This window comes from Misgurnus anguillicaudatus, chromosome 21 (assembly GCF_027580225.2).
Source record: "Misgurnus anguillicaudatus chromosome 21, ASM2758022v2, whole genome shotgun sequence".
Taxonomy (NCBI): Eukaryota; Metazoa; Chordata; class Actinopteri; order Cypriniformes; family Cobitidae; genus Misgurnus; species Misgurnus anguillicaudatus.
In genome coordinates, this window is record NC_073357.2 from 940,066 (window position 1) to 1,073,915 (window position 133,850).

Sequence of the window (133,850 nt, forward strand, 5' to 3'; positions counted from 1 at the left end):
AAAAGTCAATGGGAATTGTGTGCTTACCATCATTTATCAAAACAACTAATTTTGGGTTCAGTGTAACAAAGAAACAAATACTGCATCGTTAGATGTCATTTTTTACTGATATCTTACCGATGACGTCATTCTAATATCCCTGCTATACCACATGTGACCAGACAATATCACTTTACTACATGAACATAACTGCCAGAGACAGAATACAATTCATTTTTAAGATTGTGTGCTCATTGTTTGATATTGTGTAAAATGTGTTTTTCAGATTATATCGGAAAAACCTTTGTGATGATAAAATTTCTCTCCAGTGTCAATGTAACTGATCCAGCAGTCAGCGACACAGTTCTTGATCAGGTAAGAAAGCAACGTAAATAAACAACATGTGCTAAAAAGTCAAATCAATTTAGGACATCCAATTAAATACTCAGGTGATCCACTTCTTCATACATGATGTATGTCTCTTATCTGACCTATTATCTGCCATTTTATCCACATAGCTCCTCCCCTTCCTGGGTAAAAAACCTGTTAACACATTTCTATATTGTAACAATACATAAATGTGTGAGGAATAACTGATGATGGGTCGTTGAATTATTAGGCATTTAGATGTCAGTGCAATGTAAAATGCTGCATGTAGACATATAAAGTATGGAAGTAATAACATAGTAATAATAATGGGATCACTCCCTGACAGAAATAAAACATCACGATATGCAATGGACAGACTCGATTATTTTATAATGTTTAAATATTAAATATTATAGAGCTGTTACAAGAAATAAAACATCAGCATTACTTCACTAACGGCGCATTCACACGGGGCGTAAGTGTTGACGCCTCCCATTCACTTTTAATGGGTGACGTCAAGTGTTGGCGAACTGAATTGTGGATCCGTCGGAGCCGCGTCACTGCCGTTGCTGGCGGCAGAAGTTGAACATTTCTCAACTTTTCAAGTGGCAATGCGAGTGTCAGTCGATCAGATTGCCTTATGCAAATAACCGGCAGAGCCAGCCAATTACGCTTATGGGAAACCGGAGCATGTGCTGCGACCACTGTGATTGGTTGTTGGCCACGCTTCAGACAAGCCTTCCGTCAAGCGTTAACGCTTTCGCCCCGTGTGAATGTGCCGTAAGTGGAGTCATCGTCCTCCATTGCACTGTTAAGAAGAGTCATGTGATCACAGGTGATGTCCATTTGAGTTGATGCCATTAGCCAGCATCGCTTTTTCAATGACATACGGCACACGTCTTCTTGACACGGAAATATCAAATTTGTCTTACACTGTGGATGCAAATGCATGCATCTCATTCATATCAGTCAGATTTAAGGGGGTTAATAAAGTCCTTCTGGGGGTAATCAATGCAATTCTGTAATAAAAATATTCGTATTTAAAACTTTATTAACTTACGAGTTAGATAAAATTAGTTGTGTTATCTTGTATATCTTTGTCCACTAATGGAGTTATAAGAAGCCCAAAGTGCATGTACAGAAACTGTATGTGTACAGAATGTCACTAACAGTAACTTAACAGTTACTACATGTGAAAGTGAGTAAGAAGTTATTAAAGTGACAATTACATGAAAACATTGAGATATACATAGTATTATATTTGGACACATTTAGCATCTCTATATTTAAACAGTAATGCTTTTATTTTAGCTGAAGACCGCTTTGACTTCTAAAGGACTCTCAAATGTCACACTGACCTGGACCAAACTCCCTCAGAAAGTTGAAGTTAAACCGGAGATCAAACTGGTTGGTAAGTATGTTTACAAAACACAACATTAATAAACATTTTTTTTTAAATCCACAGTACATGAAATAAAAGTGTATTTATGATGAAGTCTTACTGTTTTATTTACAGGTCCGTGTGTTAAAGAACCTGAATATCCTGAATCAACAAAAGTACTCTTTGATGAAAAAGACTTAGTTTAGTTAAAGTTATATTTGTATGTTATTTTAGTTTAGTTAAAGTTATATTTGTTTGTTATTTTAGTTTAGTTAAAGTTATGTTTGTTTGTTATTTTAGTTTAGTTAAAGTTATATTTGTTTGTTTCTTTTAGTTATTGGTAACTGATTGGTGTGATGATTTTCTTTAATTCTCTTCTTCATCATTTTAAATCATTTGTAGTTAATCAATGGTAATGGGTTTGTCCTCTGCCCTACACTGACGTCTTTGGTCTTCTCCAGAATGCCATAAAACTAAAGACGACATAATGTCAATAAAATAAAATAAATGAACAACTGATAAATGTAACCAGCATTCAGTTCATTGTCTTTCATTGTCTTTACTCAAATTCAATTTTCAATTGTTTTAAACTGTTAAAGCAATAAACCACTTTGCATTACTGTAATTTAACCACAGCAATTTGCTAATGCATTTTATTATTACATAAATTTTATTACATAAGTATTATACAAAAATGTTATACATGAATTATCCAGTGGAGTAAATGCAATGTCATTTAGATACAATTTGTTATTTAAAAAGATGTTAAGTTGTTATTTATTAATGCCATATTACCAGTGTTGGGGGCAACGCATTACAAGTAACGTGCACTATGTAATAATTTTACTTTTCTAAAGTAACGAGTAAAGTAGCGCATTACTTTATAAATGTACACATTCATATTTGAGTAACTTTTTTTAAAAGTAATGTGAGTTACTTTTCAGTTTAATTAATTCAATTAAAAAAATAATAATGTACTGAATTAAACTGAACGTAGTCACATAGAATTACGTACTTTATGCATGCACACCTGAGCAAGAACAGTTTAAGTCAGAAACGGAGATGGCAGGCCAGATCTTGACATTTTTGACATGGAAATTGTCATGGTCACACAGAATACGGACTCAAATGCGGGTTCAATGAGAGAGAGAGTTTATTAAATTCAAACTGGAGAATGCAGGTCAGACTTCGTAAGAGCGAGACAAAGAGTCTTTCCACAGTCTGGTGAATAGCGGAGTAACCAGCGCAGCCAGCGCGTAGAAAAGAGCACACCAGGAGAGGAGAGACGGCTGCCGTACACTGCGAGCGGTATTAATACAGGAAAGGAGAGGGGATATCCCGGACAGGTGAACCCAGCGACAATGGGCAAATGGACAGTCTGGAGAGAACAGAAAACTTGACGTGACTATGAACAATACTTGGCAATAATATATATATCTACTATGACTATGGGGATCAGCGTGGAGAGCAATAGCAACAACAATGGACTGACAAAAACTAAAGGGAGCGGGGCAAAGAAATAGAGAAGATTATCATAGTAAAGGGCTAACCGGTGCGGAAACTAACAAGATAATGAATGGAACCCAAAAGGGGCGGGGACACACTGACAGCTGAGCGCGTGGCGAGCTGTCAAAACAAAACACTTTTTACATTTTAATTTTGTATTTGCTTGCACATACCTTGAAAAGCTAGCCGGGCGCTTCAAGGGGGTCACACAACGGGCGAAAATCGTTGTGCTCCGTTGTGTGTAGGACAACTCGCAGGTATCGCACGTACATGTTAAATAGTGTGAGCTTAGTCAAAGTCTATTTCAAGATCTAGAATATGCGTTAGCAGCCTATGTTAATCGTTAACGATTTGGGACAAATATGATGTTATTTAATGTTAAACTATGTGAGTGGCACAGCAGGGATTTCAGCAGTGTCCAGAGCTACGTTAGCCTGGCTCCGCCCTCCTACTTGCTTTCGCTTAATTTTCATTTTGCTTCAGTGCTACGTCTGGGACTGCTGTACAGAGTTTCGTTTTCTCCTGCAAAAATCTGCAGGTCCAATCAGTGAACAGATGGGGGTGGCTAAAAACGATGACGTTGAGGTCGTGCGTCAGTTTGAGTTGTAGTTCAGTAATGGCAGCGGAGAAAGACGTGAGAAAATCTATTCGGTCCGTTGTTGCAAAACTGCCGAATATACAGAAGTTAAAGCTGTGGCCAAAAACAGGTTTGCTAAGTTTTGTTGTTCTGATTATTCTTACTTGTTGTTTCCGGCCGGTTTCGGTGCATGACATACGTCACGACCAAAAGTTAGCGATCGGCTATGGCAGATCCTGAGTGACTCTGGGCAGATCCAATAGTTTTACACTTCAACAGAGGACCCTCCTTAAAGGGGAACCAGGCAAGTCTGCGTAATATATCTCTACGAGCTCCCCCTAGTGTCTGAAAGTAAATGCTTTCAAACACACTGTCGTAAAAACGAACTGTTGTCCCTCCCCCCTCGGAACCAAGTTTATCAGCTTATTTCCAATCCAGTTATGTTTCCCTTCCGTCAAGGGTTTTCGATGCTTCTTCCCCAGCTCTGCCATTTGCTACAATCGCAAGCCATGTTTGGCTCGCCTGCCTCTGTGTTGTTTGCTGTAAAGTGATACTGCTTCTCGCGATATCTGAGACTTTGCGAGACGGACACCGGGTCGGATACAGCGAAGTTGCAAGTGGGGTATTCTTCCTACAGACGGTAGGGGCGGGCGAGAGAGACTTCATTCGTCCGGTAATGAGTCATTTAACCATATACCGACTTACGAAGATGATTTCTTAACATAAAAATGCTGCCTTGTGTCCCTTTAACGGAAGTAACGCTTTGCAATGGAGCGTGGCCAGACTCTCTGAACAAATGAAATGAATGTACGAGAGTCTGGTTGGACCAGGCTAGAGCTGTGTCACCTCCATGCTCCTTTTTGTTTTGATGACGCATGCAGCCGTGAAACACAGATGGCTGGTGTTGCCAGATTGGGTGTTTTTTCCGCTACACATTAAGGCCTGTTTACAGTGTGTTTTAGCTGGGTTTTCGCCTGGAAGAATGTATAGAAACAAAATAGAATACAATAAACTTTAAGTTTATTCATGAAGAGACACTGTAAAACAATTAAACCTCAGGTGGTGTTGTTAGCGTAAATTTGACTCTTAGGTGGAACTGTTTACAGATATGCAACTCTTTGTTCTCCTAATCTCTTCATCACAAAGGCTTTTGTGCTGTTAGCCTTTAGGCTCACATGACTGGGTAGCTGCTGAAATATATGATGTAATGTATACATATTATATGGTTCTAAGCAGAGTGCGATTTGTGAAAAAAACAGAGGGGGGGATGTTTTCATAAGTCATTTTGTACCCAACACTTCCATCCATAATTAACTTTTGGTTAGATTTTTTGACTGTTTTCAGTGGTTATGAGGAGTAATATAAAAGAGAAATTTGGTAATCCGACCTAACAAAATTCATTATAATATAATTTTTTTTATATTTATATTTAAAATATTTCTAATATTCAGAAATGTGCTCTCAGCTCACGAGCTCTGATCGGAACAAACCTGAACCTCACTGTCTGCTGAACTTAAGCAGAAACATCAAAATATAACCAGCTTTTTAAAATGGTTTTAAAACTAAACATTTAGACTATTTTAGCACAAATTATGAGATTATTGAAAAAAAAATTCAATTCTTGACAACATTAGAATATAGTAAAAGTTTTTTTTTAAATAAAGTTTTAGGTGGGCCTGTTGAAAAGTGCCTGAGCTACAGGACATGTCCGCAGCACATCTCAAAACATTTTAATTCATAAAAATAAATAATGTGAACATGAACTTCATCACTGCATTTGCAGGAATTGTGAAATATTTTTTCTTACTAACTCATGAAGCAGCCTAACGCAATATTTTACTCTAATAGCTTATCTTTCCGCACACAAAAAAAGAAAGAATTAAATCCCCCTCCCAGTACCATGGATAATGCCATTGCCACTCATGTCAAAACACATATTTATGAATGGCAAAACTATATGGCACAACGTAGTGTCAACTTAAACATAAATAGGCTATAGTGTAGGCCTATGCATCATACTAGGAGAACAGTCTGCCTTGATGATGGACTTCTGTCGTCTTTTTCTGCTTTCCTCTGGGAGCGTCATCTGCAGCATGCCATCCCTCTTTTATCCACATTTCTGCAAATCTCCATGCAGGGAAGTAGGCAACCCCTGCTTGCCGCATAGACCTCAGTGTTCTTAGTGCAACATCCACCTCAGCACTGGTACTGACAGCTGTGGCATCTCTCCTCTGCAGAAACAGGGACAAGGCTTACAGGGTTTCCAGTGCCTCTTTTACCAACGCCATCTCCACCAAAAAAAAGCCACTTTGTCATTTTACCATGAATGCCCAGACATTTGGCTCTTTCCACAGAAGATCTGGATTTGTCTTCCATGAACACTCCAAAGAGTTTGACCAAGGCTGGATAGCTTTGCCGATAGCCGTCACAGACGTGCAGGGTGAGGACAGCCAGCGCACATCAAATACTCTTCCTATTCTGCGAGCGTGCAGGCCCAGATCGGAAGCTGCAGACTCAAATTCTCTCATATGTTTTGGGCTTAGAGAGAGTACAGAGAGTCAATGAACATCTGAAAATGGCTCGCCCCTGTAATGTGTTTCACAGCATCATGGACCGCAAGTTCTAACTTTAGGGTTAGGGTTGATCTTCTCACATAGGAGTGTGGCTGCTCCCCTGTATCTGCCCATCATAGCAGCTGCCCCATCTGTTGCAAAGCCAATAAGCCAAGTGCACAACATGTCATCTAACCAAAATCACACACACACACACACACACACACACACACACACATTACGTCTCTCTCTAACAGCATTACGTTAATTTTCACGCGAGGTTTCTTTATTTTTATATAGTGTAAAAAATATCCAACCCCATCTAAAAACAGTCTGGGTGGACATGCATCGTATTGCTTTGGATTTCATTTCTTTTATTGACTTTATTGTATATGAGAGGTTGTAATGAGCTCACGTTTTCTGCTAAAATGAAGATATTGAATTAAACGGGAAAATATCAGGCATGCATTGCTACCACTCTAAACGTGCTAATATACAAGAAAGGGGGCTAAATAATTGACCAAATATTAGTTTAACCAAAAACCCCTAGCTTGCACTTTCTGTCGGTCTTCCATCAAAGTGCAGTTTTTCCATGTCTTTTACATTTGTGTTTAGTATTGTGGAATTGGCAAAGACCTGGTGGTTGTTTGTGAAAGCTTTACAGACAAAATAAATAGGGCCTAGCCATTTTCATTATTTCACAGCCTTATTATACATCAAAGTGTAATATGACCTTGACAAAATATTAAATAACCTTGTCTGATAGTCTGACAGTATTGTGGCATAGTATCAGGACATCCTTGTGATCTGTTGCGCATGGCTAGGGGCGAATGGCCGGATGATGGGCCTATTTGGAAGAAAGTCCAGGGCTGTTTTTAAGCTCCAGTCCGTCCCTGCCCACTGGGGATAAAAATAATTAAGCAGAGGCAGGGATACATTGACCGGAAAGGAGGACATCCCACGCATCCCCCAGGCAAATCGCACCCTGGTTCTAAGATTGTAATTTTATATTCATGTGTAGTATTATTTTAAAGGTTATGGTGCGATGAGTAAAAAGGTCTCATTTCTATAAGTCTAAGATCAAATGGATCAAGGTTTTATAAGATAGAAGATGCATTTCTTGTAGAGGTGGGGTTTTACCAGGATACTTCTGGCTAGTTTGACCAAGTGTCTTTTAAGGTCACTTGGAACAGGTCAAACTGGATTTCTTTGTAGTTTTAGTTTTATTCAGGCAAGCATTCTGTAACCAGAAGCTCCCACACTATGTGTGTATTAAAGCATAATGGAATAAATCTTTAAGTATCTTCCTACACCACTTGGTGTGTAATATATCCATTTTGGAAGTACTCTGTAGCCTCTATTGCCAGGTATGACTTTGTAACTTTTGCAATAAAAATTGATCCAAAGTGCTGTACATAGTGGAAACAATTACAAATGTCCAAAAGCTAAAGAATAAAAATGTGTTTTCAGAGTAAATTTAAAAATGTCCAGTGAAAGAGCAGACCTCACATGATAAGGGAGAGCATTCCAAAGCATGGGCCCAGCCACAGAAAAGGCCCGATCACCCGAACATGTTTTCGGGTTCGTTCTCCGGAAGTCGCGTTGCTCGACCGCATACGTCATCGAGGTTCTCACATTTCAGTTAAAATACATTAGAAAATTAAGATTTATTTCTTTTAAGACATACAATCATTGTAGTTTCATTCTTACCTTGAACGGTTGCTTTTCTGAAATTAAACCCGAAATATTAAACCTTGATGACGTATGTGGTCGACCAACGCGACTTCCGGAGAACGAACTCGAAAACATGTTCGGGACGTGTCCGGCGGAACTGGCACGAATGGCCACCCTTCGTTGTTAAAACTGTTACAACTGGTGACGAATATGTACTGTTTAATTGCCTTTATCGTTACCCATCTCTTGGTTGGGATGTCGCGAAGACGACATCTGTGTTGAAGAGGAGTATGTAATTTGATAAAAATTATGTAATACATTAAACCGGTTGATTTTAGTCCAAATATATTTTAAATGGTCTATAAACAAAGTGAAAGTGGCCTGTAGATTAGTAAATCTGTGTTTAAAATGCTGTTTATTTGCTTCAATAACAGTTTGGGGAAATGCACCATTAGGCTACAGTGTTTGACTGTTTACATAAGTTTCACTTCCTTCTACCGTTAGTTTAATTTTCAGTTTGTGATCGATTGCTAATGCCTCATTAAGCCTGTATCAATAATCCATTGCTGTTTGGGTAAAAGAGGCTAAGATTAATAGGATAAAAAGACGATCTGTGTTAAAAATGCTGTTTGATTTACTTCGATAACATTTTGTGGAAATGCAGTAAGTTTAAGTACCAGTTGTGATCTATTACTAATACCTCGTTCAGCCTGTGTGCGGAGGGTAAAGAACTTAAGAAGTGAAAGTGATAGAACGTTCCATTGCATCACCAGCGCCCAGCAGCAGCCCTACGAATCCGCCATTTTGGAATGAGAGCGACTCGTGAGTCGACTAGAAGTGATGGCAATATCAGATACTTTGTACATTAAAAGATCAAATTCAAACTGAATGATGCATAACATGCAATCAGACCAGTGATCATTAATCCCTTTTTACAGCTTATTTTCAGATATTTAGACAAGTCTTCCACTTTTATAGGCTAACTTTACATACATACTGAAATTAACTCATCCACACATAATATTTTGGCTCCATATATACACATATACACACATATACATCAGAATTGCTCGAAATGGATTAACACAGCCAATGTCCAATAGTGGTAATTATAGGATAACAGACAGATGCATTATGGTCTATAAGATTATCATTTTTGTAGCGGGATCCAGGGGATTAATATGTACAAAATATATTTCATACCTAGTGGAGTTAGTTGGTAACTAATAATAATAGTTAATGTGTAAAATAGCATAAATTAGAATTGCATAATAAGAAAGCAAGAAAAAAACTACCTCAAATGTGTATCTATTTAATGATTGGATTCCACAACTGATAACAACAACAGCACAACACATACATACAAGACAATACAGCATTTAGTGTAGGCGTAGTAAGTGAACAATTTTTTTAATTTAAGAAACTTACTATTGTGCTTATGATTTGGCTGTGAGAATTTTCATTCCAAAATGGCGGCCGCGCTACTGAAGACCACCTAGTGGCTGTTGCCAAAAACGAATCATAGTTTCGCCTCTTGTTCTTCTATACTCTTTGGCGGAGGGTGCAGCTGACATTCGCTCATTACTACATTGTGTCCGTTTCATTTTCTATTTCCTCTTATACGGGTAAGAACGAGGGTTGTATAATGTTTAAACAAGTTATATGTGTAATACTGTACGGAACATGCGGGTAAATGCTTATGATTGTATTTATGTAAGCGCATTTAGCAGACTGAAACCGAAAGTATGCTAGGAACGTACGCATATGCGCGTCATCCGCTTGCAGCCCAAAATTTGAGACTCGCTCGGTGCTAAAAATAAAAAAATATATAAAAAGACTCCGCTCGGTGCGCGTACAGTCAGCGTACCATAATGTTTAATTTCTGTTCTTTGTTGTTGTTTGTTCTAAACTGTGTTTGCAATGGTGGATCCGTTACTTCACCTATCCTAATGTTTTTTATGTACTGTTAATGTCACCAAATCAGTGCTGCCCTGACGGCCTGGTAGAGTAATAATTTAATAAGAAATCAATTGTAGGCCTATTGCGTATAGTGTCAAACGCGACCATCCGCGACCGCGTTTTGCCGCGGAAAGTATACTTGGAAAGCTGCGCGGAAGCGTGCGCGCTAGCCGGACGCGGAAAAAAGTTATAGATGGTGCATTAGCATCATTTTCCACGTGACCACGCAGGAACTCGCCCTGTTGAGTGGCAACTGTTCAACAATGTCTGGTTTTCATAGTGGGTGCTGCGAAAATGCCAGTAAAACTGACTATTATCAGCTTAAATTGAATTTGGTTGGACTTGATAGCAGAGGTGGACAATACTTAGTTACATTAGTTACATTTTCCAAGCATCTGTGCTTTATTAGGGTGTTTGTATTGGGAAAAAATGTACTTTACTACAGTCTAAAGCATAGGATCATACTGTGTATTCTTTAATATTGCATATTATGTAAAATGTATTTAATACCTAATTACATTAAAATTGTGTACTTTTACTTGAGTAAAAGTACGTTAATGTACTTAAATATTAAATGTAAAACAAAATGTATTATTTATTAAATGTAATGGATTAACAATTATGATAATATGCTTTGGAATGTATGTTTTCCCAAAACACGAATAAAATACAAATACTTGAAAAATATTTTTAAGTAGAAAGTAAAACCTCTGCTTGATAGTGACCCTAGCAACTTATCAACCCACCTGTGGTCTTTGGGCGTTGGAATGAATGATCAATTTACTTCTCTTTTCTGTGTTTTTTGGCAGTTTGTAAAACGATAGTTCCGAATTCTTTTTATTCTGTTACAGTCTATCGCACAATGGCTTTTCCCATTTCAATGCGTTTTCACTGTGTTTTCGCCGATGTCACACTGTTAACTCATTCTGCCACTCGGTGGGCGTAACTGCAGTCCCTCTCGCGACTGTGATGTCATGTGCATACCCTCTATACCCCGGCCTTAAACGTGAAGTGTTGAATCAGTGTAGCCTGCGTGCTGGCTGTGTAGCACATGGATGAGCACGTTGATGTTAAAGCGTGGTGTTAATAGAACATCACCATTTTCTCTGTGTGTGTAACGTTATATGTTTTATATCATAGGGATAAGGTAGAAGTGTTATTGTTGAAGTTCTAGTAATATGAAGTTATAAGGCACGGTTCTAAATGACCGCTCACCACTGTCAACGTTTTGTGTTCCTCTGATTCATGTCTTCATATCACTCCGGAAGTAGTCTATTTATTTGTCACGATGGAACTTCATTCAAAGCAGAGCTCACCAAAGACCCTGCAGTTAGATCTCTGGCGTGTGGTGTTTGCTGCTTTGACAAAACTGTCCATTTCAAATCACGCTATGCCAGTAATGTTAATATCAGATTTCTCGTCTAGCTGAAATGCTGTCTCGCGATATCAGTAAAGTTGCGTTTGTGTCAAAAAGTTTGCTTGAATTAAATTATTCTGTAATCACATATGTTAATGCATGCATCCACGCAAATCAGATCCAACGTCATCCTGACGAACACACTTCTTCTTCTTCTCTTATTTAATGGCGGACTGCAAACAACGTTTAGGTGCATGCCACCACCTACTGTACTGGAGTGTGTATATCATTTCATTTTAGATCCTACTCCACAATCCTGAGTTTTTTAAAAAGATAAATAGTGCCTTCCTAATCATTCTAATTCCCTCTCCTTCGGATCCCAGTATCCCTACCAGATTCCATTCCCGTCCTACCTCCTGAACCTTATCTTTAAAAATCTGTCTTTCCACCTCATTCAATGTACAATACAATAATACATGTTCAACATTTTCTTTAACCCCACAATTTTCACAGTTCTCACTATTCCTTTTCCCCATTAAAAATAATGTACCATTCAATAATGTGTGATCCACTCTTAATCGTGTTATTACTATTTCCTCACGCCTAGTCGTTTCCATGTGATTCTTTATACTGACACTTTTTTGTATTTTGTAATATCTTCTACCTTTCCTGTCTTCCTCCCACCATTTCTGCCATATTTCAAGGCCTTTCTTCTTAACCACAGCTTTACCTTCACCTTTTCCTAATGGAATTGTTACTGTAATTACCTCTAGTAGTGCCTCTTTAGCCAGTTTATCTGCCACCTCGTTCCTGACGAACACACGCATACATTTGCTCCTCTTAATGGTTTGCGGGTGTGCAGTAATGCTTGCGATTACAGAATAATATAATGACAAACACACAAATTTGTGGATCTGGTTTGCCTGCGTGTGTGTGTGAAACGTGTAGCTCTTGACATAATTTTAAGTCGCTAAAAAGGAAGACGGATAACTAACGTACATATAAATAATGTACCCTTATGAAAATTAACCATGGTTTTATTGTGGTAAAAGTGTAGTAACCGTGTTTTTTTGGTGTATTGATTACTATCAGCAAAACCATGATTTTACTACACGGTTTAACTATGCTTTTTGAAAACCATTGTTGTCAAAACTATGACTATTTTGTGGTTACCATGGTTTTACTACAGTAACCATGTTTTTTTGTTTTAACTGTAGTAAAACCATGGTTAATTTTCGTAAGGGCAATTCAGTCAGAACAATAAATAAATATGCAAAAGGATACAAACTATTTATTGTGCCAAAATTACAAAAAAAGAAAGACAATCGGCGTAATATATTCAAAAACAATGAAGTAATCTTGAATAATTCATAAACCATTTTATACCATGCCAGAACAGTATGTTGTTGCGATTCAATATGTAAATAACACAGAAAGCATGCAACAGAGAGCGAGAGTGATATGTATTTTATTTATATAAGGCAAACAGCAAATTTTATTATATTATGGTGTAAGCCTTTTTCATAAAAGCTATAAAAGTGTGACATAACTGCACCAAATCAACAGATGAGCACCATTAAAACCAAATACCTTCCACAGATCAATAGACAGCATTTTACATTGCGTTTACGCAAGTTATTTATAATTAACTTTATTGTAAGTGTATTAGGGTCCCTCATCAATACAAATATAAAAGCATATGATTACTTTGGTTTAACTTGTCATATTTTTACAGAATGAGCTTTATATGTATTACTGATATTTAACTGACCTTGTAAAATGGATTATAATAAATAAAATATGTGGACCTGAAAGTTAAAGGCGGAGTCCACGATGTTTGAAAGCCAATGTTGATATTTGAAATCACCTAAACAAACACGCCCCTACCCCATCAGAATCTGGACCTTCTTTTAAAAGACCCGCCCCACACATACGCAACCCGGCAAGGATGTCGGTTAGTAGACACGCTCCTTACTGCTGATTGGCTATAAGTGTGTTTTGGTAGTCGGCCCTTCTCCTTTTCCAAAGCGTTTTTCAAACATCATGGACTCCGCCTTTAAACATTAGGATCAGTTTATTGACTAACCATAGAGCCAAACTCATAGTCTAACACTTCAAACAAATTATTTTAAATTTAATATTCTCTTAGAGAAGTGTAATAAAAACAGACACTAAAAAGTAGAAATTAATATACAAGAAATAAAGGTGACAAAAAACAAAAACATCATTAGGATCAGTTTATTGATCGCATAGCTACGTTCCAAAAAACAAATTCTCAGTTTAAGTGCAAAATATTCTAAAAGGCATGTAATAAAAACGTCTAGTTTCAAATTAGATTACTTTTCCTCCAGCCTCATAAAAACGATGTGTCGATTCCACAAAATCCCTCACAGTCATCACAGGACTAAAACGTTGTCCTCTACCTCTGTAACCTGCTCCATGATTCTTGTACAAGGTGTCACACAGGAGGCATCTGGATATTGAGTAAGGAATCGTGTACAGGGTTCTGTAGTTCTCATTAAATGCTTTCCAGTTCACCAAAGTATTAAAAAACTGATCTCATTCACGAGCAACTGCATTTAGTGCAACAATGAACTGACCAATGTTATATGTTAATTGTGAAAGAAACAAACAGAGCTGCTATTTACCTAACAATGATATCAAGTAAGATGGGTAATAGGCACTAATAAAACCTACTGTCCAGTCACCGAAAAATTTGCCAGAAACACAAAAATTCCTTGCACACAATGTTGTTAAAGCAACTGCATGTAAGGGCAAGGTTGCGGTTTGCAACATCGCCATAATGAACCAAAACTTCGAGCAAGATTGCTCGAAGAACTAGCAGAGGAAGCTGTAGAAGGCCAGAGCACTACACAGTTTAGGTCCAACCCTAATCACACTTACCTACCTGTGATTTTCTAGTGATCATGAAGACCTTAATTAGCTTGCTTAAAGGAATAGTCTACTCATTTTCAATAACAAAATATGCCACTACCCCAACCAAGAGTTGCCGATACATCCATCCACCATCTGCGTGGTGCACGCAAGCGCTGGAGCGCTTAGCCCCATTCATTCAATGGCACCACCCAGAGAAAGCCAGAAGTGACCAAACACATCAACGCTCCTCCCATTTAAGACGAGCAGTTACACGAGCAAGCTTGGCGGTACAAAACAAAACACAGCGCTGTTCTAAGCGGATTCAAAAGAGGAACTATATTGTATGGCGTAATAGCACTTTTGTGAGTACTTCGACTCGGCGCAGTAACACCCTCCCTCTCCCATTATGAGAGGGAGAAGGGGAGCGGACTTTTCAGGCGAGTCGAAGTGCTCCCAAAAATGCTATTACGCCATAAAATATAGTTCCTCTTTTAAATCCGCTTAGAAAAGCGCTACGTTTTATTTTGTACCACCAAACTTGCTCGTATAACTACTCGTCTTAAATAGGAAAAACGTTGATGTGTTTGGTCGCTTCTAGCTTTGTCTCTGTTTGATACCATTGAATGAATGGGGCTGAGCTGGGTGCTGTCGAGGCGTTGCGGCGCGCTCCGGCGCTTGCGTGCGCGCGCACGGATGGTGGAGGGATGTGTCAGCGGTTCTTGGTTGAGGTAATAACATATTTTAATATTGAAAATGAGTAGACTATTCCTTTAAACTATGGTTAGTGTAGTAAAACCATAGTTTTGCTGATAGTAATCAATACACCAAAAAAAACCATGGTTACTACACTTTTACCACAATAAAACCATGGTTAATTGTCGTAAGGGGACATACCTATTCGTGTCTGCTCCCGTCATTACTGGGGTCTTAGTCCAACGTGTGCACATTTGGAGAAAGAGTAATTATTTAGCTTCCATTTCCAAATTATTAGGGATGTAACGAATCAACCGTGTGTCCCATTAAAAATGCCTGTCTGAAATCGATTCTGAATCGTAAGGCTGCGATTCTTTGTTTCATGCACAGCTCGTGCGTGTACTACTGCATTTGGTCAGAAGGAAGTCCTTATCAATCTAAAATCATTATGAGTCGGAGTCGTGTATAAAGTGCCTTTAAAAAAGCAACACTCGTTAACCAAAATCATTCATAATATTCTACATCATCATGAAAATACCTGAAACAATCTGAAGAACAGCGATATAAATATTCCTGTAGATATTTCCTGGAATAGCATTCGTAATGCTGCTACTTCTGTGGCACAAAGGGAGTTTTTGCACGGGATCGCCCCCTCGCGTTCGGATGTGCCTGGATTTCACCGTAATTCATTCAAATTCATTAATTGAGAAAACGCACATTTGCACGTTTACACCCCTACAAAGTATGCGACCTGATGGTCTAAATGTGGTGTATGAGTGTTATTCCTCGTTTGCTTGCATGCTTACTTGTTGCGAATAAATGCGTTTAAAGTATGTTTTCCCTACTTCCGGTCAAAGCCGCCATATTGTGAAATAGGCCTATAGCAAATAATGCTTCATGCAATTTTGTGACTGAAAGTTATGAACTTAGTGGGTAGCAAGCAACAAAAAAAAACTACATTAATTAAAAACGTTACACAAATTGGCAACAATTCACTTACATGCATATGCAGGCGAACTCTCGGTAGCAGACAAAGAGGTGGAAAAACACCTATTTCAGTTTGAAAACGCCCCAAATTGGGAAACGCCTCTTTTTGTTCTGCAGAGACCTCATTCTCCATTGCGTGAGGAAATCCGAAAATTGCGTCTAGGGGAATCAAACTGACAGCCGCAACAGCGGAGATTGTCACATACCTACAAAAGTGTATTGAAAAGAGCTTGCGTCTGACCTGCAGCGATATCATTCTGGCTTTGTGGGATGTCAGCCATCGAGTCCTCTGATTCTGACCTTGTTCTTTTACTACTCAGAGCCTAAAGCCAGGAGGGCATATTAAGTGTTCATTGTATTTTCATTTTAACTGAGCAGAGCTTATGGTTGCGTGTTTCACACACAAACACACACCTCTCCAGACCATGTTGAGTTGTGACTGACAGCAGCAAAAACTCAAGGGTGTATGAGTAATGTAGTCTCTGCTCTCAGTGGACGAATTAGGAAGCGGCGCTCTGAGAAGCAGCAATGCAGCCAAAGGTTTAAATAAACCTCTGATTTAAACAGATGTGCAAATGAGCGTTCCGGTACGCTAAAAGCACGTTCTGGGTGCACAGAGAAGTGGTGGTACGCTCAAGAGCTATATTTGGAAGTGGCGGTACTGAGTACCGGCGCGTACCGCCCACTTAAAGCACTGATTATTGCCATATGCAACCAAAGATTTTACTAAAAGTGTGAACCGCTTGTATAAGGAACTAAGTATTTCTGAATCTTCCTGTGTGCGAAGCTGCTAGCAGACAGAACATTTTGTCGTTATATAAACTAGTATGTGTGAGCTCTACCTAGGGGTGGGCAATACAGCCTCAAAATTATATCATGATATTTTAAGAATTTTTGCGGTAATTATATTTATGACTTTTGAATTATGGAAAAGGAAATGGATTTTTCATACACTGAGCTGTCATTGATGACAGACTACCTAATTCGAAGTGTAAATTAAAAGTAGTGACATGATGACACAGCATGAGTCAAATGTAAACTAGAGATGAAATGGCATAAAAATGTTACATCATTACTGAAAATCTGTGGTAGTGTCATAATCTTCACAGATCCCAGTAACTTAAGTTATTAGCTAACAATTTAAAATTTTGATATCAAAATAATTTTACATTTACGCCCTACTGAAAAATCCAGCTAAGACTAGCATAAGCTGGTTTTAGCTGGTCTTCCAGCTTGGTTTTAGCTGGTATTGCTGGGGTAGCAAGCTCGTCTAGCTGTGTTTTGGTCACCTTTTAAGCTGATGTAGCTGGTCAGGCTGTAAGACCAGCTGACCCACCAGCTTTGTCAGGCTAGAAGGACCAGCTTAGACCAGCTACTGCCACCTTAAACTAGCTAAAACCAGCTACCAGCTTATGCTGGTCTTTGCTGGATTTTTCAGTAGGGCGTCCACTTTTGTTCGCATAAACGTCACATAAATAACATTAACATTAATCATGGCACATTTGGGGTCGTGAGATAAATGTTAATCCAGTTCAGATAAAACACAAGTTAATAAATCAGATTTTCATAAACACAGGAGAAATCAGCAAGTCATCTGTCTGTCTGTGGTCTGTATGTTGTGAGAAATCGTGTGTACTTTAGGACCCAGTAGAGGGCAATGTGCTTGTGCCTTGCTGCAGTCACTGAAGAAACAAACAGGTAAAACGGAGCTTTAAACTCATCAGATCGAATAATTTAATGGAAAATGAATAGAAAAGATGGATCTCTCTAATTAAATATAAAGTAAACGTGCGTCAGTACAACCAGAATGTGATAATTGAATTTAATTTAAATTCAGTCAGTAAAGTAAGTTACTGTCATCACAGTGATACGAGTTGGCAGTGTTTTCCCTATATGACACAACTCCTTAACACTTCAGTTTAACAGTAACTAAAGTAATTTACACAGCGATGCTCAGTCGAGTCATTAGTTTACTTTTTGGCCGCACATCACTCGCTGCTAGTATCTCCCCCTCGCTACTCTTGCTCTCAGGTGTTGTTTTTGCTGTGCGCATTAGGGAGCGTAAATGCGACATACGTAGCGTTGCTATATCATTGAAAACATGATATGACATTTTTATCATGTAAAAATTATACCGTATAATCGTGAACGGTATGATATGGCATACCGCTAGCTCTAGCTTTGTTTCTCGCCTTAATAATAACTTTTCTAGTAATCCGCGTATCAGATGTTCATGGGAACTTTTTAGATTCAAAGGTCAATCAACATACTGTATAATGTTACCAGTCATACGCCTACTAAAATCAGTTGACTATATTCTGTTCCACTCAGAGATGTATAAATACTGTGCAGATTGTTTAATAAACCAGTATATGTTTTATATCTGCACCTTGGTGTTCGATCATTTCATATGCTCTCTGACCAGATTCCTGCGCTGTCTCGCTGCAAAATTTAATAACAGATTGTGATAACTGACATTGATAATTGATATCTTAGACCTTAAAAAACAAACCTCTAGGCTTAAGAATAATTACATTCTAACAGTGACTATACAGCAGTGCAGACAATATGTGTTCAAATACATCTGTGGATTATTCAGACTAAGAGTCTTCAAATTACTCTTTTTTTTAACTTTAGGAATGGAAGTCCAAAAAAATTCCCAAACATCTCCGTCCTCTTCAGGTAACAGCTACTACCTTTCATATTACATAGTTTACATTAAATTAATCAAGTTTAAAGGTGTCATTTACTATTTGATTTACTAAATGTTTAACACACGTTATACCCCGTCTTTATTGTAACCCCTAACCCTGCACATGAGATCTATTAATGGTGTTGGTCTAATTCTCATTTCATCTTTTCTAGAGGATTTGGCAGTAAGAGGACGGGCTGTACAGTCATCCACAGGATATGGTTGGGTAGCATCAAATGCCATTGACAATTCACCCTTAACCTGCACCCATACTGACACATCTGATAACCCCTGGTGGAGACTGGATCTTCTGGATTCTTATTACATCTCTAGAGTCGTCATCACTAACAGAAAAGACTGCGGTGCGGAGCGACTCAACGGAGCAGAAATTCGTATCGGAAACTCTTTGGAAAACAACGGCAACAATAATCCCAGGTTAAGTTATTAATGCGTTAAAAACATGTGAGAGAAAACTCGCAATTTTAGAGACGATTATAAAGTTGTTGTTTTTCTCTTAGATTTGCTGTGCTGAATGGTGTGGCAGCGGGTCAGTCTGTGTCTGTGTCCTGCCACAATACAAATGGACGATATGTGAACGTCATCATACCTGGAAGTTCAAAAATTCTTTCTCTTGCTAAAGTGGAGGTGTATCAGGCAGGTACGGTCGTTCCATTAGCATAAAGTCTGGTCAACTTTAAAGCTTATTAACTCCTAAGCCTGCACTTCCCCACATGAGATCTATTAATGGTGTTGGTCTAATTCTCATTTTATCTTTTCTAGAGGATTTGGCATTAAGAGGACGAGCTGTACAGTCATCCACAGGATATGGTTGGGAAGCATCAAATGCCATTGACAATTTACCATTCACCTGCACTCATACAGACACATCTGATAACCCCTGGTGGAGACTGGATCTTCTGGATTCTTACTACATCTCTACAGTCGTCATCACCAACAGAAAAGACTGCGGTGCGGAGCGACTCAACGGAGCAGAAATTCGTATCGGAAACTCTTTGGAAAACAACGGGAACAATAATCCCAGGTTACATTTACATTTACAATTAGTCATTTAGCAGACGCTTTTGTCCAAAGTGAATTACAAATGAGGTAAACAATGGAAGCAATTATAGCAACACAAGAACAACAATACATAAGTGCACTGGAAATAGTCTCATCAAGTTCAACACAGTATACATAGACGAGGGTTGGTTTTTTTTTTAAGAAATGTACAGATAAGGAGGAAGGAAAAATAGATAAAGATAGTAAGTCCTGTATTAGGAAGTGAGGTAATGGCGAAAGAGATGGGTTTTTAGCCGAGTCTTAAAGACGGCTACAGATTCAGCAGATCGTGTCACGACCGGCAGATCATTCAACAGTTGTGGAACTCCCTTTCCCTTTTTGAGATGGCACCACAAGCCGTCGCTCAGTGGCAGAGCAAAGCGATCAAGAGGGGCACATAAGGCTGTATAAGTAAGTGAAGGTAAGGGGGTTCTGACCCAGTGGTGGTTTTAAAGGCCAGGAGCAGAGCTTTAAATTTGATGCGAGCTGCTATAGGAAGCCTGTTTAACTTGACAAAGAGAGGAGTGAGGTGTGCCCTCTTGGGCTCATTGAAGACCACTCTTGCCGCTGCGATCTAAATCATCTGTAGGGGTTTTGTTGTGCAGGCTGGAAGCCCAGCCAGTAGCGCATTGCAGTAGTCCAGCCAGGACAGGACAAGAGCTTGGACTAGGACTTGCATAGCGTGCTCATTTAGGAAAGGTCTGATTTTCCTAATATTGTAGTAAATGAATCTACAAAAGCAAGCGGTACTAGCAACATGCTCTGTGAAGCTTAGCTGATCAACAATGACCACTCCCAGGTTTTTAGCCGTCCTGGAAGGCGAGATGGTCGAGGAACCTAGCTGAATGAAAAGGTTGTGCTGAATCTTTGGTTCAAATGATATGAAAAGCAGTTCTGTCTTCCCAAGGATAAGCTGGACAGTGTTTCCCACAGGATTTTGAGGAGACTGTGGTGGTGATGACGTCCCCCGCTAATTAGCATATATGTGACGTCATCATGTCGTGTTTGCATTTGATCTAGTGTTGGCACCTGAAATATGTTTCGCTTCTACTCTTTAATCTGTATCTGTATTTGATCTATATTATTTATCAAATTATATTTTAGGCCGTTTTAAATGGTGAAATAAAAATGTAAATGGGAATTATGAAAATTCTATTTGTGGGGGCCAGTGTTGATTCTGTGGTGGGCCACCACAAATAGATCAATGTATGGGAAACACTGCTGGAGATGTCCCCCAGGCATGCCAAGATGCGGGCAGAAACCGTGGGATCATCAGGGTGGAACGACAAGTGGAGTTGAGTGTCGTCTGCATAGCAGTGGTAGGTAAAGCCATGTTTTCGAATGACAGAGCCTAGGGATGTCATTTATATCGAAAAGAGCAGTGGTCCAAGCACAGAGCCTTGAGGCACCCCGATATCAAGATGTTGGGGTTCGAAGGGTTGACAGGATTTGTTGTTCTATAGCATAGCAGGATGGAGTGTGGGTTTCTTTAGCAGCGGGGTTATCCGAGCCTCTTTAAATGCTACAGGGAAGGTGCCAGTGGAAAGGGATGAATTGATAATGTGGGTGAGAGCAGGGATAACTGACGGAGAGATGGCCTGAAGGAGATGGGTGGGTATGGGATCTAGCGGGCAGGTTGTCGGATGGGTAGAAGCAAAGACCTTGGGAACATCTGCTTCAGATAGGAGAGGGAAAGAGGGGAGGGAGCATGTCTCAGAGATTTGAGCTTGCACAAGAAGCAGCGGTTTGGAGAACTGACTGCTGATAGTTTTCGTTTTCTTCACAAAGAAGGCAGCAAAATCATCAGCCATTAAGACGGATTAAGGTGGGGGACAGGGGGACAAAGAAGAGTAGAGAAGGTCTTGAAGAGAATGTGAGAGTCAGGTGAGTTGTTAATCTTTGAATGGTGGTATAGGGTCTTAGCAGAGGAGATATCTGTGAATAAGGAGACAAGAAGAGACTGATAGAGACAGAGGTCAAGAAGGATCTTTTGATCTGTGCCACATACTCTCTGCAGCCCTGAGTGTGGAGCGATGCTCACGGAGAACCTCAGATAGCCAAGGGGCAGGTGGTGTGGCCAGGGCTGGTCCAGATGCTAGAGGGCAAAATGTGTCTAAGCAGGATGTTAGAGTGGAACAAAGTGTGTCGATGGCTTTGTCAGTATCTAACAGAGAGAGCTGGTTGGAAGGGGGGAACATGCAAGCGACGACAGAGTATAAGCTGGAGGAAGAGAGAGTGTGCGCAGGTTGCGCCGGAACGTGACCAATGGGGGATCGTGTGCAGTGACTGGGGGAGGAAGAGTAATGAGGAAGTGATCAGATGTGTGTATTGGGGTGACCTGGGTGTGGTAAGTGGAACAGCAGCGTGTGTAGATAAGATCTAAAAGATTACCAGACCTGTGGGTTGGTGAAGTAGGGACTCACTTGAGGTCAAATGATGCAGTCAGGGTGTTGAAGTCAGCTGCCTGTGGTTTCTCATAGTGGATGTTAAAGTCACCAAGGACTACTAAAGGAGTGCCATCCTCTGGGAATGAAGACAGAGGTACATCCAACTCCTCCAAGAAGTGTCCAAGTTGACCTGTGGGGCGATAGATAACTAAAAAATTGATTTTAGTAGGGTCGATGATAGTAACAACATGCCACTCGAAAGAGCTGCTGTCACATGAGGGGGTTTGCTGTTGAAATTTCCAGTCCTTTCTAATGAGCAGACCGGTCCCTCCACCCCTTTCTGTTGTGTGAGGACTGTGGGAGAAAGTGTAGTTGTTGAAGAGGGCAGCTGGAGTGGCAGTGTCCTCTGGTTTAATCTATGTCTCAGTAAGTGCTAAAACAGACAGGCCAGAATGTGAAGCAAAAGCAGTAATGAAATCTGCTTTGTTGACAGCAGATTGGCAGTTCCATAAACCAATGGGAAAAGTCAGTGAGGGGGTTGTGGATGGAGGGAGAGTCCCCAGGTTATAACATTGCGCCCACGGCGACGTGATACAACAGATTTTCGAGTTGTAATGACAGTAGAGATTTGAAAACGCATATTAAAATTAAAAGAATAGGAAATGTGCAAGAGAGGATAAAAGAGTAATAAATAGATGAATATAAAAAGTTAGTACAAAAAGTGCAATACTCAAGTGCCCTGTCAGTGTCCCGGTAGAGTTGATGGTCTTTACACTCTTCGGTCTTCACGCAATGAGGGCTGCACGCGACCGCTGCCGCGGTGGACTAACTGCTTTAATAAGTGCTTAAATTGTGGACTGAACTCAGCAGGCCACTCCTTATAATGATCAACAACTAAGTTAATAGCTGAAACTACTGTAATACACTAACACATATGAGGACGCACCGGAACAAATGTAATTGCAGCACGTGAGACAAAGGTGAATGAGAGCGTTTCTTAGCAACGACACTGCACTAAAACTTCACAAGTCTAAAAACAAATACACTTACACGTTTCTGTAGACTCCTGTTGATGCTGTGAAAACATATGAGAGAAAACTCTCAATTTTACAGAGGATTATAAAGTTGTTGTTTTTCTCTTAGATATGCTGTGCTGAATGGTGTGGCAGCGGGTCAGTCTGTGTCTGTGTCCTGTCACAATATGAACGGACGATATGTGAACGTCATCATACCTGGAAGTTCAAAAATTCTTTCTCTTGCTAAAGTGGAGGTGTATCAGGCAGGTACGGTCGTGCCATTAGCATAAAGTCTGGTCAACTTTAAAGCTTATTAACTCCTAAGACTGCACATCCCACATGAGATCTATTAATGATGTTGGTCTAATTCTCATTTTATCTTTTCTAGAGGATTTGGCATTAAGAGGACGGGCTGTGCAGTCATCCACAGGATATGGTTGGGAAGCATCAAATGCCATTGACAATTTACCCTTCACCTGCACCCATACTGACACATCTGATAACCCCTGGTGGAGACTGGATCTTCTGGATTCTTACTACATCTCTACAGTCGTCATCACTAACAGAAAAGACTGCTGTGCGGAGCGACTCAATGGAGCAGAAATACGTATCGGAAACTCTTTGGAAAACAACGGCAACAATAATCCCAGGTGAAGTTATTGATGCTGTAAAAACATGTGAGAGAAAACTTTCTATTTTACAGAGGATTATAAAGTTGTTGTTTTTCTCTTAGATATGCTGTGCTGAATGGTGTGGCAGCGGGTCAGTCTGTGTCTGTGTCCTGTCACAATACGAACGGACGATATGTGAACGTCATCATACCTGGACATTCAAAAATTCTTTCTCTTGCTAAAGTGGCGGTGTCTCAGGCAGGTACGTTCGTTTCATTAACGTAAAGTCTGGTTAACTTTAAAGCTTATTAACTCCTAAGCCTGCACATCACCACATGAGATCTATTAATGGTGTTGGTCTAATTCTCATTTTATCTTTTCTAGAGGATTTGGCATTAAGAGGACGGGCTGTACAGTCATCCACAGGATATGGTTGGGAAGCATCAAATGCCATTGACAATTTACCATTCACCTGCACTCATACAGACACATCTGATAACCCCTGGTGGAGACTGGATCTTCTGGATTCTTACTACATCTCTACAGTCGTCATCACTAACAGAAAAGACTGCTGTGCGGAACGTCTCAACGGAGCAGAAATTCGTATCGGAAACTCTTTGGAAAACAACGGGAACAATAATCCTAGGTTACATTTACATTTAGTCATTTAGCAGATGCTTTTGTCCAAAGCGACTTAAAAATGAGGTAAACAATAGAAGCAATTATAGCAACACAAGAACAGCAATACATAAGTGCACTGGAAATAGTCTCATCAAGTTCAACACAGTATACATAGCCAAGGGTTGGTTATTATTATTTTTTTTAAGAAATGTACAGATAAAGAGAAAGAAAAAATAGAGAAAGATAGTTAGTCCTATATTAGGAAGTGAGGTAATGGCAAAAAAGATAGATTTTTAGCCGAGTCTTAATGACGGGTACAGAGTCAGCAGATCGTGTCGCGACTGGCAGATCATTCCACAGTTGTGGAACAGCTCCTGAGAAAGAACGCGCTAATGTTTTTTCCCTTTTTGAGATGCCACCGCAAGTCGTCGCTTGGTGGCAGAGAGCAGGGATCGAGAGGGCACATAAGGCTGTATAAGTAAGTAAAGGTAAGGGGTTGCTGACCCAGTGGTGGTTTTAAAGGCTAGGAGCAGAGCTTTAAATTTGATGCGAGCTGCTATAGGAAGCCTGTGTAACTTGACAAAGAGAGGAGTGACGTGCGCCCTCTTTGGCTTATTGAAGACCACTCTTACCGGTAGCGCATTGCAGTAGTCCAGCCCGGACCGGACAAAAGCTTGGACTAGGACTTGCGTAGCGTGCTCATTTAGGAAAGGTCTAATTTTCCTAATATTCTAGAGGATGAATCTACAAGAGCGAGCGCTGCTGGCAACATGCTCCATGAAGCTAAGCTGATCATCAATGACCACTCCCAGGTTTTGGCCGTCCTGGAAGGCGAGATGGTCGAGGAACCTAGCTGAATGAAAAGGATGTGCTGAATCTTTGGTTCAGATTATATGACAAACAGTTCTGTCTTTGCAAGGTTAAGCTGGAGATGGTGATCCCTTATCCAGAGTGAGATTTCCCCCAAGCATGCCGAGATGCGGGCTGAAACCGTGAGATCATCAGGGTGGTGACAAGTTGAGTGTCGTCCTCATAGCAGTGGTAGAAAAAGCCATGTTTTCGAATGACAGAGCCTAGGGATGTCATGTATATCTAAAAGAGCAGTGGTCCAAGCACAGAGCCTTGAGGCAACCCGGTATCAAGACGTTGGGGTTCGGAGATGTCACCCCCCAGGATACACAAAATGACCTGCCTGAGGGGTACGACTTGAACCATAAAAGCGCTGTGTCAGAGACAACCATAGACATGAGGGTCGACAAGAGGATGCGGTGATTAACCGTGTCAAAAGCGGCAGATAGAGGCAGTAAGATCAGCACAGATGATTTGGAGGCTGCCCTTGCCTGCCTTAGGGCTTCAATGACTGAGAGCAGTGCAGTCTCAGTGGAGTGGCCATTTTTGAAACCAGACTGATTGCTATTAAGGAGGTTATATTGTGTGAAGAAAGAGGAGAGCTGGTTGAACTCCACACGTTCAAGAGTCTTGGCAATGAAGGGAAAAAAAGAAACGGGTCTGTAGTTCTCTAGTATAGCAGGATTGAGTGTGGGTTTCTTCAGCAACGAGGTTATCCGAGCCTCTTTAAATGCTACAGGGAAGGTGCCAGTGGAAAGCGATGAATTGATAATGTGGGTGAGAGCAGGGATAACTGACAGATAGATGGCCTAAAGGAGAGGGGTGGGTACGGGATCTAGCGGGCAGGTAGTCGGATGGTTAGAAGCAAAGACCTTGGAAACATCCGCTTCAGATAGAGGAGAGAGAAGGAGGGGAGGGAGCATGTCTCAGAGGTTTGAGCATGCGCAAAAAGTGGCGGCTCAGAGAACTGACTGCTGATAGTTTTCATTTTCTTCACAAAGAAGGAAGCAAAATCATCAGCCGGTAAGTCGGATAAGGGTGGGGGGGGGCAGGGGGAAAAAGAAGAGTAGAGAAGTTCTTGAAGAGAATGTGAGAGTCAGGTGAGTTGTTAATCTTTGAATGGTGGTATAGGGTCTTAGCAGAGGAGATATCTGTGAATAAGGAGACAAAAAGAGACTGATAGAGACAGAGGTCAAGAAGGATCTTTTGATCTGTGCCACATACTCTCTGCAGCCCTGAGTGTGGAGCGATGCTCACGGAGAACCTCAGATAGCCAAGGGGCAGGTGGTGTGGCCAGGGCCGGTCCAGATGCTAGAGGGCATAATGTGTCTAAGCAGGATGTTAGAGTGGAACAAAGTGTGTTGGTGGCTTTGTCAGTATCTAACAGAGAGAGCTGGTTGGAAGGGGGGAACATGCAAGCGACCACAGAGGATAAGCGGGAGGGAGAGAGTGTGCGCAGATTGCGCCAGAACATGACCAATGGGGGATTGTGTCCAGTGACTGGGGGAGTTAGGTCGAGCTCAAGAGTAATGAGGAAGTGATCAGATGTGTGTAGTGGGGTGACCTGGGTGTGGTAAGTGGAACAGCAGCATGTGTAGATAAGGTCTAAAAGATTACCAGACCTGTGGGTTGGTGAAGTAGGGACTCGCTTGAGGTCAAATGACGCAGTCAGGGTGTTAAAGTCAGCTGCCTGTGGTTTCTCAAGGTGGATGTTGAAGTCACCAAGGACTACTAAAGGAGCGCCATCCTCTGGGAATGAAAACAGAGGTACATCCAGCTCCTCCAATAAATGTCCAGGTTGACCTGGGGGACGATAGATAACTAAAAAATGGATTTTAGTAGGGTGGATGATAGTAACAACATGTGACTCGAAAGAGCTGCTGTCACATGAGGATGTGTGCTGTTGGAATTCCAAAACTTTGGAATGAGCAGACTGGTCCCTCCACCCCTTCCTGTTGTGCGAGGACTGTGTGAGAAAATGTAGTTGTTGGAGAGGGCAGCTTAAGTGCCCTGTAGGTGTCCCTGCTCGGTGGAGTCACGCAGGTAGAGTCGATGGTCTTTACACTCTTCGATCTTCACCCGATGAGGGCTGCACACGACCGCTGCCGTGGTGGACTGACTGCTTTAATAAAGACTTCAATTGTGAACTGAACTTAGCAGGCCATGCCCGATAACAATCAACAACTAAGTTAATGGCTGAAACTATTGTAATACACTAACACACGCGAGGACGCACCGGAACAAATGTAATTGCAGCATGTGAGACAAAGGTGAATGAGAGCGTTTCTTAGCAACGACACTGCGTTCTGTAAACTCCTGTTGATGCTGTGAAAACATGTGAGAGAAAACTCTCAATTTTACAGAGGATTATAAAGTTGTTGTTTTTCTCATAGATATGCTGTGCTGAATGGTGTTGCAGCAGGTCAGTCTGTGTCTGTGTCCGGTCACAATATGAACGGGCGATATGTGAACGTCATCATACCTGGAAGTTCAAAAATTCTTTCTCTTGCTAAAGTGGAGGTATATAAGGCAGGTACGGTCGTTTCATTAGAATAAAGTCTGCTCAAATTTAAAGCTAGTTAACTCTTAAACCTGCACATCCCCACATGAGATCTATTAATGGTGTTGGTCTAATTCTCATTTTATCTTTTCTAGAGGATTTGGCATTAAGAGGACGGGCTGTACAGTCATCCACAGGATACGGTTGGGAAGCATCAAACGCCATTGACAATTTACCCTTCACATGCACCCATACTGACACATCTGATAACCCCTGGTGGAGACTGGATCTTCTGGATTCTTACTACATCTCTACAGTCGTCATCACTAACAGAAAAGACTGCGGTGCGGAGCGACTCAACGGAGCAGAAATTCGTATCGGAAACTCTTTGGAAAACAACGGAAACAATAATCCCAGGTGAAGTTATTGATGCTGTGAAAACATGTGAGAGAAAACTCTCAATTTTACAGAGGATTATAAAGTTGATGTTTTTCTCTTAGATATGCTGTGTTGAATGGTGTGGCAGCGGGTCAGTCTGTGTCTGTGTCCTGTCACAATACAAATGGACGATATGTGAACGTCATCATACCTGGACGTTCAAAAATTCTTTCTCTTGCTAAAGTGGAGGTGTATCAGGCAGGTACGATCGTTCCATTAGCATTAATTTGGTCAACTTTAAAGCTTATTATCTCCTAAGCCTGCACACCCCACATGAGATATTTTAATTGTGTTGGTCTCATTCTCATTTTATCTTTTCTAGAGGATTTGGCATTAAGAGGACGGGCTGTACAGTCATCCACAGGATATGGTTGGGAAGCATCAAATGCCATTGACAATTTACCCTTCACCTGCACCCATACAGACACATCTGATAACCCCTGGTGGAGACTGGATCTTCTGGATTCTTATTACATCTCTACAGTCGTCATCACTAATAGAAAAGACTGTTGTGCGGAGCGACTCAATGGAGCAGAAATTCGTATTGGAAACTCCTTAAAAAATAATGGCAACAATAATCCCAGGTTAAGTTATTGATGCTGTAAAAATGTGAGAGAAAACTCTCAATTTTACAAAGATTTATAAAGTTGTTGTTTTTCTCTTAGATATGCTGTGCTGAATGGTGTGGCAGCGGGTCAGTCTGTGTCTGTGTCCTGTCACAATATAAACGGACGATATGTGAACGTCATCATACCTGGACGTTCAAAAATTCTTTCTCTTGCCAAAGTGGAGGTGTATCAGGCAGGTACGGTCGTTCCATTAGCATAAAGTCTGGTCAACTTTAAAGCTTATTAACTCCTAAGCCTGCACTTCCCCACATGAGATCTATTAATGGTGTTGGTCTAATTCTCATTTTATTTTTTCTAGAGGATTTGGCATTAAGAGGACGGGCTGTACAGTCATCCACAGGATATGGTTGGGTAGCATCAAATGCCATTGACAATTTACCCTTCACCTGCACCCATACAGAAGCATCTAGTAACCCCTGGTGGAGACTGGATCTTTTGGATTCTTACTACATCTCTACAGTCGTCATCACTAACAGAAAAGACTGCTGTGCGGAGCGCCTCAACGGAGCAGAAATTCGTATTGGAAACTCTCTAAAAAACAATGGCAACAATAATCCCAGGTTAAGTTATTGATGTTGTTAAAACATGTGAGGGAAAACTCTCAATTTTACAAAGGATTATAAAGTTGTTGTTTTTTTTAGATGTGCTGTGCTGAATGGTGTTGCAGCGGGTCAGGCTGTGTCTGTGTCCTGTCACAATATGAACGGACGATATGTGAACGTCATCATACCTGGAAGTTCAAAAATTCTTTCTCTTGCTAAAGTGGAGGTGTATAAGGCAGGTACGGTCATTCTTAGTCTTGCTGAACCATTAGCTTAAAGTCTGGTCAACTTTAAAGTTTATTAAAATAGATGAGAGGAAAAAGATGAATGTCCAAAATAGTTTTGAAATCTCTTATCTCTTCTTCCGCCCAGAGCGGAAGCCCAGTCCTGCATTTATTGTCATCCGAGGAATTTGAAATTATGTCTGTGGATGTGGTGGACGCTGAGGAGCCTTCTCATTCATCCCCTGCATGCGATGATTTATTAAAGGTTGTTACTAACGCAGTGGCTTGCTTGCTGTCGAGGTCATGGTCATGGAAAGCTCCATATTCAGCCCGTGTTCATACCCCTCACGCCACCATGTATTCCAACATTGTGGGAATGGGTGAGCATGGATATTTAACGATGCCCCAGGTGGAGCATATGCTCATGAGTTATCTCTCCCTTGCCGCGGCATCATCTTTGAAGTCGCCATCGCTCCCCATTAAAATTGTCTTTAGTGGGCAAAGCCTATAAATCTGCAGGGCAGGCTGGGGCTTCTCTGCCTACTCTAGTTGTCCTGCAGGCGAACCAAGCAGAAATGCTTAAAGATTTAGATGACGAGGCGGGGGGTATGTCCGATATATTTAAAGACCTTTGTCAAGTCACTGATGTGTCACTCAGGGCGATTAAAGAGACTGCGAGAGTCGCGGAACGTCACTTATGGCTTAACCTGTCCGAGCTTAGATCCTCAGATAGAGCTTTTCTCTTAGACACACCCGTTGTGCCCTCTGGTCTCTTCGGCAATGCCGTTAATACCGTCGTCAAGAGATTCTCGAAGGCTTGTAAGCAGTCGGCGGCGTTCGAGCGCTATCTCCCCCGGAGCGCTTTAAATTCTAGGGCTGCTGGGCAGGAGCAACCCTCTACATCATATAGAGCATCTCAAAAACAGAAACGTGTCTCCTGTGGTCCCCCTCAGAGAAACTGGGGCTTGGGCAGGCGCACTCAGAAATCTTCCAAACAGAAAACAGACCTGAGGGCTGTTATTATGGCTAGGAAGGCTACGGCAAAAAAGAAATCTTGAGGGATGGAGTATCATATTAACAAGGGGAGCCCCCAGTCTTAGATGCCCTAAGGACGCCAGTACGTTAACCCCACCACAGTTCGTGTTTCAGGGCACAGCGGCTTCCCATTTTTGTGTGCCTCGTGCGCGGGGCATGCAACACCTCTCTCCGAGGGGAGAGGCATTAATATCAGCCATGTTAAACCCTGCCTGTCTGGTTCAGGGCACCGGTAAAAGTTTAAGCAGTATATCAGAAGCCAGTCTCGAGAGGCTGGTCCCCCTTAAAGAAAACCAGGCAGCGTGAAAGCTCCTGCCAAACATGTCTGTATGGGTTCTGCAGATTATAGAAAAAGGCTACAAAATTCAGTTTTGCCACCCCCATTCAAAGGATTGTTATCTACCATGGTGGGCGCTGGGCATGCTCTGATAATGGAACAACTGTAGAAACTCTCTTGTGCAAGGAAGCCATAGAATATGTTCCTCCTCCCGACAGGGAGTCAGGGTTTTACAGCCGCTATTTAATAGTTCCAAAGAAAGACAGGGGTTACGTCCTATTTTAGATCTGCGCCACCTAAATCCGTCTGTTGCAAAATTAAAGTTCAAGATGTTAACTATAAAGCAGATTGTCACACAAATCAGATCCGAGGACTGGTTTGTGACGATAGATCTAAAAGACGCGTATTTTCACACATCTATCCTCCCGCAACACAGGAGATTCCTGAGGTTCGCTTTCGGGGGTGTGGCTTACCAATAACAGGTTCTCCCTTTCAGTCTATCTCTGTCATCCATGCATTTACAAAATGCATGGATGCAGCGCTGGCTCTGTTGCGACTCTGGGGCATCTGTGTCTTAAACGACATAAATGATTGGTTAATTTTAGCCCAATCAGAGGGTATGGCAGCGCAGCATGGAGATGCTGTGTTGACCCACATGAGACAACTGGGGTTAAGGCTAAATGCCAAGAAAAGCGTGCTCTCTCCAGCACAGAGGACAGCTTTTCTTGGCGTAATATGGGATTCAACAACGATGCAGGGACATCTGTCCCCTGCTTGTGTCAAATCCATTCTTTGGGCTGTAGGCAGAGTGAAGTTAGGCCAGTCACACACTTAAACAGTTTCAGAGGCTGTTAGGGCTGATGACAGCAGTGTCCAATGTCATACCCCTTGAGCTGCTTCACATGAGACCGCTACAGTGGTGGCCAAAGGATTTTCCCCGAGGGGTTACCCGTTCCGTCTGATCAAGGTCAAGCGCAGATGTCTTCGTGCCTTAGATCTTCGGCCTACCATGTCCCTTTGGGTGGACAACCCCTCGGGAGAGACCTGCTGGTGGTTCGCTTCCTTCATGGCACTCGGAGGCTGAGGTCTGTGGTCCGTCTCAGGGTTCCAGCCTGGGTCCTGGCCGTTGTGCTGGAGCGTCTATCCATGGCTCTGTTTGAGCCTATTGAGACCGTTCCAGTCAAGTTTGTGGCACTTAAGACAGTACTTCTGCTGGCAGTCACTTTTCTGAGGAGGGTGGGTGACCTTCAGGCTCTGTAAGTTTCCCCTACATGCCTCGAATTCGCACCGAGGATGGTTAAGGCTTTTTGTACCCAAGGCCTGGTTATGTGCCTAAGGTATCGACTAATGTGCCACGGCTTGTCTTACTGCAGGCCCTCTGTCCTCCCTGGTTTAGGGATAGAAATCAGGAAAAGCTTAACTTAGTGTATCCAGTTACGAGACCTTTGAACGGCCTTCACCTGTTGCCGTCAGAGCTCATTCTACTTGAGGTATGGCAGCCTTCAAGGCCTTGTGGCTAGGGGCTTCAATGCAGGATGTTCAATTCAATTTTATTTATATAGTGCTTATCACAATTGGTAGTTGTTTCAAAGCAGCTTTAAATTAATAAGTGAAAAGCACAGATGGCCCCCACAGATAGCACAACATAATACACGATAGCATAAGCAGCATAATTTGCTGCAGCTATGAATCAACATTATAAGCGAGCGTGTTACTAATGTTACGTATAGAAGATGGTGTCTGTGATGTGGCAGGCTGGTCCTCTCCGCTCACGTTTATTCGGTTCTATGAGTTAGATGTTGGCGCTACACCTGGAGCCCAGGTGCTTATATCTTAGCTGTGCGCGTTTCTACACACAGACAGGCACTTGGTAGTATGGTATTTTGGTACATCATTCCCATAGCGTAGCTTCGGCGATGCAGCATCTCGTTCCCTCAAAGGGGAACATCTCAGGTTACTAATGCAAACATTGTTCCCTGAGCTGAAGCCGGCGTTGCCAGTTGCTCCTTTTATAGCTTCCTGGTTCCCATGTCACTCGCCCATGACGTGTCACTTGACCATTGGATTGATTTGACATACGTGCTTCAGATGCAATCACGCAGAGGACATTTCCATAGCGTAGCTTCGGCCACGCAGCGTCTTGTTCCCTTCTCGGGGAACAATGGTTACATTAGTAACCCAAAACGTTTTGTTAATAAACAAAGATAACAAAAACACAGTCTAACACAGGTTTTGTTTATTAACACTACTGTCAAACACAACACGGACACACCTCTTATACCTCATCTTTATTTTAACTCCTAAGTCTGCACATCCCCACATTAAATCTATTTAAAAACCACACAGATCCAAAATCGAAAATTACCCACATTGCAGTGTGTCATGTACCTGTCCATCAATGTAAACAATGTGCAAAGTAGTTTAACCAAAAAGTGTACGATTAATAAAGTTATTGGCTTCTAAAGTAGGGAGTCGACTCTGAATCGCTGAAACGAGTCATCATATGGATTGAATCTCCTGCCTGACTTTATCCACGTAATACGAACACTTTGCATAATAAGTCTCCGCCTACAGCCTTGCCTGGGAGAAACGAAAACTCTGACCTGCCCACAGACACTTTAGCTAGTTAGTGTGTAAACATCATATCACGTTGCGTTTTCAGTTTGTGTTGTTTTCACTACCAAAGGATAAATATATGAAGAATCAGTGGTTAAAATTACATTTTCAAGGAGGTATTTACAAAACATTTGGCTGTGAAGAATCCGTGGTTAAAGTTACTTTTTCAAGGAGGGATTTACTAAGTGTTTGGCAATGAAAGATGGTTCAGTACCCACTTTATTTGGAACAACATACGTCTCCTAAACAACCTGTAAGTATGATTATTACATTGTGATTATTTCCCCCAAGTGTTCTAAAATGTCTAGTTTACTGTAATGTCTTATCAGTAAGCTGCGTTAGCAACGCATGTTGCAGTTAAACTGTGGCACGGTTAGCTTAAAGGGGCCATGAATTTGTCGATTTTGTTGTTTTATACTGTTGTCTACTTATGATGTATCCATGTATTTTGTGACATGGATTAGTGGCTCTCTGGAGAAATGGTTCGTTTGAAGGGGCGGGCTGCATTGAAGACCTGGACGTAAACGTCCACTGCTATGATTGGACAGCATTATTTCCTGTCATTGCATGTAGGGAAATGTTTTAAAAACATTCATGTGTAAAAATAGCAGCCGGACACATATATGTTTGAGCCACAAAAGATCCTGGGTGCTAAAGATGATACACATAAATGACAACACGTATAGTAAATTAGAAACAAAACTTTAAACTCGATATGACTAAATTACCGTATACAACACAGTAAGCGCGCATCAAAATCTAAACCTGATAAGTCCTTATCAATAACTTTGAATATATCTATTGTTATATTACAGTCGAATTGTTAAGTGTTGCACCTTTATTAACCGTTTAATGTTTTTAGTAAATGAAAACAGTCAAACACGTGTTTAGACATGGATGTTACAAAAGGACATATCTTACAAAGCAATAGTGAAACGCAGTTATGTTGTCTTAAATAAAGTAAAATGTTTTACATACTGTGTATATTGCTGTGTCATTTTTGTCAGATCCAATATAAGTGGTGCTTTTAAATCCAGCATCGGCTTCTTTATAAATGAATCCGCGGTACACAAAGTAAACAAACACTCCCCACGTGAGCTGGTACTTTTTTAAAAACAAACTTTAACCACGCATTCCTAGTGTTATGTTATGAGCCTTCGAGTTAAGGTATACAGCGTCTGTGTTGTTCCCAGACGGTTCTTCCACAACCAAAGACTCAGTTTCCATGGTTACTCATAACAGATCACCGCATCAAAATAAAAGTCATTTAAAAGTCATATTGGTTACATTTGGTAATCTTTAAAGACATGTTTACTGATTGTTGAGACACTGCATGGTTTGCTTTGCCCCTGGCCCACAAGTGTGTCAAGTGAAGCTGTGGGCGGGGCTACAAAAGTGGTCATTGTATTTGGGTTTGGAGAGGTGTTTCAATTCTACTTTGACATCATATTTCTGCACATTCCTGAACCTGCCGTTTTCCTGGCTTGGTGCCAAAAACTGTTATATTTCAGTAAAGAGAACGTTTTCAGTTTTGAAACTTGCAGGATGTTCATTTAAGTATGATGACCTCTTATATAACAAATGATCAAGTTAAAATTGATTGTTTGATCCACCGCTCTTTTAATTTACACTTGCTTAAATGAGTGTAAAAATGTTAATGTCTGTCGTTGTTTTTATAACTTGAACTTATGATGAATGATGTGTATTGATGTTGGTGTTTAAACTATTAATATACTGTCAGGTAATCACGTTAGCAAGCGACTAATGCATGTGCACTTGTGTTTACATTTTTGCTGTGGTCTGGTTAGCTTACATACTTGCATAAATGAGTGTAAAATGTTAGCGTCTGTCGTCATTTTTATTGCTTGGATTAATGATGAATGATGTGCATTGATGTCGGTGTTTAAACTCTTAATATACGGTCAGGGAATTACGTTAGCAAGCGGCTAACACATGTTGCACTTAGGGTTTTGCTATGACCCGGTTAGCTTACATAAATGCTTAAATGAGTTTAAAAACTTTATTTTCTGTCGTCGTTTTTATCGCTTGGATTAATTGTGAATGTTGTGTATTGATCTTGATAATGTCTTCTCAGTAAATGATATAAGCCCTTTTTAATACATGTTGCACTATTGTTGGTCTGTGCCACTGATCTGTGGTCTGTGCAGAGACTGGGTCAGTTGACCAATCAGAGCAAAGTAGGCTACTGAAAGGTGGGCTTCACACAAATAATTTGAGGATCTCTGAGAAATTGGGTAATTTTAAATTTATATTTTGAGAAAATTACATTGTTTTTTGATCTTGCATGCATTTAAAGGCGCTCTAAGCGAATTGAAGCGGTTTAGACCATAAAACATTTTTTGTTATATGGGTGATTCTCACGAAAACTTGGTTTGAAAAATGTCAAGCATGAAAATGTAAAAATTGCTTAAATGTACTTTTTTTCCCACCAGACATTAGAAACAGAGTCTGGACTATATGGGAACATTAATTTAAAAAAGTTTACTTATCATTTAACACTTTTTGTAACATAATTTCAAAAGCAAGTCCTAAAAAATCTCATTACCGCAACTGTCAGAAAACATCAACACTGTTAGAAAAGCTAATATAATTTCACATTTTTAAACATGGATTATTAATAGTCATGCACAGTAAATTGAAATTCTGAAATAATATTTATTTTAAATTTAACCGTTTTTTTATTTTGTTTTATTTAGCTCATATACCGCAACACCTTCCACAATTTGCAACTATTTTTTTAAAATATTTTTAAGAAACCTGACACATTTTCAAAATGACATGACAAACCTGAAAGAACATAATTTGGAGATTCTGCACATGCATTTAAATTAAAAGTATTATGCTTCTATTAATGAAATTAACATTTAATAAGTATCTGTTGCGGTAATGATACATAGGTTTCGGAAATGAGGTTAATTATTTCGGTAATGAGAATACATATACTAGCCTGAGATTTTGTTAAAATCAAATTATAAAGTAGAAAAAAATGATAATATTTACAGCATCATGCGTTCAAGTTCAAAACTGTTTTATTGTGTAGTCTTTGAAAAAAATATTATAGAAAAAACATGAGAACAGGAAGGCCTATATTAATATACCTTTGTGTCATATTTAAGTCCCCATTTTGCATTTAACATACTGAAATAAGATGGTCTTGATGACATATGCTGCTTACAAATGCGAGCTCTGAAGGCTGCAACCATCGGATTGAGAAATGGCCAGCTAATGTCAGCTGGATATCACAAAACATTTGTGTAAATAAGATGAAAAATATTTCCTTGCTGGATATGATTTGGTCTTTTGACCTTTTATCATTCTGTATCTGTTAATGCGCGAGAGAGAGAGGCTGTGTCCGAAAGCTTAGACAGCTGACTTGTTGACTCGCTGCCTTATGAGACAATGACAATGAGAAATGCTTTAGGACAGACTTCATAGGCAGCAAAATTGTATTTAGGTTAAAATGTAAGCAGCCCTCTCTATGTTCCGGGATGTCGCAAATCTGCTTGTGGTGCGGAGGTCTGATGGACCCACCCAATTCACACGAATTCACCACCAAAGGCGGCGATTGTTGGCTCAGGGTGTCCCTTATTGTGAGGATCTCCCGATGAAGGTGCTCAGGACCCGGCTCAACATCGCCCTTGGATGTTTCTTACTGCAGTGTCCCACTGCTGGCAAAGAGCCGCAGGTGGTCGTCCTCCCCTCTCTCACCACTTCAGTTTGTTGCCGAGAGCCTGTGTCCTGAACCGGGAGCTGCCACGACAGCGTTGGACGGACACTGGGACCAGGCTCCACGTGGTGCATCAGCCACACAGACCTCCTTCTACAAGGAACTGGTGCGCATTCTCTTTAAAGCCATGCAGGACTCGAGATTGAGTGGAGCACCCCACAAGATTCCCAGAGAAGCAAGCTTGACTTTTGTTTTCTTCACTCGGGCCGCCCCGCTGCTGCTCGGAGGAAAGTCACCAAAGCGTGGGCTACCCCTCCCCCCATTTTTTTTTCTTAGGTAGGCTACCTGTGTATTCCCCCCATCAAGGACGCTGTGGCTGCTCACCTCTGCCCCTTGTCCTTGTCCTTGGATGGTGTGGCACAGCTTTGAGGGTAGTGAAGCCTCATGACAGCACACCTGTCCGAAAAGGCATACCCACGCCGGAAGAGGCTCTGTCTGCATTGCACACTATGGCGATAAGGGCCACGAAGACCACTCATGGTGCTCATGCACAGTCACGCCTGTTTCTCTATCCGGCCTGTGTGGGGACACGGTGGGCACAATCACGGAGCATTTATCGGAAGCGGTGAAAAGCTCTAAGGCTATGAGCCACTTCCTACCTCACCACCCTGTGTCTCATGGACCAGAACCGGTGGTGCATCGCAAGAGTCCCTGGCACAAATCCTCCAGTATATGATGCAAGAAACCGGGTCCTGGGGGACTGCTGTCCGGAACGAAGCTGCGTTCCTGACGAGAGTGCTGTGAAGGACAGAACGCTGAGCGGCGGAAAAGAATGAGAGTCTCGTTGGATGTCCCCCTGGCTGTTGCGGGCGACGCAGGGACTTTATGTTGAAATGTTTGTGTGTTAAATGTAATAAAGATTGTTATTTTGTCAAAAACAGAGCATTTTTCTCTTCAGTTGGTTTTGTGTTGCTCGACCCAGGGCCCGTCCTCACATAAGTGTCTACAACACGCCCCCCCCCTCCCCCACTGTCGAACACAACCCACATGCTGCAAAGACAGCAGTGGCGGAAAGGGTTAATGCACAGTCCTAATGAATTGTGCGGCAACCCCCTTTCTGTCACAGCGCTGGGCGCTTATAGGCCATCCTCTCTGGTGTCTGTGACTCATGCACTGCGTAGAAAGGAGGTAGTCTCCCTTTGTCCCTCGCCCCCAGGCAGCAATCTGACGCTCCAGACACCGCGCATTGTGCGGTCGCAGGGAGCTGAGATGCTGGCACACATGGGATCCAACTTTGTGGATCTTGTGAAGCAACTGCTGTTGCAGCGCCTAGACGCGTGGCGTGCCATCGCTAGGTTGTCTTTGATACCTGAAAGTGGAAAGAAAGCATTACATTAAATTAGCATGTCTCACAACATTGGAAGAAAAAAATGTATGTACACATCATAATATATTATAGACTTGTTGCGTTGTGTTGTGTGTGTCATGTACATTTCCTAACACTGTAGTGTGTTTTTTGCTAAATACACCTGCTAGTAATATCTCCAAACCTAACCTCTTTCTCTCCTTCCTTCTGTGCTCCTCGAGCCATTCTGGGATGTTGTAAAGTTTCTCCCTGAACTTTGTCAACCTGGCCTTTGCTTAAGCTTTTTTCTCACTTGCTGATTGTCTACAATGAAGCATCATAAAGCAAAATATCAACAGTTATTACATTTTAAATTTGTATTAAATTCATAAGAGATATTTAAAAGTAATAAACAATATGCTTAAATTCTCATTTCCGAAACAGAAGTTCTCTTCACCGCAACTGCTATTAAATAATTGCGGTATATGAGAATGGTGTTGCGGAGGATGAGGTACCCCAGTATGTTTTGCTAAAAATAGAGAAGCCATGAAGGCTTTGCTCATTTTTTATTCAGTGCATATAATAAGACTTTAATAAAGAACATTTTCATAAAAAAATTGTAAATCAAAACATTTCCGAAATGTAGAAAACAACCTGTTTCGGTAATGATAATCAAAATGTTGTGTAAGCATTCTGACAAGAGAATATTTCAAATTTAACTGGAAAGATATAAAAAGATGATCTTACCTGGTAGCCATCTTGAAGTAACTGGTCCATGTGCTTGGTCACTCAAAATCAAACTTTATTAAAATTCTGTATGTGTGCTTAAACTGTTCTCAAAAAGTGTTGCGGAGGATGAGAACATCAGGCATGGACACAACATTTCCCTAATTTTTCTTCATTATTATTATACATGAATATTCAGTAAATTATTTTTCTGTTATCTAAAGTAGTCTAGCAAAACATCAATTTATTTTTTTTCTAAATATTTTTGTGTTCATTTGTTTAAATTACAACATAACGCATGTTCAAACATAGCCGGACGCATTGCGGTAATGAGAATTTAAGCAGAAAATTAGATAAAATTGACAAATTGTAAATTCTTATGTTAAAATCACACATTGTGCAAGGTAGAACACAGTATTGTGTTAATTCTGATGCTTTTTAATATTACTATATTACACATTTTATAGCTAAAATCATTAGTGCCGTGGTGTTCCAATGGTTTCGTGAGAATCACCCACATACCGGAAACATCTCCTCACTATCTCCTTGTTGCCTGTCCGCTGATCAAACTGTAAAAAAACGTGATCATCACATAACAAAACAAAGTATTCCAGCCAATAAACGACAAAAAGTATTTGGGGGTGGGGGTTGGGCGCGTTTTGAAGGCACGGAAGGGAGGGGGAGGAGTTAGCTACGCTCCGTCTGTTTGAAAACAGTTTCAAACGTCAACAATAACTATCGTTTGCAGATTCGCTTAGAGAGCCTTTAAACCTGTTGTCCAGGACTTATAAACAGTGATAGGACACTTAAAATTGGCATCTTACTGGCTCTTTAATGGTGTTGGTCTAATTCTCATTTCATCTTTTCTAGAGAATTTGGCATTAAGAGGACGGGCTGTACAGTCATCCACAGGATATGGTTGGGAAGCATCAAATGCCATTGACAATTCACCCTTAACCTGCACCCATACTGACACATCTGATAACCCCTGGTGGAGACTGGATCTTCTGGATTCTTACTACATCTCTACAGTCGTCATCACTAACAGAAAAGACTGCTGTGCGGATCGACTCGACGGAGCAGAAATTCGTATTGGAAACTCTTTGGAAAACAACGGCAACAATAATCCCAGGTGAAGTTATTGATGCTGTAAAAACATGTGAGAGAAAACTCTCAATTTTACAGAGGATTATAAAGGTGATGTTTTTCTCTTAGATGTGCTATGCTGGATGGTGTGGCAGCGGGTCAGTCTGTGTCTGTGTCCTGTGACAATATGAACGGACGATATGTGAACGTCATCATACCTGGAAGTTCAAAAATTCTTTCTCTTGCTCAAGTGGAGGTCTATAAAGCAGGTACGGTGGTTCTTAGTCTTGCTGAACCATTAGCTTAAAGTCTGGTCAACTTTAAACCTTACTACAGAACAAAATGGCGGCACTCTGCCCGGCTGCGGCCACAGTGGCTCCCAATAATATCAGACATTTAATAGGAAATAAGCCACTTAGACAAGTGAGTTCAGCAGTTTATATGCAGCATAGCAGAGCTTAACTAATATATGATCGTCATTTTTTGTTAGAACTACATAAAGTATGCAGTTCAGGGATCATTGACACAATCACTGGGGAGACTCTGAATAGCATCAGACTGCTACGACAGCTAGACCCAGCAGCCTATGAAACAGCGGAGTCTCCCATAGGCACCAGCCACTTCCGGAGAAGACGGAGGCGGTGCGATAGGCGGGGCGATAGGAAACTGGAGCTGAACCTTTCTACTAAATGGGAGATGGGAAACTGTTGTGTTATAGTTCTGACAGAAACATGGCTAAACCCTTCTGTTTCGGGTGACAATGGCTAACAATGTTCAGGTCAGATAGGAGCTGTGTTCTCAGTGGAAAATCACAAACAACAGCTGGTGTAATAGTGCCACAGTGGTCTCAAGTCATTGTTCTCTGGATGTAGAGTTTCTGTCTATTAAATGCAGACCTTCCTACCTGCCTAGAGAATATACAACTATCATTATTACACCAGTGTATATCCCACCTAGTGCAAATACCAAAAAGGCCCTGAATGTGCTCCACCGTTCCATCAGTGATTTGCAAGACTCACATTGGGAGGGTGTTTTTATTGTAGCGCAGTAGATTTTAACCAGGCTAACATGGGGACAGTTCTCCCTCATTTCCATCAGTATGTGGACTTTGCCACTAGGGGTATAAACAGACTGGATTTAGCCTATACTGACATCAAAAAGGCTTTTAAGGCAGTCTCTCGCCCTCACATTGGCTCTTCTGACCATCTCTCTGTGGATGTTACTTTTTGCATACAGGCCTATGCTTAATAGGAAAAAAGCATCTGTAAGGAAGGTAAGAGTGCGGCCTGAGGGCGCTATGTCAGCATTGCAGGATTGCTTTGACCATACGAACTAGGATTTGTTCAAGGAGGCTCCAACTATTAATCAACATATTTATGTGGAAGATTATGCTGCGTCTGTGTCTGCATATATTCAGAAGTGCACGGAAGGATGTAGGTTTAACCAAAAATATCATTATCCGAGCCAATCAGAAGCCCTGGATGACTGGCAAGGTATCTGCAATGCTAAATACACGAAATGCTGGTGATATGGTGGTGCTCAGAACAGCAAGAGCCAACTTGAATCGGCCATTAGGGCAGGGCATAAAGACTGTGACAGACTACAAGGCTGCTCCTCTACCCTGTGTGGACAACATATATTTTCTTAATGAACTTAATACATACTTTGGACATTTTGAAGCACTGAATAACACTTCTGCAAGGAAAAGTGTTCCTCATTCAGATGAGGAGGTACTTAGTCTCAACATAACTGACGTTCGGAGGACCCTTAAAAAGTAAATGCTCAGAAGGCAGCAGGACCTGATAATATCCCAGGACGGGTGTTGAAAGAATGTGCTGATCAGCTGGCTCCTGTCCTCACAGACATTTTTAACACTTCATTGGATCAGGCTGTTGTTCCATCATGTTTAAAGACTGCTATTATAATACCAGTGCCCAAATTCTTTTTTAGTAAGTCTTATGTGGGCTAGATGTGGACATTAGAAACTATATAATAAGTGCAATAATTTTGTCTTCAACTGCTAAATATTATGTGTATTATTTTAATATGCATATGCTGCCATAATTTCTTTTAGAGTTATATTCTTTATGAGCATTGCAAAATTTTTATTATATTTTTATATACATATATTATTATTATTATTATTATTATTATTATTATATATACTGATTTTATGGCGTGTCAAATTGATTAGAGGGAAAAAGCCAAATTCCGAAACAGTTTTGAAATCTTTTATGTACAGAAAGGTACGTTTAGCTAATAAACAAAGACTAGATTCCTGAAGAAAAGGTGAAGTGGTGCTTGCCGTGGCAAATTTTGGGGAACAATATCATCCAAGAATGATCATACTCCGAGTCACAAGTAAAATGGTCCAACCCCTGTGTCTCTACGATATTTTGATGCAGAGATATAATGCTTTGTTTATTCGGTTGCTAGGGTACGGTATTTGGTTGCTAGGGCGAAAATTGCCATCCACAAGTGATTATACTCCTAGTCTAGAGTAAAACTGTACAAACCCTGTGTCTCTATGATATTCGGATGCGGAGATATAGGTCTTTGTTAATTCAGTTGCTAGGGTGCTCCTATTTGGTTGCTAGGGGTGTGGTTTAATACATCTGTAAGGATCTTGAGAAATTGATTGGATGCCTGAGTAAAATGAGCCCACCCCCGTCTCTATGACACTGTGGTGCGAAGATATGCTTCTGGGCATTTTATAATAGCAGTCTATGGGATCGTTTGCTTGGGTACTGTCTTCGGTTGCTGGGGCGTGGTAGGGCTTGGTAGTGGCCGATGATGATGCTCCATCAGCTACTTGCCAGCATCATTGATATAACCCAATCCCGATGATGCCATGACATTCAGATTTTAAGATATAACTGTTTGAATTTTATGTTGGTAGGGGCGTGGCTTATTACCTCTGTAAGGATCCTAAGAAACTGATTGGATGCCTGAGTAAAATCCTCGCTCCGACCAATGACCCATTCAATTTTCCGCAATGTTAAGTCTATGGGATTTTCGCCCTGTTGGTTTTCATTAGGGCACTTTCGGGTGCCTCTTACACCCTAGGGGTACAATGTACACCCCATTGTGATGTATGTTCTAACAGAACCTACCACACTCTTTAAATGTTGTAACCCACATGTTTCTACAAAATCCTCGACCAGAGCTATGACATTGGTGCAATGTTAAGTCAATGGGATTTTTCGGGTGGTTGACCCTCCCCCATTTGGAAATCCTGCACACGATCGCTAATAGAAGTCATAGCACACATAGCACACCTCTCATCAATAAGCCGGTCGATTTGAGCTGTCTTTCATGAGTCTACGACAAAGCGAGCGAGTTACGCGCCAAAAAAGTGTCCATGTAAGAAGAAAAATATCCCTGAGGAATAATAATAGTGATGGTTTGCATAAATGCAAGCACCACGAATAATAAAAACACAGTCTAACACAGCTTTTATTTGTTTATCAACACTACTGTCAAACACAACACAGACATAGATCTTATACCCCATCTTTATCTTAACTCCTAAGCCTCCACATCCTCACATGAGATCTATTAATGGTGTTGGTCTAATTCTCATTTCATCTTTTCTAGAGGATTTGGCATTAAGAGGACGGGCTGTACAGTCATCCACAGGATATGGTTGGGAAGCATCAAATGCCATTGACAATTCACCCTTAACCTGCACCCATACTGACACATCTGATAACCCCTGGTGGAGACTGGATCTTCTGGATTCTTACTACATCTCTACAGTCGTCATCACAAACAGAGGAGACTGCTGTGCGGAGCGACTCAACGGAGCAGAAATTCGTATAGGGAACTCTTTGGAAAACAACGGCAACAATAATAACAGGTGAAGTAATTAATGCTGTGAAAACATGTGAGAGAAAACTCTCAATTTTACAGAGAATTATAAAGTTGTTGTTTTTCTCTTAGATGTGCTGTGCTGAATGGTGTTGCAGCGGGTCAGTCTGTGTCTGTGAAATGTCACAATATAAACGGACGATATGTGAACGTCATCATACCTGGAAGTTCAAAAATTCTTTCTCTTGCTAAAGTGGAGGTGTATCAGGCAGGAACAGGCGTTCTTAGGGGCTAATCACACCAAACGCGCTTCATACCACTGCTATGCGGACGACACTCAACTCCACTTGTCGTTCCACCCTGATGATCCCACGGTTTCTGCCTGCATCTCGGCATGCCTGAGGGACATCTCACTCTGAATGAAGGATCACCATCTCCAGCTTAACCTAGCGAAGACAGAACTGTTTGTCATATCATCTGAACCAAAGATTCAGCACAACCTTTTCATTCAGCTAGGTTCTTCCACCATCTTGCCTTCCAGGACGGCCAAAAACCTGGGAGTGGTCATTAATGATCAGCTTAGCTTCACTGAGCATGTTGCCAGCACTGCTCGCTCTTGTAGATTCATCCTCTACAATATTAGGAAAATTAGACCTTTCCTAAATGAGCATGCTACGCAGGTCCTAGTCAAAGCTCTTGTACTGTCCAGGCTGGACTACTGCAATGCGCTACTGGCTGGGCTTCCATATAATTCTAATATCTTTAATATGAACCCATGTTAAAGCACCACCAAACAAACAAACACCATTTGTTTGTTTAGTATTGTGATGGATCCTACCTTAGATCCTCACATGCGGAATGTTTTTATTTTTGTGTTTTTTAGTTTATTTCTAATCATTTATTTACATAATCATTTTATAATCATTAGTTATCCATATGACTTTTGTCCATATGATGTTTCAATACTAATATTATTATTATCAATTTCATTATTATCACTTTTATCATTTATATTATTGTTTATTCATTTATTAACTCATTCATTAGATTATTTATATGTGTTATTGATTTCATTATTGTTCAATCTCATGTTTCATGAGCTGTCCTGTCTGTGTAAACAGAGATAGATAAAGAGAATGTTTATGGAAGCCCAAGGTTTATGGGATGATACTGTTAAGCCATTTTGGTTGAACAATTCATGTTGAATTTATACTCGGCAGATGAAGTTTCAACATGTAGACTTATGCAACTGAGATTATTCAATAAAACTCTGTTCCTATTTACCATCATATAACTTTGTCTCCTGCTTGGCTTGTGCTCTTCTTTAGTTTTAATCAATCAACCTTTTAACTGACAGAAGACGTTAAACGCTAATTTTGGTATTAACAGCTCTGCTGAGTAGCTGATATTTTCTGATGGGATCTGGCGTCCGTGCTGGATCCTAAATATTCTGACTGGCGTAGAGACCTGGGGCCTCATTTATAAACGTTGCGTACGCACAAAAGGCGGCGTACGCCACTCTCTACGCAATAGTTGTTATTTATAAAAAGCAAACTTGACGGGAAAATGTGCGGTCCGTCACGCAAGCTCTGACCCAGGCGTACGCACAAAAACGGGTGAAATGAGAAATGGCGACACCGACGGCAGATGGAAGGAACACGTGAAAGTGAAAGTAAAAATGACAACACTACCTCTCATAAATAACATGAAGACTTCTGTTGTGTCGAAGTCTGTTGCCACTATGTTCCCCCTATTTTTCCCTTCAGTGTAGTGTTTTTATGGCGGTTTTATCACGTTATAGGTTTTATTATTTATATATTTAAAGTTTTAATGGCTACTGAGATGTATATGTGTGCATTTCTGTAATGTATCTGTATTGTTCTTAATGGTAAGTCAATTATTTTTACAGTATGAATCATATTATATGTATAATATTTATTTAACTATGTATGCAAACATTACATTTTTAAAACGACCAGTAAAGGGAAAAAAAAGAAAAAGACAGGCTATATTTTAAAAGAAATACCCTAATAGAAAAATGTCAAATGTATGAAATATTTAATAAATTGTATTATAAAATACATGATATTATGCCTTTTAGTATAACCAATTCAAATCTTTAATCTTTCTAAATGTAACGTGATGAAAACGCTATAAAAGCACTACACTAAAGGGAAACATAGGGGGAACGGAGTTCGACACAACACTTCACAAAGCAAGTCTTACAATTAACAGCCTACACGAACACCCGTTTGATCGATCAGCAGTGAAACAAAAAAATAAAGAAATCGAAAATTACAACAGAAATTCAAATGAACACATATTTGCTAAAAGAAAAGTGAAATATGTTCTGCAATAATATTGGCATGTTGTGCAATTCATCCTCATAAAGAATATAGTTAACAGAACGAAATAATGTACAAAACTGATATTCTTGTCAATGTGTCCGTCTGGCGGAGCATATATAGATGCAATTACATAGACAGATAGATAGATAATTAAGGAGATATATAGTTAGATAGATAGATAAATAAATAAATAGATAGATGTATTAATTGTCCACTGGGGAAAGTTGTTTTCATAGTAAACCATATCTTCATAATCTACGGAATTATGGTATTCATGCATATGCCTTTAGTGTGTTTATTTTTGATAAAACAATGTATAGCGTATGTCTCAACCATTCAGGAAGCAACAAGAAATTACATTTGCGCTGAACAATGTCCCATTTCCACGTCGATTATTACCGACATCTGTAGCTTGTCAGATGCAATTAAATGAATGGAAATAAAATGCCCCATCACAATGCGTAATGCCCACACGGTGCCCTCCAAACAACATTTTTTTCTCCTCTTTTCCACCTCGCCAACGATAACTTCTACTTCACATTGAGTGAATTTACGTTTTTTTTTTTCCTCTATGTGTTTGCCATGATTTCGCAATCAATGCATATTAACTTGTGGGCGTTTCACGGACTATTTATGGGCAACTATGGGCGTGTCATGAAGCCGCAAAAGCTGCGCTACATTTAGAATTGATTGTGATTTATTAAGGGAAAAATGCGTAGGATGTGCGTGCGCACGGTTTTATAAATCCGAATATATCTGTGCGTACGCACGTCCTATGTTTCATCCGTACGCCACTTCTGACGCAAATCCTACGCAAAGTTTTATAAATGAGGCCCCTGATCTTACGGTTTTTGCGTTGTCGACAGGATGGAATAACACTGAAGTTATCTCCATTTTAAGAACGAAGTTGGGATTATTTCTCGCACGACCAGATGGTGGCATGTTCAGACCACTTGGCTTCTGACTCCGAGCAACGAATGAGACAGGGTTAACTCCAGCAGGTGTTCTCTCCTGACGCAATCACTTTAGCAAGAGTGAGTGTGTTCTGTTCTGACATTTCATAAAAAATTCAGTACGTACTGTGGAAGTAGTTTGACCACTGGGTCAGATTATATTATTTCTTCAGTTATAGAGCAGTCAGAAATTAAGCTAGATCAGGGGTTTTCACACCTGTCCTGGAGGACCGCTGGTGCTGCGCAGTTTGCATGTCTCCCTCATTAGACACACCTGGTTTAGATCTTCAGCTCATCAGTAGAGACTGCAAGACCTGAACTGGGTGTGTAAGGTAACTGAATGAAGTGCGTCACAAAAGGGGGACATGCAGGGTGTGCAGTGCTGGTGGGCCTCCAGGACAGATTTGAGAACCCCTGAGCTAGATGATGTAACTGAAATACTAACAGAACAGCTGAAAGAGCACTTTAAGATCAAAAATATTTGAAAACCAGAGAATGGCGACGGATCCCTTGGATTTTTGCCACTTTCTCTAAATGTCTTAAAATGTAATTGGAATGAAAATGGAATTAGACAGGGATAACACAACAGAGATAATGAAGTTATAAAGAGAATGCTGAAGGAGTTACAAGACAGATGTCAAAAGTTAAAAGCTCAGCTTGAGCATGAACAAAAACATAAAACGGCTAATGTTCAAGTTACACAAAGAGTTGTTGATCAAGAGCCAATTATGCCGATTTTACCAGATTCGAATGCATGTGACACTGGTAGGTACATTGATACGACCACAGATTCAGATTTTGACACAGACAGTGATGATCGTAAAGGGGTAGCTAGCGTCCCCAGCGGGTTCTGATGAGTATTTTGGTTTTACTATTTCTACGCTGTGCTTAGCAATAAAGATCTGCTTTTGCAAATACCAGTTAGTAAAGCATGCTATATGCCATTTGATTGTACAATGTTTAAGGATGCTGCTTTTCGCTAATCGCCATGTATAAACATAACAGTTGAGGGACAGGATTATAACTTTGTGGTCCCTATGAGGAACAAGCTTATAAATTAAACAATGATGTTTATTGAAAATCTAAGGTACAAGAAAGTTTTCTGTGATGGTTGGGGTTTGGGGAAGGGAATAGAATATACAGTTTTTACAGTATAAAAACCATTACGTCTATGAAATGTCCCCACAAAACATGGAAACCAGAGTGTGTGTGTGTGTGTGTGTGTGTCAGTGATGGAGTACTCGAGTCCTTGGACTCGGACTCGAGTCCGACTCGAGTCACTATTCTTTGGACTCGAGTCCGACTCGAGAATCCATTCTCTGGACTTGTGACTCGACTTGGACTCGCGGATTGATGACTCGTACTTGGACTCGGACTCGAGGATATATACAATCGGACTTGAGCATTCATCACTTTGTTTTTGACTAAATATGTAAAAATTATATAAGGTGTTACACTTTTCCTGTTTCGTGCCCAAGACCGGTCGCGATCTCCCTTCACAGACACTGCTACCTCTCGCTCTCTTTGCTTGACAACACACTCACTGACGTCACTCACTTTTACGCTCGTGCAATGCATGCATGATTCGCAGGCTAAATGTTCACATTTGTAAAATGCAGAAAGACGTGCCCCGGATCGTGAAGTTCGCCTACGCGAATTTTGCTTCTAATGCTGTAAAGAGCAGCGCTAAATGTTGTGTGTGTAGGAAAAGACTGGGACAACCTCAAACTTTAACAGACACCTGTCATGGATGCACCCAGAAAAGTAAGTAAATCCATTGCCTAACGTTAGCTTTTTTCAAAAAAATATTACTGACTAATGCATATATAACAAACAGAAGAAGCTAGGGTTAATGTATGTCTGGTTCAGATTACAGCATTTTTTGTCTGTTGATAACTTCAAAAGAGTAACTAAACCCTATTCCAAGTTTTTTTAGTTACTGATCTGTAAGAATGATGGTTTATTAGTGCTGTTCATTGATTTTGATGTACGTTTTTTGACATTTGGATATAAAGTGTTTCAATACTGCAATATATAGTGTAAAAACGTCTGAGTGCTGCCCTCTTCAGGTTGAACGGTGGCTACTGCAGTTGAATTTTCCTATTTGATGTTGGGTCCAAAAAATGACTCCTACTATGGAAAATAAGTTGTTTTTTTAAAGAAAATCATTTCAGGATGTTTTCTTAATAGACTTCAATGCCAACTCAGTTGTTTGTTCTTATTTCCTCAAAAAACAAAATGCAGCATGATTATACATTAAATTTGTAAATTTTCTACGCTAGTTCTCAATCACAAGTTTACAGCAATGGAAGTACACACATGCTTTTGATGGCTTCGTAAAGTTACAAAGTGTGTTGCAAAGTGTATATGTCAAATCAGTAAATAAACTCCCTTTGCAATCGTGACAGTGGTGTCATTTTTGTTTAATGTAGAACCTCTTTAATACATTTTATCAGTTTTTGAAGGTCCCAGAGTGGAGACATGTAGGCACTCTCAGACTCGAATACAGGACTCAAGGCTCGACTCGGACTCGAACACTGGGGACTTGAGACTCGACTCGGACTCGAACTCTGGTAATGGTGACTCGACTTGGACTCGACTCGGACTCTTCTTTGGTGACTCGGACTTGGACTCGAACACTGGGACTCGAGACTCGACTCGGACTCGACAGTTGGTGACTCGACTACAACACTGGTGTGTGTGTGTGTGTGTGTGTGTGTGTGTACCTGGTAATTATCACGTTGTGGGGACCAATTGTCCCCACACAGATAGGAATACCAGTGTTTTTGTGACCTTGTGGAGACATTTTGAGGTCCCCATGAGGAAACAAGCTTATAAATCAAACAGAATGATGTTTATTAAAAATGTAAAGTAGGAGAAAGTTTTCTGTGATGGTTGGAGTTAGGGATTGGGTTAGGGGAAGGGAATAGAATATACAGATTGTATGGTATAAAATGCATTACGTCTATAGAATGTCCCCACAAAACTTGGAAACCAGACATGATGCTGTTTTTCTCAGAACTGAGGGCATGAAGTGAGTGTATGAGCGTTTAATCACAAAAGAAAATAATCTCTTAGAGCTAGCAAGGGAGTCATTTTTGCTGGAGAGGATCTTTCTAGAGAAGACGTGCATATATTGCATAGCTCATTTATCTGTATGTTAGGGTCCATGTCTTGAATACACCATTAGATCTGGATCTTCTCTTTGATACAGAAGCAGAGATAACAGTCTTTCCATCTGATTTTCTTACAGAAGTTTCATTAACATCAGAAATTATTCTTGTTACGGGAGCGATGGGGGAAAGGGACATTTCTCACAAAAACACAGCCTCTCACTCTTCTGTTTGGCCCACATGTAGTCACTGTTGCAGTGTGGGTAGGTGACATAACTCACCAAGTAACATGGCAGTTAAGAACATTAGTTAGCACTGATGTGCAATCACACCCAATTTGGGCAAACAACAAAACTGATTGTGGGTTTCTAGACAAATTTATACGTCAAATTTACAGGCACTCCTCCTCCTCGTATGAAACAATACCCCCCTACAATCCATTTGCAGTGGAGGGTATTATGGAAGTAGTTGAAAAGTTAGAGGAGGGAGGTGTTGCTAAAACCAACAGTCCCAGAAACAGAACTGTATGGCCTGTATGAAAACCAGATGGATCATGGAGACTCACAGTTGAATATAGAGTAGAAAACCAATACATTTTCCTGCTTCCTGCTTCGCTACTGTTCGGACGCTTTTACTTGCGCTCTGTGCTTTGCCCTTTTGCTTTTTCGCTTTTATCTTTTGATTTAACTACCAGCAGTTCAGCACAGTGCTCAAACTAAACAATTGGGACTCACACTAAAACTACAAATTCCTGGAACTATATTGATATTTGGAATATTCAACAACTTGGGGTTTTTGTCATAGAGGTCTACCAGTCTGCTATTGGCGGCAGCTGACAATCCTAAAACAGGACAACACAGCTGCCCACACTCAAACAGAAGTAAAGAAGAAAAATGCCTTCTTTTGGATCTCAATCCACCTGCTGCTCAAAGTCCCACAGACTTTACAGAAGTAAATGCAGTTCTCGAAACAAAGTTACTTGTGGTGCTGCCGACCCTGCCAGAACATACAGCTGAGCTTCATCGTGGTCCTTCTCAACATAAAGCTGGTGAGTCCTATGAACCTAATGCTTTTAAACAGGCCATAGTGAGCTCAGAGAAACCTAAAGAAATTGAGGACACAAACCGATAATAACCGGCATAAAAAGGGTGCGAGACCCAAAAGTGCTCAAGACATTAGACTGTCATGAGTGTCACAAATTGCTGCATTAGTATCATCTACCCCAGTCAGATATGGGTACAACTCGAGTAGCCAACATTGGTATTCTACCACCCCCTGTACGGCTTGAAAATAGATTTGAAGCACTAATGAGTTTGGTGAAGAATCCCCAAATGTTAATAGACACAGATCACATCAGCCAGTAGCTTACAGAGCTAACAGACGCTCAATATCATACAGGCATCGGCACTCCGCTAAGACAGCAGCCGAGCCAAGCACGCTGATAGTGGGTGACTCTATTATCGGAAACTTTGAAAGCAAGGCTACCCATACATATTGTTTTCCTCGGGCAACGGTTTCTGATGTTAACAAGGAACTTTGCAACATTCTGATGAAACATAAGTCTGTCAGTCGGATTGTCATACAGTATTGTTCAAAATAATAGCAGTACAATGTGACTAACCAGAATAATCAAGGTTTTTAGTATATTTTTTTATTGCTATGTGGCAAACAAGTTACCAGTAGGTTCAGTAGATTCTCAGAAAACAAATGAGAACCAGCATTCATGATATGCACACTCTTAAGGCTGTGCAATTGGGCAATTAGTTGAATTAGTTGAAAGGGGTGTGTTCAAAAAAATAGCAGTGTGGCATTCAATCACTGGCATTCAATCAATTTTGTGAAGAAACAGGTGTGAATCAGGTGGCCCCTATTTAAGGATGAAGCCAACACTTGTTGAACATGCATTTGAAAGCTGAGAAAAATGGGTCGTTCAAGACATTGTTCAGAAGAACAGCTTACTTTGATTAAAAAGTTGATTGGAGAGGGGAAAACCTATAAAGAGGTGCAAAAAATGATAAGCTGTTCAGCTAAAATGATCTCCAATGCCTTAAAATGGAGAGCAAAACCAGAGAGACGTGGAAGAAAACGGAAGACAACCATAAAAATGGATAGAAGAATAACCAGAATGGCAAAGGCTCAGCCAATGATCACCTCCAGGATGATCAAAGACAGTCTGGAGTTACCTGTAAGTACTGTGACAGTTAGAAGACGTCTGTGTGAAGCTAATCTATTTTCAAGAATCCCCCGCAAAGTCCCTCTGTTAAAAAAAGGCATGTGCAGAAGAGGTTACAATTTGCCAAAGAACACATCAACTGGCCTAAAGAGAAATGTAGGAACATTTTGTGGACTGATGAGAGTAAAATTGTTCTTTTTGGGTCCAAGGGCCACAGGCAGTTTGTGAGACGACCCCCAAACTCTGAATTCAAGCCACAGTACACAGTGAAGACAGTGAAGCATGGAGGTGCAAGCATCATGATATGGGCATGTTTCTCCTACTATGGTGTTGGGCCTATTTATCGCATACCAGGGATCATGGATCAGTTTGCATATGTTAAAATACTTGAAGAGGTCATGTTGCCCTATGCTGAAGAGGACATGCCCTTGAAATGGTTGTTTCAACAAGACAATGACCCAAAACACACTAGTAAACGGGCAAAGTCTTGGTTCCAAACCAACAAAATTAATGTTATGGAGTGGCCAGCCCAATCTCCAGACCTTAATCCAATTGAGAACTTGTGGGGTGATATCAAAAATGCTGTTTCTGAAGCAAAACCAAGAAATGTGAATGAATTGTGGAATGTTGTTAAAGAATCATGGAGTGGAATAACAGCTGAGAGGTGCCACAAGTTGGTTGACTCCATGCCACACAGATGTCAAGCAGTTTTAAAAAACTGTGGTCATACAACTAAATATTAGTTTAGTGATTCACAGGATTGCTAAATCCCAGAAAAAAAAAGTTTGTACAAAATAGTTTTGAGTTTGTACAGTCAAAGGTAGACACTGCTATTTTTTTGAACACACCCCTTTCAACTAATTGCCCAATTGCACAGCCTTGGGAGCGTGCGTGTCATGGGTGCTGGGTCTTGTTTGTTTTCTGGGGGTCTGCTGAACCTGCTGGTGGCTTGTTTGCCACGTAGCAATGGAAAGTGTGCTGAAAACCTTGATTGTTCTGGTTGGTCGCATTGTGCTGCTATTATTTTGAACAATACTGTACATGTGGGAAAAAATTATATTCGTAAAGAGCAGTCTGAGCTCCTTAAGGGGGATTTCAATAAACTTTTTGAAACACTTGCAAGACTGAAAGTTCAATCTTTCATCAGTGGACCTCTCCCAGTCCGAGGAACAAATATGTTTTCTACTAAGTTTAAATTCATGGCTGCAAAAAACCTGCACCATGAGAGGACTGAATAACATTTACAATTTCAATATCTTCTGGAGTCAAAGGCAACTTTTTAACACAGATGGTATCCACCCAAACAAACTAGGTCCTAGGTTGCTTAAAGACTATCTTTTTCTTCATGCATCATCCATCAGCTGAGTGTGCCAGTCCACTACTGAACAGCGGAAATGACCACAGGATTTTACACCAGCACCTGGATGGACATTCAGATGATAGGGATAAAACTCTGCAGTCACAACAACTACTGTTCACAGACTTTTCCTTTTCCTAATCCTTTTTAGTTAATGATCTTATCACCACTAACAACCTGGACTTTATGTTTCTAAATGAAACCTGGTTAGATGACAGCTGCAGCGCTACAGTCCTCAATGAATCAGCCCCACCCAACTTTACTTTTATAAGTGTTTGTAGAGCTGATAGAAGAGGTGGAGGAATAGCTGCTTTATTCAAAGATGTCTTTCAATGCAAGCAAGTCTTTTGAATATATGTGTATTGCTCTAAAAGGTACACCATGCATTCTGTTTACAATTATTTATAGACCTCCCAAATACACCTCAGCATTTGTTGATGAATTCACAGAACTTTTATCAACAATTTCCTCTGAATTTGATTATTTTGTTATTGCTGGAGATTTTAATATTCATATAGACAATGCAGAAAACAATACTGCAATTGAACGGTTAAATGTTAAAAACACTTTTGATCTGACCCAGCACGTGCAAGGTCCTACACACAATAGGGGACACACTCTTGATCTGCTCATTAGCAAGGGTCTAAACATTTCATCCACTGTAATCAAGGATGAAGCGCTATCTGACCATTTCTGTGTTTACTTTGATTTATTGATCTGTCCTGCCACTGATGCTAGATCTGTCTATGTAAAAAAAAAGGTTCATAAATGAGAACACCAGTGAGGTATTTATGAATGCTATATCAATGTTGCCAAACATATCGGCAGACTCTGTTGATGTTCTCCTTGAAAACTTTAACATAAAAGTTAAAGATGCCATTGATGGTATAGCTCCAGTAAAGGTCAGGGTGATTACTGGCAGACGTAAAGCACCAAGGAGAAACACAACAGCAGTACAGCGCATGAAAAGAACATGCAGAAAAGCTGAACGTATGTGGCGGAAAACAAAACTTGAAGTATATTATAGCATCTATAAGGACAGTCTTCGTGCTTTTAATGTAGAACTAGGCACAGCTAGACAGACCTTCTTCTCCAACATTATAAACAACAACATAAACAACACTCACACTCTTTTTGCTACTGTAGAGAGACTAACAAACCCCCCAAATCAAGTTCCTAGTGAAATGCTCTCTGACAACAAATGCAATGAGTTTGCAACCTTTTTCTCTGAGAAGATCAATAATATCAGAATGACAATCAATACGGCCTCATATTGTACTGTGGTCAGTCAGATATCATTGCAACAACCTCAGAAATTAGTCATTCTCTCAGAATTTGACATAATTGATATAAAAACCTTGGAAGAAACAGTACAACATCTTAAAGCATCAACTTGCAGCCTTGACACGCTCCCCACATCTTTTCTCAAAATGGTACTTAACTGCTTAGTAACTGACCTCTTAAAAATAGTAAATACCTCTCTGATCACAGGCACCTTTCCAGAGTCATTAAAAACAGCAGTTGTTAAGCCTCTCCTAAAAAAGAGTAACCTAGACAAAACCATACTTAGCAACTACAGAACTAATCTCAAATCTTCCGTTTATAGGCAAGATCATTGAAAAGGTTGTTTTTAATCAGCTGAACAAATTCTTAAACTCAAATGGATATCTGGACAATTTTCAATCTGGTTTCCGTCAGCATCACAGCACAGAGACAGTGCTCATAAAGATAATAAATGATATTCGCTTAAACTCTGATTCAGGTAAAATATCAGTGCTGGTGCTACTAGATCTTAGTGCTGCCTTTGACACAGTAGATCACACCATACTCTTACATAGACTGGAAAACTGGGTAGGGCTGTCTGGGATGGTCCTCAAATGCTTTAAATCATACCTAAAAGGGAGAGGTTACTATGTGAACATAGGTAACCATAAATCTGAGTGGACATCCATGACATGTGGAGTCCCACAGGGTTCAATTCTTGCACCGCTTCTGTTTAATTTGTATATGCTCCCACTTGGTCAAATAATGAAAAAGAACCAAATTGCTTACCACAGCTATGCAGATGACACCCAGATATACCCAATGACTACAGCCCCATTGACTCTCTATGTAAATGCATTGATGAAATTAACTGTTGGATGCGTCAAAACTTCCTCCAGTTAAACAAAGACAAAACTGAAGTCATTGTATTTGGAAATAGGGATGGGGCTCTCGGGGTTAACGCGTGCCTTGACTCTGGGGGTCTAAAGACACAGAATAGAGTCAGGAGTCTTGGTGTGGTTTTGGGGTCTGACCTTAATTTCAGTAGTCACGTAAAAGCGATAAGCAAATCAGCTTACTACTATCTCAGAAATATTGCCAGAATTAGCTGTTTTGTCTCAAGACAGGACTTAGAGAACTTGTTCATGCTTTCATCACCAGCAGGGTGGATTACCGCAATGGACTTCTTACTGGGATGCCCCAAAAAAACATTAGACAGCTGCAGCTCATACAAAACACTGCTGCCAGAATTCTGACAAGAACCAAAAAATCTGAGCACATTACTCCAATCCTCAGGTCCTTACACTGGCTTCCTGTTACATTTAGAATAGATTTTAAGGTATTGTTACTCGTTTATAAATCACTTCAAGGCTTAGGACCCAAATACATGACAGATATGCTAACTGAACAGATTACTCAGATCATTAGAATCAGGTCAGTTAGAAATATCAAGGGTTTACTCAAAACATGGTGCGTCAGCATTTAGTTATTATGCCACCTCTAGCTGGAATCAGCTTCCAGAAGAGATCAGATGTGCTTCAACAGTAAACACTTTTAAATCTAGATTAAAAACACATCTGTTTAACTCTGCATTTAATGAATGAGCACTGTGCTGCTTCACACTGACTGCACTTTTAACTCAAGTCACTTTAACTCCTGTTTTATTCTTTTTAACATTTTAAACAGTTTTTATTAAAATCACATTTACTTTCTTTAATTGTTATTCTAAATTTGCATGTATCATTGTTTTTATTGTGATTTTATCGTGTATCTCTTATTTTTACATTTTCTTTTTTCTCTTTTATATATTGTTTCCTCATTTCTATGTAAAGCACTTTGAATGACCTCTGTGTATGAAATGTGCTTTACAAATAAACTTGCCTTGCCTTGCCTTGCCTACATTGATAAGATAAGCCCTCTTGTGGCTGGCCCATCAACAATTTTCAGCTTGATCAAACCAGAACACAAATGGTTTACAGTGATTGATATGGCTAATGGATTTTGGTCTGTACCAATTGCAAAATAAATTCAATCATGGTTTTCATTTACAATTCAAGTTCTTTACAACTCTTCTACTATCTATCAGCAATCTTTGAAAAGACATTTGAAAGATTTTGATTTAACATCAGTTATCATTCAGTATATTGATGATATTTTGATTTGTTCAGAAGAAAAAACTGAACATGAGGGATATGTCAGGCAGCTGTTTGATTTCCTGTACAGTAAAGGTCAAGGAACAAACCTAAAACAAGCTCAACTCTGCCAGGCAGAAGTAGTCTATTTGGGTCAGAGTGTATTGCAGGGTAAAACGCGAATAACACCTAGTCGCTGAGAGGCAGTTAACAGACATCCAATTCCTCAAACTAAAAGAGCGGAGATCTTTTTTGGGTTTATGTAATTACAGTCGTTATTGGATTGAAGGGTATGTAGAAAAATCACAACCCTTAAACAATTTGTTAAAAGTTAATCCAAAAGCCCAAATTAACCCAATTAACTGGACTCCTGAAGCTAAAATGGTTTTTGAGGAATTCTTACATGCCTTATGCAAAGCTCTTGCACTTGGCATGATTGATTACAGAAAGTCTTTTACATTGCATGTAAACAAACAAAAGGGTTACATGACATGTTTGGGGGAGGTCAAAATAAACCTGTAGGGTATTATTCACAGCAACTTGACATTGTTTCACAAAGCTGGGGGCCGTGTTTTCGAGCAGTTCAGGAAGTGTATTTGGCCTTGCAATGCATATCACCCATAGTGCTTAGCCAAAAGATAACCATTTGCTGCCCACACTCTGTTTATGCTTTATTATCTCTAGGGAAAGCTGCTCGAATTACATTGAAGAAGCCACTCCATCAAATCCAGCTACATTACTTGCTCCGTCTGAAGCAATTCCAAACGGCCATGACTGTGTAGAGATAGTACAAACATTAAGTTTTGATGAACACTTAGACAATTTGCAACTTCAAAATCCCGATTTGATTTTATACACTGATGGTTCAGCTTTTGTGGACAAAGGGGAACACAAGGCAGGTAGGACAAAAACTACAGACACAGAAGTTTGAGCTTTTGGGGCCCTATCACCGGGAACGTCAGCTCAGCAAGCTGAATTAATTATGTTCATAAAGCTTGTGATTGGCTAGTAACACAAAAAATGCTATAATTTACTCTGACTCTCGTTGTGCCAGTGGTGCTGTGCACGATTTTCGACCAGGTTGGCAGCAGAGAGGTTTTCTCAGGGCTTCTGCAGGTTGCGGTGCTAAAGGAAATAGCCCACCTGAAGGGAGATTCTAGTGAGGTTAAAGGGAATACCCTCGCTGACCAGGCAGCTACGGTTGCCGTCGCAAAAACGGCAGAAACTCCTACTACTCAAACATGTCATCTATGGGTGACCCACAGCTCACAGACATAGCTGCAATGCAAAATCAATGCTCCCGAGAAATGGGAATGGATTAAAAATGGTTGCAAATTGGCAGATGACAATATTTGGAGATTTCAACACCGATTCGTAGCTCCAAAAGCCTTAATTCCTTATTGGCCACACAGATATGCAGCATCAGACACTTAGGCATTTTTCAAATGTGTTTGCATTTTAATGCAATTTGGGGGTCGAGAGGTTTTAGGAAACATGCAGAAGAAATTGTTCGCGGATGCGTAACTTGTCAAAAACACAATCCGGCACCCCCAATTCCATGATTTGTAAGCAAACACCCGCACCATCAGGGCCATTTTGTGAATTGCAGTATTACTTCATAAGATGTTTTAGTTATAACTGATACATTTTCTCATTGGGTGGAAGCTTTCCCCACAAAGAAAGGCACTGCTGCCTTTACGGCTAGGGTGGTGGTTCGAGACATCATTCTCAGATGGGGAATGCCACACACTATTGATTCTGATCAGGGTACCCACTGTACTGCACTGTAAACCCAAACAGTATAACTAACTTAAAATGGAAATTACCTGTTACTCAAAATGTGCCAAAAAGTTTAGCTAACTATTATTTTTGAGTTTATTCAACATCTATCATAGATTTAAGTTAACAGTACATATTCTTTTGAGTATTTACAACTACACTGAAGTTAAAGAGTTTAGGGAACGTGAAAAAAAGAGTCGGTAACATTGTTTAAATGAAAATTGCCCCATTGACCCTAAATATTTACGTAAATCAAGTTAAAGGTTATTTCATCTGCATTATATGTTTTTAGGATTGTCACTGCTTGTTGAAAATCATATTTTTTAAAAGAGTGATAATGATATCTTATGCAACTTTTTGGAATATTAGAAGGATATTAAGTGTTGCACTGCACATGTATGCTGTATGTTATTGTTAGGCCTTTGTTTTTTTAGTCGTGTATTTTTCTATATGCCCTATGTAAAGTAAGCTGAAGATTATTTGATGAAAATGCATGTTCGATCTGTTTTCTTTTAGAAAAATGTGTAGTTTTCTTCGATGTTTCGGTGTATAAAAGCCGTCGGAACCTAACAGGCCTGTCGAGTCCACATTTTTCCTGCAGTTCTAGTTTCTAAGGTAAGACAATAACGTTCTTGTAAATATAATCTCATTAGATTAACATTAAAAAATTGTTAATGAAACTTGCCTCACTGATGTAAGTTTTATAAATTTGAAGTTAAATGTTATTTCATTTGAATTAGACCTATATATTTTTAGCATTGCCACTGCCTGTTAAAATTCACAATTTTTTAAAAAAAAGTTATCTTTTGTTGTGAAAGGATATTCAATTATGCCGTGTATATGCAGCAGACATGGGGACTTGTGACTTGGTGACTTGGACTTGAGTCGACTTGAGTCGCTATTTTTGTGACTTGTGACTTGACTTGACCAAAAATAAAATACTTGAGACTTGACTGGGACTCAGTGGCGTGTTTACCCACCACGCAAACCACGCAATTGCATGGGGCCTCGCGGGCTTGGGGAGCCCCCTACTGGCCACAAGGTGTGGGAAAGTATGTTACGTTTATTCAGAAGCAAATCTAAGGTACGGATTAAGCATGCGCAAGCGTGAGATGTGCGAGTATGTACGCAGAATAATATATGCGCGCATCCTCGCGAGGGCACATATAGGCTACTTCATGAGCAAAACTCTACGGGAAAGCGCACCTCTGCTCAACGCGCACAAATAGTAGAATTTTTTTTTTAAGCCAAGAATTTTTGTCATACCAAACTGTAACAATTTAGTGTTATTTTAAACAGTGTAAAATAAAAAAATTGGTTTATATATATCTAACTTAATTCTATATACTGAATATTGTTATTGTTGTGCAATTCAAATGAAAAACCTTGGGCAATTTATGCTTACATAAATGGGCAGATAGAAGGCGGTCTCGTGTGGCTGTTTGGACACATTCAACCACATGTGTGTTTACACTACAAAAGCAGTCTGATCGAAAGGGGTTTTGCAACTCTGAAAGTGATCGAAAGTGGACGAGCTCAAAAAGTTTTGAACACCGTTTACGCCTGTCTTTAGCGTCTTCCACTTGTGATCCGATTGACGAAAACACATCTTAATACCAAATGTAAACAGCCTCTTTGTGTTCTTCAGAACAAAGACAATTATACAGATTTGGAACAACTTAAAGGTGAGTAAATTATGACAATTTTTAATTTTGAGTGATGTATCCCTTTAAGAGCCAGTGCTCTTATTGTGGTCACTTGTTTTGTGAATGCCTTGATCAACTTTTTGGCATTCATTCCGTGTCAAGTTAGCATTGTCTGGTTTAGTGCTGGCCAAAACATGTATGTTCCACTTTTAACATTGTTTTTAATGTGAACTTTAAAGATCAACATGACGTGTACACACGCCGAACAACAGTGCTCTGTGCACTTCCTGTGTATCTGAGAGAAGACACCTCAAAATTCTTTAAAACATGCACGGTAAGTCACTTATTATGCATATAGGATTAAATTTCAACATTTGATCACAAGATAGCATTTGTGTTTCAACACTTTTTACATCCAGATTGAAGATGATTCAGAAGAGCCAGATGTTGATTCATCAGTTGCCCTTTTGGCAGTTGTCCGAGAACTCCCAGACATTGCTCTTCAGTACAATCCAGAAAAGATTTCGATAATCCTTGAGAAAGAAGTTGTCATAACAAACCTGCAGAGACTCTGATACTTTCCTTTTGATGTTTGGCTTAATCTATGTGTTGGATCTTTCATATCCAAAAGAGATGGCCAACAACACATTTGAGTTTATTCAGAAAAATATTTTAGGTCTTGATGATGGCAAACTTAAGTCAAGGGTGCTGGCTCTAAAGAATGACTTGCTGATTCATGCACAGTAATTTTGTACAGTGTGCCTGTGTTATGTTGTTTTCCTTGATATCAGGCATCTGTGAACAATATCCAGAAGATCAAGAAATCTTAATGCTGTTTTGTCTTCATTAAGGTAGTATTTTAATTGATTTTCTTTGACCAGGTGTGCCTTTTTTGTTGCAAAGAACTATTGTCACTGTTTTTGTTGGCCTAATGCCTGTTTAGGTAATATTTCAATGTAATGTCTCATGTTTTATAATAAATTTTTCTACTTTGTTTAATGATGTCAGATTTGTAATTTGTACTTTTAAAGGAATAGTCTACTCATTTTCAATATTAAAATATGTTATTACCCTAACTAAGAATTGTTGATACATCCCTCCATCATCTGCGCGCGCGCACGCAAGCGACGGAGCGCGCCGCGACGCCTCGACAGCATTTAGCTTAGCCCCATTCATTCAATGGTACCATTTAGAGATAAAGTGACCAAACACATCAACGTTTTTCCTATTTAAGACGAGTAGTTATACAAGCAAGTTTGGTGGTACAAAATAAAACGTAGCGCTTTTCTAAGCGGATTTAAAAGAGGAACTATATTTTATGGCGTAATAGCACTTTTGGGAGTACTTCGACTCGGCGCAGGAACACCCTCCCTCTCCCATTATGAGAGGGAGAAGGGGACCGGACTTTTCAGACGAGTCGAAGTACTCCAAAAAGTACTATTACGCCATAAAATATAGTTCCTCTTTTAAATCCGCTTAGAAAAGCGCTACGTTTTATTTTGTACCACCAAACAATCAAACTTTAAAATCCAGACTGGCAAAGAATGGAACCAACAGGGCTAACATGGGTGGAGGCATTAGTTCTTTGTAATATCCGTTCATCAGCTAACAAAGAAACTGGGCTTAGTCCTTTTGAAATGATCACAGGTTAACCAATGTCACTGCCAGGAACTCCAGACCTTGCAGAAACAGATGTACATTTAATGTCAGATTCCCTTTGGAATATTGTATTGGTTTGACTTAAGAAGTACGAAGAGCGCAAAATCAGGTTCAGGATGCGTATAAAATGCCTCCAGAGAGCGGACATAAATTGCCTAGATGGACACATATTAGCCACTACAAATTAACTTATACTCCCAAATCTTACTCCCTCATAGTCACAAAAAATAAAAAAACAAGTATACATTAACAAATACATTGTGGATATTTTAAAAACGTCTTAGACAAATAAAATGGCTAAATGTCCAATAGTTAACAAAATAAAGAATGTTCAGGGAGTTTTTTATTTGAGGAGAGACCAGCATAAATGACTATTTTACTTCGCGTGAACTGGACTGCTTATTTATTACGGAAACCTGGCTTACCGTTGGGGATTTAAGCCCTCTGTCGGAACTTTTGCCTTCAAACTGTTTGTTTTTAAATTCGCCTCGGATGATTGGCAGGGGTGGCGGATTGCTCTCTATTTTTAAAGATATTTTCTCATATCACCAAATAGTACAAAATGACTATAGAAGTTTTGAGTTGCAATTATTTGAATTTGAACTGAGTAGTCCATTGTTGATTGCTCTGATATATCGCCCTCCTAAACACAATGCAGATTTTTTAAATGAATTTGCAGATTTTTTGGGTCAATTTGTACCAAAATACGATAAATTGTTACTTTTAGGAGATTTTAATGTGCATGTGTGTTGTCCAACAGACTCCTTAGCTAAAGAGTTTATTACCTTGATAAATGTTTTTGACTTAGATCAGCATGTTAATGTTCCTACCCATCAGGGTGGTCATACACTAGATCTTGTGTTATCATATGGTATCTCTTTGTCTGCTCTGGAGATAGTGGAAAATGGGTTTTCAGATCATAAATGTGTTTTATTTTCAATTCCCACAACTTCAAGTGCCTTGAAACCCAAAAGACAAGTACGTAAATCGCGATTAATTAATTCAGATACTTGTACAATTTTTTCATCTGCCTTCTGTGATACTATGCACACTATGAATTCAAACCAGTATGCATTAAGTGCAGAGAAGCTTCTGTATGAGTTTAATTCTAAATGTGTGGATGTTTTAAATGCAGTAGCTCCAGTGAAGACCTTAAAATCTAAACCGAGAGTCGACCCGTGGGTTGACGCTAATATACGTTCCTTGAGACAGTCTTGCAGGAAAGCGGAGCGCAGATGGAAGAAGGATAAGCTTCATGTTTCTTTTGAAATGTTAAGTGATTCGTTGTTAAACTACCAAAAGGCCTTGAGAGCAGCAAGATCTGACTACTTTACAAAACTTATTACAAACAATTACCACAGACCAAGAACACTTTTTACTGTTTTTAATTCTGTTATTAATCCACCTGTTTATGAGTATTCTAATGTATCAAGGACCCTGTGTGATGACTTTCTGATATTCTTTGTGAATAAGATTAATGACATTAGAATGGGGATCTGTTGTCCGTCTTTTGATCCATCGACCTTGGTTGCTTGTTCGGCGGAGCTGAAGAAATTTGAACCAGTCTCTCTTTCTCATCTGCAGAATATAGTGAGCCAATTAAAGCCGTCGGGCTCCTCTATGGATGCCATCCCGCCCCTGTTGTTGAAAAAAGCAATGGAGACTTTAGGGCCTTACTTGTTAATTATTATAAATCGATGTCTGGATACCTGTGTGGTACCAGACGCATTGAAACATGCTGTAGTTAGGCCGCTGTTAAAGAAACCCAACCTAGATTTAAATGATATGGACAATTTTAGACCTGTTTCAAATTTGCCTTTTATCTCGAAGATTTTAGAGAAGATAGTTTTGAAACAATTGCAGAGTTTTTTAGATGACAATAAGATATTTGAGTGTTTTCAATCTGGTTTTAAAAAATATCACTCGACAGAGACTGCACTTCTGAAAGTTTTAAACGATGTGTTAATAGCTGCCGATTCTGGGGTTCCTACTGTATTATTATTATTAGATCTGAGTGCAGCCTTCGATACAGTAGATCATTCTATTCTTCTTGCCCGTTTGGAGCATTGGGTAGGTATTAAAGGTCCTGCCTTAGAATGGTTTAGGTCTTATTTGTCAAACAGGACGTTTAGTGTTAACATTGGGGAACATTTATCGAAGGCTGCTTCTCTGTCCTGTGGTGTTCCGCAAGGATCCATTTTAGCTCCAATTCTTTTTACATTATACATGCTTCCATTAGGGTCTATTCTCAGGAAACACGGGTTGTCGTTTCACTGCTATGCAGACGACACTCAAGTTTATTTACCCCTAAAACCAAACTGTAATGGACTGGAAAAAATTAAGGCGTGTATATCTGATGTGAAAGCTTGGTTAGCTCTAAATTTTCTTAATTTTAATGAAAATAAAACCGAAATTATAGTTTTTGGCTCATCAAATTCACCAACTCAAATAACCCTAGGTAATTTAACCCTACCTGCGAAGACTTGGGTTAAGAATTTGGGTGTTGTTTTTGACGATGGCCTGAAATTCGACAAGCAGATAAGTTCAGTGGTCAAATCCTGCTTTTTTCAGCTTCGTCTTTTAGCCAGAGTAAAACCAATTTTATCTTTTAAAAATTTCGAAAGATTAATACATGCATTTTTGACAACAAGGCTCGACTATTGCAACTCACTGTACTACGGGATCAGCCAATCAGCTTTATCCCGGCTACAAATTGTTCAAAATGCGGCAGCAAGACTCCTAACAGGTACTAGAAAACGGGACCATATTACTCCAGTGTTACGTCAGTTACACTGGCTGCCTGTACGATATCGTGTAGATTTTAAAATTCTTCTTTTGGTTTTTAAATCTTTAAATGGGTTTGCCACTACTTATCTTTCGGATCTATTGAAAGAACACTCTCCACCCATGTCTCTACGGTCTTCTAACCAGAAATTATTATTTACACCGAAATCGAAGTTGAAAAGTAGGGGTGATCGCGCGTTTTCAAATGCGGGGCCAAGATTGTGGAATGCGTTACCTTTTACTATTAGATCTGCTCCATCCTTGTCGGTTTTTAAATCTAGGTTAAAAACCTATCTTTTTGATTTGGCATACGCCTAAGGGATGTAATGTATTGTAGGTATTGTGTTTTAATGTATTTTTTATTGTTGTATCTATGTAAAGCACACTGGTCAACTGGTGTTGTGTTTAGTAGTGCTATATAAATAAATTGACATTGACATTGACATTGACATTGACATTTCCAAGCTCTGCTTTAAGGAGGCGGATCTGCAGTTTTGCTTTGGTTTGCTGCAGTTTGGTCAGCTTGATTTGTTCCTCTGCCAGGAGTATCTGTGCTTCTGCTCTTTCAGTCTCTCGTTTTAGAACTAATTCATAGGCATCATCATTATTTTTTGGCAAAGGACGGTTCAAGGGTCTTTTCTGAGCTCCTGTGACTGCTGGCTCTATAAGTAAGGGTTCAGGTTGTATTTCCAAAATAGGGCTGAGATCCAGAATGAATGTTTCCTCTGCATTAGGAGGAACTGGCTCACTTTCCTCTACAATCGTAGGCCCACCATCCCCTACAACACCTTGAATCCTGCGCAGAGCTTTAGAGTTCTCACCTCCAGTAATGTCCAGAACCACATCGGTGTATTTACCTTTCTTAAAGGGTTTGTTGCCTGTTTGGGGGTTTTTGGCTTCAGCAAGGTCCTTTGTTGTTCTGGCCCTTCTTCCATCTAAATTTCACATGCTCCAAGGTCCTCTTCTGGCCAGACCCCAGAGGACTTTCTCAGAGGACTTAGAGAGAGGCACTGACATGGCAGGAATTGTCCATCGCTACCACCGTTTTGGTGGAAGAGGATAACGTCAAAGGGTGTATGTTGAGCGTGCACAACCACTGGAGCAGTACACCACTGAAGAACTATATGCTCACTTTCGCTTTGGGAATGCTGATATTAAGTACATTGCAGACCTTGTCAGGCCAAAACTTCAACGGAGAACCCAAAGAAGTCACAGTCTGTCTGTGGAACAACAGGTCCTCATTGGTCTGCGCTTTTATGCATCTGGGACTTTCTACCAAGTAGTTGGTGACAATATAGGAGTGGACAAATCAACTGTGAGTGATGTAGTGAAAGCTGTGTCAATTGCTTTGGCCAGCCTGGTCAATCAGTTTGTATCACTTCCAAAGGATGTCCAGATTGCACCAGACCAAGCACAAGTTTTTACTCTGGGGAACATGCCCAATACTTTTGGGGTTATTGACTGCACTCATGTGCATAACCAAGCACCTCATGAGAGGGATTGGGAGTACATCAACCGAAAGGGCAGGCGCAGCATCAACATCCAACTTGTGGCCGATGCTGACCTCATCATCACAAACTGTGTCGTGAAATGGCCTGGATCTGTTCATGATGCACGTATCCTGAGAGAGAGAGAGTACTTTACACAGAGAGCTCGAAACCAACCGAACGGATGGCATAATATTAGGAGACAGTGCCTATCCACTCCTACCATGGCTGATGACTCCTTTTCTTGCAGCAACCACACCAGCGCAGGCACGCTTCAACACTGCTCATTGCAAAACAAGATGTGCAATTGAGCGTTTAAATGGATTTCTGAAGAGACGCTTTGCATGCCTTAACTACTTGCGAGTGGAACCACAGGGAGCATGCAACATAATACTAGGGTGTATCGTCCTGCACAACATCGCTACCAGGCGCAATGTCCCTCTCTGTGATGATGTTTATGATGCACCTGAGCCGTTTGAAGAACCAGACCAACCTCTGCCATTCTATCAGAATGAGGGACTGAGTGGACGTATAGTAAGGGATGCAATTGTTAGACATTGTTTTTGACAGGCTCATCTCTGATGATTGTTTCTTTGAAATTAATATACGATGATTAATTGAATATATATTTTTTTGTTTGTTATTGAAATCTGTTTAGGGGATTATTTCTTCAGATTTCATTATTTTTACTTTACTGAATAGCTTAATTGGTAGCCTATGTCTATCATATCTACTTTATCATTGTTACAACGGTTTCACAAGTCAAGTGCAAAATATAAATAAAAATATATTTACTAAATTAAACAGATGTATTTTTTGACCAATTTTAAAGTTTTTCTACATTTCCCTCCTGGAATCCACATTTAAATCCTAATCCCTGACCCCTGTTGGGATCAGGATAATCCATTTTTTTTTAATCAAAGTTATCCAAATCCTACTGACAAGTTTTGAACAACACAAACTGAAGGTTTGATCCAGATTAAAACTAGGATTGGATTCTGATTTCAGATTCCTTCTTTCACTTTTGAACAACCCATTTTCAAGATTTGATCCAATCCGATCACCAAAGTCTGATCAGCTTACCTTTGTGAACAACTGGCCCATTAATGTTGACTAGCTTTGTAAAAAAACAGCAGGTAGTTTGGTCAGTCAAATTTTCTAAATCTTTAAATACAAATTACAGTACTTCTGTTATTTCACAGTGAAATATTTGTTTATATTTCAGTACATACTGGAAGTTTTTATAAAGTGTCATTCTTGTTAACACAGTTATGGATACTTTCAGTTTTGCTATGTCTCTGAGAGATACACTCACCGGCCACTTTATTAGGTACACCTTACTAGTACTGGGTTGGACCCCCTTTTGCCTTCAGAACTGCCTTAATCATGGCACAGATTCAACAAGGTACTGGAAACATTCCTCAGAGATTTTGGTCTATATTGAAATGATAACATCACGCAGTTGCTGCAGATTTGTCGGCTGCACATCCAGGGCACGAAGCTCCCGGTCCACCACATCCAAAAGATGCTATTGGGTTGAGATCTGGTGATTGTGGAGGCCATTTTACTTCAGTGAACCCATTGTCATGTTCAAGAAACCAGTCTGAGATGATTTGCGCTTTATGACATGGCGCGTTATCCTCCTGGAAGTAGCCATCAGAGGATGAGTACACTGTGGTCATAAAGGGATGAACATGGTCAGAAACAATACACAATGCTCAATTGGTACTAATGGACCCAAAGTGTGCCAATAAAATATCCCCCACACCATTACACCACCACCAGCAGCTTGAACCATTGATACAAGGCAGAATGGATCCATTCTTTCATGTTGTTAACGCCAAATTCTGACTCTACCATCTGAATGTTGCAGCAGAAATCAAGTCTCTTCAGACCGGCAACATTTTTCCAATCTTCAATTGTCCAATTTTGTTGAGCTTGTGCGAATTGTCGCCTCAGTTTCCTATTCTTTGCTGTCAGTAGTGGCACCCGGTGTGGTCTTCTGCTGCTGTAGCCCATCCGCCTCAAGGTTCGACGTGTTGTGTTTTCAGAGATCTTCTTCTGTATATCTCGGTTGTAACGAGTGGTTAGTAGTAGTAGTAGTAGTACTTTATTGTTCAGCCAAAGCTGAAAATTGATCTTTGGTCTTGCCATACAATCACATAACAGTTAACAATTCACAACATTCACAGTAATAAAATTGATATAAATATATACATACAATATTTAAAAAAACATACATTAAAATATGATTTGAGTTACTGTTGCCTTTCTATCAGCTCGAACAAGGCTGGCCATTCTTCTCTGACCTCTGGCATCAACAAGGCATTTGCGCCCACAGAACTGCCACTCACTGGATATTTTCTCTTTTTTTGGACCATTCTCTGTAAACCCTAGAGACGTTGTGCGTGAAAATGCCAGTAGATCAGCAGTTTCTGAAATACTCAGACCAGTTCGTCTGGCACCAACAACCATGCCACGCTCAAAGTCACCTTTCTTCCCCATTCTGATGCTCGGTTTGAACTGCAGCAGATCGTCTTGACCATGTCTCCATGCCTAAATGCATTGAGTTGCTGCCATGTGATTGGCTGATTAGAAATTTGCATTAACGCGCAGTTGGACAGGTGCACCTAATAAAGTGGCCGGTGAGTGTATATTGAGAGATATTACTAAGCTGTAGCACATTACTAAACTATATGTTGTTACATCTGCCAGCTGGAGTGCCCTGTTATTCCACCAGAGGACACTCCTGGAGCATTGGGCACTACAAATCCCACAATCCATTGCTGGAGTCATTAGCTTAGATTACATTCACCTGTTTCTTGTTAAGCCTCATCAGTCAGCCTGTTTATACCATTTGTTTTTAGTCATTGATTGCAAAGTCGTGTTGTTGATAATGCTGCGATTATCAGCGGGTGTTTGATGTCCCTTTTAAGATACATGTCCGTATGTTTGGAGTGTTCTGTGGCTTTGTTTTTGGACAACTTTACTGTGGATGACCTCTTGCCTTTTCTACTGGTTTTATGATTGCAGATTATCCTTTAAATAAAACTGCCTTTGGATCTTCAACCCATCGTGTCTCTAAGCAGTGTGTTACACACGGGAAGCAAAGATTTAGCCCTTTATTTTTAATGAAGATTCTACTAATGCTTTTGGATGTACAGTATGTTTATCTTATTTGTATCATACTTCACTTTTAACCTTGCAATTTACACCATTAATACAGATATGCTGTGTTTATAAGTAAAATAATGTAATATTGAAATTGTGTTTGGTGACATCAATTTTTTATTTGCCATTCTAAGGCAATCACGAGATTTAAAATAGTAGTGAAGCTTCTGCTTGTGTTGTATCTTTGCATAAGCCTCTGTGTTACATCTTATTGAACTATAAAACTTACTGGAAATTAACCCCATGACCTTTCTGCTGCTCAATGATCTATCTATTAACTGAGGTACAGTACAGGAAGAAGGAATTTAACCTTCAGACAGTGAACCATTCTGATTGATTTGGTTATAACAACACCATCATTACTCTTTGTCTATAGAAGCAAAGGAAAGAGTTTGTAAGCTGGTAATCACTGTCAGGTTTTGCTTTACAAATGAGTATCATTAGTTCTGTTTTACATGAATTTAAAATGGGATAGATAAAAGGAGAGAGATATTTACCTCTGGTCACAGATGAACAACACAACAAGAAGAGTAAAGAAGAAAACAGGAAATATACAAATAATCAAGGTATGTTTGATTTAGCTAATAGAGCTGTAAATTCAGTAAAATGTCATAATGTGATTTATTTAAATGATTCATATCACTATTGAGTTCTTCTGTTTTAATAGTTGATATATAAACACCTGCAGTCTGATGTCCTTTATAAGATTATCATCAATAATTTCAGCAACCCAAGAATTCACTTTACCGTAATAAAGAGGGTGGGACCCTCAAAGGTTCAGTTCCTTTATGTGTGTACCTTTTGGGAAAGTATATGACCTCATACACACTACAAACTTTTGGTAGTGACAATCGCATTTAAAGAAATCCAGATTTCGGTGTTAATAAAGTGTAAAGGCGCCGGACCCGATATTTTGATCTTTGAGGTAAAGCATTGGGATTTATTTTGGTTTATTTTTGGATTTGTCTTGTTCGCTGTTTTTCTCTGGCAAGATCTGGCAACACTAGTCAACAAACACTTGTGCCTCTGTCATTTTCTGCAACGTGAATACAGAAGACTTTTTTCCCTTCTAGGTATTTATTTTTTCAGAAGAGATTCCTGTCATGTCCATGATGCATATTTAAACACTTCATTAACTACTAGTTATGTATACACTATGCGGAGTTTCTGTAAATGCGGTTGTCACTACCTGCATTTTGCGGGAGTTAATTTGGTTGTAGAATGCAGTTGTCAGTCCTGTAAATTACTGAATTGTGTGTGTACAGAACAGGATTAAGCATTAAAAGGTGAACTGACAACCGAATTAATAAGCAGTGTGTACGGGACCTATTATACCCTGAGGACCTATTTTGTACCTTAAGGAACTCTTTTTACCAGTTAAATTTACAAAACAACTTAAAAAGGTACACAGTAAATCCTTAAGTTGCAGTAAGGTACCCAAAGGTACAACATTGTATTATGTTTAGTAAACATGTACAGGTACAAAACAGAACCTTAAGGTACCACCCCAGTGACAATTGTGTATCTTTTAAAATGACACAAATGTAACTATGGCTATTATATTATACAACTTATATAACATAGGTTTGATTTATTATATTTTATGACCTTTAGTGTATATAGGATTTGTCTCAAATTTAAATATTCTTTTTATCATTGGATCAAGAAGTTTCTCTCACGGCTCAACACTATTGAAAGAGTTCACATCTATTTTGACTCATTTCACATACAAACAAAATGTATATTTTTGAACTGTATTTTGCTTTGATTATAAGCTTCTGCCAAATGTATAACTGTAAATGAGCTATATGATCATCAAATATGATCATCATAATTTAAGCATAAACCATCAAAATAAAGCATTTAACAGCCCTGTGGTATAATCATTTATATCTCAAATGTGTATTAGGACATTGTTCATCTCTTCAACAGTAAGATGTGGATGTCTGGACTTCTCTTTGTACTTTTAGGTAAGTGAGTAAAAATCTGATACAGGTACATGTAAATGATTGATATGTGTTTAACCGTGTTACACAATGCCAGCAGCATTACAATATTCTCACGGGCACATTGAGGTTTGAACTGGTGCGCAACGTTATGGTTTCTGGGTAGAACGTCATGTTTCCTGGAAACGGTGTGCACCAGTGTGAAACGCAGTTTGAGATACATTTTCTTTTGTTTGGCGGTGTCAGAACTGCAGTCCATCAGCTGCAACTGTACTTAAGAGACAACTCGCACAATGGGTCCAAGTTTTAATGTAGTCTTTCATTCTGGACAGTTAGGGTAGTGACAGTATTTTACAGTTTTAAACACAGATTTAAAACGATTTCATCAGACTCGCATCACTGTTTCTGTTTAAAAAATGTTTTGTCAAGGCTGAACGCAGCCCAGATATATTTTGCTCCAGTGAGTCATACATGAATATTTATGAGTTTCCTGAACATACATGTTTACCTGGACATTTAAGTACACAAATCTCTGCATTTGTTGGAGAGGTACTCAGACAATGAGAATTTGTATGCCTTTATATGTTGTCATTGCTTTCTCCTAGATTCTCCTAAATCTGTCATTAGAAACACATTAAATATGTTGATCACTTTAGAAAACCTCTACATGTAAAACTCATTTTACTCTACGGAGGTAGCCATTACTGGCAATGGGTTAACAGTGGCGGCTGGTGAGTTCTCGTCACAACATGTAGCCCTTCGTGTGTGTGGTTCGGCATTTCAAAATATGTGTTCTGCATGTTGAGTGAATCTATGTGCATCACGTGTCTTGTCAAAATAAATGCCTGCTGCAGATGCATCTAAAGGGTTTATGATAAAAGAGACACTCGCATTTGCCAAATACTCACATAATCAAAGTTTAATGTTAAGTGAGTGTCTTGCGAGTAAACTGTTTCGACAAGTGAAGGAAATGGGGTACTGACCCAGTGGTGGTTTTAAAGGCCAGGAGCAGAGCTTTGAATTTGATGCGAGCTGCTATAGGACACCTGACAACGAGAGGAGGGATGTGTGCCCTCTTTGGCTCATTGAAGAACACTTGCCGTAGCATTCTGAATCAGTTGTGTGGGTTTGGTTGTGCTGGCTTTGAGTCTGGCCAGTAATGCATTGCAATAGTACAGTCTGGACAGGTCAAGAGCCTGGACTAGGATTTGTGTAGCATGCTCCGATAGGAAAAGTCTCATTTTCTTTGGAAGAATCTACAAGAGTGGGTGGTGCTGGCAACATGATCCGGGAAGCTATGCTGATCATTAATGACCACTCCCAGGTTTCTGTTTTTTCTGCACTGCAAAAAAATGACTTTCTTACCTTGTATTTTGTCTTGTTTCCAGTATTATTATCTAAAAATTCTTAAATTAAGATGCAGAAAATTAATGGCAGAAAATAAGTCTAGTTTTTAAAGAAAAATATACAATTTAAGTGAATTTGTGCCAAAAACAAGCAAGAATATCTGCCAGTGGGGTAAGAAAACAAATCTTGAAATTAGCAAAATTTTCTCGCCCCATTTGCAGATATTTTTGCTTGTTTTGGTCACAAATTCACTTAAATTGTATAGTTTTTGTCTACAAACTACAATTTTCTTAGGGCATTTTGCTCATCAAGATTAAAATCTTGATTTGGGAATTTTTTGATGTTTGTGCTGAAGACAAGACAAAAATACCAGGAAAGTATTTTTTTGCAGTGTGAAAGGTGTAATGGTCGAGGATCCTAGTTGAATGAAAATATTGTGATGAATCTTAGGGTCAGATGATATGACAAGCAGTTCCATCTTTGCGAGGTTCAGCTGGAGATGATGATCCTTCATCCAGAGTGAGATGTCACTCAGGTATGCTGAGATGCGGGCAGAAACTGTTGTATCATCAGGCTAAAATTACAAGTGGAGTTGTGTATAATCAGCATAGCGGTGGTAGAAAAAGCCACGTTTCCAAATTACAGAACCCAGGGATGTCATGTATATAGAAAAGAGCAGTGGTCCAAGCACGGAGCCTTGAGGTACCCCAGATTCTAGACATTGGGGTTTAGAGACATCACTCCTCAATGATGCTCTAAATAACCTGCCTGAGAGGTATGACTTGAACCATAGTAGTGCCGTTCCAGAGACACCCATAGACTTGAGGGTCGACAGGAGGATGGGGTGTGTTTGACAATGTCAAAGGCGGCAGATAAATCCGTACATGATGATTTGGAGGCTGCCCTTGCCTGCCTTAGGGCTTTAATGACTAGAAGCAGTGCAGTTTTGATTGCTGTCCAGGGGGTTATTCTATTTGAAAGAGGAGAGCTGGTCAAACAACCACACGCTCGAGAGCCTTGGTAATAAAGGGAAGGAGAGATACCAGTCTGTAGTTCTCTATTGCAGAATTAAGTCAGGGTTTCTTCAGCAACGGAGTTATACGGACCTCTTTAAAAGCTGTGGGTAATGTACCAGTGGTAAGTCAGAAGTTGATATATATTCAACATATATTTTATGGTACTTTTTATTTTTATGTCATCTAATCAAAAGTCAAGACTTAACAAAAGAAGCTAGAATTGACATTGTGAAACCAAGTTGTTTTAACTCCATACTGCATTTTTACAGTATGTTGGATGAGTTGATGTAAAAAACACAATGTAAAGAACATTCTACAGTCCGTCACTGTAAATGTGTTTAAACTGTGTTTTAGCCTATTGACCGTATACCTTACTGACAGAATGATTATATTCACTTCATCTGAAATTAGGATACAAGAATTATCGCCTGCTATTTCATTTTTTTCAACTGGGTTTTTTTTAACCTAGGGCTGGATAACTATAGGACAGAACACATTTCTGGGTTAAAATGACCCAAATAATGGCAGAAATGTGTCCTATGGTTACCCAGCCCTGGGTTAAATATTTTTGTATGTTAAATGTTTTTGCAGTTCTCTGTTGTTGTATGGTCACGCTGTTTCGTTTCACTGTGTAGTTTTCTAGCTGTAAATGGTTGAAATGACAATAAGAGCTGACTTGTATAACTCATCATTTAGTAACTATAGGCAGCACTGTCGACATTAAGTAAGATACTGTGTGGTGTGGATTGATCAAGCTTAATTGTCACATATTTCATTTAACATCAACAGAGATGTGCAATTACTGTTTGTTTACTTTAGGAATGGACGTTTATTCCCAAACAAATCCATCCTCTCAAGGTAACAACTACTACCTTTTCTATTACATAGTTAACTTTCAGTTAAATCAAGTGTGTATAAAGTTGTCATTTACCATTTGACATTTTGTTTTTAGATATCAGCCCTCATTCCAGTAAATGTTTAACACATCCCTTATACCCCATCTTAATTTCAACTTCTCCATATACCAACTAACCCTGCACATCTCCTCATGTAATTTATCAACAGTGTCCGTTAAGTGTTAGCCTTTGTCTGTGTGCTCATAAATTCTCATTTTACTTTTTTTAGTGAATTTGGCATTAAGAGGACGGGCTGTACAGTCATCCACAGGATATGGTTGGGTAGCAGCAAATGCCATTGATACTTCAATCCAAACCTGCACCCATTCGGGCACATATAATAACCCCTGGTGGAGAGTGGATCTTTGGGCTTCTTACAACATCTCTCGAGTCGTCATCACTAACAGAAAAGACTGCTGTGTGGGTCGACTCAAAGGAGCAGAAATTCATATCGGAAACTCTCTGGAAAAAAATGGCAACAATAATTCCAGGTTAAGTTTTTGATGCTGTAAAATAATTTTCTGTTGCGAGAAAACACGCAAGAGAAAACTCTCAATTTTACAGAGGAATATAAAGTTGTTTTGCTCTTAGATGTGCTGTGCTGAATGATATTCCACTGGGTCAGTCTCTGTCTGTGTCCTGTCACAATATGGAGGGACGATATGTGAATCTCATTATACCTGGAAGTTCAAAAGTCCTCTCTGTCTGTAAAGTGGAGGTGTATACGAAAGGTACGGGCACATAGTCTTTATGAACCATAAGAATAAAGTCTGGTCCACTTTAAAAATAGATGCAAAGATAAAGGTCAAATTCCAAAAAATTCCTTATGGACAGAAAGGGTTTAACTTTAACGTTTGTTACTTTTGTGGGAAAGTTCCTAAAGAAACTACATTCTGAGTCCGTTGTCATTTGTTGATTTTTATTTTGTTTTTTTTAAATGCATTTTTAATGAGTCTGTGCTCGTTTGACTTGATGTTTGTGTAATTTGTGTTTTCAGTCTTGAAAAAAACCTTTGTGATGATGACATTTCTGTCCAGTGTCAATATGACTGATCCAGCTGTCAATGACACGATTCTTGATCAGGTAAGAAACAAAGTGTAACAGTCTGCTCTGAGGTTTAAAAGGTTTAAGATCCATGTGTGTTTATTTAAGGGACAATTCACAAACATAAATCCAATAGAACAGGCAAAAGGACATAGGAGAGCAATCCAAACATAAGCACTATTCGGACGGGATTAGTTTTCCAAACAACGTTTGGGTTTCAACGTGTCCCCCAGGACGTCTGTGATTTGATGTACCGATTCGGACGGGATTAAGGGGCTGTCCACACGGAGACGCGTATCACTGCATACGTATAAATTTGTTATCGTATTGGCGTTTCATCCACACGGATTCGGCGTTTTGGGAGACTGAATCCGCTATTTTTTTAAACCAGGTCCTAAAGTGGAAAAATCTGAAACCGACACCCTTGCGGTTTTGTCTGTACAGACAATCCGTATATTTTGTGAAGCGAAAACGTCATCACATCACGTGTCGGAAGCGTCACACGTAACAGCAACAACAATAACGGCGGACTACGTGATTGTGTTTGTGCTACAGAAGCTACTAAAGCCTACTAGCTTCATTACAGCAAAATCTATTGCTTCTATGCAATTGTGGTGAGCAACAAGCGATAATGGACAACACCATACGTTGGTTATGCGCATGCTCAAAGTCTTCTTCTCCGTGTATAGTGTATATCTGTGGCAGAATTACAGCGCCCCATACTGGTCCGGCATATATACTACACCGCTTTCAGTCGGTTTCAGTGGTTTCGTGTTTACGGATTATTTTTTTAGAGCAAGGAAAAAAAATGATCGGATAGGGAATGCACCGGCTTCGTGTGGACATAGCCTAAAATGATGCAGGCTATTCCAGAGATGGGAGTGTCTGTTTCATGCATTTGGGCGTTGCAGAAGAGCACGTGCTCTGTATACGCGTGTTTGTAATGTTTAATATATTGCTTTAAATGTAAAATTATGACAGAACATGTAATTTATTAATTTAATTTTAACAAAATAAAACATACAAATCCTACTAAAGTAACGTTAGCCTACGTGTTGTATATAACTGTCTGCTTATAATCAACACAAAGAAATGAAGAAATAATGATTCATAAAAATGTATTATCTTTATTAATTAACATTACCATTCCGGAGTTGAACAAGTTTGAATGGAGTTTCTTATAACGTTAATGATATTGTATTATATTCAGCTCGTTTTGATTTAATTTAATTATTTTATTTTGCTGAATGCGACAAAACAATAATATCTGAATGAATGGGACTCAGGAAATACAATATACGCATTACGGCAGATCATGTGGCCAAAACACGAAATGAACCGCGTTTTCTAAAGATATTGCGGGCAAACACAGACATTTGCATTCGGACGGGATTACATTTCTCAGAGGACCTCTGAGTTCGGCGAAAAACAGTAGGTAAATTGCTCTGGAATTCTTACAGAGGTCGTCAGAGAAAAACACAGACCTGGCCGATTTGGACGGGATTAAAAACACAGAGGACCTCTGAGAAGCACGATTTTCTCAGATTTCCCTCTGTAAAACTAATCCTGTCCGAATAGGGCTATAGACAAACAGGTACAGAATAATCCAGAATAGGCAGATATCAAACCTAGAGAATACAGGTATCAATGCTCGGAACTGCAGTGTTAATACTAAACAAGACTTCACAGTAAGAGCAAGGTTTAAATAGTGAAGATAACGAGTGGCAGGTGTGGCTTTAATCAGTGAATGTGTAGGTAAAGCCTTTGATATGATCACCACCATGGCTTTCTCTGCTGGCTTTCAAAGACACTTTTAGATATTAAAAGAAACGTAATGTATAATTGTAATATCTTTGATATAAACTTGTTAATATCTGTAGTCTTTGGCATAGCTCAGCATTTTTCATCATGTAAAGTAAAAAGTTATGAGTTATTAAATTTACAAATTACATGAAAACATTGAGAAATACATAATAGTATCTTTGGACACATTTAGCGTCCCTATATTTGAACAGCAATGTTTTTATTTTAGCTGAAGACCGCTTTGACTTCTAAAGGAGTCTCAAATGTCACACTGACCTGGACAAAACTCAAACAAGTTGAACCAGAGATTAAAATGGACGATGATGAGAAGTATGTTTACACAACACAACAATAATACAATTTTTTAGTCATTACATGAAATAAAAGTGTATTCATGATTCTTATTGTTTTATTCACAGGTCCATGTGCGAACCTTAATAATCCTGAATAAACAGACACTCTTTAATGAAAAAGACTTAGTTTAGTTATATAGTTGTTTGTTAGATTGTTATTTTAGTTCAGGTGAAGTTATATTTCTTTGTTAGTTTTCATGTTTTAGTTTAGGTAAAGTTATATTTCTTTGTTAGTTTCATGTTTTAGTTTAGGTAAAGTTATATTTGTTTGTTAGTTTAGTTTAGGTGAAGTTATATTTATTTGTTAGTTTGTTATTTTAGTTTCAGTAAAGTTATATTTGTTTGTTAGTCTGTTATTTTAATTTCGGTAAAGTTAAACTTGTGTGTTAGTTCGTTATTTTAGTTTCGGTAAAGTTATCCTTGTGTGTTAGATTGTTATTTAGATTAAGGTAAAGTTATATTTGTTTGTTTATTTTAGTTATTGGTAACTGATTGGTGTGATGATTTATTTAATTCACTTCCTTATCATATTAAATGATTTGTAGTTGATCAATGGTCGTTTGAAATTAAAGCAATGATGAATTGGATTAGACCTCTGGACTACAGTTACACTAAAAATAATAATACATTTTTATTTTTGCTAGAAAAATCATGGTTAAATAACCTCCTTTTTATCTGAAGTGACTGTTTATGCAGCGTCCCTTGGCCACGGACTTAGTGATTAAGATTCGAATTGCTGTAAATGCGCAAAAAAAGTCGTCATTATTTGTAATCTTTTTTTCATAGACAAAGGCTATAAATTAATACATTACAATTATGATTAGGTTAATAAAACATTTATTTATATTAAAACTTGTTGAATTCATGTTGTATTACACATACCCAGGAGGCGCTTAAAAAAACGTGGGGTAATGACCGTTGGTTACAAAGGGCTTTAAATGGCACGATGAAGCTGGATGACTGCAACCATAGATATTCATAACAAGGGCTAGAAGTCTCGTCCGCGCTGCTGGCCAACGGAGGTCGACGTCCGCACCTGGCGGCCATCTTGTCACGGGCAGCTCGCTCACTCAACATTGTTTTAATGGTGCATGCACTTTTTAAATAACCATACATTTTCTACCGATTTTCAAACTGTTTGGTTTGTTATAAACTGAGATGTACTTATTACACGACATACTTATGAATAATTTTCATGAAACCTGTTTAAGCATCCAGAATTATAGCCACATTAATAACGTTTGTAAGAAACCAAACCATTTATAAATCCGTCAAGATTTCAGCGGGATAAGAGTATTTGTGTTCGTGCAGATCACTCACCTTACATCAGGTACCACAGAGCCTGCTGGAAAGCTTGTCTGTGACAAGATGGCCGCCTGTGATAACGTTAGAGACTCCGCCGTAAGAAATCTAGCCTTTATTATGAATATCTATATCTGCAACCACGCGGAGAACCTTGTATAACTAAAGTAATATGGCCTACTTCCTCTTAACACAGGAAACAATAGGAAACTATGAAAAAGTCAAACATATATCAAAATAAAAGTCCTACTTTAAACCAAAGTTTAAAGTCCAGCACATGCTTGGAGGTGTAGGTTGTTGCTACATGGCACCTTGGAGGTTTTGGGAAAAAAATATTTAAATTTGGTTTTGCATTTTAAGTTTGATTTTGTAGGGACAGACCGTGTGTTTACGTCTTAAGCCTTGTTCAGACCACCATTGACTTTCTTGTTGTGTGTCGCCCGTCTCTTTCAATGAGGCATTTCTAAATCTGGTTGTCATAAAAAATGAGTACCGTCCAATTAGTGTTAATTTTGTCAGACGAGACGAGACGAGACTTGTCCATACGGTTGCCAATGGTCACTTTCGCTCATGTCGCCGGAAGTTGCCAAGCTTCTATTGAAATGAATGAGATCACGTCGCTCTGCTTGTCGCTGGCTGTCTGAATGGGGGATTAAATGTGAGAGCACTTGTGAATTGTTTTAAAAGCGCGGCAAAAAATGGAAGTATGCCTGAAAGAAAACTTGCAACGCATGCTCCGCCTCCGGGCCATTATAATTGGTCCATTGTACTAGATCTGACATTATCGAGCTTGACACCACGTTTTAAAGCGTGGTGCTGGAAAAGACGTGTGGCAATTATGCAAATCTGGCTTGTGTTTATGAAGAAAAACTATGAAATTAATGTGAAGTGAAACTCAAAAAACATGTTCTGTGTGAATCGCTTCTTAGCCTGACCCTGGAGTTGATTCACCCTTCACCTATGGTTGTGGCTCCGATATATGGAATCACTTAGTCCCCCCAAATCACTAAGTCCACCCCTGTCCATTCCCTCAAATACGACACAAAGATGCGTTTACCAATTTAGAGCCTCTACTGGCAGCAGGTAACTTTTTCCCAGACACTGACGAGTTATCTCATCAATGAAGAGAAAACATTTACCTGCCGATTACGCTTTCCTGATGAGTTTTTATGGTAATCGGTAATTTCATTATTATCCACTCGAACCCAATTTATAAAAAACTGAAGCAAAAACAAATGTAATTAATTTTAAACTCTGTGCTTGTTTTGATAAACGTTCTGAATCTGATCGCTAAAAAAATTCATTTACAAAAATGCAATGATTAAAATAAAATGATTAAATAAAAATTGGTATTTTTGAAGAAATGTACCCACATTTTAAGACGTAATAAAAAGAGAACAAATGAAGACAGGATGAAATGTTTTCCCCCTGTTTTGTTTGTTTGTTTGAAAGCAGAGGGTCTGTTCTTTCATTTGATAAATTTGTATGCTTATATATTTATAGAAGAAAATTTACCTGGAAGGCATTTTGTGAAACTTTTGTGAGAGAGAGAGAGAGAGAGAGAGAGAGAGAGAGAGAGGGAGAGAGATGGCAATTACTGGCACATTTGCTTGACAAATAAGCATCATTAGTTCTGTTTTTGACATTATAATGGGATAAACAAGAGGAGATATTTACCTCTGGTCACAGATGACGAACACAAAACAGTTGAGAAAAGTGAAGAAGAAAACAGCAAAATATACAAATAATCAAGGTATGTTTAATTTACTTCATCAGTGTAATGCTGCCCTCACAAATTTGCTTTAGAAGTAGATAGATGAAAACATAGTGCGGATTATGGCAAAGCCAGCACGAGCATTTCATAAAACTTCAAACCAAGAAAGCTGTCATGTTTAGTAGATAAAAGACAGAACTTGCCTTTCATGGGAGCACAACATTTAAAGAGGAAATATCCGGGCTCAAGAGGAGCCGGTGAGAGGTAACTTAAGTGTTCTCAAGCTGGAGCTAATTTACGTTAACTAGCGGTAAATCTTTATTACATAAATGAGAATGCAGTACAGTACTACAACTAGTAAAAATATTAACAGTAATAATATAATGGTTACACTTTATAATAAGGGTTCATTAATCATAATGAACGTATTTGTACTTCAGCCTGAACTAATGCTGAGTTAATGCATGCAAGTTACAACATAAACTAATGAAGAGTCATTATTAAGTACAACATGACATGTCTTTTAGTTGTTAGTTAATGTATTAATAAACAATGAATTCATGTGTTGAGTCATGTTATAGTTAATGATGACTCTTCATTAGTTTATGATTAGTACATGTTATAACTCAGCATTACTTCATAATTAAGTAAGAATTCATTTAGATCAGTTCATGATTCATGGACCCTTATTATAAAGTGTTACCAATATAATTACAATAATCTGATGATTTATTTTTCATAGAATAAAGCCTGATCAAGTCTTAAAATGGCTGACAAGAGATGTTTGTGTTAAAAAATATTTTGTCTGTAATGCTGTTTAGTGTTTGTTTATTTTGTCTGTAATGCTGAGAACAGAATATTTAAACAATGCTTAGAAAGCATGTGTGTAATTTGAGTTGGACAGAAATCCTAAAACTTAAGAGAATGACCTGCTCAAAGTTCATTAAAACAACTATTTCAAATGCTGAAGTGATTTTCTTTTTTATTTATTAGTTAAAATATGTACAACTTGATGTTTGAACTAATTGAAACAGCTGAATAGTCATTAAAAACGTACTGATGGTGGCCTAATCTGGATGCAGACATAGAGTCGAAAGTCAAAACATGGAAAAGCTGTGTGTGTGTCAGACAATGAAAACAGAAGATCCCAGTGTGGATAACAGAAGACTATTTAAATGATAATGAGAGGAAAATGTCAAAAGCACGTCTGGGCTCAAAGCCACACCAAGGCAGACGGCTGGGGTGGAGATCACAAACTGGCACCGGACCGATGAACCACACACGTTCGGGCTCCGGCCAGACAGACGAACGGTGGGAGAGAGTATGAAGACCCCGATACGGGGTAGGGTGCGTAGACCACTCCCGTGAGCGCCGCGTCACGGAAGCCACTGGGACAGGGGGTAAATCCTGCGGCGGGCAGAGGGAGAGAGAGAGAGCGTTAGAGAAACAGATGAGAGCAGCTGGACAGCTCCAGTGATGAAGGACCTCTCCGGTGGACAGCGGCAATGCCGCGATGAGCCTCTGCAGTTAAGTAATAGACCAGTCTGTAAATCCAACTGAGGTTGAAGACAGTCTGTAACAGGCAGCAGAGAAACAGTCCAGAGAGCCGAGGGTATAAACAGAATCCCAGCGATAAATCCTGGACAGCAGATAGCACAAATGAAATGAATAAATCCAAACAAGAAATCGACACAAGACAAGACTGGAAACTAGCAAAGCTAGTAATGGCGAGAACATACACAGACGAACTTGCAAGGAGCAAACACACACACAGGGATTAAATACTTAACCGATTGGGCATCAAATGAATATCAGGTGAGAGACGCAGGTGAAAGAAATGACACTAATGACACCCGTGACAGAGCCGCGCATGTGTGAAAACAGTCAACACAGAAACATGAACAGAGAAACAAAAATACAGCAGTATCAAAAACCAAAGTCACGACAGTGTGCACCAATTCATCCGTGGGAGTGGCCAAGGAAGCCCTGGAGACGTGTGCATATGGATTATGCAGGTCCCTTTATGGGTAAAATGTTTCTAATCTTAATTGAGGCACATTCTAAGTGGATAGATGCATACCTTCTGAATTCGGCAATGACAGCTGTCACTCTCAAGTGCCTGAGGAACAGTTTCAGTGTGCACATGTGAAGTATTTATGGAACTCTGCACAAGTCATCACCAAATTCATTTTTACTTTGATTTCACTGCGGACCAGGTTAAATGAGCACCTATTTCTCACATCGGTCCAGGCACCTTTCATTATTGAAAACACTCGTTCCGAGTAAGCATTGCTCACGGGGATGCTCAAAATGAAAGACATTAGCTTTGCATACTGTGGGAACGCAGATCTGTTCCTGAGTACTTGGGCCCAAAGCGCACCTACAGGGTGACTGTGTATTTCAAGATGAGGCAATAGAACACTCTCGTTGTAGAGCTTATCATCCATCTGAAGAGCAGATACAGCAGCCGTTAATTCCCTGTAGCTGATTTCTTGCTTTTCCTTCAGATTGAAACACTGGATGTTGAACAGGTGTCCAGCTTCTGAATAGTTGAACCATTTCTCAAGGTATTGCAACAGCGGGGGCTGGCTGCAGGATGAATCAACCTCCTCGCTCATGTTTTATCAGACAATAACTATAAGATTTTGCTTCAGTATAATTAGAGTGGGATTTGGGATTCGGGGCAGCAGCTTAGATTTCGGAACTGTCCTGAATTTTTTGGGACGCCTGGTCACCCTATTATAAATTAACATTTCCTTAATCTTTAAATACTACTTGTTACCTGTGCTATCACAAAATATTACAGATACGTTCAGTTCTTGTTACAGTTATTGTTTCTAAGTTTCTATCTGTTCTCGTTTGCCTATCTCCCTCATTGTGTTTATTAGTTTTCATCATCGTTAAATACTTCTTCATTGTCCTATCAGTATATATATCTGTGTTCTCCCATGTATGTTCTTGGTCTGGTATTGTTAATGTTATGTGGATTATCCTTTGTTCGTCATAGTATTAAGGCAGTTGTAGCCTAGTGGTTGGAGGGCCAGGTTACTGAACATACATTTAAAGAAAAGATTTAACCATTCAATTTTACTTTTGAGGATGGATATGTTCTTAAATCCTGCTTGTATTGTACTTCACTTTAAACATTGCACTTTACATATTAGACAGAAAATGTTGTGTTTCTTAAATGAAAGATTTTAACTGTTACAGTAATTGAAAAATCCACTTTTGTTGCTATTCTTAGACCATGTTTACATTCAAGCATTTGCGTTTTAAAACGGCCCTTTAGAGCAAAAACGACCCGCGTCTATACTCATGTTTTTCAGTCGTCTCGAAAAGAATTAGCGTCCACACTAGACAGCGCTTGTCACGGTTGTCATCGTGCTTTAATGAACACTGGGCATGCGCATACATAAAAGTGTAATTCACTTTGCTGCGGTGGGGGGCGCTAATGCAACGTTAGGGCATGCGAGCCGGCAATAAGAAGAAGAAGAAGAAGTTGTCCGATGACAGTTACTATGGCAGTGAGGAGAAGCAAGGAAGCATTTGTTTGGACAGACGATGAGGTAGAATTGTTACTTAAAATAACAAACGATTACAAGGTGGCCATGACCGTTGAAAATGTCGATTGGGAGTCATGTCAAAACAAATATAATCACGTACTTGATAGACTGAAGGAGCACTATCCACGACCAGAGGAAGCCATGGCGACGGGAAAGGACTATCCACCTAATAAGAAAGAGATTACCAAAGGTAGGTGTTATCATTGCCACAATGTTTTGATCTAAAAAAATTTTAAATGGGTAATATCTTATTTCTGTTCATTTATATTAGTATTATTTATATTCAGTAGCGTGAACTCAGCGCAGTCTTCAGCCTACATAACCGATACAAACTAATCAACATTTTGTTTTGGCAATGTCGTCGAAAACTAACCCTCTAATGGGTGTGTTTAATGTATAATTATTAACCGTATAAATTTGTTTTGTTGCAAATAGCACTGGGATATCTGTAAGCATTAGAGCTAAACAGCCTTGTTATGCCATCTGTTCAATCTTGTTTTTAAACTTTACATAGCTGAACATCCGTATAATAAGTTATATTTGAATCTAGTTACATGTACCATGAATCAGTTTAAACGTACACCTACACAACATACATTCCCAAATAGCAATGGATTTTGACAGCCAGCTGTCATATTTGGTATATATGGATGAAGAGATATTGACAAAATTTGCATCATATTTGTTTTACCATAACTTTAAAATATCATGAATGTCATATATTCAGGTATATTGCCTAAATCATAATAAATGCACAAGGCCAAATATTTGTCACGTTTTATTGATCAAACCACCATATACAGTGTGGGATGCAATGAGATGCAAGGTGCATGGGCTACATTTATTTTGTTCACAGCTCACATTGCCACCAAACTGAAGGCCATAAGACTCCGTTATCGTCAAGTGGTTGACTCTGGTTGTAAAAGTGGACATGGGTGTGTAGTTTTGCTGTAGTTTTGAACTGTGCAAATCAATCTGGGGAGGATCTCCGGCCACAGACTCATTGTCCAAGGGCATAGAAACCACCAACGTACCTTCAGTGGTCTCTGAACAAACAAGTGCAGGGTTGTACATTTCTGGTGAACAAACGCTCGAGGTGGAGTCTGCGTCAGCAGAGAAAGAAAATCGACGCCACCGACTCGATAGTACCCTGACTAATTACAGAAGAGAGAAGTTAAAGAGAAAACTCTGCACTGATTCTATTGCTAAGGAGGACCTTGACATAAAAAGACACCTTTTGCAACAGCTTGAAACATCGGACAATGAGTTTGTTGAGACAATGGGCCGGTGGTCGTCCACTTTGGACCAGATGAGCTCAAATTTTGAAATGCTTGTGCATCATTTTATGAATTCAGGCAACCGTGGCTATGTGCCTCCACCATGTGCCTCCACTGTACACCACTTACCAAATCCAGTATTCCCATGCACACACACCCACAAGAAGAGTACTTGGGGAATACAATTCACCAGCGTGTACCCCAAAAAGCATGCCACGTTCATCTTCCGGTGATTACACATGTTTGCTCTGGAACTCCCTTCCCTTCCCCTTGTGATCCGCACCTCTGAGTCCCTGTTACAACCCAGGCTCTTGGGAAGCAACACAAAGGACACAAAAACTAGAATAGCCAAACAAAATAACATTTATTGAATTACCAACAAGTTAAATCCAGAAAATGTTAAACATCATTGCTGCTCCAGTGCTGGTTGCCAGAGAGAGAGAGAGTGTGGAAAGCTGACCAGGGTTTAAATTGGCTTCTCTCAGGTGATGTCAATCAGCCAGTTGATTGTCAATGAGCCACCACTTAACTAAAACAAATCACAAATTAGAACAAAAACCAAAATACAAACCCAAGACATAACACCCCCACCCATAAAGTGTTGCTATTGGGCAACCAAAAGCAACATTGTTTACAGGACATTAATCATCAAAATATATCAAAACAAAATAAACAACTTATGACCTTGAAAGTGCTTCTGCCAACACATTATCCTTTCCACGAATGTGACAGATCTTGAGATCATACCCCTGTAAAAATAAACTCCATCGCATCAAACGTTGATTTGTATTTCTCATGTTATGGAGAAAAACCAGAGGATTATGATCAGTGTACACAATAAGTGGAACACTGGATGACACATACACATCAAAATGATTTAGTGACAAAATCAGGGCCAAAGCCTCTTTCTCAATGGTAGAGTAGTGTTTTTGATGGACATCAAATTTCCTAGAAAAATAGCAGACTGGATGCTCAATACCCTCTAAATCATCCTGAAGCAGAACTGCACCCACCCCAACATCACTAGCATCTGTAGCTAGCTTAAAAGGTCTATTAAAATCAGGGGCAGCAAGAACAGGAGAATTGCTCAACAATGCCTTTAGGTTGTCAAAGGCCACCTGACATGACTCAGTCCAGGTAAATGAAACCTTTGGACTAAGCAGGTTAGTTAAAGGTTCAGCAACAGTGGCAAAGTTCTTGCAAAAAGCCCTATAATACCCTGCCATGCCTAAGAACCTTTTCAATTCTCTCCTAGATGATGGTACAGGAAAATTCACAATGGCTTCAACCTTTGCTCCTATTGGAGACACATGTCCATGACCAACAACTTTACCTAGATAAGTTACTGTGGCTTGTCCAACTCACATTTTGAAAGATTTAAGGTTAAATTTGCAGCCATTAGCCGTTTGAAGACGACCTCAAGCTGGACCAGGTGCTGAGACCAGGTAGAACTAAAAATAACCAAATCATCAAGGTAAGCCTCACATCCAACAACTCCCTCCAACACTTTATTTACCAACCTTTGAAATGTGGCAGGTGCATTTCTCATTCCAAAAGCCATAACGTTATAATGGCAGAAGTGGTCTGGAGTCACAAAAGCAGAAATTTCACGAGCCCTCTGGCTAAGAGGAACCTGCCAATAACCTTTCAGAAGGTCCAACTTGGTGACAAAAGTTGCAGAACCAACTCGGTCAATGCAATCATCTAAACGTGGAAGAGGATAGGAGTCTGGCTTAGTGATGGCATTTACCTTGCGAAAATCTGTACAAAAACGATGTGTCCCATCAGGTTTCTCAACCAACAAACATGGAGAACTCCATGCACTAGAAGAGGGTTCAGCTATGCCATACTGTAACATATACTTTACCTCCTTACACAAAAGCTGACGCTTAACAGGATTCACCCTATATGGATGTTGCTTAATAGGGATTGCTTGGCCCACATCAATGTCATGCTCTAAGACATTTGTACAAGAGGGAACATCAGAGAACAGGGACAAATGTTGCTGAACTAACTGAATAATATCAGAACGCTCAGAGGGATTAAGATAGGACAAATAAGAGTCCACATCAGCCAGAATTTTTGAATTTGGCAACCTACTTTGAACAGTCTCAGAAACAGCAGCAACTTCTGACTCTGTAGATGGAGCATGCAACATTGCTAAAGTCTTGACATTTGTAAACCCTGTTTGACTACGGTCAACATAAGGCTTCAATAGATTAACATGGCACAATCTGGTTTTTCGTTTACGATCAGGTGTCTGAACCAAATAGTTAAACTCTCCCACTTTACGATCAATAACATATGGTCCACTGTATTTGGCCTCCAACGCAGAACCAACTATTGGTAAAAGTACAAGGACTTGGTCTCCTGAGCTAAACACACGTTCTTTAGCCTTTCGATCATACCACAACTTCATCTTCGTTTGAGCTGTCTTCAAGTTTTCCTTTGCCAGTTCACATGCTCTACTAAGTCTGGAATTAAAATTAGACACATAATCCAAGAGGTTCATTGGAGCAGAATGCTCAACAGCTAACCATCTCTCCTTTAACAGCTTCAAGGGCCCTCTCACTGTATGGCCAAACACAAGTTCAGCTGGGCTGAAACCAAGGGACTCTTGGGCCACTTCTCTAACAGCAAAGAGGAGTAATGGAATACCCTCATCCCAGTCCCTTTCAAATTCCTTGCAATAAGTCTTCAACATTGTCTTTAAAGTTTGATGGAACCTCTCAAGTGCTCCTTGAGACTCTGGATGGTATGCAGAAGAGATGTTATGCTGAATTGACAATTGCTTTAACACCTGAGAAAAGAGGCGGGACACAAAATTAGACCCCTGATCAGACTGGACTACTTTAGGAAGTCCAAACAGTGTAAAAAACTTAATAAGGGCTTTGGAAATGGCAGGTGCTGTAATCCTACGCAAAGGTACAGCTTCAGGAAATCGAGTTGCTGCACACATAATTGTAAGCAGGAATTGATTACCAGACTTAGTACGTGGAAGAGGTCCAACACAGTCGATCAAAACGTGTTCAAATGGTTCTCCAATGGCTGGAATTGGATACAATGGAGCAGTCGGTATCAGCTGGTTAGGTTTTCCGACAACCTGACAAACATGACATGACCTGCAATGCTGAGCCACATCGGTTTTCACTCCAGGCCAGAAAAAATGCCTTAACACCCGATCCAAAGTTTTCTTAACACCCAAGTGACCAGAAAGACAGTGATCATGAGCAAGATACAAGATGTCAGATCGATAAACTGCTGGAACAACAACTTGAAATACACTACTCCAGTCATCCTGACTTGACATTTTTGGATCTGTCCACTTTCTCATCAGAACACCATCACTAACAAAATAGCCAGAAGCTACATCCAACAGTGGTTCTTCCAACACAACATCCTCAAATAAAGATGCTAAAGTAGGATCCTGTTTCTGCTCATGAATTAATTTCTCACGAGATGGAAACATCTCTCCAAATCCTGTCAAACTCATCTCATCTTTGGCTATAAAAGTATCATAAAGTGAAACTTCAGATTGATTATTGGAAGGTTTACACTTATGCCTTTTAGCAGACATGGCACGAGTAGTTACACAAACGGGAAATGTTTCTGGATATACCAATTCAAGCTGATCTGGTCCATCTGATTTATAAGGAGTAACCGTAACTTCAGGAGCAGGTAGCACTTTACCCCCAGCTAAATCATTCCCCAAAATAAAAGACACTCCATCTATAGGGATTTGGGAACAAAGTGCCACCACAACATCCCCGGTAATCAAATCTGATTGAAGATGAATATTGTGTAAAGGCATTGATAAATAATCAGCACCAAAGCCTTTAACTAGTACCTCAGAACCAAGGGCTGATCTTTCTGCAAATGGCAAGATATCCTGCAAAATTACAGACTGAAAAGCTCCTGTGTCTCTCCAAATCTTTATAGGTTGTTTAAATTCAGGGTCTGAAGACAAACAAACAACACCATCCATTAAGAATACTGAAGAACCAGCCAAATGGTCTTTCCTTGGTTGAGTTTCAACAATTGATGGTACTAGAGACACAGAATCAATATTATTCACAGGACTTACACAGGCTACAGTCTTGGAGGACTTCTGTTTTTTACTTAAAACAGGACAATCTGCAATAAGATGGCCGACCTTCTTACAGTAAAAACAAGCTCTTTCTGAATTTAAGTTATCGTTAGTGCTTTTCTTCACAGATGGTAAAACAGGAAACACAGATTTTACAAATCTGGATTTGTGCTGACCTTTGCTCTGAAACTCAGCTTGTCTATCACCAAAGTTTACCTTATGGGTTAAAACAAACTCATCTGCTAAAATTGCAGCTTGCTCTAGAGTTTTTGGCTTCTGCTCATTTAAATAAACAGACACAACCTCAGGCAAACAATTCTTAAACTCTTCAAGCAAAATGAGTTGCCTCAGTTCTTCTTGACTTGTGACACCCTGAGAAGTACACCACCTATCAAACAGATTTTCCTTCTGCTTTGCAAATTCAACATAAGTGTGCTGAGCCATTTTGGTACAACTACGAAAACGTTGGCGGTAAGCCTCAGGAACCAACTCGTATGCCTTTAATATAGCTGCTTTAACCTCATCATAATCAGCACTTTTTTCAAGGCTTAAGGCAGAGTAAGCTTCCTGAGCTCTACCAACCAAAACACTCTGCAGAAGTAAGGTCCACACTGCTTTTGGCCACTTTGAAGTGATTGCCACTCGCTCAAAATGAGAAAAGTATCTCTCAACATCCTTCTCAGAAAAAGGAGGCACTAACCGAATATGATATCCTACATCAAATGAAGAAACATCAGATCTAGGAGTTGATGTTCCTGAAGCCATCTTCCAATCCATCTCCCTAAGAAACCTCTCGTGTTCATAGTTCATCTGCTTCTCTTTAATTTGTCTCTCTCTTTCCTTATCCTCCAGCTGTCTCTCCTGTAAGGCTATCTCTCTTAGCCGTAATTCAAATGCAGCCTCAGACAAAGGAGTAATCACAGGTTTTGGAGAAACCTTCTGAACCTTTAAAACTCCCTTATCACTGAGGACATTCCTAATGATTTCCTTCACACTATCCTTCAGTTGCTTCTCTTTACTAGTGATTGTAATATCATAATGAGAGGCTAACTGCAAAAGCTGATCCTTTGTAAAAAGCTCAAGTAACTCCTCTGAAGGCTCTTTTACAAAATCTTCTAAAGAAGCCATTTTCACCAATTAAAGCCACTTCACTGACAAAATACAGGCCTAAATTTAATTTCTGTTTCACGATTTCTTATACTAGAGTGTATAATTTCATACAACCACACGCAGCAAAAATGCTCTTACAAAACTCAATACCCAAAAGTAGAAAAAATACCAATACAAAAGATTACTATACAAAGACAAACACTATAGTTTGTTAAAGTACTTGTCAGTAATCACTTTCTCAATTTAACACATTAGGCATTATTCTACACTAAGTTCCAATAAATGAACCCTACACAAAAGCTGCTAACACTCTAAAGTTAGGATCTCATACCCACAAGCACACACACATGCCACTAATTTTAACTCACCCAACTTAAGATATTCCCCTTACCCATAAAGATGAGAATGGTTGCCAAAATCAGTATAATACAAAAAAAACATGAGAACTCCCTGGATACCTGCCTAACGTTTTCTAATTCCTATCTATCTTCTGAGGTGTACCGGGCTCGAGGCGACTTTAAAAGCAAAACCTCAACAACTGTAAAACAGTTGCGAAATGCTTACCCCCGACAGGGAAACAAGTCCCCACCCAGGATAACCTCAAAAATAAAAAAGGAAAAATAACAAATGAGTGAACCGATGGAAGGATTGAAAATCAACCCAGCTGGAACACTCCCTATCTAACCAGGGAAACTCATGCAAAAAAAATTAACAACCATACTCACCAGAATAAGGTCAAACAAATGGGAACCAAAAATCCAGCACTGAAGTATCAATGAGAAACATTCTACTAAACAAAATTGGACGAGCCCCCATTATGTTACAACCCAGGCTCTAGGGAGGCAACACAAAGGACACAAAACTAGAATAGCCAAACAAAATAACATTTATTGAATTACAAACAAGTTAAAATCAGAGAATGCTAAACATCATTGCTGCTCCAGTGCTGGTTGCCAGAGAGAGAGTGTGTGGAAAGCTGACCAGGGTTTAAATTGGCTTCTCTCAGGTGATGCCAATCAGCCAGTTGATTGTCAATGAGCCACCACTTAACTGAAACAAATCACAAATTAGAACAAAAACCAAAATACAAACCCAAGACATAACAGTCCCTTACCATCTTCCAGTCTCGCCTCAAGACCCATCTCTTCGCCTCTGCCTATCCATAGCCCCCCCCCCCCTTTTTTTTCTCCTCCTATCTGCCTTGTAAAGCGACTTTGAGTTCGAGAAAAGCGCTATAAAAATGCAATTTATTATTATTATTATTATTGTTTGTAACCATACGCGCCCTGCAAAGTGATAGCCCGTAGTACTGCTATTGTGGGGTAATGCCGCAAGTGGGGTATTCTTTCATTAGATATGGCATAAGAGGATAAGCTGGATCACCGATGATAAAAACAGGGACAGGGTCCTCATCCTCCAACAGCTGTTTAGGGCATGATGGAATAGCTCCATCTTTAAGATCATCACTTAGCTGTAAATTAGCAAATATGTGTGCATCATGTACACTGCCCGGCCACCTCACCACAACATCCATGAAACAGTACTTGTGGTCACACAATGCTTGTACGTTCAAAGAATGTTTTCCCTTCCTGTAAAATCAGTGGAATTACACAAAGATCTTTTGACCTCGATGTGTGTGCAGTCTATTGCACCCAAGCACTGCGGCCTACTGTGTGTCTGATAGAATCTAGCGACAAGTTTGTTTACTTCCGTCTCTGTTTTCGGCGTCTTGATATAATCTGGACCCAGAACGATGGTAATGGCCTTACACACCTGTCGTATGATGACCGAAATTACAGATCTGGACAATCCAAAAGCATTTGCTGTTTTCTGAGCCTTCCCTCATCACTCAGGTGGTACAAGGTGCATGCTACCTTTGTTAGTACATTCATGGGTGCCCTCAGTCTTGTAGTCTGTCCTTCCACAAACGGATGAAGTATTTCGGTTAGTTGGACCATGGCCAATCTGGACATCCGAAAATCCGCTCGCCATTCGTCAGGCGCAACAATTCCATTTACAAACATGTCCCACCAGGCACTGGTTCTTCCTGGTCTAACCCAAAATCTCCGTTCCATGTAGGGCTTACGCCTCTTGAAATGAGACGTCTTCGCTATCGCTTTAATAATAACTTGCCTCTTGTGCATGTTCGCTATTGCAGTACTATAACATGCAGCTTTTAATCGCACAAAGGATGAAACAAAAACAAGCAAAGTCATCAAAGCCTGCAGTTCCATCTTCATGTTTCTGTTTACACGAACGCAGAGGAAGTGTGGTTACCTTCCGGTGGCATAAAGATCATAGTCTAGGTACTTGGCAAATCAGGGACGGGCACGCAATGACCCAGATGAGCCAATCGGAGAGTGAATGTGGGAACCCACATCTTCGTTTACATACGACTCCTCCTACTTTCATTTACACTGCAGCGCAACGTCTGAGTTCTCAAACTAAAACAGGGTCTGCAGCTGTTGCGAACAAATCCGTTTATGAGGATCAAAAACAGTGGTTTAGTGTAATTGAAAGGCGTAAATGTAGCAAAAGTAACGCGTTTTAAAGGATAAACGCATTCATGTAAACATAGCCTTAAGCCCTATTCGGACGGGATTAGTTTTACAGGGGGACCTCTGAGAAAATCGTGCTTCTCAGAGGTCCTCTGTCTTTTTAATCCCGTCCGAATCGGCCACGTCTGTGTTTATCTCTGACGACCTCCGTAAGAAATCCAGAGCAATGTACCTACTGTTTTTCGCCGAACTCAGAGGTCCTCTGAGAAATGTAATCCCGTCCGAATGCAAATGTCTGTGTTTGCCCGCAATATCTTATGAAAACGCGGTTCATTTCGTGTTTTGGCCAACGTGATCTGCCGTAAGGTCTTACTAATGCGCGTATATTGTATTTCCTGAGTCCCATTCATTCAGATATGAATGTTTTTTCGCATTCGGCAAAATAAAGTAATTAAATCAAGACGAGCTTAATATCATACACTGTTAAGACTAAACACTGTAATATCATTAACATTATAAGAAACTCCGTTCAAAGTTGTTCAACTCCGGAATGGTAATGTTAATTAATAAAGATATTAAATTGTATTAATCATTATTTCTTCATTTCTTTGTGCTTATTATAAGCAGACAGTTATATAAAACCCGTAGGCTAACGTTACTTTAGTAGGATTTGTATATTTTATTTTGATTTGTTAATAAATTACCTGTTCTGTCATGATTTTACATTTAAAGCAAAATATTTAACATTACAAACACGCGTATCCAGAGCACGTGCTACTGCAACGCCCAAATGCATGAAACAGACACTCCCATCTCTGGAATAGCCTGCATCATTTTAATCCCGTCCTAATCGGTACATAAAATCACAGACGTCCTGGGGGACACGCTGAAACTCAAACGTCGTTTGGAAAACTAATCCCGTCCGAATAGTGCTAAAGTCAATCGTGAGATTTAAACTTGTAGTGAAGCTACTTCTTATATTAGCCTGCATCTATGCGCCTCTATATGACATCTTACTCAATTTACTGTAGGACTTTCCTGGAAATCAAAGTCATGACCTTTGTGTTGCTAACTTAATGATCAATTAACTGACCTACAGTAGGGAACATGTACATTTCAGACAATTACCCATTCTGTTTGATTTGGTTAGCAACATCATCATTAACGTTGTCTAGAAGCAAAGGAAAGAGTTTGTGAGCTGGTAATTACTGGCACGTTTTGCTTTACAAATGAGTGTCAATAGCTCCATTTTGCATGAAATTATAATAGGATAGACAAGAGGAGAGATATATTTACCTCTGGTCAGAGATGAAGAACACACAACGGTTCAGAAAGAAGAAGAGTGAAGCAGCAAATATACAAATAATGAAGGTATGTTTGCTTTTGATTTAGCTAGTAGATCTTTAAATTCAGTAAAATGACAATGTGATTTATTTAAATAATTTCATTCAGTTTTACATCAGTATTGAGTTCTTCTTCTGTTTTAATATGTGACCCTGGACCACAAAACCAGTCATAAGGGTCAATTTTCTAAAATATGGAAATAAATAAGCTTTCCATTGATGTATGGTTTGTTAGCAGGACAACATTTGGCCGAGATACAAATTAAAGAAAATCTAAAAAAACTTCCTCAGAGTTCAACTCTGCAGAATCATCCAAGCCCACATCAGGATGCACCACACAATCGATTAATTGTGAAATATGTACTTAATATCCCACTGGATCAGCACCCCTTTACATACATTACGTATAAAAACAATGTTAGGTCCCAGTTAGTGCTGGGCCTGTGTTTGTTTGTTTTTTGTTAAGTTTTAGGTATGTCGTTATTGGGGGTGTTAGGGGGGTGTGGCTCATCACTGGGCTTATAAGAACTTCAGCGCAGTGGATTTGGGATGGCACGCAACGATGGATGAAAACTGCAGCTTTCTTTTGTGTTTCTGTTAGGATTTGTGTTTACATTCATGCAGACCTTCAGCTTACAGTCCTCTTTCATGCATTCTTCTCTACTGACGTTCACACACTGACTACTGATTGTTCGTTTATCTTTAGTTAAGTTCATTTTGTTAAATAAAATAACTAATTTTTCTATTTACCCCCCTGTGTTGCCTCTTGTTAATGTTGCAACCATGAGCCGGTTGTAACAACAACAATAATTTTAAAGTTGGTTATGATTAGATGAATATTTTGTAATGACAGCAACAGTAATAAAAATAATAATTATAATATAATAACAGTAATAATTACAATGCTAAAAATAATGCTATATTTGATGATAATATAATAATAATAGTAGTAATGTCAATAATAATAACAGTAATATTAATAATAATAACAATAACAACAACAACTACAATATCATATTGCTTCTATTGTTACCTCATTTGTAAGTCACTTTGAATAAAAGCATCTGCTAAATAACTAAATGTAAATTTAATGTTAATGTAACGATTATTGGCATGAAAGAAAAGGAAAATAAATAAATACATTTAAATAAATTGTTCACAACCACTTACCTTAAAAAAAAGATTAAATTGAATGAATCATTTTTTTTCAGTGTAATTGTAGTAGTGTTCGGGATCTCATCCTTTTATGGGTTTCTTAAAACATTCAAACTGTGTTGGGTAAAAGATTCATTTTTGATTTGCTAAAAATCTCAATTGTGAGATTTAATCTTGTAGTGAAGCTGGTGATTATGTGTTGTAGAACTTACTGTACAGCACTTTCCTGGAACGCAAAGTCATGACCTTTGTGATGCTAATACAAGAGATAGAGAGATAGAGAGAGCAATTACTGGCAGATTTGCTTGACAAATGAGCATCATTAGTTCTGCTTTACATGACATTATAAAGAGGAGATATTTACCTCTGGTCACAGATGAAGAACACAGAACAGTTCAGAAAGAAGAAAACAGCAAATACACAAATAATCAAGGTAAGTTTGATTTCGATTCAGCTAGTAGATCTTTAAATTCAGTAAAATATCATAATGTGATTTTATTAAAATAATTTCATTCAGTTCATATCACAATTGAGTTCTTCTGTTTTAATAGTTGACATATAGGGGTGGTTTCCCGGACAGGGATTAGACTAGTCCTAGACTAAAATTAATGTAAGAGCTGTCCAAACTGAAAACAACTTGCGCTTAAAATACATCAGTGCCCTTTGTTTTTCCTCAAAACGCACACAAGTAATGTTTTTAGTAAGACATGTTTGTTAAAACTAGTTATATTTCCTAATTAAACTAAGGCCTAGTCCTGATTTAAGCTAATCCCTGTCTGGGAAACTGCCCCATAAACACCTGCAGTCTGAAGTCTTTTATAAGATTTTCTTTATTAACTTCCGCAACCAAATTTTAAAAAACTTTAACATTATAAACTTTAGGATTGTAATACTTAGTAATATTTTCACATACAGACAAAATCTTTAGTTTAAATGATGTCTATAAATCGCTTGAGATAAAAATGTCTGCCAAATACATAAATGTAAATAAGAATATTTTTTGAATGTATTTTTTTGTTCTGGCAAATATTAGCATAAACCTCAGTATTTTTGATAGATTTTTGTTTAATGAAGTAATAAAATCAAACAGTTGAACGTTCTGAAGTGTTAAGGACATCATCTGTTAATCTGTTCAACAGTAAGATGTGGATGTCTGGACTTTTCTTTGTACTGTTAGGTAAGTGAGTCAAAATCTGAGTGGAATCCGACCGGTATTTGAAGACAATCTTCCAAAAACAAAACCGTGTCATCTGCTAATTGACTAATAATTTGTCTTTCAATACTAACACTTTTTACATATCTTGTTTGTTACTACAGTAATAAAATTATTACATGTCATCGACTTAACATAATGGCTGCCTCCACAGGTTACGAGGATTATATGTTGGAATTTTTTACAGTAATGAAAATGTTTATTGTGTTTATATCAGTGGTGGCTGGTGTTAAAAAAAATTGGGGGTGCAAACAAACTCAAAATCAAACTTTTACTGTAGTAAACCAGGACTGTAAATAGGCATTTATCAGGTGATTAATATCATTACTGCTTAGCTAAAATGCTGAAAATGTTACTGTTGAACTTTTAAAGCATGGAATTAATGTACTATGAATCTGTAAATCTAAGTATAGTTAACAGTATAATCAAGTAATCATTCACACACACACACCAGAGGTTGCAATAGACTTTTTCAATCTCTGTCATTTTTTTTTTTTTTTTTTTTTTTTTTTGATTAACAGCGTTGTAAAAATCCAGTCATAGTCAATTATAATCCGTCTTTTTATGTTTTAATGATAATAATTGTTTTCGTTCACATGTTCATTTCTAATCATGAACTTACAAGATGAGCATTCAAGTTAAAATGTCTTTATTTATTTGTGAAGAGAACAGATAAACAGAGACTATTTTAATGATCTAAGTGCATTGTCTAAAGCGCACGGTCTAAACGGCCGTGTCCGATTCCACTTTTGCGTATTTAACAACGGGAAAATAGTTTATGCGCCTTCAGCACTCGGACAGCACCGTGAGTGCTTTGAAAAGCATTACATAAAAAAAGGTTCTCATAATATCCACAGGTACAAAGTCATCATATACAATAGGCTAAATCTGTGTGATAGCATTAAAAAATAATAATAATTAAAAAAAAATATATATATATATGACGAGATAATTTTTTTACATGTTTATTATTATGTTATCATGTTATCATTTTGTATTTTGCAGTTGAATTGATGTCAATTGGAATGCACAATATATATATATGCAATATTTGCATTTGCTCAAAACAAAACTTTTAATTACTTACCAGGCTACAGGAGGTGAAGCAGCTCTTTACGCCTTCTATTTTTTTTTTTATACTTTTTATTGTGCCATTGTTCACATTGCTATCCTACAATCAACACAACGAAATTGACACAATACATACACATTTTTTTTTCCCCTTTTCTCCTTCCTTACCACACCTTGAATGACAAAGCAAAACAAAACAAAACAAGGCAACACAAAGCAAAAAAAAAAAAAAAAAAACAGAAAAAGACAGGAAGAACCATTCAATACCTACATATCATCCAAATTTCCATGTAGTTACATCATATATCACTCAAAATACGTCCATGCTTCATCTAATTACACAGGTCCCAATCCATACCTAGGTTTATTACTCAAGATTTGATTAACATATGCAGACCATCTCATCTTAAATAAACTCATTTTACCTTTCATTTTATGTGTTATCATTTCATTTTCATACAAATTTTCTACGGCTTCAATCCATTTATCCAACCTGGGAGATTCAGCTTTTTTCCATCCTCGAGTTACTTGTTTAATAGCGGTAATTCTCAACACCCAGAAGATATAGTAATGCTCTTTGTTTAACCCTTTTGGCTGTATACCAAGCATAACATGTAGTTGACCAAAATTAATATTTTTACCACAAATTAAATGTATTAGTTCCAACACCTTAACCCAGTATGACTGGATTTTTGAACATGTATAAAGGATATGAGTCAAATCCACATTACATTCCCCACACTCTCTCCAGCAGTATTGTTTTTGGTTTGTATATTTACTAATTTTCAAAGGTGTTATAAAAAATCTAACCAATATCTTCCATGCATATTCCTGCCAATAAGGAGACTTAACATAACCAAAAACATTTTTACATGCCTGACTCCACTCCTCTTCAGTCACATTCATTCCGATGTCTTCCTCCCAAGAATTTATCATTTTATTAGGCTGGTCATCTTTGTTATTATTTAAGATATTATAAATTTGACCGATTACATTTTTAAAACTCAACTTTTCATAGACTTTCAGAATATATTCCACAATAGGTTTAGGATCTTGGAAGGACTGTATATTTGTTATTATATAACTCCTTGCTTGGAGGTAACCAAAAAAATTATTACTTGAAAGATTATAGTCCTTCGACAAATTTTCAAATGTATCTACCATATGGTCTTGAATCATTTTATGAAATCTTGTAAGGCCTTTGGTTTCCCATATCCTGAAAATCACATTTGTACGATTTGGAGTGAAATCTGGGTCCTGATCAATTTCCCTCAGACAAACCGTATCCATTGGTTTTATTTTCATAGTTTTACCTAATCCTTTCCAGCTCTTCCATGTATGGTAAATAGAGTGATTTATATACTTAGCTCTTTCTGCCGTTTGTCCTGAGAAGATTAGGGAGGTGGGTGAGTTTATCATTTTGATCTCAATAGATTTCCATTTAGGATTCATTTTATTATTCATCAAGACTAAAATACTTTTAACTTGGGCTGCATAATAATAATGACTCAAATTTGGTAGACCCAACTCACCTTGTTCGTTATTTTGTTGTAAATATTTAAGTTTTACCCTCGGTTTTTTTTCATCCCAAATAAACTTTCCTAGCATTCTTTCCCATTCCTTAAAGCGTGAACTTGTTAAATACAAAGGTAGGTTCTGGAAGAAAAATAAAAAACGTGGCAATACATTCATTTTTATTATTCTTATTTTTTCAAAAATTGTAAGGGGCAGGATCTTCCAGCGTCTAAAATCCTGCCTTAGGGAATTTTCCAAAGTTTTATAGTTACAGAAGTACAATTCATCAATTTCTCTGGGAATTGTAATGCCTAAATATTTTATCTTGTTCTGATTCCATTTCAACTTAAACCTTTTCTTAAATGCTGTTTGAAGGTTACATCCTATTTCCATAATTTCAGTTTTAGCTGAATTTAATTTATAGCCAGATAAGGACCCGTATTTCCCAATTTCTTCCAAAAGCGCTGGTAATGATTTATATATATCAGTTAGGAATATTATAACGTCATCCGCATATAACGCGAGTTTGTGTTCTTCATCTTGTATCCTAACACCCTTTATACCCATACTTATTCGTATATATTCCGCCAGTGGCTCAATGCACATGGCGAAAATCTGTGGGGAAAGCGGATCACCCTGTTTTACCCCTCTTTTTATCTGAAAGGGTTTCGATAGTGAACCCATAGCTTTCACTCTAGCTGATGCTTCATTGTACATCCCCTTCATTAAATTAATAAATTTCATGTGAAAACCAAATTTATTCAAAACTGCAAAAAGAAAAGGCCAAGACACTTGATCGAATGCTTTTTCTGCATCCAGTGTAAGCACTATCATTTGTTGTTTTGTTTTTCTAGCATAGTCAATCACATCAAGGGTTCGGCGTACATTATCACCAAGAAATCTATTTTTAACAAAACCTGTTTGGTCCAAATTTATAATACAAGGTAATATATTCAAAAGCCTATTTGCCATAATAGATGTAAATATTTTCTGATCAACGTTCAAAAGTGAAATTGGCCTATACGAAGAACATTGTTTTGGGTCTTTCCCTTCTTTAGCTATTACTGTTATAATTGCATTTTTCCAAGTATCTGGCCATTTTCCTGTTTGTAATACCTCATTAAACACTCTATGTAAAACTGGTGCAATAAGGTATTTATAATCTTTATAAAACTCATAAGTATAACCATCTTCTCCAGGGCATTTCCCCAATTTCCCCTTTTCAATAGTTTTTATTATTTCCAATAAGGTTATATTTTCTACCAAGCTTTCATTCTGAGTTTTAGTAACAGATGGTAATCTTAACTCATCCAGATAACTTTCAATTGACTGCATGACCGAATCCTTTACCTCTGAGTTATACAAATTTTCATAGTAGTTCCTAAAACAAGCTAAAATTTCTTGTACCCCTCTCCTTTGCGTTATATCATCCATAATTGTATTAATTGCTACTTTTTCTTTATTCTTTTTTATTTTGGAGGCCAAAATTCGTTGAGCTTTGGGACTATTATCATAGAATAATTGTTTAGCAAAAGTAAAATCCTTTACCATATTCTCCGAATCAATATTTTCTAATTCTTTTTTTGCATCATTCAATTCTTTTTCTAATATTGTATCCCTCAATTGTATTTCTTGCAACTTTTGTATTTTATCTTCTATTAACCTTTGTTTATTCTCTCTTAGTTTTTTCTTCCAAGATGAATATGCTATTATCTCTCCTCTTAGGACTACTTTGGCTGTTTCCCATAGTAGTACAGGATTTGTTTCGCTGTTATCATTTGTATCCAGATATATTTTAATAGCCTCTGTCATTTTTTCTTTAAACTTTTGTTCCATAAGTAATGAATTATTAAATCTCCAAACACTTATTTTTAATGCCCTTTGAAAGTTTAATTCAATAACGACTGCAGAATGGTCTGCCAATAAGAAAGGGACAATCTCACATGTAATCACTCTATGGAGATCATGCTTTAACAAAAAAAAATAATCCAGTCTTGAGGATACTTTGTGTGCCTCAGAATAAAAAGTAAAAGTTCTATCCTTTGGGTGAAGATAACGCCAGACATCAAACAATCCCAGTTCTAATTTTGCTTCCCTTAGTAATTTTGCTGTTGGTTCTGATTTATGTTTTACTCTACTTATAGTATCTAGCTTTTGATTCATCACCAAATTAAAATCCCCTCCCATTATAATTAATCCCTTAGCCTCTGTCATTAACAATGTCTTTACGCCTTCTAACGTCTCATAACCGATCCTCATTTATGTCCAACTCAATAATAATATTTTACATTTGAATTCTTTATTCTTTCATATTTTAAAGTGTTTATGTGCTGCTGCGCTAGAGCCCTGCGCTAGACTGTTTTTTTAAACCCACGCCCGCCCGCACCCGCTAAATTTATGACCAGTCCCGCCCACTCCCGCCCGCGCCCGCAATATTTGTGTCCACTCCTGCCCGCTCCCGCGGATTTTCTCAGAGCTTGTGAAAACTGTACACAAATGCATGCTCATACAAAACATTGGTTCAGAAAAACAGACTTTCAACACTATTGTGTTTAAAATTAGGGATGTGCACGAATGGTCGAATATTTGATCTGCAATAATAATTCTAATGGAAAAGATGCTATTGGAATATTAGTTTGTTTGTTTTTAATGCGCCACCGCAAGGTAAATGCTACTATTCATTTAATGTTTTCACTTCATGTATTGTCTTTTACAGTCTTTAATGTAAATATACATCAAATATAAATTACATATACATGAAAATGTATTTGTTTGTATGTCTGATTGTTTTGGCAATTCAAATCGCAGACTAATTGAAGTATTTAGAGTTTTAACACCGGGGTTGTTTGTTTTTGTCCACCAGCTCATGTTTAATTTAGACGTGCTTCTCCGCCGCATCAGCGCGCATCATGAGAGATTTGTTAGCTTCTTGTTATGACTTATTTTATTTTGTTATTACAGCTAAACGAGACAGACATGGAAAACGAAACGGAGAACATTTATTATATGCGGTGCTCTATATGAAAAATGAAGCGGATAACTGCAAATGCCTGTTTAAGGAGAGTTTTCTCCGCTGGCATTAAGAACAGGCTTTCACGGAGCACGTAGGCAAAATATGGTTGTCTTTCTTCATAAAAACATGTCAAACCAAATAAAGAAGATATTCATATGCCGACCGTGCAGTCTGTTATGTATATGTTTATTCGTTCGCTCCGGGCTCTTACTTGGTGTTTCGAGTCTGTTTGATAGCGTACTTTGTCATGTCCTCAAACTTTAAACTTTGCTTGCGTTTGGGGTTAGAGTATATTTGCTAAACTATAATTTCTGTAAGATCAAACAGTACTGAATTCGTACTGACGACCGCATTGAAACCAAGGATTTGATTCAGCCTTCGCTCCACGTGGGGTTTTACGCAGTTAAAATTACATAATTTTTAAGCAGTGTTTTGTAACATTAACCGTTAAAACAAAACCCCAGTTTTCAATTGTATACTGCATGATACACACGCACCAAATGATTAATTAAACTAACAAACATACAGTTTAACTGTTAACAACCTGATTTGTCACTAGTGCTCACCAGTTCTTCCAGACGCGAGGCACATAGTCTATAACAGCATTGGGCATGTGCTCCCCGAAGTTGCCACGTCATGTCCCACATAATGTTTAGCTGCAAAATCCCACCGGAACCCACGGGTCTCCCGCAAAAAAATTCTGACCGCCCACTCCCACCCGCAGCAAAGGTGAACCCGCCCGCCCCCGCGAGATTTGCGTTGGGTCCCGCGGGAGTCCAATCCCAATGCAGCCCTCTATGCTGCGCATCCATGTGATAAGCAAACGCGTAATAAACGTTGTAGTCCCGTTTATACGTGCATATTAGGCTACTAACACGCTCATTAAATAACAAAAACAATATTGCACCATTGACTTTAGAGCAGGTTTTTGTTGGTCAATGGTGTAGTCTATTTTAGTTGCCTCAAAATAGCAACGCGCCAACATTGCGCCTGAACACACCTTATTTTCAGACCAGAACACCCATGGGGCAAAATTGGGCGCAAATGCATTTACTATTTAAACGATGTGGCGCTAAACTTAATTATTCACATTTTTCCAAAATAACTGCATTACTGAAAAACTAAATAGACTTAACTCTACAATCCCCTTAATTATACAATCCCCTTAAATAATTCTAGGCATAAGATACATGCATATACAACAAGTTATATCCAGATTGCATACTGTAATGAGATGATAAATAATTGTATCCTTTACACCATTGGTCTTCATTATTTTTTTCATGAAAGCCACACTGATAGGTCAGAGTCAATAGATGGGTTGCTCGGCAACGTCATCACTGCTTGCGCACGCAACCTAGAGGCAGAATGAAGAGATGTGCATTGTGTTGTAGGCTAGTAGTGGAGTCTGTAAATCAAAATGCCAAGGAGTTGTTGCGTGGATAATAGTACCAACAGAGTCAGTGCTGGGTGCCTGATGTTAAACATACCAGTAGATGTGACTATTACGTTACTAGCCTTACATTATAATTCATACATGTATCACAGTAACACTGCAAAAATAAAGACAGAAAAACAGATCCAACTAAAATCAACTTTAATTTATATACGAACAATAAAGAACGCTTCAATAATTAAGGTTGTTGCAGTAGCGGATCAGCTCACCAATCAGGCTTTCTGCCTCCTGGATGCACGCGCACCCTGTAATGTTTGTAAACCTGCAACCCGTCTATAGGAGAGCCACCTTTAAAGAAAAGTATCAAAAGTTACATCCAGTCATAAGTAGCATGTCTGCTTATCAATCTGTTGAGATGCAATAAATATGAGGGCAAATCATTCTTTATTATTTACCAGTCAAATTTGTAACTGGGACAAGATGATTTCCCCCGAACCACTAGGGGGCCACCTTTCTCTTAATTTCATGCGGCGCTGCACAGAACGGTTGGAGAGTGACATTACTTTTCCGCGGGAGCAATTTGAAGGCATAACAGCAGTCTGATCTCACTGTACTTTGATGTCGTATGACAATCGCTCTGTGGCAATCAATCTATTTTTCACACCTGGGAGTCAGCCTACTTTGGCTTAACATAGCACCCTATTCTATATGTTACATATTACTACACTCGCTTGTTCAGTTTAATCTCAACCGCTGTATTTTGCTACTTATGTTGTCTATCGATTTTTTGGTAGACTTTATATATATATATACAGTAGTCTTTATATAGACTATATATACTTTTTGATAACATGTTTCTCTCTGGCCAACTTTAAGGGGGCGGTGCCCCAGCGCCCCCTATTAACCAGCCACCACTGGTTTCTATTATTGGATTTCTGTAGTAGAAGGCAAATATAAAATATTAAAGCTTACTGATGAAATTTCAGTGTTGAATGAACTTGATCAGGAACTCCAGGAACTCCATATTTTAACGATCTAAACGCATTGTCTAAAGCGCACAGCGCAACGTCTAAATGGGCGTGTCCGAATCCACTTTTGCTAATTTAACGACGGGAAAAATGGTTTGTGCGCCGAACGCATGGTCGAAAAGGGTTGGTCCTATTGTAATGGGAGTATTTTGGGCGTAACGTGCAATAAACCAATGAGAGTCTCAGCTCTCATCCCCTTTAAAAGCCTGTTGCGCTGGCACTATGTGTAATCCCTATTTAGATGACGGACTTTGTAAACTGAAAAACTAAGCGGAGAAAGAAGATCCCCAGTTTAAGATTAATGTTAAATAATTGTGTTGTTTTTCACTTGAAATTGTTTTTTTTTTTATTAAAACCTTTAAAAATCGTTTTCTTTTAGTCATGGAAGTAAAATAACAGGCTTTTAGTTGCTTTAAATGTATGGCTAATATCCAATATCATCAAAAAATAATTTACAAGTATTTAAGATAAGTTTGTACTCTAAAAATACTTTATTTGTAACAAACAGGAGATAAAGAATTCACAAACGGCTCTCCTTTCAGCACTTGGACAGCGTCACAAGATTTTTTAAGCATTACTTAAAAATGTTTCTCATCTCACCATATCCACCATATCACCATATAATATACAATAAATCCATGAGGTAGCATTTAAAAAAAACATTTAAAAACCGATGCATTTGTTTAAGCAAAGCATTTATTTACTTACAGCTGAAAGCAGCTCTTTGCGCCTTCTAACGTCTCATAATTAGTCCTCATTTATGTCCAAGAGACTTAATAATAATCTCTTACATTCAATCCTTTAATCTTTCATATTTAAAAACGTTTTTGTGCTGCTGCGCATTCATGTACTATGTGATAAGCAAACCCGCGTTGTCCTCCCGTTTGTAGGCACATATTACTAATGCCCTCTTTAAATAACAAAAAACACATTGCGCCATTGACTTTAGACTTTAGACCAGGTTTTTGTTGGTCAATGGCGTAGTCTATTTTAGTTGCCTCAAAAAAGCAACGCGCCAACAATGCGCCTAAACACACCTCGTTTTCAGACCAGAACGCCCATGGGCACAAAAGGGGGCGCAATTGCATTTGCTATTTAAACAACGTGGCGCTAAATGTGAAAATTATAATTGCGCAGGGTGGAAACTAGCGAAAGACACTTGCGTCGCGCATTGCGCTGCATTGCGCCGGGTGTAAGATAGAGCCCCATAAGTGTGAATGTGTTGTAAAGGGCACCTATTTCATTGCTAAAAACAGCATTCTTTTGTGTGTTTGGTATAATACAATGTGTTTGTGTGGCTTATGGTTAAAAAGACACAAATTTTTTTCCACATACCGTACATTTTTGGAGCGCCAGATGTCCCTGCAGGCATGAAAATCCCTCACCTTTCAGCGAAATTTGCAGTTTTTAAGCCAAAAAAGGTGACCCACGTGAATCGTGTAGATTCGATGAGAAAAAAATTTCTGGGGGGAGAGGGGGTATCCGCGCGTCGCCTTCATCCAACATGTATCCCAGAATTTAGGTTTGTTTGAGCTCATTCTGCGCTGCAAAAAACTAACAGGCAGGCAGGTGACATCAAAGTATCAAGAGAGTGAATCGGGAAGTCCGCTTTCGAACGGCTCTCGCGCTACTGTGATGTCATCCGTCTTTCTGTGTTTTTCGTCATACATGCTTGTTGAAGATGCGTAGAGCGACTGCCTTCGGGACGTAAAGTCAACACAAAATGCTGTAAAACTATAACTGTAGAATTCTAATGCGCCAATCAATTAAAACAACATATATAAACAGACTGACACTGCAAAGTGACCTAAAAGATTTTTTGTTTGAATAGATTGGAACGAATGATGGACATACTCCTCGCTAAGTCACATTGGTCTACTAGTCTACGGCTGTAAGTACTTAAACTGCAAAATGTTGCATGAAATGCCGTTTACAGTAACATTTAAGCGATTTTAGACTATTTGAGCGACAAAGATGCTAAAGTGAACTGTTTTCGGTGCGCATACGCGCACAAACTACAACGCCCACGCACTGAAACGCGTTTCAAAAATCACGCTAACACATAATTTCTTTGGGCTTGACAGGAGATATACAAACTATATTGTAATACCACAGTCTCTGAAAGTATTCTCATAAAAACAGTCGTTTATTATAAGTGAGAAGTTGATCATGTGTCAGTGTATAGATCGCTTCTCCGTTGTTAAAGGGACAGTTCGTCTTATAAGAAATGCTTATGTTTGAGTCATTATGTTAATCAAACTACAGAAGACAAAAGGAAAATCACTTTTATAGATTTAATAAGATCAATTATATTGATTTATATAATAAAAAACAGTGTTATATTAACTTGATACTGTTTCTCTACCTAATCAATACTGCTACTTTGTTCTTTTAAATTTTATATGCTTGTAATGTCTTGATTTGTTCTTATTTTATTTTATTTTCCCACATCACATTATCTATTTTGCTTATCTGAAAATTATTCAACCCATGACTCAAAAACCATAATGTAATTCATTGAACCAGTACTATATTGTAAAATTAAGTCATTTTAAATTAGATGTCTTCAGGTCCACCCTATTCCAAGGCCAACTTAAAATTGTATGGCCTTGCGACTGATGGTAAGATTATGGCAAAATAAAATTATTGCAGATGTAAAATAGTAAGGGAATTTTACTTGTTACAGCCCATTTAATTAAACATGGTTTCGGTTACTAGTCAAATGTTAACAGAGGCCACATCGCCCCTCGAGCACCCTTCTCACCTTTTTCACCCCTGACCCGTTTTCATGCCTGTCCCTGTCTTCCTGAAACGCACATAATTTGTATAAAACTCATCGATTTAAAAAGCTCTGTGTCCTTGATTGGCCAGCTAATCTGTACATTGTGATTGGCCTGAATACGTCAGCCAGAAATGTGACGTTCGTTATCATGTTTGAAAGATTCGGTAACAACACTGTAAAAAATACTTTGCTGCCTTAAAATTTTTTGTTGAATCAACTAGGATTTATAAGTCATTTCAACTTACTATTATTTATCTTGACTAGAGGTGAGTTGTTATAACTACAGGTGAGTTATTATAACTTATAAAATTAGGTTGACTTTTTTTCAACTATATTTTGTGAGTTGTGACAACTCATCTTTGTTGACATGAAAAAAAATTTAAGGCAGCAAAGTATTTTTTACAGTGAATGCAATGCTACAGCAGTTAACTTACAGGCTGTGAGTCAAAGTGGGAGGAATTATGATAATGTCGGTCTTTACTACATCACCAATCCCAGAAAGTAAACTGTTGACAACCCGTGTGTGTGTTGTAGTCCAAGAAAAGAGATTTACGTTGGAGAAGATATCTCGCGTCATCATTTACTTTGGGGCAGAGTCCTGCAACGGGTCGGGTACCCGCAGATACCCGCATAAAAGTGTCTAAAACGGGTGGATTGTGACATTCCTCAAATTCGTGGGCGGGGATGCGGGCAGATAATAAACTCCGTACGGGCGAGTAGTAGCACGAATGAAAATATGTGCAATATTTGTATGTCTAAATTACCATTACACGGGCAACATATGACATTTGACTCATCACGTCACCACCACTGTGACAGTGCGACCTTCGTTGATGCCTCTTGTAGCCTAGTTGGAGCGAGCTTTGCAGGAGTTGCATAAAGTTTTGCCGTTGATAGCCAGAAGCTGGAAAAGTCTTCTCTTAGGAACTGATCACACCAAAAGCATTTATGGCAGTTGCAGGCGCTTTTTTTAATGATATGCTATGGGCAGGGAGCGTTTGCGCGCCGTTTATGCGTGCCTTTTTTTTAAAAAAAGGCAGTGCGTCGCGTCTTGCGTTTCCAAGCGTTTAAATCGCGTTTGATGTGATTAGCTTCTTAGAAAGCATTTCGAGACAAGACTTGTAGGAGCACAGCACGGGTTGTGTAGGTAGGTTGTATTTTTTCCTTGTTCTTTTTTCATTAATGGGTATATTTGTTTATAGTTATCAGGTTCCATAGCCTATTTAGGTGCCGGTGGTAGGCTACATAAATGGCACAAAACAAAACAAACTATAGCCTGTTTCATTAGCACATTCATGACGCTGTTATGATGTTGAGAGAGGTACATGATAAAAAAATAAAGCACTTTAATTGGAATGATTTTATCTTGTGTGATTTCTGCGTGTACGGGTCGGGTAATGGGCCAAATATTAACATGTCTGGGCGGGTGCGGATTTAATTTTGATATTATCACGGGTGACGGGTCGGATCTGGTGCTGAACTTTGCGGGTACAGGCGGGAGCGGGTCTCCAAAAATGGACCCGTGCAGGACTCTGCTTTGGGGTTTGTACCTTTTGCATATCGTTAACATGGACTTATACAAACTTACACACCAAAGGAAATGTAAAAACATGAATCAGAGGATATGTGCTCTTTAATCTGTCGGCAGTCCTTACTGACCGAATGATTATCTTAATTTTATCTGTAATGTTAGAATGATCTGCTGTTATTTCAGTCCTTTATAGACTTAATAAGAGAATTAATAATTCATAACTTAGTGACTATACAGGAGTTCAAGTGATACTTGTTCAAATACATCTGTGAATGAATCAGATTAATTGACTAAAGGTCTTCAGTTACTGTTTGTCTACTTTAGGAATGGACTTTTCTTTCCAAACAAACCCGTCCTCTTCAGGTAACAACTACAAACTTTCCTATTTTTAGTTTACATACAATTAATCAAGTGTAAAGGTGTCATTTACTATTTCACATTTGTCTATATATATATATTGCTGTATGGGATGAGCCCTTATTCCACACAAACTGTTTACTAAATGTTTAACATCCCTTATGCCCCGTCTTTATTTTAACTCCTCTGTATGTATAACAACTAAGCCTGCACATTTTCTCATGGAATCTATCATTGGTGTCATTTAGGTGTTGGCCTGATTCTCATTTGATCTTTTTTAGATAATTTTGCATTAAGAGGACAGGCTGTACAGTCATCCTCATATTGGAAAGCAGCAAGGGCTATTGACACTTCACGTTCAACCTGCTCCTCCACAACCACAACTAGTAACCCGTGGTGGAGACTGGACCTTCTGGATTCTTACTACATCTCTCGAGTCGTCATCACTAACAGAGGAGACTGCTGTCCAGAACGACTCAATGGAGCAGAAATACATATTGGAAACTCTTTGGAAAACAATGGCAACAATAATTCCAGGTTAAGTGATTGATGCTGTGAATTCATTTAATGCAAGTTTCTGTTCGTCTAAGAAAACATGAGAAGAAAATGTCAGAATTACAGAGTTATAAATTAATTTTCTTCTTAGATGTGCTGTGCTTTATGGTGTGGCAGCGGGTCAGTCTGTGTCTGTGTCCTGTGACAATATGAATGGGCGATATGTGAATGTCTTCATACCTGGACGTTACAAAATTCTCACTATCTGTGAAGTGGAGGTTTATCTGCCAGGTACAGCCATTCTTAGTCTTGATGAACCATCAGTGTAAAGTCTGGTCAACTTAAAGCTTATTCAATTAGATGAGAGAAAAATTGAATTTCCAAATTAGTTTTGAAATCTCTTATTTACAGAAAAAGCTTTGCTAATAAACAAAGACGATAAAACACAACATATAGCTTTTATTTATTTATCAATACATCTGTCAAACACAACCCAGAGTCTCTTGCTTTTTGTAACAAACAATGGGAAAGCTCCTTTAGAAACTACATTCTGATTCTGTTTTCATTTGTTGATTTTTATTTGGGTTTTTTATATTTTAATGAGTCTTTGCTTGTTTGACTTTATGTTTGTGTAATTTGTGTTTTCAGTCTTGAAAAAAACCTTTGTGATGATGACATTTCTGTCCAGTGTCAATATGAGTGATCCAGCTGTCAATAACACAATTCTTGATCAGGTTAGAAACAAATAAACTTTTAGATATTAAAAGAAACCTAATATATAATTATATTAATATTATATTTAATATGAACCATTGTTAATATCTATAGTATTTGGCTTACCACACCAATCCCCTCCACCCCACCCGGTTCAAACTGTTATTCAATTTACAATTAAGACATTGAAAAGTACATAATAGTTTCTTTGGACACATTAAGCTTCTCTATATTTAAACAGCAATGTTTTTATTTTAGATGAAGACCGCTTTGACTTCTGAAGAAGATTTTTAATTCAGATCTGTATCTTTGGTGAACATGGTATTCAGATTCAAATGTGTTTTGCAAGTATGTATGTCTCATGTTTGTAAGCTGAAGACTAGCAGTCTTAAAGACTGCAATGTATGCAGGGTTTAAAATATGGTAACTGAGAGCAGAGCTAAAAATGCATAGGCTGACATTTGGAAGGAATGAAGTCACCACACCTGTCAAACATAAAAACATGCTAAAAACAACTACATGGGAGGGGTTTCAACTTTTAGAGAACTGTATATTAGGTTGCATTCTGAAAAAGACTCGTTAGTTGCTTGGCCACCAACTCGGCCTTATTGTTGTATGCAATAAAGTCATCTTTTGGCAATCGAACCCTCTGCTGAAAATTATTTTTCATAATCACTAAAAAATCCACAACATTTGGCGACGAGGATGGGATTGGAAAAGAGCATGGAGGTGGATGACCACTGTGGGCTGAGTTTGGATGAGCGGCATACACAGGACCAGGTGAGCAGTTTTTGCTTATTTACTGGTGTCCTGTTGTGTTGCTCATCTGGGTTGGTTTATGGTGGAAAAACTTTCACAATGCTCTTCCAATATAAGAACTAAGATTAATATAAGGTAAAAAGGGTTCCATTTCCAAGGATTTTGATGCATGGTGTGATTTGTTTGAAATGATAAAGAGGAAAAAATTCCTGAGCTCAGGTGGATAATCTGTGGTTTTGCTGAGAGGGCCTTTGATTGGACAGCATTAACCTGGAACAGATAATAGTTTAATAGCTAAGTGGGCTTCGAAGATAGCATTAAACAGAAATAAAATTAATCTGTGTTTATTTGTAAAAGGGCCTTGATGGATACAAATGAACTGTAACAGATTATAAAAATGCTTATTGCAAGAGGGCTTTGACAGATGTAATAAGCGGATACACTGTAAATGCATATTGTATAAAAATGAAAGTGATTTGGTTTTGGAAGCTAATACATGTTTCACTTTGTTAGTTTAAGTAACTAAGTAGATGTTGATTCGACATCAATACAATGTATCATTTACAGTGTATGAAAAAAAAAGGATAAAAATAAAATAATCTGTGTTTATTTGTAAGAGGGCCTTGACGGATACAAATAGACTGTAACAGATTATAAAAAAAAAAAAAAATGCTTATTGCAAGAGGGCTATTGATTAGATGTAATAGGCGGATACACTGTAAATAATTGTATAAAGAAAAAGTAACTTGTTTTTGGAAGCAAATCCATGTTTCAATTTGTTAGGTTAAGTATCTAAGCAGATGTTGATTTGACACCAATACTGCATTTTTATTTACAGTGTATGGAAAAAAAAATAAGATAAAATTAAATAATCTGTGTTTATTCTGTAAGAGGGCCTTGACGGATACAGATAGACTGGAACAGACTATTAAAAATGCTTATGGAAAAAAAAGGATAAAATTAAATAATCTGTGTTTATTCTGTAAGAGGGCCTTGACGGATACAGGTAGACTGGAACAGACTATTAAAAATGCTTATGAAATAAGCGGATACACTGTAAAATAATGATAGCAAAAGGAAAAGTACTTTGGTTTTTCAAGCCATTAATGTGTTACTTTGTTAAGTTAGGGTAACAAAAAATGTATATGTTGATTTAACATAAATGCTGCATATTTTACAGTGTATGGATAAAAAATAAATAAACAGAGCATGAAACAAAAGTGTTATAAAGTGGATAGGGGTCTGCAAGGGCAGAATTTATTTTTATGAAAACAGCTCTTTATATATATATTTATATAATAGAGGTCTGAACGGATAAAATATTATTCTGTAGATACCGCCCTAATGCATGATAAAAAGTTTGACTTGTGAGTAAAAGTGGAAAGGATCCTCAACAGTGAAAAACAAGTGGTGTCATGTTTAAAGTGTGAATGACTGGGTGTATGTTATAAATAGAGTGAGTGCAGGCCTGACTGAGTGCTGTGGATGAAAGAGCTAGCAGTGAAGTGAAATACCGGTTAATATAAGTAAAATAATAATATATTATTTATATAATAAAGTAATAAGAGATTAAAATTATAGGTAAATGGTATATAAAGGTTGAAAGGAGGTTTTTGCATCTATATTTATATCTTAATCCAATGAAAAAATGTTTGTGTTTAATACTATTGAAAAGGGAAAAAATAGTATTCCTTGACAAATAGAACAAATTGAATTGAAAGAGAAACATTAATTAAGGAACTGCTTGAAAAATATTTGCAGTGTAGAAAAAGTAATATTGGAGAGCAAATGGTAAGCTTGATGTTTACTTAGATTGAAAGTTAACTGGAAAAAAAGTGTTTTTATTTGTTAATTTTCTAATGTTAAAAAGTAAAAAAAAAAAATTGCTAAATATGATAGAAAAGATTGAATGGAGAAGTAACAGGTGTAGTGAAAAGTCATAGTGGTTATTCTTGTGGAAATATCTATTGGGCAGAAATCTGATAAAGAATGTGTCTAAGAAATTGTCATGAAGGGAACATTTGATGTTGCAATGTGTAAAGAAATGGATATTGTAAATAAACCTATATTAAATCAAAAGAAAGAAAAGAAGGATGGATTTGAAGAAAAAAACATTGGCATTATTAATGAATAAAGGAGATATATATGATAGAATGTTAAAGGAAGTTGATAATGGAACAAAAAGAAAGTGTGTTAAATGTTAATCTATATTTATCATGCATACTGTAGAAGGTTGATTTCCAGTACTCAAGGGCACTGTGGAAATTATAGGTAAAATGTAAATGAAATGATCAGTAGTTATAGAATAGGAAAATTAAACAGGTTTGGGAGTGAATCTTACAAATGAGGAAATATCCTAAATGAAAGAAATTTAATTATTATCAGAAAAAGTATAAGTGTGAAGAGTGTAGAGTAAAAAGCCAAGAGGCATTGTTTACACAAAGAGGTGAAAAAGAAGATGAGGTAGGAAGATATAAATAAAATAAGAAATAAAAATTAAAACATTAAAAAGAATTAATGAAGCAAAATAAGGAGAGAGTAGAGAGGGAGAGTAAAGAGGAGGTTTCATCTGATGGAGAAATGTGGATATGGGAAAAAAAAGGATGGCTTAGGCCATTGGCCTTACAATTTCTTAATTTAATAAAGGTATTAAGGACCTTGTGAGGCTGATCACTTACCCTCAGGCATTCATGGGACTGGGAAAAGGACTAAGTTGTGGCAATGGAGAAATGAAAGAAATCCTCCAAACCTCTGACCGGTGGACTAACGTTACATGAGGAGGGACTATTTTTGAACATTATCATAGCAGTGTGGCAGCCACTGCTTGGACTCTAAAAGCACAAAGAGAAAACTGGGAGACACAGAGAATCCAGTTTTGTTCAGAGACAATAAAAAAGAGACTGAGGGAAATCCAGAAGGAGACCCTGGAATGACAACACTGTTTTGAAATGCAAAGTGAATAACAGTGATGACTCTTGTGTTCAGCTACTTTCAGCAATTCCTCCAAAAAGCCAGAATCCTGTACCCATCATAAATGACTTTGCAGCATCACCATCCCAGAAAGAAAACAACTTGAACTGGGAGAGACAAAGAAAACATGCTGAGGACAACAAAAAGCCTGGCCACACCAAGAGAGACTTTCGCTATATCCATGTACCAGCTCTGTGAGTGAAGGGGGGAGGGTGACAGCAGCCTTTTCAAAGTCCATTTTAAGGTCCAGAAGAGTTGTTAATAATATGATTCTCTGGACAAGTAGTGGTAATTCAATGTATGTCTATACACAATAAACAAAACCATGACCATATCTATTCTCATATCAAAATCACACTCCTGTTTACTGTTTACTTGTTAAACAAAATATGCATAATTTGGCTTAAGCCATTGGAATTTGTGTTTTCCAGAAGGGTATAGGGAATATAGATATAAAGTAAGTAAGACATGATATTAAAGTGATATTAACTGAATCAAAGCAAATGTATAATAAATAGTGATGTACAACAAACAATGAATAAATTGGAAAATGTATTGAAGCACAAATTTCTAATGCAAAGTTATCAAAGTGGGAATTTCATTGTATTATAATATGATCATGAGAAAGATATTCAACTTAAAAAGTGGCAAAATAAATTATATGACAAGAAATTGATATAACATCAGAGGAAGGTAAACAAGAATTAGTAAAGAGTATGGTTGAAAATCAGTTAATAGAATAATGACTTAATGTAACTGACTTATTTCCACAGGTCTCTTGTATACTGGAAAAGATTGTGAAGAAAAGGATTTATGGGATATGATGGGAAAAAAAAACTATATAAAGCCAGTGGATCTCCATAATGTTTAAGAATTACATTAGAATTATATGTTATAGTCAATCATTTGTCAGGAAATAGTTTTCATAAAAAACAATAAATGCAGATGATAACAACATGCAAGATTAAGAAGATGTATTAATTGTTAAAAGATGTAGAGAACAAAGTACTAATTGAAGTATCCAATTAATGATATTGTAAGACTAAACAGTTTATATCCACATCCACATTGCTAACAAATGTTTTCCCAGATGACAAATACTGTAATTGATATTTGCTTTATATATTTGAGTTTTCAAACAGAAAAAATATTTGTTTGTTTTTTGGGAAACTAAACAATATCCAATTCGGTATGGGAACAAAGAGGCTTTCAAAAGAATGAGGGTATACATAATCAATGTACTGAATAAGTGGGGTTTAATTTCTGCATTAAACATTATCAAAGTAAATGGCAATCATAAAATATTAAACTTATATAAAAAATAATGATATTTTATCACAGGAAACAACACAGCAGATTGGGAGGCTAAAGAAGCCTCAGAAAGCCACACAGAAGTTTTGCTTAGTGTTAATATAAAAGCCTTAATTAGAAGATAGAAGAGAAGAACAACAAGCAGGATGTTATGAACATTTTGTGGTACCCAAAGGGGGACAAAGAAAGACATTCAAGACATCTAATGTACACATTGGGGATAAATCATTCTATAATACAGTAAAATGTTACCTTTCCAATTGGGTGGTTTTAATTTCAAATTAAAAACAGAGATATAAAATAACAAATTAATATTAAATATTAAAAAAAAAAAAAAAATGGGTATTGTTCTCCATATTTGAGAAATGGTCTCCATATCTGAATTCAATACTGGTTAAATTTCTGTTCGACAGGTAAAGCTAGTGCCAAAAAATAAAGATAAAAATGATAGAAGAAGTAATCCCTAAATTTAAAACACTATTAGGAATAATTTTAGATAATGGATCAGCATTCATTAAAAACTACAAAGCGAATACTGCAACAGTAAAGAATAAAGGAAAAACTAAAATTACCATAGTGTTTACCATCCTTAATCATAAAAAGGATACCATCCCTTCAAGGTTAAACTCAGCAAAACATGGGAAAGCATGAAACTGAACTGACTGGATGCTTTGTCTCTTGCAATAACGAGTGAAAGACTTCAACTAACACTGCATGGAATGCTTATTGGTCGACCAATGCCAATACCAATGCCAATACCAATGCCAATACCAATGTCTGCGCTATACTATATGTGATAACAAAAATTCATCCCCAAAAAAGGACTTCCTCTGGAACGACTGCAGATGGAGCTTTTGGAACAATTACAAATAAAGATGAGATCTTATGTGATAAAACTAACTGTATGCATAAGCTATTTGTGTGCAGGAAAAAAGAAAAGGAGCCTGATGAGGAGATGGAGATAAAATGCCATATTATGCCATGGGATCTAGTGTATCTGAGGGTCTTCAGGAGAGAGTGACATAAAACAAGGACCAGGGAGAGCAGCCCTAACAGCAGGCCAGGGGGAAGGAGCACATCTGATGTCATCTGAGCCATTGCACAGCATTCCTAATATACCAGTCGGAGAAGAGGACAACAAAAACACGATACTGAAGAAGAGAGCTGAGGAGAAAAGGAGAACCAAAAAACACGATACAGAAGAGGAGACCTGGGGAGCAGAGGAGAACTTAAACACAATAATGAAGAGGAGAACTGAGGAAAAGAAAATAATAAAAGACGTGATACAGAAGACAACAACAGAAAAATGACAAGCAATTCAAGTCTACAAACAGATAAAGAACTAAGCAATGACCACTCGGGGCAGATCAAGCAACGGCAACAAAGTTAAGAAAAAGATGTAAAGGAGGAGAGACTTTCAGGAGCAACAAGCAATGAGTGCAAAGCAGTGGAGTTCACAAGCAATACATCTGGACAAAGTTGCTGGTAATGTGTAAAGGACACACAAGGAAAACTTCAAGGAATTAGTCATGGAAATTGAAAAATAAAGCTAATAAGCAGTTTGACAATTATCAGCAACATATTGTAAATTCACACGACTGCAGTCAATAATCAAACTTCTCTTCAATTAACTTTTCACCTATCAGCAAGGATCAGTCACACTTCAGCGAGGACACCAGTGAGAATTTATTCTACAATAATCTCAGGAGGAACAAAATCTAGATTGAATACTAAAGAAACCAAAACAACAAGTAGACAAGGACATCAAAAGAAGAAAAGGACGTCAACGGAAGGAAAAAAAATTTTTTTTGGACATTTTATGGGAAAAAAAAAATATATATAATGAATAGTACAAATGGGTAATTTTCAAAGCTAAGAGAAATTGGTATGAACAATTGCTTATTATGCACTGAATTATGAAAGGTAATAATAATCAAATGTCAACATGATATTATAGGGGTGTTCAATTTAAAAAATTGACAAATTCTGGTTTAAATATCCATTTTATAGGGCATATTTTGGTAAATAGTCTCAATTTTGGAAAGTTAATAAAAGCATTAAAATGAAAAAAAAAAAAAAAAAAATACTAAAGATTATGAATGCTACAGTAAACCTGATGGAACTAAAGATGAGGGATATTTAAAGGGAATATTCTATAACATAGAACTTGAACAAATCAAATATAAAATTCCAAAAGCTATTATAAATCCTTAATAATTTTGGCTTTAGGTATGAAAAGGGTGGACAATGCTAGTATACAGTAAAAAGAATGTGGGAATCAGATCATAGCACTGGACATATGAAGATTGTAAACAGTAATGTTAGCAGAATTCTTTTGGTTTAATTTTGATTTGATGGGAAATGATAACTTATGGTGGTTCTGCAATTAGAGAAGAAATATATATGTACAAGACTAAGGTTAATTTAAGAAATCATCATTATTATATTGAAGTATATTGAACAAAATACAGAGAAAACAAATGATAAAACTAAAATAGTTTATCTCTAAATTGGTTTGGTATATATTCCTATTTATATGTTCCAATTTAAGCAAGAGATGAGATAAAATCATGGTTAGAATAAATATTGATTTAATTTAGAATTAATAAGTTATATCTACTATAATCAACAAAGGTTTATTAACTTTAACTAATGATGTTTTAACAATCTTAGACAAACAATGAGATACTACAAAGGGGTATAGTTTTATTGTATGGAGATTAATGTTATGCTAACAATACAACATCAAAATAGGTATTCATTGAAGCTATCAAATAAGAGTTTAGGATAGGAACTGCAACTAATACTGGAAGAAAGAATCTTAAGGTGGAATTGGTGTGATTTAAAATTAGGGAAATTGGGTGATTGGTTTGTCAAATTATCAAAGATATATTTTGGTATGTCAAATGATTTATAGGTTAAATGATGCAAATGATTAAAGGTATAGGTTAAAGGATGAATATTATCAAAGGTATAAGGTAAATGATGCAAATTATCAGAGGTTAAGGATTTTAATTGGATGGATTGTTATTTGACTGTGTACTTACTATTTTGAAACAAATGTTAATGTTGAAATATCAAGATGAAAAGTTACTTCATATAAGAAATTACAAAGAGCATCAAAAATGGGTTTTACAAAAGTTAGAAAATGGTAATACTACATCAGAAAAAGATAATGAAAATAATAAGAATTGAAAAGGTATTTGTCTAATTTACACTCTTATGATGAATATTTTTATGAGTTCTGATTTTACAGCAACAATGACATAATGAAGTATATTCCATGATCATAAAGGTTTGTTAATTTAGGGAGCAGGTTCTTTTACTTCTCCAAGATAAGATGTTTGTTCCACACTCCACCAAAGTGCGGCAGCATGATTTAGTCATTGGTAAGGGAAATATGGCTTAGTTGGGCCATTAATTAGCTTAACTCAATTGAACTGGATTATGAAGTTGCACTTTGGGTGAGACTTGTGAAAGTCTCAAAGGGTGGAATGAAGAAGATTTTTTAATTCAGATCTGTATCTTTGGTGAACATGGTATTCAGATTCAAATGTGTTTTGCAAGTATGTATGTCTCATGTTTGTAAGCTGAAGACTAGCAGTCTTAAAGACTGCAATGTATGCAGGGTTTAAAATATGGTAACTGAGAGCAGAGCTAAAAATGCATAGGCTGACATTTGGAAGGAATGAAGTCACCACACCTGTCAAACATAAAAACATGCTAAAAACAACTACATGGGAGGGGTTTCAACTTTTAGAGAACTGTATATTAGGTTGCATTCTGAAAAAGACTCGTTAGTTGCTTGGCCACCAACTCGGCCTTATTGTTGTATGCAATAAAGTCATCTTTTGGCAATGGAACCCTCTGCTGAAAATTATTTTTCATAATCACTAAAAAATCCACAACACTTCTAAAGGACTTTCAAATTTCACACTGACCTGGACAAAACTCCCTCAGAAAGTTGAACCAGAGATTAAACTGGATGATGATGATGATGGTAAAAATGTTTACACAACACAACAACAATAATACACTTTTTTAATATCCTCAGTACATGAAATAAAAGTCTATTTATGATTATTTTTTGTCTTATTGTTTTTGGTCACAGGTCCATGTGTTTAAGAACCTGAATAATCCTAAATAAACAAACACTCTTTAATGAAAAAGACTTAGTTATATGTGTTTGTTAGTTTGTTATTTTAGTTTAGATAAAGTTATTTTTGTTTGTTAGTTTGTTATTTTAGTTTAGGTAAAGTTATTTTTGTCTGTTAATTTAGTTTAGGTAAAGTTATATTTGTTTGTTATTTTAGTTTAGGTAAAGTTATATTTGTTTGTTAGTTTGTTATTTTAGTTTAGGTAAAGTTATTTTTGTCTGTTAATTTAGTTTAGGTAAAGTTATATTTGTTTGTTATTTTAGTTTAGGTAAAGCTATATTTGTCTGTTAGTTTGTTATTTTAGTTTCGGTAAAGTTATATTTGTCTGTTAGTTTGTTATTTTAGTTTCGGTAAAGTTATATTTGTCTGATAGTTTGTTATTTTAGTTTCGGTAAAGTTATATTTGTTTGTTATTTTAGTTTCGGTAAAGTTATATTTGTCTGATAGTTTGTTATTTTAGTTTCGGTAAAGTTATATTTGTTTGTTATTTTAGTTTCGGTAAAGTTATATTTGTCTGTTAGTTTGTTATTTTAGTTTCGGTAAAGTTATATTTGTCTGATAGTTTGTTATTTTAGTTTCGGTAAAGTTATATTTGTTTGTTATTTTAGTTTCGGTAAAGTTATATTTGTCTGTTAGTTTGTTATTTTAGTTTCGGTAAAGTTATATTTATCTGTTAGTTTGTTATTTTAGTTTCAGTAAAGTTATATTTGTTTGTTAGTTTGTTATTTTAGTTTCGGTAAAGTTATATTTGTTTGTTAGTTTGTTATTTTAGTTTCGGTAAAGTTATATTTGTTTGTTATTTTAGTTTCGGTAAAGTTATATTTGTCTGATAGTTTGTTATTTTAGTTTCGGTAAAGTTATATTTGTTTGTTATTTTAGTTTCGGTAAAGTTATATTTGTCTGTTAGTTTGTTATTTTAGTTTCGGTAAAGTTATATTTATCTGTTAGTTTGTTATTTTAGTTCAATAAAGTTATATTTGTTTGCTTGTTAATTTGATATTTTCTTTTCGGTAAAGTTATATTTGTTTTTTAGTTTGTTATTTTAGTTTCTGTAAAGTTATATTTGTCTGATAGTTTGTTATTTTAGTTTCTGTAAAGTTATATTTGTTTTTTAGTTTGTTATTTTAGTTTCGGTAAAGTTATATTTGTCTGTTAGTTTGTTATTTTAGTTTCTGTAAAGTTATATTTGTTTGTTATTTTAGTTTCGGTAAAGTTATGTGTTTGTTAGTTTGTTATTTTAGTTCAATAAAGTTATATTTGTTTGTTTGTTAATTTGATATTTTCTTTTCGGTAAAGTTATATTTGTTTTTTTAGTTTGTTATTTTAGTTTCGGTAAAGTTATATTTGTTTTTTTAGTTTATTTTAGTTTCGGTAAAGCTATATTTGTTTGTTAGTTTGTTTATTTTAGTTTCGGTAAAGTTATATTTGTCTGATAGTTTGTTATTTTAGTTTCGGTAAAGTTATATTTGTCTGTTAGTTTGTTATTTTAGTTTCGGTAAAGTTATATTTATCTGTTAGTTTGTTATTTTAGTTTCGGTAAAGTTATATTTGTTTGTTATTTTAGTTTAGGTAAAGCTATATTTGTCTGTTAGTTTGTTATTTTAGTTTCGGTAAAGTTATATTTGTCTGTTAGTTTGTTATTTTAGTTTCGGTAAAGTTATATTTGTCTGTTAGTTTGTTATTTTAGCTTCGGTAAAGTTATATTTGTTTGTTATTTTAGTTTCGGTAAAGTTATATTTGTCTGATAGTTTGTTATTTTAGTTTCGGTAAAGTTATATTTGTTTGTTATTTTAGTTTCGGTAAAGTTATATTTGTCTGTTAGTTTGTTATTTTAGTTTCGGTAAAGTTATATTTATCTGTTAGTTTGTTATTTTAGTTTCGGTAAAGTTATATTTGATTGTTATTTTAGTTTCAGTAAAGTTATGTGTTTGTTAGTTTGTTATTTTAGTTCAATAAAGTTATATTTGTTTGTTTGTTAATTTGATATTTTCGTTTCGGTAAAGTTATATTTGTTTTTTAGTTTGTTATTTTAGTTTCGGTAAAGTTATATTTGTTTTTTAGTTTATTTTAGTTTCGGTAAAGCTATATTTGTTTGTTAGTTTGTTTATTTTAGTTTCGGTAAAGTTATATTTGTTTGTTTGTTAATTTGATATTTTCGTTTCGGTAAAGTTATATTTGTTTTTTAGTTTGTTATCTTAGTTTCGGTAAAGCTATATTTGTCTGTTAGTTTGTTATTTTAGTTTCGGTAAAGCTATATTTGTTTGTTAGTTTGTTATTTTAGTTTCGGTAAAGTTATATTTGTTTGTTAGTTTGTTATTTTAGTTTCGGTAAAGTTATATTTGTATGTTAGTTTGTTATTTTAGTTTCGGTAAACTTTCTTGCCAAAATACGCTGAGAGCTTTTAGTTTAATTGGTTTTTATTTATTTATATACAGTTTCTGCATCTGAACTGAACTCATTATATAAAGAAAAAGAGTGTTTCAAGTTCAAAGTTTCACTGTTGGGGCAATGGGCGGAGTGTGCCTTAGCCTTCCCCTGACCACGGACTTAGTGATTAAGAGTCAAATTTATTTATATTAAAACTAAATTCATATTGTATGACACATATCTGGGAGGCGCTTAAAAAAAACGGGGTAATGACCGTTGGTTTCAAAAATGGACATACGCACATATTTCAAGCAAAGACTTGATGTTTTACGGATCAGAACAACAACAACATGGCAAATTTAAGTTTGCAGTCGACATAATGGCATTAAACATGGAAGACTAATTAACACACATGATACAAGGTACAAGGATTTTGCTTCATTTCGGTAAACCAATGGCTATTTAATATTATTGACTGCCTTGCCAAATCACCCATACACTATGCCTGCTTTATTATAATTATATGATACATGATATACATTTTTGAACATATAGCTGTTTTTCTAAATAAATGTATGGGGAGCGTTTATGCTTTGACACAGTTTTAATTAATCCAGTTATCCAGCCCCTAAACACTTCCAAAATAATCTCCAGAAAAATGCAGTTTATGAAGTTTAATCTTGAAAAGTGTGAAACTACAAAGAAAAAAACACACAAGCATCACACAATAGAAAAAGATCATGGCTTCAATCTTAACCCATGGAGCCAATATGTAGTCTTTGCCAAGATTCTAAACAATGGCCGTGCAACCCAACCACCAACCTGGACAAATACCAGAGGAACTGAGAACTTGAAACAACAACACAGAAAGATAATCTACTTGATGGCAATCCTCCTGCTGGCTGCCAATTTCCAACTAAACCCTGGGCCGGGCCTGGCCTCCGTTGGCGATTTCTTGCCTTCTTTGGGTGCTCTGGATTTTCTCCCTGCTATGGTGATGCCTCCGTCAGCGAGTGGAGGTTTGCACGGAGTGTGCCTGTTGGGGCATGGGGAAAGTGGCGGCGAATGGAGTGGCCTGGCTCTTTCGTCCTTGGTAGGGAGCGGTGCTCTCATCTGGTGCTGGCATATGGTGTACTGTTCGTACTTTGGATGCTGCGGACACAGTTGTTGTGAATTTGCCTCGGATGTGGCGTGGAGAGTGCTCATGTCCACGAATGCCAGGTAGCGGTGAGCCTCAAAATTTGTTCTGCCCTCATAAGAAAATGGGTCCAATCCTGCTAAACAGCCCTTCTCAACAGGCAACAATGGGGATTAAACCCAGCGATTCGGAAAAATGGAACAATTAACTTTTTTAAAACTCTTAATCATGCAAAACTGATCTGGGATCGGCAATCCAAACCCAAAGGATTACTCGGCGGACACTTAAATATGGAAAGTATTGTCTCTAAAAGTAACCAACTAGAACATTTATTGTTTCACTCTAATATGGACTTTCTTGGTCTTTCTGAAACATGACTTAACAAGCACTCACCTGACGCTGCCTTTGACATTCCTGGGTATAATGTGTTTAGATAGAAATAAGGGCAAAGGAGGGGGGCTGTTAGTATATGTACATTCCCAAGTGATACAAGGTCCAACAAGAATAACCAACTCCTCCCAGACACAAACTGATCTGATACTTACAAACAGACCTGAGAGAGTAATTAAACCACATTTTCTGCTGACTGGTCTGTCCGATCATAATATCACACTAATAGTAAGTAAATTAAACATAAAACAATTCGTATATACAACCCCAAGAAAACAGTTTTATGAAAAAATCCTAAAAATGAAAAAATCAACTTTAGACAAAGCTATAAATCAAATTGATTGGTCTGACCTCCTAACCAGCGGAGATACTGAGGTTAGCTGTAGCACTTTTATTTCTACTATCACTGAGATAAGAGCAGCCTTCACAAGAAAGGTGAAATGTAATCATGGTAAAAAAACCACCTTACCATGGCTAAATGATAGGATGTGGGAACAAATGAAAGAGAGAGACTCTGCTTTAAAGAGGGCTTTAAAATCAGGACATAGTAGCGACCGGCTTATCTTCACAACTCTCCGAAATAAGGTATTAAGGAATTTAAAAAAGTCTAATGCAGAATTTTTTATCAGAACTATTAATGAAGCTCACGGAAATAGAAAACTTATTTGGAGAAATCTTAATAAATTAACTGGTAGGAATAAAGAACAAAGGATACTTATTCTTCATACCTTGACTGTAATACCGGTGTACTCCAGGGGTCAGTATTGGGCCCTATCTTGTTTAGCCTGTATATCAATGACTTGCCGAAAGTTTGTCAATCTGTTAATATAGAAATGTATGCAGATGATACAGTTATTTATTTGCATACCAAGAACAAACAACAGGCTGCAACTGAATTAACCGAAGCACTGGTGCATGTCTCTACCTGGCTAAAAATGTCGGAACTGCATCTTAACATTAACAAAACAGTCTGTATGTTCTTTACTAAGAGGTTCACAAGTGTACAGCAGGGTGATGTTTTTAAAGTAAAAAATAATGGAAGTGTCCCGTTGGGCTTAGGAAAAACAGTGAACCGTGAGGATATGAATTTTAGTGTGTAAATATATGTGGATATTCTAATTAGACTGACCAAATATGATGTTGTTAAATCTCTTAAAGCAGTGAATCACAGTGTTTCCTGCTGCCTCTAGGTGGCCCTATGACTGTATCTGTACTTTGCTATGTTGATGTTTTCAGGCCGGGACCCTTATTAATCATGTAAAGTATGGGGCAGGTCGGACAATGTATGCCTGAATTACAACAACTTCCAGTTTCATGGTGAAACATCAAACTTTGCCAGGCTGCCACGGACACGCCCTTCAACGGAAAGTCAAGATCTTTGCAATTTATCACCGCAGAGTCCTTAAGATCTGTCTGACTAAATAAGATGATGACCTAATAAAATTTCTATGAGCAGTAAATCACATTGTTAAACCTGACATTTCCTGCTGCCTCTAGGTGGTGCTATGACTGATGTGAATAAATCAAACATGTGAAGCATGGGTCAGATTAGACAGTGTAAGCCTGAGTTAGAACAACTTCCTGTTTTATGGCGAAAAGCAGAAATTTGTCAGGCCGCTACGGACACACCCTCCGACGAAAAGTCAAGATCTTCGTAATTTAGCACAGCAAAGGCCTTCACATGACACAGACCAAATATGGTTTTAATCTAATGAAATCTGTAGGAGGAGTTTGTTAAAGTACGAAGCCCAGAAATGGCTAAATTTGCACTCAAGCTACAGAGAAAATTCAAAATGGCCGACTTCCTGTGGGGTTTAGAGCTTGGCTCCAAGAAACTTTTTGTAGATGTTGGGGTGATACATAATCCTACTGCATTTCGTATTATTATGCTTACTGTAGTGGGGGGCTGCTCTCTAAAGCCTATTTCAAATAAAAAATGTCCACCACATTTAACATGTGTGCAACTTTTCATGATTTTTGAGCTTGTTTAGGCTGTCCAAAATGTGATTTATTTAACGATACTTTGTGAGGCCGCCTCGGACATGCCATTTAACGAAAAGTCAAGGTCGTCACTATTTATCATCACAAAAGGTCTTGAGATTAGACTGATGAAATATGATGTTAATATGGTTAGATTTCTAAGAGCAGTAAATCATGGTGTAAAACATGGCATATCCTGCTACCTCTAGGTGGCGCTATGACTGAAGCTGAATATTGGCATTGAAATGTGTTCAGGCCAAGACTCTTATCAATCATGTGAAGCGTGGATCAGATTGGACATTGTACTGTATGCCTTAGATATAACAACCTACTGTTTCATAGTGAAAACAGTGGAATTTGTCAGGCCGCCACGGACACACCCTCCAACGAAAAGTCAAAAGCTCTGCAATTTAACATGGCAAAGGCCTTAAGATGAGACTGACCAAATATGATGATGATCTGATTAAATCTGAAGGAGGAGTTTGTTAAAGTACAAAGCCTGGAAATGCCAAAATCTGCAAAGTGAAAATTCAAAATGGCTGACTTCCTTTGGGGTTTAGATCTTAGCTCCAAGAGACTTTTTTGTAGATCTTGAGGTGATAGATGACCCTACCAAATTTCTTATCAGTAAGTGTTTTGTAGCGAGAGGGTTATTCTTTTGAAATTTTCCAGGTGGCGTTATCGAGTCATTTCTACACGCCCACTTCTGACGCCTATATCACATGTACATGTTCATCACTTCTGATGTGTGTGCAAAGTTGCATGAGTTTTCAAGCATGTTTAGGCCCTCAAAAATTAATCATTTTGGAGAAGAAGAAGAAGAAACTGAGCTAAACAATAGTGCTTTGCACCCACGGTGCAGGACATTGTGGCCTGCTCCTCAGTGCTTGGGCCCTAATTCATTTTAAACTCTGTGTATGTTTTGATAATCGTTCTGAATCTGATCTCTAAAAAAATTCAATTAATAAAATAAAATAATTAAACAAAAATTTGTATTTTTGAAGAAACTTACCCATATTTTAAGAAGTTATAAAAAGAGAACAAATGAAGATAGGATAAAATGTCACGGTTTATGAATACATTGTTTCCTTCTGGTTCACATGGCTGTGTTGTGTAGTGGTGTGTGTGTGTGTGTGGGTGTGTTTGGCACTTACCTCCAGCGCACCTGATGATCATCACTCGCTCCAGCTGCAGCTCATTTGACTCACCTATTTATACTCACCCAGTTCTCATGTTCTTTGTCAGATCGTTCGTGGATGTCAGTGAGGTCTCGTGTCGTGTGTTCCAGTCTGCTGTATTTCCTGCTCTCGTGTTCGTGTTGGATTTGTATTTGGATTATCACCGACAGGATTCATCTGTCTTCACGCTGGCCACCTCTCATGCCTGTGTCACCCGCTCAGCTGTCATCATTTATCAAACCATTCTGTTTTCAATAAACATCTTTACTTGCATTTGCTTCCTCTCTCATTTCATGACAGAACGATCTGACCAAAGCATGGAAGCAGCAAGTTCCACCATTACATCCATGGAGTTTTTCAGCAGCAGCAACCGGCGTCTCGAATCCCAGGAACGTAATCTCTGCGAGACGGGTCGCGCTGTTCAGGCGTTGGTGGCACAGGTGTCGGAGCTCACCCAACAATTTCTACAACTGCGAGTTCCCGCTGCGCCGCCCACACCGCCCGCTCAACCCATACCACCAGAGAACAACTCACACTCGGAGCCCCGCCTACCCGTTCCTGAATCATATGCTGGTGAGCCGAATTTTTGTAGAGCGTTTCTAACACGTTGCTCTATGCATTTCTCTTTGCAACCCAGAACCTTCAACAATGAACAGACCAAGGTGGCATTTGTGTTGACTCTCCTGACGGGGAAGGTGGCGCTCTGGGGAACGGCGGTGTGGGAGAATCAAGATCCATGCTGCGCCTCATTCCAGACACTCTCGGCCGAAATGAAGCGAGTCTTCGACCGAGCGCTCTCTGGTAGAGAAGCGGCTCGTTTACTGGCAGAGTTAAAGCAAGGGGAGAGATCGGTTTCTGATTATTCAATCGAGTTCAGGACATTAGCCGCGGAGTGTCAATGGAATGAGGAGGCGCAGTGGGATATGTTCCTGCATGGGTTGGCTGACCGCGTCCATCAGGAGATCTACACCATGGAGTTACCCACTACACTCAACGGGCTCATTGAACTGGCGCTACGAGTCGATTCCCGGTTGTCTCGAGTGAACCGAAGAGTCATGCCCAGACCCGGCGTCAGCGGAGCGGAGGGGTTTCGGCTCGCTGGCGGTGACACGGTCAGTCCAGTCAACGATCCCGAGCCCATGCAGGTGGGTCGAGCCCGACTCTCCCGGGAGGAAAAGGAGCGGCGGAGATCCCAGGGCCTTTGTTTGTATTGCGGCGGTACTGGTCACTTTGCATATAACTGTCCAGTAAAAGGCCCAGCCCGGTAGTAAGTTTGAGGCTACTATCGGGCGGGGTCTCAGCCGAGAAGTCCTCATCTACATCTACGTTCCTCCCGGTGAGACTGAGGTGGTCAGCACATCATCACGATTGTCAGGCGTTGGTGGATTCGGGTGCAGAAGGTAATTTTATGGACCATTCGTTTGCTGTCAGACACAAGATCCCTCTCAAACCACTTTCGCACCAGATTTCTGTTCACGCACTCAACGGTCAAGATCTTCCCACCATTGTTTCTGTCACGGAAGACATTACACTCGTCACGTCTGGCAATCACACTGAAATCATATCTTTCTACATTCTGGATTCACCCCTGGCATCTGTTGTACTTGGACATCCTTGGTTAACATTACACAACCCCAAAGTGGACTGGCAAACCAATTCAGTGTGTGCTTGGAGTGTAAAGTGTCATGAGTCTTGTTTTGTTTCTGCTTGTTCGTCTGTGCCTTTGTCTGTGTTTCAGGAGGAGGCAGTGGATTTATCTAACATGCCCGCAGAGTACCATGACCTGAAGGAAGTGTTCAGTAAGTCGCGGGCTGCTTCTCTTCCTCCGCATCGTCCCTATGACTGTGCTATAGAATTAATGTCAGGTAAGTCTCCGCCTAAAGGCAAGTTATATTCGCTTTCGATTCCCGAAAGTGAGGCTATGGAGAAATACATTTCTGATTCTCTAGCAAACGGGTTCATCCGCCCTTCCTCTTCTCCAGCAGGGGCGGGGTTCTTTTTTGTGGGGAAGAAGGATGGTTCTCTGCGACCTTGTATTGATTACCGAGGGCTGAACAACATCACGGTTAAGAATACTTATCCTTTACCGTTGATGTCTTCAGCTTTTGAGAGGTTGCAGAGAGCATCCATTTTCACAAAATTGGATTTACGTAACGCTTATCATTTGGTCCGCATTAGGGAGGGGGATGAATGGAAAACTGCTTTTAACACCCCTCGTGGCCATTTTGAATATTTAGTGATGCCTTTTGGATTATCTAACTCTCCGGCAGTTTTCCAAGCACTCGTCAATGATGTGTTGCGAGATATGGTTGACCAGTTCATATATGTCTACCTGGATGACATATTGATCTTTTCTTCATCTCTCCAGGAACATGTGCAACACGTCAGACGAGTGCTTCAGAGGTTGCTAGAGAATGGGCTTTTTGTCAAGGCGTAGAAATGCGAGTTTCATGCACAGTCCGTACCATTTTTGGGGTACATCATCTCTACTGAGGGAGTGCGTATGGATCCTGAAAGGGTTAAGGCTGTGGTAAATTGGCCAAGTCCAGATTCCCGTAAGGCCCTGCAAAGGTTTCTGGGGTTCGCCAATTTTTACCGGCGTTTTATTCGCAATTTCAGCCAACTAGCCGCGCCTCTGACTGCCTTGACCTCTCCACGAACTACGTTCAGGTGGTCAGACGTAGCTGAAGCTGCGTTTGCCAAACTGAAAGGTTGCTTCGTTTCAGCCCCTATTCTCATTTCCCCTGATCCTTCACGTCAGTTCGTGGTCGAGGTCGATGCATCAGAGGTGGGGGTAGGAGCAGTGTTATCCCAACGCTCTTCCTCAGATGACAAGATGCACCCTTGCGCGTTTTTTTCACATCGATTGTCCCCTGCGGAACGTAATTACGATATTGGTAATAAAGAGTTGCTGGCAGTCAAGTTAGCATTGGAGGAATGGCGCCACTGGTTAGAGGGTTCCGGGGTACCTTTTATTGTTTGGACCGATCATAAGAACTTGGAATATATTAGAACTGCTAAAAGACTGAATTCCAGGCAGGCTCGGTGGGCACTTTTTTTCGGTCGTTTTGATTTTTCTTTCTCGTATCGTCCGGGTTCCAAAAACATCAAACCCGATTCTTTGTCACGCATTTTTGATCGTTCCGAACGCCTGTCTACTCCCGAGTGTATTTTACCAGAGAAGATAGTTATCTCTGCACTCGTATGGGAGGTCGAATCGAGGGTCAAAGCGGCTCTAGAAGGGGTAACGCCTCCGGTCGGGTGTCCACCGAACCGTTTATTTGTGCCGGAGAGGTTAAGGTCCAATGTTATTCAGTGGGGTCATTGTTCCAATATTGCTTGTCATCCCGGAGTAAGTCGAACCAGATTTTTGGTCAAGCAACGATTCTGGTGGCCACGTATGGCTCGAGACATTCACAGTTTTGTTTTGGCTTGTTCGGTTTGTGCCAGTGGTAAGACTTCCAATCGTCCTCCTGATGGGTTACTTCAACCGCTGCCTGTCCCTTCGAGACCCTGGTCCCATATCGCTCTAGATTTTGTTACCGCCCTCCCGCCCTCCCAGGGCAACACGGTTGTTTTGACCGTGGTTGACCGATTCTCGAAGGCGACTCATTTCATTCCCTTGCCCAAATTACCGTCAGCCAAGGAGACAGCGGTGATTGTTGAAACCACGTCTTTCGCTTACATGGCCTCCCGACAGACGTGGTTTCCGACAGGGGTCCCCAGTTCGTGTCCAAATTTTGGCGTGAGTTTTGCAAATTACTAGGGGCGACTGTTAGTCTTTCCTCAGGGTTTCATCCCCAGACCAATGGTCAAACCGAGAGAGCCAACCAAGATTTGGAGAGAATGTTGCGATGTCTGGTTTCCAAGACTCCTTCATCCTGGAGTCAACAGCTCTCTATGGTGGAGTACGCCCACAATTCTTTACCGGTATCATCTACGGGCCTATCGCCGTTTCAGTGTAGTATAGGTTACCAACCACCTGTTTTTCCCAGTCTGGAATCCGAAGTCACGGTCCCCTCTGCTCACGCATTTGTTCAGAGGTGTCGTCGCACCTGGACTAGAACCCGGGAGGTTTTACTCCAGGTGCGGGAGCGCACCAAGGCCAAAGTCGATCGCCACCGGTCTAGGCCTCCGAGATACGTCGTTGGTCAAAGAGTGTGGCTTTCTACCAAGAATATTCCTCTCCGATCCGTATCTAATAAGTTAGCCCCCAAATTCATTGGCCCGTTCAAGGTCACTAAAATCATTAATCCAGTGACTGTCCGCCTTAGTCTTCCTCCTGCGTACAGGAGAGTTCATCCCGCCTTTCATATTTCCAAAATTAAACCTGTGTTTTTGTCACGCCTTAATCCGCCTGCCCCAGTTCCCCCCCCCCCGCCTCGTCTCGTAGATGGGGTGACCACGTATTCGGTAAATCGTATTCTGGACTCTAGGCGGAGGGGACGCGGTTTTCAGTACTTGGTGGATTGGGAAGGTTACGGTCCGGAGGAGAGAAGTTGGGTTCCTGCTCGGGACATATTGGATCACTCTCTTATCGAGGAATTCAATCGACAGGTAAAGGAGTCTGGGAACGCCAGGCGGCGTTCCTAGGAGGAGGGGTACTGTCACGGTTTATGAATACATTGTTTCCTTCTGGTGTAGTGGTGTGTGTGGGTGTGTTTGGCACTTACCTCCAGCGCACCTGATGATCATCACTCGCTCCAGCTGCAGCTCATTTGACTCACCTATTTATACTCACCCAGTTCTCATGTTCTTTGTCAGATCGTTCGTGGATGTCAGTGAGGTCTCGTGTCGTGTGTTCCAGTCTGCTGTATTTCCTGCTCTCGTGTTCGTGTTCGTGTTGGATTTGTATTTGGATTATCACCGACCGGATTCATCTGTCTTCACGCTGGCCACCTCTCATGCCTGTGTCACCCGCTCAGCTGTCATCATTTATCAAACCATTCTGTTTTCAATAAACATCTTTACTTGCATTTGCTTCCTCTCTCATTTCATGACATAAAATGTTTTCCCCCCGTTTTGTTTGTTTGGAAGCAGAGGATCTGTTTTTTTCATTTGATACATTTGTATGCTTATATATTTATAGAAGAATATTTACCTGGAAGGCATTGTTGTAAAACTTTTGTGAAAATCACAAAAAAATGCTGGTGGGCAAGTTCAAAAAAAAAAGGCTGGCAGTGGATTAGTTAATATGGTGTAGGGGTATGAAATTATATGACGTGTATTGGGATATGATTTTTAATTTAAACTTCAAGGATTAATTGTGTTTTATTACAAATTTTGAGCAAATACACGTTTATTTATTATAAAACACAGGATACAACTATCACCATTTTTTTAGTACAAATATTCCCAGTGTTCTGAGGTCAAACAATTGATTTATATGAGGAAAATATGCAAATACCCTCAATATCTCACTACACAACTTCATCAGGCTTACAGACTTGTAAAAACACAATGTTCTTAAATCCAATTACAAATTAGCCAGTCATGACATATTACGTCATCAAATGCATGGATTCAAATAAAGGACCATTTAACTTTACATAAAATAATGCTTCATCATTTAAACCCAATGGTGATAAAAAAGTTCTAGATTGTGACTTTGCAATATCTTATCAACCTTGGGTTCATTATTTTATTTAATGTGAAATGTGTGTGAAACATTGGATGAAACATTGAAACTGTGTATGGTGAAAGATCAATTTTTGATTTGCACTTCTGTGTTGTAATACCTACAGTACAGGACTTTCCTGGAACCTAAAGTCATGACCTTGTGATGCTAAAACAATACAGAGAGAGAGAGAGAGAGAGAGAGAGAGAGAGAGAGCAATTACTGGCACATTTGCTTGACAAATAAGCATCATTAGTTCTGTTTTACATGACATTATAATGGGATAAACAAGAGGATATATTTACCTCTGGTCGCAGATGACGAACACAAAACAGTTGAGAAAAGTGAAGAAGAAAACAGCAAATATACAAATAATCAAGGTATGTTTGACTCTTAAGTATAAGCTTTAAATTTAGTAAAATGTCATAATGTGATTTATTCAAATAATTTAATTCAGTTCCATATCACTATTGAGTTATTCTGTTTT

At 38.6% G+C, this 133,850-nt stretch overlaps 4 protein-coding genes and 1 long non-coding RNA gene across 11 annotated transcripts in view; all 5 read left to right on the forward strand.

Annotated features, from left to right (window-relative positions):
* The window catches only part of LOC129454585 (fucolectin-1-like), a 5,857-nt gene extending 3,605 nt beyond the window's left edge, over positions 1–2,252 (forward strand). The window contains exons 5-7 of the mRNA XM_055219163.2: positions 266–354; positions 1,660–1,759; positions 1,865–2,252. Coding sequence (XP_055075138.2) covers positions 266–354; positions 1,660–1,759; positions 1,865–1,935 — 260 coding nt within the window. The 3' untranslated portion in view covers positions 1,936–2,252. The remainder of the gene's footprint in view (positions 1–265; positions 355–1,659; positions 1,760–1,864) is intronic.
* Positions 2,253–9,548: 7,296 nt separating this feature from the next.
* On the forward strand, positions 9,549–45,356 carry LOC129454041 (uncharacterized). 6 transcript variants are annotated; one of them, XM_073859335.1, is made up of 20 exons: positions 9,549–9,663; positions 18,549–18,593; positions 18,777–19,038; positions 19,122–19,261; positions 19,384–19,645; positions 23,193–23,332; positions 23,454–23,715; positions 23,799–23,938; positions 24,061–24,322; positions 27,540–27,679; positions 27,802–28,063; positions 28,147–28,286; positions 28,407–28,668; positions 28,750–28,889; positions 29,012–29,273; positions 29,355–29,494; positions 40,037–40,298; positions 40,382–40,521; positions 43,850–44,111; positions 44,195–45,356. In XM_073859335.1, exons 2-20 carry the CDS (start codon positions 18,551–18,553, stop codon positions 44,355–44,357), a joined length of 3,684 nt encoding a protein of 1,227 aa, XP_073715436.1. In that variant the 5' UTR covers positions 9,549–9,663; positions 18,549–18,550; the 3' UTR covers positions 44,358–45,356. The 6 variants fall into 6 exon arrangements, with proteins under 6 accessions (XP_073715436.1, XP_073715441.1, XP_073715440.1 ...); XM_073859340.1 differs by lacking the exons at positions 40,037–40,298; positions 40,382–40,521; XM_073859339.1 differs by lacking the exons at positions 28,147–28,286; positions 28,407–28,668.
* Positions 45,357–56,690: 11,334 nt separating this feature from the next.
* On the forward strand, positions 56,691–61,853 carry LOC141353012 (uncharacterized). Of its 2 annotated transcripts, XR_012360060.1 has the most exons (4): positions 56,691–59,795; positions 60,829–60,865; positions 61,066–61,160; positions 61,246–61,850. It is a non-coding gene; the product is annotated as an uncharacterized lncRNA (long non-coding RNA). The 2 variants fall into 2 exon arrangements; XR_012360059.1 differs by having other exon boundaries at positions 60,829–61,160; positions 61,246–61,853.
* Positions 61,854–71,715: 9,862 nt separating this feature from the next.
* LOC141353259 (fucolectin-1-like) lies at positions 71,716–111,790 on the forward strand. The gene is made up of 6 exons (XM_073859731.1): positions 71,716–71,897; positions 110,255–110,293; positions 110,569–110,824; positions 110,934–111,073; positions 111,431–111,516; positions 111,755–111,790. Exons 1-6 carry the CDS (start codon positions 71,864–71,866, stop codon positions 111,788–111,790), a joined length of 591 nt encoding a protein of 196 aa, XP_073715832.1. The 5' UTR covers positions 71,716–71,863.
* Positions 74,188–78,919, forward strand: LOC129454737 (fucolectin-like). Its single transcript, XM_055219334.2, has 6 exons — positions 74,188–75,094; positions 75,362–75,623; positions 75,724–75,863; positions 76,130–76,215; positions 78,209–78,309; positions 78,399–78,919. Exons 1-6 carry the CDS (start codon positions 75,028–75,030, stop codon positions 78,415–78,417), a joined length of 675 nt encoding a protein of 224 aa, XP_055075309.2. The 5' UTR covers positions 74,188–75,027; the 3' UTR covers positions 78,418–78,919.
* Positions 111,791–133,850: the final 22,060 nt, after the last annotated feature.

What these genes read in the sequence shown, in the direction of transcription:
- LOC129454041 (XM_073859335.1), top strand. Translation starts at nt 18,551, where the DNA reads ATGGAAGTCCAAAAAAATTCCCAAACATCTCCGTCCTCTTCAG. An exon ending in AACGGCAACAATAATCCCAG is followed by an intron (nt 23,716 to 23,798) that starts GTGAAGTTATTG and finishes TTTTTCTCTTAG; the next exon opens with ATATGCTGTGCTGAATGGTG. An exon ending in AACGGAAACAATAATCCCAG is followed by an intron (nt 28,064 to 28,146) that starts GTGAAGTTATTG and finishes TTTTTCTCTTAG; the next exon opens with ATATGCTGTGTTGAATGGTG.
- LOC129454737 (XM_055219334.2), top strand. Translation starts at nt 75,028, where the DNA reads ATGTGCAATTACTGTTTGTTTACTTTAGGAATGGACGTTTATTCCCAA. An exon ending in AATGGCAACAATAATTCCAG is followed by an intron (nt 75,624 to 75,723) that starts GTTAAGTTTTTG and finishes TTTTGCTCTTAG; the next exon opens with ATGTGCTGTGCTGAATGATA. An exon ending in ATGACACGATTCTTGATCAG is followed by an intron (nt 76,216 to 78,208) that starts GTAAGAAACAAA and finishes TTTTTATTTTAG; the next exon opens with CTGAAGACCGCTTTGACTTC.
- LOC141353259 (XM_073859731.1), top strand. Translation starts at nt 71,864, where the DNA reads ATGTGGATGTCTGGACTTCTCTTTGTACTTTTAG. An exon ending in AACAAACCCGTCCTCTTCAG is followed by an intron (nt 110,294 to 110,568) that starts GTAACAACTACA and finishes GATCTTTTTTAG; the next exon opens with ATAATTTTGCATTAAGAGGA. An exon ending in AATGGCAACAATAATTCCAG is followed by an intron (nt 110,825 to 110,933) that starts GTTAAGTGATTG and finishes TTTTCTTCTTAG; the next exon opens with ATGTGCTGTGCTTTATGGTG.